Genomic DNA, 144,179 nt, shown 5'->3' with positions numbered 1-144,179 from the left:
TTTGTTTAGGTCCTTTATTGTGTTCTGGTCCATAGATTGTGATGTATGAGTGTCTAAATCAAGTCCATTTTGTATATCACGAATTACTATGTGTTTACATGTTGTTCGGAATCATAGTCATACAAGCACTCGGTCAAGGACATTTGCAGGCTATGCAATTTATCCGAAGTGGCCTCGCACAATTTTATTTTCGCTGCTTCGTCGCATCTGTGGGCTTTTGTTAATGGTTTTCGGCGGTAACGGAAAAGAACGGAAAGCATTTTGAGCATTTATTGCATTAATGTGGTATTTACGCTGTACCAGCATGCGTTCTCAGAAATGATATATACGCAAAGGTACGTGTATCACATTGGAACAACCGAAATAAAATGTTCAAACGTACCTACGTTCTGTATTTTAATTTAAAAAACCTACCTGTTACCAACTGCTCGTCTAAAATTGTGAGCCATATGTTTGTGACTACTACAGCGCCATCTATCACAAAGCGAAAAAAGTGGGCCAACTAAAACATTCATATTTCTTTACGTACTACACGAATATGTAATAAAAATGTGGGTTCCTATTAAAAAAAAACGCAGTTGATATCCGTTTGACCTATGGCAGCGCCATCTAGCGGGCCAACCATAGCGCCATCTGGTTTCCCCCTTCAAGCTAGACGAGTGTCGTTCTTTGTAGTTTTTTCGTTTGATGCTTATTTCGTGAGATGTTTGGCCCGGTCACTATCAATGGACCACCCGGTATATTCAGACTGCCAAGTCCGGTTTGTGCCAGTGCGTTCCATGCATAGCTTCCATCACCCAGATCACTCAATTTTCCCCTGGCTAAGAAATCATTGTGAGTACAAAATATACTAGAGTACGTTCATTCGGAGATAATTTTCACGGGCGGAGCAGGTGGGTGGAGAAACCGTAAAACTGTTGTAGTCTAAGCGTATTTTTAGGTTCATGTTGCTAAGCACCGTACCTGTTTAACACTTTGGAGCAGGAGTAGGATCATCGCGGGAGGGATCTGTTATCTCAGCTGGCAAAATTGAGTTTCTTACGAAAAAACAAAAGTGCCTGTTAGAGCGTCAGACAAAGATTTTGTTTGTTACATGTGAGAGAAAACGTGACTTAGTGATACAGCCATGTTTGGATCCAATAACGTGTGTCGGGAGCTGAATTTTCAGAAAGGATTATCATGTCATGTAGAAACCTCCTATAGACCTGGTTGCAAAGAATGCTTAATTACAAGTGTGAAATAGACTTTTGTTTGTCTCTTTGAGCGCACTAGCTTCATGTAACTGAGTAATCACTATGACTCCATCGTAATTCAGTTATTCAACTTCAAGTTTGTGCTGGATGCCTGTGAATAAGGTAATGCCTTAGTTCTGAGGGGTGTTAGTGAGTGTAGTGTGCGAAGTATGGTCATGCTTTAGTTACCGCTATTAAAGGGAGCTAGTGATTGCGCAACTCTGCTTGTTCAACAACAGAACTGTAGCCACACGTTAAAAAAAATATTCCATAGCACTTACTTCCTTAATATGTTACGAGGATTAACATTGTGGACTATGGATTCGTGGGAAATGAGAATGTTACTGCTTACAGCGTGTTTGAGCGGGTGAAATCAAGAAATATGTGTAATGTGCTCTTGGATATTTATGTAAAACCGAGAAAGAATCGTCGCTAGGTGAACGGTTTTCATTACTACATTTTGCCTACACAACTGGAACCACTACTATGAGATACGTATTTTATTTGCCACCCGACATATTTCAAAGTATGAGCCCCGCTTTATGCACTATGACTCCAATACGCTATGTCACACTGATGGTCCACTGTCAACTAAAATTTATTGTATTGGGTGTATAGCTGAAAAAGATCAATAATAATAACGTGTGTTGCGCAGCCACCTAAGACATTGTTAGTTTTTAATGGCTTATTTCTTTACTTAATGGTTTCTATGATGATGAGCGTAGATAGATCATATTTAAAGGAGCTGTATTCGTAGCGTACTCAGAAGACGCACGAGTAATAGAGACATTATCATTAAACATTGTACCATCGAGGTCTTTCAGGTATGTGAAGTATGCTAAGACATGTGAGAGTGCAAAGTGGTAACACATGTATATCATGGAATTCACTGGTATGACCCTGTCATACCCTATAAAGATATGGTGACGTCGCTTCGATTATTTGACTAACGTCTACATAAAGGGGAAGTAGAAGATCCCATAGATGTCTAGAATCTTCAAGTTTGCGTCTATTCAAGACCTGGAATTCTATGGGGGTCCTGCTCTCCATCGGCTCAAGAAGAACAAGAAGATGTGTGAAAATAGTATTGCTGTGTCTGCTTATGAAAATGTAATTTTTTTTACGTTGCATGAGAAATAAATAAATTTTTACCTCACAAAGTCTGTGGTTTTTTTCCATCCCTGTTTCAGCTTATCAGTGCCCAGCTTTAACCACATGCTATGTCTGTGGATTTCTTCAAGCACAGCTGACATAATTCTAGGCATGTCTATAGAAGCAGACACAGCCACGTCCCTCTGCTCCCATAACCAAATTAGTGCTGCACGATAGGCGTAATTCCATGCAACCATTCTATATATTTTGTTATTTTCCATCTTAAGCTTCACCTCTTTAACAGCATTCACCTTCAGCAAAACTTATGCCATTTGTGACCTGCAAGGCCTTTATATATAATGCAGTAGGAGACAGATCTTTTGTAAATAACAACAAAGTTTTATGATGAATTTTTTTTCTTCGTTTATTCAGTTCAGATTACAATATAATTCTTGATGTGCAATTTGACTATACTCTTCCAATGCAGATATACTTTTAACTTACATGCTACAACAGTAATACTGGTCGAGAAATTTTTTTATAAATCTATGCTAAAAGCTAATGCAGAGATACTTTCTTTACTACAACTAAATTCCACAGCCCCAGGAGCATAACTTTTACAATAATTCTGATGGACTGTGCATGCTTAGAATCTAATTTCAACAGCTCCTAGAGCAAAGGATTTTACAATAACAATTCTGATGGACTGTGAGCTATGTAGTTAAATAAACACTTAAAACTATTCTGACTTGGATGGCTAGTGGCTGGTGAAAAACTTAAAAACTATTCTATTTACAAGACGCACATGGCATATATATATACCATGTGCGTCTGCAAGTACTGATAAGAGCCGCGCCATACGTCACACTTCCTGCAGATAATTAGAAGCTGGCTGGGCGCGGCAGGAAGTAGCGCGCTGACAATCCAACATGGCGGACCGGAAAGACCCTTTTCCAGCGGACCGCACTTAGTTAGAACTATAGCGCGGTCCTGCAAGCTCTGGTGGCAGCCAGGCGAACCTCGTTCAAGGTCACCCGACTTACGCAGCTGTTGCGGCCATATGAACACAGCCATGCATTAATACCACCCACCTCCCCAGGGGTCGGTACCCCTGCAACCCACAGATAGTAATAATCAATAATCAATTAAGTAATAGATCTAAAAGATAACCTTTTTTAGTGAATCAATAAGTAAACTTTAAAAAAAAATCTCACGAGATAGATAAGGATGCTTCGCAACTTTAAAGTGAACAATAAAATAAACAATGCCCCATTGAGAAGCCTAAAGTGCCACAGAGAGATCCCAGAGAATACCAGAGTCCCCAGAGAGCATCCCAGAGTGCCCCAGACAGCATCCCAGAGTGCCCCGGAGAGCACCCCAGAGTGCCCCAGTGAGCTAAAACACTAAGAAGAATCGCTTCTCGGCTTTTGGCAAGATCAATGTGTAGTACTTTATATTAAACAATTAAATATATGAAACTTCCTGGCAGAATAAAACTGTGTGCCCGACTGAGACTCGAACTCGGGACCTTTGCCTTTCGCGGGCAAGTGCTCTACCAACTGAGCTACCGAAGCACGACTCACGCCCGGTACTCACAGCTTTATTTCTGCCAGTACCTCGTCTCCTACCTTCCAAACTTTACAGAAGCTCTCCTGCGAACCTTGCAGAACTAGCACTCCACTGCAGAGTGAAAATCTCATTCTGGAATTAAATATATATATACATATATATACCATGTGCGTCTTGTAAATAGAACAGTTTTTAAGTTTTTCACCAGCCACTAGCCATCCAAGTCAGAATAGTTTTAAGTGTTTATTTAACTACATAGCTCACAGTCCATCAGAACATTTGCAGGCTATGCAATTTATCCGAACTGGCCTGGCACAATTTTATTTTCGCTGCTTCGTCGCATCTGTGGGCTTTTGTTAATGATTTTCGGCGGTATATATATATATATATATATATATATATATATATATATGCACTTATGCTACGTATGCATGCATAAATAAATACACAGGTATTTTTTCTTTTTATGCTTTTTAATATTTTTTGTTGATGCTTTTTTAATTTTTTTCTTTCACACACATGGTTTGCATATATACAAACATACTTTTTTTCTTTTTCTTTCTTTTTTATCCTTCCTTTTTCACGCATGCTTTATGTGTATGTATATACATATGTACATAGTACACATAAATATTTACACTGCACTTAAACATACACACACACCCATAAACACACGCACACAATTAGTTACACTTTGATAAAAGGGTCATACTACTCCTCTGCACACACACTTCCTCTCTCTCTCTCATTCTCTCTCTCTCTCGCTCTCTCTCTCTCTCACTCAGTGTGATTAGAGGAGAGTTTCAATCCCATCATCACAAATGACCCTTTTACCGTCATGAGGCGACAGGCCGATTTTAGACTGCAGCACAGTGTACACCTGGTGTCCTCTCGATCGAATACTGCCTGCAGTGCCATGTGCAGTGGCTGCGGTGTAGCACTGCGAGCACCACTGCGCAGGCACCACAAACAGTCTTCGATAGAGAGGGCTCTATTTGCCATACGACGCACACCTTTAGCCCGCCTCTGGATGGCACCTTCCAGTGTGCGATACACGTACATTATTGAGAGTAAAGCTACAAACTCCGCAATCAGCAATCCATTCGCCTCGTCCTTCATAAGATCGATAACCTTCTTGTTCTGTGAAATAATACGATAAGGATTGTCAGCCATGTATGAGGACATGTCGAATTCATTACCGTGGTACCTCATTACTTCGTATGGATCGCAATTCTTCACCTGATGGATGAAGCTACCTGTATCCATATAAAATAATTTAGGATCTGCGGAATGAGACTTCAAAAAACTCATAATGAAAGCGGTACATGTGGAGTTTGGATAGGTCTAGTAGGCACATCCCCAAATAAATACGTTTCGTATCGAATATAGTGAACCATTTAAAATTTGTCTGGCAATGCATTTTCTTATGCTATAACGCCCATCCCATTCAGTTCTAATCAAAATTTTACGTCCTTCTTTCAAATTCTCCAATTATTCATTAATTTGTAAAAATCTTTCTCAAAGTCACACGCCGCAGAAGCTCTCTGTCTCGTATTCAAATCAATACACTCCTTCAGCCAGGGGGACTGCTTGAAGGAGATAGCACGGGTGATTCTAACCAGCTCCATACCCAAGCTGAGACACTGCTGGAGATTACAATAACGAATACTGTGTCTCCTCTTGTCCCTCAGCATTGTCATCAGTTATGGCATGGAGTCTCCTCATGGAACTAGTGGCTCTGGACACAGCGGCAAATCGGCATGCACATCATACAAACTAATTAGTATATGAGTTCTGCCTCCACCACATATCCTATAACAGAATCAGCTGCGATACCCCCACGATTTTTCACCTAATCCCTTGCATTTCTCTTTGGGCACCCATCGAAACTGACCATTCGGCAGTGACTGCTGCATGGCATATCCGTATAAGTTATTTATGTCCAGGTACATTATGTAACTCACATCAAGGGATGCATTGAACCTGTCACCCATCCATGGCTTATTAGCCTTGGCGTGCCTATGGACACACTGGGAAAGTCCCCCACTGATCCCTCGCTCAAAGAAAAGAAGCATGTCAGCATATTCAATAATTCAATGCTGCACTTCGTTTTCTTGAGCATTGCATCCCAAGATAGCCCAGGTGCAGTGTAATAGAAGGCGGGATCCAGAGAATATGTGGTCATGCATAGACTCTAGAATTTATCGAAAACGTCGGCAAGCAAGCGCACGTCTGTGTCAATGTAAAGCAGTGCGTTCTCTCATAAAGTGGAAATACTGAATTCATGGCATGCTCATACTCTGCATGTTATGGTATCGCCTGTAAGGTTGCTGGAGAATTCAGTTATGTTGGGTAGCCTGGTTTCGTCGAGTTTCGCCATGCTATCCACATACTCATATGGGAAAAACCCCTTCCTAGTCACAAGTTGAAACTTTTCCTCGTTGGGAAATGCAGCTCGAGTGATACGCATATCCTCCCAAGGTAGAGTTACAATGAGTTTCTAGAGTGGCGCCTGCATAAAACGTAGTGTATCAAGGAAGTGGAGCATAATTCTTGGCGTCATTAATTTGGAGAATGAAATGTATTTCTCGATGCTCTCAGGTAGCACACTGACCTGATCTTTCTCCAATCTAAAATCAACCAAGTGCTCAACTAGAAAGTTAGTGTCATACCTGCTTAAATTATGGATGAAAACGGGTATGTCCCTTGGTAGGTGGTACTTCAAATTGCACACATTGTGAACTGTGCCACGGAACTTCCCTGTAAGATGACAGTGGTCCCTACGAGGAGTTTCCACTTTTCTGTCTAAAGACAGCCCGGTAACATGACAATCAACTGCGTTATTATACAAACCTTCATTCTCCTTCAATTTGGTCATGGGAACGTTGTCGCTCTAAAGCTTATCAACCTCCCATGAAAGTTTTTTGAGCTCAGTGAGCAGCCAAACCGTAGAATTATCCTCGACATAAGGTTTGTAGCAGTTAAGACTCGACTCATTGGACGATACAATTTGGTATGCTGCCGCATATGGTATATGTTTTTCTGTAAAGGTGGTATGTGAGGCTGTAGGGTCACCTTCACAGGTCACAGGAGCGAGGAGGCATTCAAAGTCAGCATACACTACAAATGGGAATCGGTCCTGGTGGTGAGCATTCTTGAACTTTATAAATTTGTTTTCCTCAGTAGGCACAATAACAGGTACCAGGTCCTTGGAAGCCAAGTCTACTAGATGCGCTATTAATAACTTGTCTAAAGAGAAGTAAGCAAATATGTTTTACACTATGATGATCTGATAGTTGGAAGGAAGGAGTCGGGACATGTTTCTGATCCACGCATAGTGATAATTATCAACTTCATAGAGGAGCAGCATGTTTACATGCAGCTCACGCTCACTGGAAAATTCTGGAAAATGGAGGGGCCCAACAACAATATGCTTGTCTTGCTCATCTGATTTGCTTTTCTTCTCCAGGCCATAAATATGAACCGATATTCCAGTATTCTGTGCCTCAAATTTAGGCATGTCCTGGATCTTGATGAGGAACTTGATACCATCGAAGTTATAACACATATGATGTCAAGGTATCTATCACATCAATATGTGGGCAGTGGATCTTCTGTGTAATTTCTTTCACAAGACAAGATTGACCATGCAAAACAACCCTGATCCTTTATATTTTCGATTTTAATGCATGCCTGCTTATTAGATATATCTTAGGTAGCTTGATATAGCTAGACCCTCCATTTACCAGATCATAGACATGTGTATGGATGCCCAGGTATAGTATTCGGCTGAGTGCTTGAGCTGATCCTGTGACTTCCATCTCTGAGAACTGGGCCAGTACAGCACTCAAGGTGGATCTACAAAGCCACTCGGCTGTTGCCATGCTACACGTTATCACGCTATTTTCCCCCCAGAGATAATGAAGAATTGTCTCTTCAATTCCAGAATTGACTTTGGGGGGATGTGACAGTTCTATGCGGAGCACCACACTGTATTTAATGACGGGATACCGCGGATCATTGACTACTTCGAAGAGCTCTTTTTCCACGACAGGAAGGCACAATCTTAGAAAACGAACAGGCTCGAGGTACCCTCCTTCCTGGTTTCGATCCTCGTAAACGAGATTCGCTCCTCAAAGGTGTCTGGAATCATCGAGTATTCTAGTTGCGGTATGGTGTCACTGACCTGATGTCCTTCACTAAAAGGACGGGAGAGGGAACTGCCACTAGCCACAGGATCTTCTCTATTACTAATACTATAACTAAAACTAGTCAAAAAATGGCTCTGAGCACTATGGGACTTAATATCTGAGGTCGTCAGTCCCCTATAACTTAGGGCTACTTAAACCTAACTAACCTTAGGACATCACAAACATCCATGATCGAGACAGGATTCGAACCTGCGACCGCAGCGGTCGCATGGTTCCAGACTGTAGCGCCTAGAACCGCTCAGCCACACCGGCCGGCACAACTAGTCGATGGAGTTGGTGAAGTAGACAGGGTATGTGCTGTACTACACGTGATTAGCGAGGACGGGATGGGGGAGGAAGAGGAGGAGACGCTGCAGAATCACGCCTCTGTGAGCAGCCTGGTTGCTGCAGCCCTGAGCCGCTAGCCTGGCGAGAGCAGCCCATGGACGCCATAGCGGTGCTGTGAAGGCCGCGGCAGGGGCGGCGGCGGCGGTGTCCCGCACAACGGCTAGTGGCGCACTTGCCGGCGAAGCATGACGCTCAGGGCCTCGTTTAGATTTATAGGCTTCGTCGCTCCTGGTACCCCAGCCATTGCGTATTGCACATGTAGCAAACAAAATCTTTGTATGACGCTCTAACAGGCTCTTTTGCTTTTTCGTAACAAACTCAATTTCGCCAGCTGAGATAACAGATCCCTCCCGCGATGATCCTACTCCTGCTCCAAAGTGTTAAATAGGTACGGTGCTTAGCAACGTGAACTTAAAAATGCGCTTAGACTACAACAGTTTTGCGGTGTCTCCACCCACCCGCTCCGCCCGTGAAAATGATCTCCGAATGAACGTACTCTAGTATATTTTGCACTCACAATAATTTTTTAGTAAGGGAAAATTGAGTGATCTGGGTGGTGGAAGCTATGCATGGAACGCACTGACGCAAACCGGCCTTGGCAGTCTGAATATATATATATATATATATATATATATATAATATATATATATATATATATATATATATATATATATATATATATATATATATATATATATATAAAAGACGCCACTGTGTGTTGGCTGGATGGAAAATACAAAAAGGTTTCGTGGAAGTGGTGAAATCGATAAACCAAAAAGACTCTAGGGCTCTTTTATATTGTAATTACATCCTTTATTCATAGACAAATACGTTTTTTTTTTGTGCACGTAGCATAACTGTTTTTATACATCTACAATTGATAAACTGATTATCAGAAAATGTATGCTGTTGCTTGAACGTGAAGGTACTGTGGCTTATGTTTCAACATATCACCAGACGTTTATGGGAAGTAATCAAACTACTATTAACCTAAAAACAGAAAATTATGTATGTCTAGTCGTAAGGGAAGGATACGTTTGACGTGGTGATTTGTGATTTCAACACATTGAGGAAGATATCCTAATGTATGGGGTGATAGATTCATTTTGCAAACAGCTGCACAATATAGCAATTCAGGGGCTCAACTGGACCCTGCTGTGGTGTACAAACAAGATGGGCAATACGGCTGTGAAAAGGAAGTCTGCTCATCGGGACCCCCAGGCGTTTCCTGGGGTTTTTCTTCTCACATTATAGACATGTAGATTACAGTACACCAGCCCATATCAGTGATATCTTTCAAACCCTTTCGCCCGCAGTGGCGTTGTTGATTATCACGTAGTACCAGACTCTTGTGTTTCATAACACTTGTTCGAGAGAGTTTTGGCAGGATGGAGCACCTTCCAGAAGTGCTGACTGGTACACTGAAACGTCAGATAATTTCCTATAACTGAAGAAGCTCGATACATGTAGCTGGTGTGAATGTGGACATGCCATAATTTTTTCGGGTGCTGCTCACATATAAACGATCGCTGCACTGTTTGTCAGAAATGCGTATATGTCGCAGTGTAAGGCTACTGTGGGTTACGGTCCGGCATGGCCAGAGAAAATGACAGTGTGTCCTATCGTGAGGGAGGTATGGATTCAGCACGTCAATAGCCGTAAGGGGAATGAAAGATTTTTTTATGCGGAAAATTCTGTGCGTATAGATATTGAGATTCAATCCAGAACCACGGACGTCAAGAGGACACATTTCCAGTACATTACCTGATGTCAAACTGCAGCAGTAATCCTAATATTTAATTGTAGTTACACTGATAAATATGTGACTGGTTCCCAATATTCTGGTGAGTCGGGAGATGGCCATAGAAAGCACAACAGCAAGCAAACAAGTCAGGGCCGGAGAAAGCATCTCAGTGGACATATTTGCACCTAGCTGGTGCTTGCACATCCTTAGTACACCAGTTCAGAGAATCGGAGAAAGCTTCTGGCTTATGAAAATTTGGCTCACGGCTTCCCCTGGATGGGTGAATACTAAACTAACATTAAGTTTTCGTTAAGTCGCCATCGTGACCACATGTGTCGCATGTATACACTGTCGGAAGTTGGGAAGATTCAATACGACGAGTGTTTGCGCTGGGAGTGTTGATAGCGTTCAACCTAGTGCCACTCAAGTCCTCCGGGATGTGCGGTCGTCCATGGCTGGCAGGTCTCTCCATGTCAGACACGCGCTTCTGCGCTGCATTTATGGCGGCAATTTCCTCCATTGGCTCTGCACAGTGGCACGGTGAGTAAATGGTATGTATTTGACGATTTGTAGACCACTTTAGTGGGATTTAACTGTCAGTGCAATATGGCGATCTGTACAAAATAGTGTTGTCTCTGAAAGCCTCGTCTGCAGAAACAAGTGGCGGACAGTGCTCCCACATGGCAGCTTCAGTAATGTGGAGAGTAAATTCAGTAAGATTCAATCAGAATACTCCATTCATTCTCAAGACGTCCATCCTGCTGGGGCATAGGAGCCTCTACAAACTAACTCAAACAAGATGGAGGCAAGGCATCTATGGAAAGTTCAAGTGTTCAAAGACAAGTCTCTGGTGGTAATGCCGGCACTCATTTGCTACTGTGGCATTAAGAAATCTCCAGGCCACTAGGTGGAGGACACCGAAAATTCCAGACATTTTTCTCTTCTGTAGGACAGTGCTTCGAATTCTGTTTGCGTAATTGTTCTGATTTTGGCGTCTGTGCTTAGGTAGTTCCCGGTTTCCAAACAACAAGAATGCTTTTATGATTAACGGAGGTTTTGCGAGCGTGCACGGACCTGATGAAGGATTGTAGCAGCGAGAAAGTTTACCATTTCTGAGATGTATGTTGACAGCAGGACATCACGATTTCCAGGAAGGGAACATCAGGAAGAATACAATGGGAATTATTCTGGGCTATTTTCGTAAACAGGTCCTGTTAGGACAAGAATTTCCATGCAGATAAGCTGAGACATCACAAAAGCTCCTACGCCAACAACAAAAGCGACCATTAACTATTTCTGCGACATTTTAAGATTTCTGAAAGGAATACTTGGCTCTTATTTACATATAAATGTGACATTGTGTAACCTCCCCGCAGAAATTTTGAAAGGACAATATTTAAATGTTAACGAGAATAGAACCTAGTGTAACCACCCCACAAGAAATGAAAGTCAATTCAATAAAAAATGAAATCTCAGTGACAATTAAAACGCAAATAGACCAAAATGTCGATCTTAGGCCCTGTTCACTAATTAAACTCAAATTCTTACCTCTGTAAAACTGCATCTGCTCTTATTTTTTGCCAAAGCTTGGAGGAAATGCGTCGCAAATATTCTTTGGATTTAAGTGAAACTTTTCTTTAAGGAAATGCATGAGAAACTTTCTTTCAATTCAAATGATTGTTTTGTTAAAAAAAATTGCTTTGAAAACAAAATTATTATTGGGGCGATTCTTGGACAAATTAATTACAGTTAAGATACATTACATTATCAGATATGCGCAATGCTGCTTCATTACCTTATTTAAAAAATATACCTCGTCCTGAATCTTGACCAGAGTGCCATGTCGACGCCCGCCGACTCCTCACACAACTCCGACTGACTCTCGCGCGCTACTAGCACAGACTATGTCATCTCGTATGCGCTACTACTATCGAACTGCCTACATGCAACTGCGACCGACTACAACTCGCAACTCGACCGCAAGTAACTCTCGCGCGGTCGAGCGCAGACTAGTAACGACAAACAGCTCTCTGGTCAGAGACTCTGCAATGCCTCGCCATCGCCGCCACACAACAGACGTGTTTCATAACCCTCCACTGGGGGGGGGGGGGGGGGGCAAAAATTTGGCAGCGATGGTGAGTCATTTGGACTTGCCATCGTAACAAAATTTTTTTAACTAATTAACTTTACAATTACAGCATATATACAGATGTAGTACATGAATTAAATGTGGTGCACATGCACCGAGTACAGAACATATCTGGCAAAGACAAAATATATACAATGAGTAGAAATCATGTTAACAAAATGACAAAATGCACATGCACTGTAGTTCAGAATATATCATCAAATTACAAAATGTGTATAGAATGAATACAAATCATATTGATAAATGACAAAAGTGCACACGCACTGTAGTACAGAATATATCATCAAAATGTATACGTAATGAGTACAAATGGCATAAAGTGCACACGCACTGAAAAATTCTTTAGCATTTTCAGAACAAATAAACAGAATGACAAAAAATCATGTTGACAAGTGACATGAGTGCACATGCACTGCAGTTCAGAACATATCAGCAAATGACGAAATGTATATACAATGAGTAACAAATGACATAAGTGCATACGCACTGAAGTATTGAACATATCAGGAAATCACAAAATGTATACAGAATGAGTACAAATCATATTGAAAAATGAGAAAAGTGCACAGGCACTGAAATTCAGTAGAAAACATATTAACACATGACATAAGTGCACATGTGCTGTAGTTTAGAACATATCATCAAATCAAAAAAAAAAAAAAAAATGTGTAGGTCATGAATACAAATCATGTTAGCAAAAAATGGTTTTTTTTTTACTATGTTACAAGAATTAGGATAGGAAAGGGAAGGATTGCATCATGGTTGTAGCACTTAGGTTGCACGCAGCTGCACTGAAAGTCCATATCTTTCCACAGAAATACAACACCAAGTGAGACAATTTGCAGTTCTTTTCCCAGAAGTATTTATCAGCGTATCCAAGACACTGAAATGTCGTAGTAATATTCCATGTTATCATTTTGGCAGTACATCAGGTACACCAAACAGTGGAACCATAATAACGTCTCCATCGCTCACGGTGGTGGACAGCATGTCGTGTCAACACCACGCTCTTACAAGGCACACCAACGTAGAATCAGTGCAAAAACCAAATATAGTGCTCCATGATCATGAGGATGGACAGGACAAATGGATATTGCAGTAATTCAGGGTAGTTAGCTCAGAAGGTGAAGGACATTAAGTCACATAGTAGTCCTCATTGAAAATTACATTAGTAGTTTGCGGCATTCATAGCCCAGTTATTGAACATTTCTGTACCATGTATTTAGTATTACAGAATAATGTTCACAAAATTAACTGATTATAGCCATTGCTGGAATCATGGGTAATCGTATTACAATAAACAGTGGCAGTCCTTGGCCAGTTACTAAGCATATTTAGTATGACAGAATAATGTTCATAAAATTAACTGATTATAGTGAACATTGGCACTTATTGGCCAATTATAAAGCATCAGAAGTCATCATTGAAAAGGAGAGTCAATTATTGGCATAGCATTAACATAATTCATTGAGTTATACTAATTATCGGCACTCATTGGCCAGTTACAAAACATCAAAAGTCATCATTGAAAACAGGAGCTAATGAATGGTATAGTATTAACATAATTCATTTAGTTATACTAATTATTGGCACTCATCGGCCAGCAAGTATTGAATAGTACAAAACATTGTTCATCATTCAGTATTATTCAGAACTCTCTTAAATAGGTAGCATTACTTGGAACTGGTGATACATTTTTTTTGTTTGTTTGTTAGCAATGCATTTCTTTGGGTAATTATAAGGGAATGCAAGAAGAGAAAAAGAAAAAACAAAAAATTTGCTTCTGGGTTGTTCCTGTAAATGAAAAATGTGTAACGTCATTCGTCGCGAGTCAGCTGTAGCAAGGTTGTGACACAACTGGGTAAAAAAATGCAAGTACTAGTATAGGTTTAATAAGTAACAAGTTTAGTAAGTATAATGAAAGGCTTCTCCTGAAAAAAAAATTCAAAATGGATTATTGAGCAGAAAGAAGAAACGCAGACTATGCTGAAAAGTAGTGAACTTCGAATTAACAGGTAGTGAAATGTGTATAAAAATGTGTACCATAGCTGTCCTTTCCAAAACTTTCAGTCATCATACCATACGATATAAAACATACTGTCAAAACAAACTGCAACAAATACTTAAATAACTACATAGCATAAATACATAAACTTCAACATCATCCTCATCTGTAAAGAAAAACTTCATTATCCATATTATCATAACTTCATTATTATCATCACCTGCAAAAGAAAAACTTCATTATTCATAGTAGCATATTCTTCATCATTACTCTTCATCAGCATTCATTATCATCTGCAAGAAATCACTTCATTACTCATTACACAACTATTCCTTATCTCTAGCATATTTCATCACTAAAACTAAGATGTGTAGTTCTGTCTGACAGCCTGCATCAATCGCTTTGTATTCTGAAAGAAAAAATCAGTTAAGACTGCTATTCTACGATGTGTATAGTATATTCTTGATAATGCTTGTTAATTCTGATCCATTTACTCTTCCTCATAAGGTTTTTGTATCTTCTTTCGTCTATTCCGTAGTTGAAATTCCCATTTCTGTTTAATTTACTTCCTTTACGCATCATTTCTTTCTGAAATTGATGAACAAAGATTAATGTCTTGCATTTAAATCATATACCCTCTACATAATGACTGGTTTATGGTGACACAATTAAGCATACAGCATAACATGACAGAAAACGTAATATGTCAAAAGCATAGACAGTGTTCAGAGGCAAAAATGTACAGAGAATATCACAATGCAGCAGCAAAAAAAGAAAAAATGTAAAACAGTCACGATGTTGAGATATCATAGGGCAAAAAATGTCAAAGTCAACTAGTGTGTGTTATACCTTAACTATTTCACAGTGAATACAAACAAAACATGAAAACAATCGTACATACATAAGAAACACAAAATGTGACGTTCGTTGTGTTCAGCTTGTATGTAGTGTAGTTAATAGAGGCGAGAATTAAATACTTTAATGGAGAGAGAATTTGATAAAATTAATACGTCACTACATAGAATTGCATAGTTATTCATAAAATACGTAAGTTCATCTGGAAAAATATGCACGGTCTGATGTGTAACGACAAGAAAAGCGACCTGCTAACCTTACCTTGCAAGGCACTTGCCAAGAAAAAATACGATAGTCATCAATAATTAGTCACATAAATATAATTGCATAAGTGGTCATAAAATGTGTAAGTTCATCTGGAAAATATGCACGGTCTGATGTGTAACGACAAGAAGAGCGACCTGCTAACCTTACCTTGCTGGGCACTTGCCAAGAAAAAATAAATACGATAATCATCAGTAATTTTTCATGTGAATATAATTGCAGAGATGATCATAAAAATAGGTAAATGGCATTACAGTGTGATAAATCATAAAGTATGCTCACTCAATAAAGGGTTTTATGTTGGATAAGTGGTGGTTTCCTTTCGATTTTCTGGTTCTGAGAGTTTCGACGTGTACAACATTGGGGTGAGGAATGCTGCGAATCCGATATGGACCTGCGTATAGAAGTTCAAATTTACTGCACTTACCTTTTATTTTGCTGGATAAATAGTGTGTACGTACTAATATCTTCTGTCCAATGTGAAAGTCACGGCGTGTACAAACCTGTTTTTGCTGTCTTCTTCGGCGCTCTGCGGCACGTTTGATGTTGTTCAGCGCAATGTCAATTATTTCGTGGTGTCGTAATCGACGATATGTAGGAAATGTTACTAATTCTTTAATTTTGTTTGGTGGTTCAACGTTTTTCAGTATAACAGACGGAGATAGCATAGTGGATTCATTTGGAATGGAATTAATTACATCCTGGAATGAGAGTATGTGTGTATCCCAATTAATATGTCTTTTGTGGCAGTATATTCTACACAGTTTACCAATTTCTTTCATTAATCGTTCACAGGGGTTCGAAGAAGCATGGTACTTGGATATATAAATCGGAGAAATGCTTCTAGCTCGTAACATGCGTGTCCATATAGCAGAACGAAATTGTGATCCATTATCGGAAATTACTCTCATCACATGCCCTACATGAAATAGAAAATGTTTTACAAATGCTTTCGAAACAGTTTTAGCAGTAGCTTTGCGTAACGGAGTGAAAGTAACAAATTTTGAAGTGAGTTCAACAGCGACAAAGATGTAGCAAAAACCTCTGTTAGTGCTCGGAATTGGACCAAAAATGTCTACTGCGGCCATATGTCTTAATTTAACAGGTACAATGGGATATAATGGAGGAATGTGTGAAGTTGTGTCTGACTTAGCTTTCTGGCAAATTTTACATGACGCTAAAACTCGTCGTATACGTTTTTCCATGTTGGTAAAATAACAGTTCTGTCTCAGTATAAGAAAACATTTTCTAGCTCCGTAATGTGCGTAACTTAAATGAGTGTACCAGATTAATTTGTTAACCAGTTCGTCAGGAATGCATAATAACCAATTGTTGCTGTCAGGATGAGAGCGGCGAAATAGAATGTCATTGCGAACAGTGTAATGGTTTCTAATCGTAACATTATTCCTATCTTGCCAGAGGTGTTTAATTTCTTTCCACACGTTGTCTCTATTTTGCTCTTTTGCTATGTCCTGTAATGACGATGAAATAAAATTTTCAAATGCAACTTGCTGAATGTACATGACACTGAAATTTGCTTTGCAGAAGTTGGTTGCTACGTCTTGCTGATTGTTGCTGAGAGAACGCGATAGTGCGTCTGCTATAACATTTTGTGTGCCGGGAATGTGAACAATCGTAAAATTAAATTCCTGTAAATAAAGCTTCCATCTGCTTAATCTGTCATGAGTGAATTTAGCCGAAAGTAAGAATGGTATAGCTCTATGGTCTGTGTAGACGGTGGTATGTCTGCCATAAAGAAAGTGCCGAAATCTCGTAAAAGCCCAAACAACACATAACGTTTCCAGTTCTGTAACAGAATAATTTCGTTCAGCAGGTGACAGAATGCGACTTGCAAATGCGATGTTTTTAATTACTGTACAACCATCTTCTTCAATTTCCTGAAAAATATGTACGCCTAAAGCGGTGTTGGAACTGTCGGTGGCAATGGAAAAATTTCTGGTAAGATCTGGGTGCGATAAAAGTGGAGCATTCAACAAAGCATGTTTCAGGTTCATAAATTCAGAATGTGCTTGCTTATCCCATGACCAAATAGTGTTTTTACCTGTCAATTGGCATAATCTAGGTGTGTCTAAAGCAGAGTGATGAATAAATTTACGAAAAAAGTTAATTAAGCCCAAAAAACTGCGGAATTGTTTCTTTGTCGTAGGAACAGTAATGTCACGTAGAGCTTGAAGTTTTTCCGGATCTGGCGCAATGCCTTCTTCTGAAATTACATGTCCAAGAAATTTTATGGAAGTTTTGCCAAAATGCGATTTACTGAGATTAACTGTGAGTCCTTGTGCATGAAAAGTTTGTAACAGTCGTTCAAGAATCATATTGTGTTCAGTCCAGTTAGCTTCAGCGATAAGAATGTCGTCTACGTACGTCGTAATTCTGTCCTTAAGTTCTGTCGGAAGTATTGTGTTCAAACCGCGAATAAAAGCTGCAGAGGAAATAGTTAAGCCGAACGGTAATTTACAAAATTGATAACAGTCACCAAAACAGAGAAAAACTGTGTAGTTTCTGCAATTAAAGGATGAAGCTGAATTTGGTAAAATCCCGATTTCAAATCTAATGTAGAATAAATAGCAGTACCATGAAATTTCTGTAGAAGTTCCTCTAGTGTCTGTGGTCGATCTGTTTCATTAATAATAATGTCATTAATGTGACGCGAATCAAGTACGAGGCGAAGTGAACCATCTTTTTTCTTAACAATATGCAGCGGGTTTATGTACGGACTAACTGCTGGTTCAATAATTCCTTGGTCAAGCATATCTTGCAATTCTTTTTTAACTGTTCTCTATGGATATACGGAATGGGATAATGTTTAGCTTTAAATGTGTCGTGCTGTTTGACTTGAAATTCATACATAAAACCGGACATAGTACCAGGAATATTGTCAAAAACTGGAGCTTGCTGTAAAAGAATTTTGTGTAATTGCGTTCGTTCGTCGTCAGTATTTGCATTGCTTTGTTTAACTTTATCGGAAATCATCTGCATTACGTCGTAGTCAGTTTCGTCTGGAGTGTTATAGTTATGTACGTACGTATCCGTGAACAATGTGGAATTACAGTCTATGTTACGTGTTGCGGAAATGACCTCTGTGCGGTTAATTGTTTGTTCTTCCGCAGATAATGAATGCTGAAACTCTAAAGCCAATTGCACATTTTCATCCTTCAACATTAAATAAGAATTCTGAAAATCGATAACTGCGTCGTGCTGTACCAGAAAATTCGTACCTAAAACAACGTCTGTTGTCAATAAAGGAACAATCCAAAAATTTGAGTGAAAGGCATGACCTGCAATACAAAATGATAAATGCGTCTGTAACTTAACATCTACTCCTTTACTCGATACTGCTCCTTTTACTTTCGTTTTGCCTAAAGGTAATGTAGGATATGTATTCTCTTTGTCACACTCGTTGAAAGTTTCTTCATTTATTACTGACATAGGTGATCCGGAATCGATTACTGCTGAAAATTTCGATGATCCAATTTTAATTTCGATGACAGGGTGTGAAATGGTTTTTTGAACAACTGGTCTTTCCTGCAAGAGAGTGTCTCTGATATCGTCAAAAGTAATTACATTTTCGTGAACAACATTCTGCGTGTCTAAAGTTGTGCTTGTGTTACTGGAACATGCGACCTGTACAGTATCTAGTCAGATTATATCTGACGTTTTATTATTATCAGGAGGATGTTGTGGCATTTCTACTATTTGAACTGTTCTATTACTTCTTCCAGACGTATTACGCTCTGGATGATACCTACTGTCGGGTTCATTCATGAGAATATGTTCTTGCGGATGATTTTGCTGTTGGTATTACCGACTGTTGTTAGATGTACGCTAAAAATTGTCCTCATTATTTTTACGTCTGTCGTAATAATCATTCCTATACGGTGCATTGCGATAGGAATTGAAATACTGTGTTTTCTGTACGTAGTTGTTTCTTTGCTGCCGTGCGTTACTATTTATTGTATCAGGGACTATACGTCCACGCGGCGAAACATTAAAGTTATCAAGACCTTGTGCATTACATTGTTGGTTAGGTATGCTAACCGGCTGGTTTTGTTGCTGTTGTTGTGAAAAACCTCTATTGTTACTAAAATATCGTACCTGCTGCCGATAATTTTGACGGTATTGATAATTAGAATTTTGTCTGCTATTAAAATTCTGGTAGTTGTCGTGCCTAAATCGTCTGTTACCTTTCCTATTGAAATTACGTGTCTGATCATAATTGCTGTACGTCTGTTGGCCTTGGTTGTTATATGAAAAATTTTTGTCTACAAAAGAATAATCAGATTGTTGTACTTCCAAGAGCTGTAACAGATCTCTGAATGCTGAAATATTTTCTTTTTGTTGACCCGTTAAAAGAGACACACGTAATGATAGTGGCAATTTAGAAATACATAATTGAATGAGTGCAGATTCACTGTACGGTTCACTTAGGTACTGATTTTGTTGCACCATATGCTCAAAAAATTGCGTGACACTGGGAAAATTGGTGTTCTCATAATTCGGTAAACTAATTAACTGATCTTTAATTCCGCGCTGTGTCGTCTTCGACCAGTACGCTGATAGAAAAGCATTCTGAAACTCTTCTACCAAGTAACATTGCCTCGCGATCGGTCTCATACGAGTTGCCGGTTCGCCTTCCAAAAAACTGCAAATAAATTCAAGTTTATGCCTAACGGGCCAAGTCGGTGGAAAAGAAAAGCTAAACTGTTGTATCCCATCCAGTGGGTGAATCTGTGTTCTGTCATTTCTAAACACTTTAAATTTTCTCACTGACAGAAAATGTTTGTAATCAAAATTATCGTCTCTGTATGATGTAACAGGTTCATGATTGTAAGAGAATCTGTTGAACTGTGGTTGTTCGGAATCTAAGTCCCGTACTCTTTGTAAATTACCCAAATTATACGCGCTGCATGAGTCTGACAAATGTTCGTAAAGTGGCGTCTGCTGTGATGTATTATTAACTGAAATATTTTTCATCTCTGTTACTTCTTGCTGCAAACTTGACAAATTTCTATGTAACGTGTTATTAGACGAATCAATCTCATTAATTGTCTGCTGTAGATTTTGAAATTCAGGTGTTTGATTAAATGAAACTGGTGAAGTATCGTCTGATTTGTTGTCATTATTACTTTCAATAACGTCAATACGACTGGCCAATTCATCATATTTTTCAGTCAGTATTTTTGCCTGATCATCGTTTTTACTGTCAGAAGTATTAATCTGTTTTTGTAATTTACGTGTGGCTTCGTTCAATTTTTTAACGTCAGCTTTGATGACATTGCAATTCTCTGTTAGTTCTAATTGTTCGAATCTGTCGGTCACTGTCTGAATATCTGCTGTGTGTGTATCTGTTTTTGATTTAAGATCTGAAATTTCATCACGTAATTCCGCGTTCAACTGTTCGATGGTATTAATTTTGTCGGACACTGTAGCAATATTGTTGTCTACGTATGTTTTTGCTTTCGCAAACATTTTACGTTTGTCTTCTTGTCTCTGTGCAGTGATTGTTTCCATTACTTGACGTTTTACTTTATTTTGATCCTGAATAAATTTGCGGAAACGCGTATCACTGTTTTGTATGTGAAGATTAAAACGTTCGTCAATTTGAGAGTTCTGTTGGTCGAATTTCGCGTCTATCTTTGCGTCCATTGTACGCGAAAGTTCTGTCGTCATTACTTTAAATTCGTCGCGCAATTGTGTAGCTTTTTCAGAGCATTGTTTAGCGACTCCGCTAATTTCGTCTCTAAGTGTTTCTGTTGCAGCTGTTTTCATTTCCCTTAATTCTTGCGCAACAGATCTAATTTCTTCGCTAGTTTTTCTTGAACAAGCCTCAATTTCCTCGCGTAACTGTACCTTAGTATCATGACACTGCGCGGCAACGGCTGTCTAGAGTTGTTGTCTAATTTTTCATTAAGGCTGTCATGTTTTTCATTAAGCTGTTTGATCTGTTCACTAAGCTGTCTGGAATTGTTGTCTAATTTTTCATTTAACTGTTTGTTCTGTTCGCTAAGTTGTTTGTGATTGTTGTATTGTCTTTCATCCGACCGTTTTGAATTGCTGTCTATTTTTTCATTCAACTGTTTGGTAGTGTTGTCTAGTTTTTCATTCTGTTGTAGCAATATTGCCATAATTTGATCAAATCTAAAATGAATATCTCTATTCTCTGTACTGTGTGATGATGTGTCTACAATTGTCACGTTTTGTGTGACCATTTGGTCATTCTGTTATTCACCATAAAGTTTGCCTATCGGATGCGTACTGTTAGTCACTATCTCCGAATTAAATGAATCCGTCGTACTTTCAGTACACTGTTCAGTTTCATTAGAAAAATTTGTCTGTACGTTATTTGAATTTTCCAAACCGGGTGAGTTAAGCTGGGCAGCGCTCATTACACTAGGGCGCCCCGCGTTATCAATTGTCGTCAAATTAACAGAGGACATAACCGAGTTCGTTTGTTCATCATTAAGATAATAATCATCATTAGAGGTTGGAATGCACTGATTGTCGGTGAACGCAGGATTGTCATCATTACACTGCGTGTCACAATTACTATCGGTCACGTTGTTTAAGTCGGTAATTTCATTCATAATACCTCGCAATACACTATTCACAGTCTTTCGCGGCATTTTTACAATAGTCAAAATTATTCACAAAACAAATAAGCACAATGCAAAAGCAACACACAAATACAACAGAGCAACGAATTGCCGATGATCTGAGGAAAGAAAGACATAAAATTAGTAAAAGCGTTGCGCCAAAAGCTAATTATATTTAAACAAATAAGAGCAGATATCTGGCTACGTTTCAGAAGATTCTCAACGAAATACGATCCTGGACTGGATGTCGCCAAGTGTAACCTCCCCACAAAAATGAAAGAATGACAAAAATTTAAATGACAATTATAATCGTGCTAAGTGTAACCTCCCCGCAGAAATTTGAAAAGACAATATTTAAATGTTAACGAGAATACAACCTAGTGTAACCTCCCAGCAAATAAAATAATTTATCGACAATGACAATTAAATGAGAAATTGCAATCTGAACCATGTGTAAGCTCCCCACAAAAATGTAAGTCAATTCAATGATAATAAAATCTCAATGACAATGTAAACACAAATAGACCGAAATGTCGATCTTAGGCCCTGTTCACTAATTAAACTCAAATTCTTACCTCTGTAAAACTGCATCTGCTCTTATTTTTTGCCAAAGCTTGGAGGAAATGCATCGCAAATATTCTTTGGATTTAAGTGAAACTTTTCTTTAAGGAAATGCATGGGAAACTTTCTTTCAATTCAAATGATTGTTTTGTTAAAAAAAATTGCTTTGAAAACAAAATTATTATTGGGGCGATTCTTGGACAAATTAATTACAGTTAAGATACATTACATTATCAGATATGCGCAATGCTGCTTCATTACCTTATTTAAAAAATATACCTCGTCCTGAATCTTGACCAGAGTGCCATGTCGACGCCCGCCGACTCCTCACACAACTCCGACTGACTCTCGCGCGCTACTAGCACAGACTATGTCATCTCGTATGCGCTACTACTATCGAACTGCCTACATGCAACTGCGACCGACTACAACTCGCAACTCGACCGCAAGTAACTCTCGCGCGGTCGAGCGCAGACTAGTAACGACAAACAGCTTTCTGGTCAGAGACTCTGCAATGCCTCGCCATTGCCGCCACACAACATACGTGTTTCAATTGGTATAACATTGACAAACTTTTAGCTGTTCCTGCGAGGGTGAGCTGCTATGCAAACATCTTGCTGAGGGTGATCTGATATGCAAACATCTCTCTCAGTACTAGAGAGACAGCTATGCGTCATCGCGCCAGCAACAGTGCCTAGGTGAACACTTATTTCGATAGATATTTTTCAGGTGTCATGTATGAAAGAGATGCCGCCACCTCATCCTCGCATGACGCGTACTGACACCTGCGCGTGTTTCGGCAATTGATGGTCGCGTTGTCACTTCATGGGGGGCCGCCGGTACATCCTGACTCCTGGGAGCGTGTGCGGTTGTGTCCTGTACGGTCCAGTGGAGGGGGGAGGGCTGGCGGTGCGTGCTTCGCGGTCGAAAGATTTTTAATTGTGTAATTATGTGTGGTGTGTGTTTAATAATGGTACTACTTGCGCAATCAGAATAAAAAAAGATCAGCAATCGATGTAATTATTTACAAGATCTGCATCTTTCCGAACAGCAGAGAACGATGAGTGAGAGAGATCCAACCCCCACAAACTGATTCTTTTATTTGCCTCGTGAGATTCTTCCTCTCTACCACAGTGCCGCCAATTTCCAGGTAAAGGATGGGAGAGGACGAGGTGGGGGGGAGGGGGGGGGCAAGAATGTGGTGGTGGTGAGAGGGATCCATTTTCTGAAAAATTTCTTAAGTAAATAAATAAACTATATTCCATACACTGTCATTAATCACCAAAATTGTTTAAGTAAACAATATTCCACACATTGCCTACTTTGATTAAACAATATTCCATACACTGCAATCGATTTTCGGACAACTTCTTTAACTAAATATAAAAACTATATTCGATACACTGCTATAAATAAATAAACAATGTTCTATACATTGCCTAAATCGTTTAAACAATATTCCATACACTGCAGTCGAATTCCCTCCAAATGACCCATCAACTGAGACTTTTTCTCGCCAAATTCTGGAAGGGAAGGTGGGAAGGGAGTGGGTTTACCAGAGGGGAGAGGTTAATTAATTAATCAATTTAATTAAGTAGTCAATCATATTGATAAGAGTAAGAGGGGGTAATCCAATAACTCAGACCTGAAAGTGTACCTATAGCAGTGAAGGGGAGGGGGTGAGTTGGAGTTTTGCTGAGGGAGGGTAGGAGTGGGAGGGGGTATGGTAACAATAGTTTAAGGACCTTTCAATCAAAAGGAAGCATCATTTCAGCAGAACAATAGGTTAAGGACCTGTCAGTCAAAGGAGAACAATAGGTTAATGACCTGTCAGTCAAAGGAGAACAATAGGTTTGCCCCTGAGTGCATACCTGCCCCTGATGTAGGCATCTCACACTAACAGAACGCACTGGTATGAACTTTGTCCCACTACTTCTGTTGTGAATTGGCAGGAGCCAATTCACGGGGTTTGGAGGAAGCCGAAAGGCACGCGTTTAAGCTCACGCAGGCTGGCGTGAGGTCTGGAACAGGTAAAGTAATTATACTATCAAGAAAAGTACGTAGCTGCTGGAATACTTAACTTTAATCCATAATTGGTGAACATCGGTCTGACTGTACATGCATCCCAAGATAAATAACAAATGATAATGGCGCCTTGCTAGGTCGTAGCAAATGACGTAGCTGAAGGCTATGCTAACTATCGTCTCGGCAAATGAGAGCGTAATTTGTCAGTGAACCATCGCTAGCAAAGTCGGCTGTACAACGGGGACGAGTGCTAGGACGTCTCTCTAGAGCTGCCGTGTGGCGGCGCTCGGTCTGCAATCACTGATAGTGGCGACACGCGGGTCCGACGTATACTACCGGACCGCGGCCGATTTAAAGGCTACCACCTAGCAAGTGTGGTGTCTGGCGGTGACACCACAACTACAGTGTGCATTCCAAAGGAACCGTGAAACTCCCTGGCGATACTCACATTTCAATTGATTATACATAAATGCTTGCAGCTCAACACGTCAATCTTGATTGCCTCCATAACCACAAAGAAATGGCTCGATAACAGTAAACGGAAGATACTAATGAAAGAAATGAATATAAGAATAAACTTGATTCACAAAAAAATAAAATAGGTGCAAAAATAAGAATGACGTTATAGGGGAATATGAACCACAGGCTATTATACTGAGAAACGTATGAGCCTTCTCTCCATTATTATTTTATTTGTGCACAGAAAATTCTGCGTAGGAATTCTCAGAAATCAGCAGCAGTTTGGCAAAAATTACAGCTGGCATCACCTCATCGGATTGAAATGAAAATGATCTACAGCTGGCGCTTCACCAAATGAATAAAAACTATGTAAGTACCGACAGTATCAAAACATAACTACCCAGGGGAGGGTAAAGAGAACGTATTCAAGCACCTTGAAAACGAACATCTGGCACAAGTACTCCTGAATATGTATAACAGGGAATGATAAAACCAAAATAGATTATAAAAGTTAAACAGCCCACGAAGAAGCAACTTGTATCCAGGAAAAAATCACTGTTGCCCCAAACAGAGTCTCCTTGGCTACAAGGGCTCGAAGAGATACATTTAGAGCATATGCTTGTACAGGACAGAAACCTGAAGGCTGAGAATTCCGAAAAAGAAAAGACTGCAAGCTTTCGTGACGTGGTGTTGAAGGAAAATGTTGAAGACACCGTGGACTAACAGAGTCTTTGAGGAGGAATGTTTGAGAACGCCAGGAGAGGCAAGGATCCTACTCAGAATAAGCACCGCTAAGAGGAACAACATGGTTAGCCAGGCAGTCCGAGGCTCATACCAGTTCACCAGTCTGCTCACGATAATGATGGATGGATGGAAGAATCACGGGGAGACGGCCAAGACTGGAGTCGATGGATGAAGTCGAAACTGGTAGAGAGGCTATCATCCAGAGAAGAAGAAGTATGCTCGAGGGCACCCACTTCCGACTTGAGGTAAAGAACCTAGCAAAGTTTGCACTGCTAATTTTTTTTTTGTAACTCTGGATATAAATTTCTTGTTTTTCTGTTTGTCAATGGAATGGTTATATTAAAGGGTATGTATCTCTCGCCAGTTCGGAAAAATTTAACTTGATTTATAGTGAACTAGTAGGTTACCTTGCCTTAAGAATCCAAATCTGATAATAAATAGGATTCATTTTCGAATATTTTTCCCTGTCCCCATCATCCCACGCTGATTCCCACGAGTGTGTCCGTTCCACATCAAACCCCTCCTCACCCTTTCCTGCCTCCCAAAGTTTGGCTGTAAATTAAAACCGCTCGAAGTATTTCAAGATTATGTTTTACATGTTACCTCCACACATAACTCTAAGGGTCAGTAGAGGTCAAGACTTTCTGACCAAGGAAGTAAAGCACCCCTAAAAATCTGCAATAATTATGAGCTTACGCTAATAACTCCATGCAGCTCGCTTAAGGCCTTTTGTTTGTTACATTAGACACATGTCGTCATCACAATCAAAGCCTTAATTCTTTGCAGCTTTTTCTGCTCCTAACTCCGAACTTTACTTCTCAAGTTCTAAATTTTGAATTTGATGATTGGAGTAGCCGAAACCTAGCCATTAGCATAATAAACAAAAAGCTCTTGTAACGATCTAGATGGTATTATTCGCTTAATAGCATGAACATAACAATATGATTGTTAGTCACTTAGTTTTATGTTGCATGGATCTTTTTGCACGATACAGAACGAATCATTTTACATTCACATAGCAATTTGACTTTTTACACACGATTAGATTCTGAATTTTTTTTTATTCACGGAAAGAAACAAATATACAGATGTGAATACGTAATACCTACCCAGCGCCTTTTACAAATGACTATAATGGAATTTCGATGGAATTGAACGAGCTGCCAAGGGCATACTTTCTCAGTTTGTTTTCAAACTGTACCACTGGGTACATTATCAAAAACTTTTGTGAAGTAATGTTCACATCTTTTTGTGCTAAAGACAACCTTAATTTGAAGTAATGAATGTCATTCTAACTTCTGGTATTGCAATTATGTACATCGTGAGACAGAAAAAGTCACTCTCTCACTTATTTTCATATTCAGGACTATTCTTTAATGTTGTTTTTACTCCCCAGACAATATTTTTTGTGAGATGACAGGAAGTTATCAACATGAGTAGGCGTTAATGGCAGCATGTACATTGTTAATGCATAGAAGAGCTTTATAGTAGCTCTCCTTCAAATAGTATTTTCTGGAGTTGAGAACAAGTAGGTCATATAACAGTAAACCTCGCAGAAGCCACATGCAGCTGCTAGGGAGAGGAACATCTCGAAGCGCTTACTGGGGAAATAATGCTGGTCCGAAGAATTTCTCACACCAGTGTGCAGACAAATGTTTTTGGTCAAACACGAGAAAAACAGCCTGCATGGGTCTACCTGTTAGGCGTTTCTGCCCCCAGGAGGAATAGCGACACAGAAGAGAAAGTAGGTCGCACGGCCGTGGCGTTTATACAGTGTCGTAAATGCTCATAAAAAACCACGAGTTTCCACATTTGGACCAGACGCTATAAATGGAGCCATCAGATGGTGTCGTCTCTCTGCCTGCTGAGTCATTTAGGGAGCCTCAGGCCTTTGGAGGAATTTTAGGATGGGCCACAACATTTATGGCGTCTCTAAAAGGGTCTATTTTCGAACGCAAAGGCACTTCTCTTAGTTAAACTGAGGCTCCTGACAGGACATGCTGTAATGTTTGGCCTCTTTAGACAATGATCCCTGTGATAAATGTGCTGTTCACTTTAGACCTGAACGAAACCCCTTAAAACTCACTACCTACAGTAGTCGTGGGAAGCACAATTCGGGAGCATGTCTTTTCCTCCCTGCGCATAAATTTACAAGTCGGGATTGGGTACTTCTTTGGCAGGGAAAAGAGTATCATCAACTTTGGTTAGGATTGGTCAAGAGGTTGAGCAGACGAGCCAGAGGGGAGACATAACGCTTGTGGAGCTTGTGCTTGACGCAAAACCCACGTGGGGGCAATTGCGTTGGTTACTTTCCGAGTTTACCGAGTTTTGATGGAAAGGTTTCGAGGGGGTAAATGTTTCTTCTGACTCAGATTCCGGCCTGAAGAGGAAATTCGTGTTGACTCTTGTTGTGAGTGGGTTGCGCTTAGGACACTCGTCCTGAGTGTGACTTTTCACTGTCACTGGTCTTGATTGGAGAGCTTTTGGTGAAGTCTTAGCTGCACCAACCGTTTGGACTTCAATCATTTTCGACAACTCACTGTGCTGAGGACAATCTCGTTTGAATAATGTCTGCTGCCTTAATGTTTCATCTTCTTGTGCACACTGTCATATAAGTGAGCGAAATTGGTCCATTGTATGACTGGCAATTGGGAGTGTCACACGTTTGAAAATACTGACAATTCAGTGCTCCATCAGAGAGTAATTGTGATCCATATGGCAGATCATCTGCCTGTGACTGCATATTTCGTGCCCACTATAACGAATTACTGGTGCCACACATCACTACTCTGCTGAGCTTCGCGCCACGACTGTCATCTAACACAGTGCTATGCATCAAGAAAGGCTCTGGCTTTTTAGGGCAAACAGAATAACTGTCTCACCACTTGTTGTCAACTGCACCAATGTAGTGTAACTTCTGTGTAGAATAAATCTATCAAAGTCTATTCAGCGTTAGATAATTTCACATGCATTATCCATGTTTTGAGCCAGGATAAATAGATTACAGATAAACCGTAGTCTTTGGCATTCAAACGCCACCCAGTGGAGTGACAATTATTTGGTTCAAATGGTTCAAATGGCTCAGAGCACTATGGGACTTCACATCTGTGGTCATCAGTCCCCTAGAACGTAGAACTACTTAAACCTAACTAACCTAATGACGTCACACACATCCACGCCCGACGCAGGATTCGAACCTGTAGCGGTCACGCGGTTCCAGACTGTAGCGCCTAGAACCGCACGGCCACACCGGCCGGCGACAATTATTTGTTGCTTAGATTTGTGTAGCCAACAGTTCATGATTTATTTGTAATCTCGCTTAACTTGTGTTGTTTGTCCTACTTTGTGATTAATAGACTCCTGACTTTTTATAAAAGATTGAACCTGTGTTGATACATTAATCACCAACACTGAGTACAATAGGGCCACCATTTTATTAATTTCTCTCAGCATTCAATTTTTGCTTAAAAGTGATAACCTCCAACGCAGGCTGCCAATAGCGACGACTGTCAGAGGACAGATTTAATTTAGCAGACACATGACGCGGTAGACAAGAGGAAGGCTTTCAGGTGAAAGCTACTGCTGTCAGGGGGTAAACCTGCAGTCGCCTGTAAACTTTCAAAACAAAGTGCAAGACCATTATAGTCTTGCAACTGTTCCTTTTGAACTGTAGTGGAGTATTTACAACAGATTTCATGAGAGAATAAATGCACTATGAAGCAATGGTCGGAATGCCCAACTCCTTAAACAGATGCCTGCAAGATGATCGTGGGGGAACACCACATATTATTCTTACAGTGCCTTTTTGCGCAATGAAGACTTTATTTCTTAAAGATGAGCTACCCCAGAACATTACTCCACATGGAATTAGTGAATGAAAATATGTCAACTTACTGATTTGCCTCTCCCCAAGATCTGAAATGATTCTAAATGCGAATATGGCTGAAATAAATTCTTTTAGGAGTCCCAAAATGTGCTTTTTCCACTATAAATTCTCATCGATCTGGAGGCCTAAGGATTTTTGAGTTTCTGCCCTATTTATTATTTTCTTACCATGTGATACAGTTATCATTAGCGTAGTATTTCTCAAGTCATTCGAGAGCTACGCTTATAATTTCATAACATTGTCACCCACAAAACTACAGGTGATGAGACTATTTTGTCCTCGTGGTAAGTATTCTGCTAGTAAGCATACGCATGCCAAATTTGGTTGAAACTGCTTCAATGATCCTGAGCAATCGACCAAGTAGACAGAAGAAACTTAATAACTGTGTACCCCAGTGTTCAGTTTTGGCACCAGTTCTGTTCAACTTACATATATCTGATCTCCCTGAAACAGAGTCTCGCTAGCGGGATGAAAGCAGAGCTCACCATCTGCAGCATCGTCGACAGGACTGACTGCGGACCTTTGGTACAGAGCCGAGTGGAGGGTCTGAATCAGAGGCTGAGACGGTTCTGCGACCGTGTGGGCTGCAGATTCCTCGACTTGCGCCATAGGGTGGTGGGGTTTCGGGTTCCGCTGGATAGGTCAGGAGTCCACTACACGCAACAAGCGGCTACACGGGTAGCAGGGGTTGTGTGGCGTGGGCTGGGCGGTTTTTTAGGTTAGATGGCCTTGGGCAAGTACAGAAAGGGCAACAGCCTCAACGGGTGCGGGGCAAAGTCAGGACATGCGGGGACCAAGCAGCAATCGGTATTGTAATTGTCAACTGTCGAAGCTGCGTTGGTAAAGTACCGGAACTTCAAGCGCTGATAGAAAGCACCGAAGCTGAAATCGTTATAGGTACAGAAAGCTGGCTGAAGCCAGAGATAAATTCGGCCGAAATTTTTACTAAGGTACAGACGGTGTTTAGAAAAGGTAGATTGCATGCAACCGGTGGTGGAGTGTTCGTCGCTGTTAGTAGTAGTTTATCCTGTAGTGAAGTAGAAGTGGATAGTTCCTGTGAATTATTATGGGTGGAGGTTACACTCAACAACCGAGCTAGGTTAATAATTGGCTACTTTTACTGACCTCCCGACTCAGCAGCATTAGTGGCAGAACAACTGAGAGAAAATTTGGAATACATTTCACATAAATTTTCTCAGCATGTTATAGTCTTAGGTGGAGATTTCAATTTACCAGATATAGACTGGGACACTCAGATGTTTAGGACGGGTGGTAGGGACAGAGCATCGAGTGACATTATACTGAGTACACAATCCGAAAATTACCTCGAGCAATTAAACAGAGAACCGACTCGTGGAGATAACATCTTGGACCTACTGATAACAAACAGACCCGAACTTTTCGACTCTGTATGTGCAGAACAGGGAATCAGTGATCATAAGGCCGTTGCAGCATCCCGGAATATGGAAGTTAACAGGAATATAAAAAAAGGAAGGAAGGTTTATCTGTTTAGCAAGAGTAATAGAAGGCAGATCTCAGACTACCTAACAGATCAAAACGAAAATTTCTGTTCCGACACGGACGATGTTGAGTGTTTATGGAAAAAGTTCAAGGCAATCGTAAAATGCGTTTTAGACAGGTACGTTCCGAGTAAAACTGTGAGGGACGGGAAAAACCTACCGTGGTACAACAACAAAGTTAGGAAACTACTGCGAAAGCAAAGAGAGCTTCACTCCAAGTTTAAACGCAGCCAAAACCTCTCAGACAAACAGAAGCTAAACGATGTCAAAGTTAGCGTAAGGAGGGCTATGCGTGAAGCGTTCAGTGAATTCGAAAGTAAAATTCTATGTACCGACTTGACAGAAAATCCTAGGAAGTTCTGGCCTTACGTTAAATCAGTAAGTGGCTCGAAACAGCATATCCAGACACTCCGGGATGATGAGGGCATTGAAACAGAGGATGACACGCGTAAAGCTGAAATACTAAACACCTTTTTCCAAAGCTGTTTCACAGAGGAAGACCGCACTGCAGTTCCTTCTCTAAATCCTCGCACAAACGAAAAAATGGCTGACATCGAAATAAGTGTCCAAGGAATAGAAAAGCAACTGCAATCACTCAACAGAGGAAAGTCCACTGGACCTGACGGTATACCAATTCGATTCTACACAGAGTACGCGAAAGAACTTGCCCCCCTTCTAACAGCCGTGTACCGCAAGTCTCTAGAGGAACGGAGGGTTCCAAATGATTGGAAAAGAGCACAGGTAGTCCCAGTCTTCAAGAAGGGTCGTCGAGCAGATGCGCAAAACTATAGACCTATATCTCTGACGTAGATCTGTTGTAGAATTTTAGAACATGTTTTTTGCTCGAGTATCATGTCGTTTTTGGAAACCCAGAATCTACTATGTAGGAATCAACATGGATTCCGGAAACAGCGATCGTGTGAGACCCAGCTCGCTTTATTTGTTCATGAGACCCAGAAAATATTAGATACAGGCTCCCAGGTAGATGCTATTTTTCTTGACTTCCGGAAGGCGTTCGATACAGTTCCGCACTGTCGCCTGATAAACAAAGTAAGAGCCTGCGGAATATCAGACCAGCTGTGTGGCTGGATTGAAGAGTTTTTAGCAAACAGAACACAGCATGTTGTTATCAATGGAGAGACGTCTACAGACGTTAAAGTAACCTCTGGCGTGCCACAGGGGAGTGTTATGGGACCATTGCTTTTCACAATATATATAAATGACCTAGTAGATAGTGTCGGAAGTTCCATGCGGCTTTTCGCGGATGATGCTGTAGTATACAGAGAAGTTGCAGCATTAGAAAATTGTAGTGAAATGCAGGAAGATCTGCAGCGGATAGGCACTTGGTGCAGGGAGTGGCAACTGTCCCTTAACATAGACAAATGTAATGTATTGCGAATACACAGAAAGAAGGATCCTTTATTGTATGATTATATGATAGCGGAACAAACACTGGTAGCAGTTACTTCTGTAAAATATCTGGGAGTATGCGTGCGGAACGATTTGAAGTGGAATGATCATATAAAATTAATTGTTGGTAAGGCGGGTACCAGGTTGAGATTCATTGGGAGAGTGCTTAGAAAATGTAGTCCATCAACAAAGGAGGTGGCTTACAAAACACTCGTTCGACCTATACTTGAGTATTGCTCATCAGTGTGGGATCCGTACCAGATCGGGTTGACGGAGGAGGTAGAGAAGATCCAAAGAAGAGCGGCGCGTTTCGTCACAGGGTTATTTGGTAACCGTGATAGCGTTACGGAGATGTTTAATAAACTCAAGTGGCAGACTCTGCAAGAGAGGCGCTCTGCATCGCGGTGTAGCTTGCTCGCCAGGTTTCGAGAGGGTGCGTTTCTGGATGAGGTATCGAATATATTGTTTCCCCCTACTTATACCTCCAGAGGAGATCACGAATGTAAAATTAGAGAGATTAGAGCGCGCACGGAGGCTTTCAGACAGTCGTTCTTCCTGCGAACCATACGCGACTGGAACAGGAAAGGGAGGTAATGACAGTGGCACGTAAAGTGCCCTCCGCCACACGCCGTTGGGTGGCTTGCGGAGTATAAATGTAGATGTAGATGTAGAAGTACACTTATGCAGGCATTCAGACTATCTGGCCTGAAGTGGGGGAAGAGATACTCTTTGCAGATTTAATTTCAATGCATTAATACCTTAAAAAGTGGAAATTAACACCAAATCCAAAGAAGGTCGAACGAGTTTACCTGCTTTCATCTTAAAATGACCAATGCAAAGCTAAGTGCCACCTTTATGGTCAAGTTCGTCACCATTCCAAAATATTTAGCAGTAAGTCTTAATAGAACATTGTCCTGGAAGAAACATTTAGAAAACACAGCAGCAAATCTGAGACCGCGCAATAGCACTGTACAGAAGCCTAGCGATTCCTCATGGGGCGCAAGAGGAACACAATAATGTTCCTCCTTAGAACTCGTCTACTCTGCTGCCGAATACTGTGCCCCAGAGCGTCTTAATAGTTCAAAAATGAGAGAAATCGATGTTCAGCTAAATGCAGAATGAGGACAATAGCAGGTTGCATCAGATCTACTTCTCTTCATTGGTTACCGCCTCTAAGCCATGTTGCGCTACCAGGCCTCTTAAGCAGTATGAAAATTTGATTAAAATTCCCCAGCTCACTGACACCTCTGATGTGCCTACACTTGTGATGAGCTAGGAAATCTATCATATTGGTAGAATCACTGCAGGCAGTGGATTTCACCACTAGCAGGAAGCAGCCATAAATTTGGAATAGCACTTCCCATGTATGTTAGCCCAGTACTTAGCCATATCTGTAACTTTTCCTGTAGGAGTGATCGGTTTCCTGACCGATTAAAGTACTCGGTAGTGAAGCCACTTTATAAAAAGGGAGACAGGGATAATGTTGATAATTATAGACCTATTTCTATGCCATCGGTGTTTGCTAAAGTTATCGAGAAGGTTGTATATACAAGGTTACTGCAGCATTTAAATTCACATAATTTGCTGTCAAATGTACAATTTGGTTTTAGAAATGGCTTAACAACAGAAAATGCTATAGTCTCTTTTCTCTGTGAGGTTTTGGACGGATTAAATAAAAGGTTGCGAACGTTAGGTGTTTTCTTTGATTTAACTAAGGCTTTTGACTGTGTTGACCACAAAATATTACTGCAGAAGTTGGAACATTATGGAGTAAGGGGAGTAGCTTACAATTGGTTCGCCTCTTACTTTAAGAACAGAAAGCAGAAAGTAATTCTCCGCAATGTTGAGAGTGGTAATGATGTTCAGTCCCAATGGGGCACTGTTAAATGGGGCGTTCCTCAAGGATCGGTGCTGGGGCCACTGCTGTTTCTTATTTATATAAATGATATGCCTTCCAGTATTACAGGGGATTCAAAAATATTTCTGTTTGCTGATGACACCAGCTTGGTAGTGAAGGATCGTGTGTGTAATATTGAAATATTATCAAATAATGTAGTTCATGAAATAAGTTCGTGGCTTGTGGAAAATAATTTGATGCTAAATCAAAGTAAGACTCAGTTTTTACAGTTTCTAACTCACAAAATGGCTAAGCAGGGATGGCTAGAGGACAAATGTAAGGATGTAGAGGCTTGTCTCACTAGGGATAAGATAGATACTGCCTACAGGAAAATTAAAGAGACCTTTGGAGGGAAGAGAACCACTTGTATGAATATCAAGAACTCAGATGGCAACCCAGTTCTAAGCAAAGAAGGGAAGGCAGAAAGGTGGAAGGAGTATATAGAGGGTTTATACAAGGGCGATGTACTTGAGGACAATATTATGGAAATGGAAGAGGATGTAGATGAAGACGGAATGGGAGATAAGATACTGCGTGAAGAGTTTGACAGAGCACTGAAAGACCTGAGTCGAAACAAGGCCCTGGGAGTAGACAACATTCCATTAGAACTACTGATGGCCTTGGGAGAGCCAGTCATGACAAAACTCTACCATCTGGTGAGCAAGATGTATGAGACAGGCGAAATACCCACAGACTTCAAGAAGAATATAATAATTCCAATCCAAAAGAAAGCAGGTGTCGACAGATGTGAAAATTACCGACTATCAGTTTAATAAGTCACAGCTGCAAAATACTAACGCGAATTCTTTACAGACGAATGGAAAAACTGGTAGAAGCGGACCTCGGGGAAGATCAGTTTGAATTCCGTAGAAATGTTGGAACACGTGAGGCAATACTAACCTTACGACTTATCTTAGAAGAAAGTTTATGAAAAGACAAACCTACGTTTCTAGCATTTGTAGACTTAGAGAAAGCTTTTGACAACGTTAACTGGAATACTCTCTTTCAAGTTCTGAAGGTGGCAGGGGTAAAATACAGGGAGCAAAAGGCTATTTACAATTTGTACAGAAACCAGATGGCAGTTATAAGAGTCGAGGGGCATGAAAGGGAAGCAGTGGTTGGGAAAGGAGTGAGACAGGGTTGTAGCCTCTCCCCGATGTTATTCAATCCGTATATTGAGCAAGCAGTAATGGAAACAAAAGAAAAATTCGGAGTAGGTATTAATATTCATGGAGAAGAAGTAAAAACTTTGAGGTTCGCTGATGACATTGTAATTCTGTCAGAGGCAGCAAAGGACTTGGAAGAGCAGCTGAACGGAATGGACAGTGTCTTGAAAGGAGGATATAAGATGAACATCAACAAAAGCAAAACGAGTATAATGGAATGTAGTCGAATTAAATCGGGTGATGCTGAGGAGATTAGATTAGGAAATGAGACACTTAAAGTAGTAAAGGAGTTTTGCTATTTAGGGAGCAAAATAAGTGATGATGGTCGAAGTAGAGAGGATATAAAATGTAGACTGGCAATGGCAAGGAAATCGTTTCTGAAGAAGAGAAATTTGTTAACATCGAGTATAGATTTAAGTGTCAGGAAGTCGTTTCTGAAAGTATTTGTATGGAGTGTAGCCATGTATGGAAGTGAAACATGGACAATAACCAGTTTGGACAAGAAGAGAATAGAAGCTTTTGAAATGTGGTGCTACAGAAGAATGCTGAAGATAAGGTGGGCAGATCACGTAACTAATGTGGAGGTACTGAATAGGATTGGGGAGAAGAGAAGTTTGTGGCACAACTTGACTAGAAGAAGGGATCGGTTGGTAGGACATGTTTTGAGGCATCAAGGGATCACAAATTTAGCATTGGAGGGCAGCGTGGAGGGTAAAAATCGTAGAGGGAGACCAAGAGATCAATACACTAAGCAGATTCAGAAGGATGTAGGTTGCAGTAGGTACTGAGAGATGAAGAAGCTTGCACAGGATAGAGTAGCATGGAGAGCTGCATCAAACCAGTCTCAGGACTGAAGACCACAACAACAACAAACAACTCACAATTCAACAAGAAATGATATTTTAATCAGACAGAATGGGCATGTTATAAGCGAGACAGAACAGTTCAAGTTCCTAGGCGTACGAATAGATAGTAAGCTGTTGTGGAAAGCCCATGTTCAGGATCTTGTTCAGAAACTAAATGTCGCTTTATTTACCATTAGAACAGTATCCGAAATAAGTGACATTTCAACACGAAAAGTAGTCTACTTCGCATATTTTCATACGCTTATGTCATATGGTATTATTTTTTGGGGTAATTCTGATTCAAAAAGGGTATTTTTGGCTCAAAAACGGGCTGTTCGAGCTATGTGTGGTTTAAGTTCGAAAACCTCTTGTCGACCCCTATTCAATAGTCTGGGAATTTTGACATTGCTCTCACAGTATATATTTTCTTTAATGTCGTTTGTTGTTAGCAATATTAGCTTATTCCCAAGAGTGAGCAGCTTTCACTCAGTTAATACTAGGCATAAATCAAATCTGCGTGTGGAATGCACTTCCTTGACTCTTGTGCAGAAAGGAGTGCAGTATTCTGCTGCATCCATTTTCAATAAGCTACCACAACAACTCAAAAATCTTAGCAGTAGCCCAAACGCTTTTAAGTCTATTCTGTCGAGGAGCTCCTGGAAGAGCTAAAAAATTAAGCAAATTCTAGTGTTACATTCTTGATTTTCTTTATTTAAACTAACGACGTGTCGCCTGAATATGTTTCTTATATTTCATTTTATTTGTTTCTACAATCTACAACTGAATATGTTTCTTATATTTCATGTTATCTGTTTGTACAATCGTGTTATAATTTCATGTATTGACTCGTTCCATGACCATGGAGACTTCTCCTTAATGTGGTCCCACGGAACAATAAATAAATAAATAAATAAATTAGGAATATCAGGCCCTCATGAGATCTGGTACAAGGCCAGCCAGCATACAATCACCGTGACGAGCTTGAAAAGACAGTGGCAAAAGAACTTGAATTTTATTACGAATTAAAATTTGTTTGATATGTATATTAGTTTGAGCATTCGAGGTCGGCATTTGATACCGTGCTTGATTGCCTGGGTAACGTAAACTAGCGCCAACGTAGTTATGATAAGAGACAAGTATTTACTTTTTGCGAATGTTTGAGATTAAAGCAAAATGTACCACTACACGCAAAGTAACTTGGTACTTAACGTGAGAGAGAAATAGGTTTACAATCTTCGATCCCAACAACTCCCGTTCCAAGCCCCAAATTACGTTGTGGGTTCAGTACTGAGGGCTTCTAGTACTTTTTTTAGAATTAAGAAACAGGAAAACAGTTACAAAGCATCTTCCTACTCTCCCTCTCCACCCCCACCCCATCCATACAACACACACACACACACATACACACGCAGTTACAATCATTTTTGCGTACATAGATACTGACGTTCGCAGTCGATCAAACAGCGCAGAGTTATGCACTTAAAATGCGAAAATGTGCGTGAAACTTGATACGCTGTTCCCTAGTATGCGTCTGCGCAATTTCTATGAATGCATAGGGCTCTAAAACAGTTCATAAACCGATTTACTAACAAAGCTTCTGGCTGATCACGTATACACTCCAATATCTATTCTAGTAAGGCGGTTCTAGCTATCGGATTTCAGTCTCCACATTTGATCTTCAGTCCCAGGTAGACACTCTACCGTTGCTTTTTAAAATATTTGTTAATACAGAGTAATCGTTGGTTGATGGCTCTAAACTGGCTGTACCGTAGCACTTAAACTTAGGTTTAAAGTAGGACTGGCGTTGTTAACCTCATCATATACTACTGTATTTTGAACGTACTTTAAAAGTAAATTTGAGTGCTATAGTACAACTAGTTTAATCTTCAGAGCTGTCAGCCAACTTTAAACACGGTTTTTAATTACAATTGAAAGTAAACAGCCCTCGGTCACTATTTTTAACGAATTAACTGGGTTTCAACACTGCTAGAAGTGTCTTCTTCAGAATTTAAATCAAAGAATGGTCTATAACATGGTCACAGAATTATGACTAAAAACGTATGATACAGAGTATAAGTACAGAATCATTGTGAAAGACTGCCAGTACTTATGTCATTTATAAAATAATAAATATGCCAAAAGGGCATTAGTCACAAAGATATTTAAGATAAAGGAAACTGTGATGGCGAGCCACTAAGGGCTTTTCGTTACTTGCGTGGTGCAGGCTTAGTCCGTTTTGCAACCTGCACCACTCAAGTAACGAGCAGCCCTTAGTGGCTCGCCATCACAGTTTCCTTTATCTTAAATACCTTTGTGACTAATTCGCTTTTGGCATATTTATTATTTTATAAATGACAGTACTTCCAGTCTTTCACGATGGTTCCGTGTTTATACTCTGTATCATACGTTTGTAGTCATAATTCTGACCATGTTACAGACCATTCTTTGATTTAAATTCTGAGGAAGACACTCCTAGCAGTGTTGAAACCCGGTTAATTCGTTAAAAATAGTGACCATCACAGTTTCCTTTATCTTAAATACCTTTGTGACTAATGCGCTTTTGGCATATTTATCATTTTATAAATGACAGTACTTCCAGTCTTTCACGATGGTTCCGTGTTTATACTCTGTATCATACGTTTGTAGTCATAATTCTGACCATGTTACAGACCATTCTTTGATTTAAATTCTGAGGAAGACACTCCTAGCAGTGTTGAAACCCGGTTAATTCGTTAAAAATAGTGACCGAGGGCTGTTTTCTTTCGATTGTAACTATTCACGGTCTCTGAACGTGCAGCCATGTACAAAATGTTACGGTGTTTAATGCTGTCAGTCAAGTTTTTGCTGTATATTCTGACGATGCTCTTGTTCGTTTGAAGAGTGAAACAAGCAAATAAAAAATACGAAGTGCGACTTGCGGCTGTTTTGAAGAATTCAGTTTTAATCGTCGCTTCCCCTGCAGACAATGCCTGCTCTTGCGACACTTTATCTTTATTAGACGTAAATGTTAAAAATGGTGATATGTATGACGGGTTACAAGACTCGAAACGATCTGGAACAATCCAGTTTTCTGCATACTTTGTTACTTTGTAGTACGCTATACACACGCTGCTCAATTTCGCGTACACAACGAATGACAAGTGACATAGGTATCAGTTATTTTCTACACAGGAGTATGATAGCCCCTGTACGCATTTAGGAACTTTGCTAGCCATTCGATGTCTGCAAAACGCTAGAGTACGAGTAAACGTCCACCAGTGATCACTTCACATTTTTTAGCTGAGTCAATGAACCGGTTACGCACGCGTTAATTGGCCAAGGTAAAACTTTTAAACATCTCCTCTTCTACAAACTCCTTCTCCCTTTGTTACAAATTCTTGAAGTCTATAAGAAAACAGTACAGTCTGTTTAATGAAAAGATCAGAAAGCACTGTTAACTTCATAGTGCAGATGAAACCACACAGTTGACACCTTCGTGATGGGGTGAGGGGGTGGGGGGAATCTCCGAAAATTGATATTTCATTGGTCTAAGAATGTTGATTCAAACACGAAATTCCAATCATTTTCCGAAATTCGGTTTTTTCTCCCGCAAGATGCGACGCCCGTAATAGTGACGAATATAAGCCTGTTACATGTCTGCGGTGTATCGGCCAGTCTGAAATCGAGGTGAAAAGTAAGCTTACGTGTCAAGTAGGGAAATTCGGGTTGGCACGGGTTAAGGTTGGCAGCTGGTCGAGACAAATGTCGTGCGCTGCCTGTGACGTCACAGGTGAGTGTCAACACGAGCAGCCAGTCGGGGCCGGTGACCGAGCAGCGGTGTAACGCGCAGAGGAAGGGACGGCTCCCTGTCCGCGCCGTCGCAGTGGGTAGCGCCTGAAGAGCCGGCGATGGCCGGACTGCAACAGGCGCCGGAGCAGCAGCAGCAGCAGCAGCCGCGGCTGCACGTGGAGGGTTGTGTGGAGCTGGTGGCGCGGGCCGTGAAGGTGCGCTCGCCTGGGGGCTCCCGGAAGGCTACGGCCACTGCGACGACGACCACCATCGAAATAGAAGTGGGTGTGGAGGCGCAGGAGGAAGCGTGGGCGGCGTCCGACCCGGCGGAGGCTCCGCTGCAGGAGGCGGCGCCGGTGCAGAAGCAAGTCGCCCAGCCCAGAACCGTTAACTGGGAGATTGCGGACGGGCGGCGAGCCCATCTCGAGACGGAGCCGGCCAAGAGCAATCTGGCCAGGACGAACACTCTGCAGGGAGTCGCGGAGCGCATGCTTGAGCGCGTCACCACAGAGGCGCACCAGCTGCTCAGGCTGCAGGTACGGTCGCTGCCCTACACACGCATCGTCCGACCGATAAATTGCACATGTGTAAGAGTTTTGACCGACCGACCCGCTGACGAATATTCCTTGTCGGGATATCGGAGCATGTAGCACCACCCGACAGCCGACTTCCCCCCCCCCTCCCCGCCCCCCCAATCACGACCACCGCCACTCCTCCAAACAGAGCCTTGTGTAGCGGTGTCGTGCCAACCGCTCGACTGAAGTTTTGTCACTGCGCTTGGAATTAAATGCTGCTCTAGTCTCTCTCGTCCCTGCATTTTTAGTTATGAATGGTTTGATGGTCAGCACCTCCGAAATGAATGATTCATATACTCTTAGGTAATTACGAAAACAATCGGCTCCCAGCTCTTTAAAAACATGACATGGCTAAATTTCTTTCCTTTCATTTTCCTCTACTTTGCCCACAGCTTTCTCTTAGTTCTTTTTGGTCTTGTTACCTCTAAAACAGCCAAAGCAAAACCCCGTTTTTGTTTCTGTGTAGAACCATGTGGGATCTCATAGAATATAAAATCGGTGAACTTAAACAACAGCGTGGCGCAGTAATCGCCGTGTGCTGTCGATCGGGACAAGTGTAGGCTGCCACGAAATTGGTCGGTCGGTTGGTTGGTCAGTCGATCAATAAATTGGTGCGTGTGTAGGGGCCTCAACAGCTCCTGTGATCCGGGTTCCCAGCGGGTCTTTAAATGCTGTCATTTCCCGGTTTTCCATTTAAACGCTTTTATTGTACCTCTGCAGTTTATGTGGGCATCTACAAACATATCAACGGAGCAAGAAAAACATAATAGTGCATAAGCAAGGGCAACAAACTTAGTCTATTAAAATTCACACCCTCAATGGATTCGGAGTCATACAACGGCATGCAGACATTTTAAAAATGTCCTACGACCGTCCCGCTTTTGCTCCGCTTTAAATAAATAACGGTCAACGGAGGCGTCCGATCCCACCCGTTGGCTTTGACCCGTAACGTAAGGGTGTTGTGTGTGACGTCACGACGGCGCGGAGTTAGTCTGTCGTGTTTGTAGATGTTTTATTGCGGTCGCTGATGTCTTCTGGTGGTGTTTATGGTTCGCGTGTTATGTGGTGTATTGGATTCATTTTTGTATCGTTGCTTCAAGTGTTCAGTTGTCGAGTGTGACTGTTAAACAGAAATTCTTCTACAGAAATTGGTTTCAGTGTGTTAAGAATTAAGTTTCTGTTGTGTTTAAGTTATTGTGGTGGTGTTTTCTGTATGTTGCGTGGTAAGTACTTTGTGTCTTTTGATAGGTATGGATATGACTGATAAATACTATAGTGCTCGTTTGCGGGCTGAAATGGGGGATGATACATTGTCCCTCATTAAATTCTTGCAGTTATTCGGGTTGCTGCCAGAGATAGTGAAATGCAGCGTGTTTCGGCAGAACATGGGTTGGCCAGAGTTCCAGCATCTCGGACCAGAGACTGCTACATGTGACAGTGCCGAAGGGACAACCTCTGGCGCTCCATAAGGCGTGGTACCTGGTGTGAGAGTGAGTTTCGATCTATTATTTTTGATGTAGATCCTCCATTAGTTTTTGGGCACATGAGACTGGTGGGAGCGAGAGGATGGTTTTTGACTGGTTTTCATTTTGTAGGGAAGTTTGTTCTGAATATATTAAGTATAGGGTAACTTGGGTGGGCCTGGAGTCGTGGTGGAGGTCGTCGAGTCGCAGTTTGGGAAGTAGTAGTATGGGAAGGTTAAGTCTCCGGTCGGTTTACGGGTGTGTGTGTGTGTGTGTGTGTGTGTGTGTGTGTGTGTGTGTGTGTGTGTGTGTGTGTGTGTGTGTGTGTGTGTGTGTGTGTGTGTGTGTGTGTGGGGGGGGGGTTGTTGTTTCTTGGGGTGGTTATTCATAGGGCGTTTTTAGGGTTTTGGAGGGGCGTACGAAGAGGGATTTGGTGGGATTGTGTACATAGAGGAGGGGGTACAATAGTTTCCGATGCTCTTTCATCTAATAGGGAGTTGGGCCAGAGGGGTTATGATTATTTAGTAGTTAACCATAGTTTAGAATTCAAGAATTATGAGACTGGAGCATGCACAAATACAATAGAGGCGTTTTGGGGGGCGGTTAAGTCAGTTATTTGGAGGGGGGAGAGGCGCTCTTCTAACCTTAATTCTCATTTAGATGAGTATTGTTGGCGGAAGAGCGCCTCTGGGAACTACTGCATTTTTCGGGTTTTTTTTAAGGGCTATTCGTAAAATATATAGGGCAAGGTGGTTGATTAAGGATGTGTTATGAGGGTGGGGGGCTGCGGCTCGGGCTTTGGGGGAGGGTTGTTCGTAATGTTTGTGGATGTAGGTGGGTGGAGGGGGGGTGGTTGTTTTATGACTATGTTGTGGAGGATCTGTTTTGTTGCAGTTGTTTTTGAGTTGTAGTGTTTCATATTTTGGTTTTTATTTGTTGGATCTTTGATTTTTGGGGGAGGGTGAAGGTTGGGTGGGGGGTGGGGGGTTGGGAGTAAGTTTTTTTTTTTTGGGGGGGGGTATTTGTGTTGTTTTGTTGGCGGTATTTACTGCATGTGTTGGTGGTTGATGTTTTGGTACTGAAACTTGGGGAAGTACTCGATTTAAATATTTGTGGTGTCGTTAGTTGTTTTTGAGCTATATAGGTCGTGGTAAGTGCCAGATTCCACAGGATCGTCGTAGCTTTGTGTGTTTTAGTATCGTGAGCTGTTGTTGACCCATATAGGTCAAGAGAAGTGTTAGACTTTTGTTTAGGTGTTGGTTTTGTGGTGGTTGTGTAACAATTTTTGGAGTTTTAGGGTTGTATATTGTGGTATCGACAATTGCGGTTGAGCTAATAGGTGCAGAGAGGTGACCGATTAGTGACTATATTGTGAGTGTAGTAGAATTTGGGAATTGTGTTGTCGATTTATGTCGTCGTTTTGTGTGGTTTGGGATGGTGGTATGTGTTTATATGTGCCTATATTTTGTCCCCACCCAAAAACCCCCGAATTTCCCACGTTGATCCCGTCAGTTTGATTATATTTTTGGAGGAAGATGTGTGTGTGGGTTTCTTATTTTCGTTTTTGTTATGTTTACGTAATGACGTCATAGGCACCTTATTGGAGAAGTTGTGAATGGTCGTTTACACCATACTGGTGACGTCATTGGTCAAAGCAGACGGGTGGAATCGGACAATTCTGTAATACCAGTTACTGCTCATACGGCCGGTAAAACATATGCTACAAAATTACGGAATAAGAGTGCAAAATGCATAAGAAAATCACACTTGCGAGAAGTTGATCCGGAAGAAAGTACGTTGCCTTCCTTTACAATGCTGTTGTAACAGACAGAATAGCCTGTAATTCTTGTCAAGCTAATATGAGTCCTATAGAGCACGGACAACAAAAAGGAGAAAATACACTCACAAAACGAAACCATTTAAGCAATGAGAAAGGTGCAAAATCAGATGTGGTGGGTCTGAGTCTTTTATGGGGGCTAGCAGGTAGGTGTTCCTCCATAAGATTCAGGTCGCACGCAATCACAAACGAGAATTGTAAATCCTCATCTAGTGCACATCTGCGAAAATACAATCATAACGTCTGCGGCACGGGTAATCTTTGAAGGTACTGCATACTAGGTAATCTACACATAAATAACACAAATATACCTACCATGTTATTCGCATTATTAACAGCAGATGACTGCTGTAAGTACTCTCGCTGCTGTGGCGTGCTCTGCTCTCGTGCAATTAAAATTCGTGGCACCTATAGCGCACGTATTCGTAGCTATGAATTGTTTACAGTACCTACGGTGACACTGTGCTGCAAGGATGTTGTTCTCAACCTGTTTGTGGCGTAATGACATCTAATCTTGTGACAATGTAAATGTTGACAGCACATTTGTTCTAGACAGTTCTTCTGTAATGTTTTCCTTAGTGGGTTTTATATTTGTAGATTGTTTGATAATGGCACCTAAGCCAAAATTACAGTAGGATAATTAAATTGCAGCCAAAAGTGGAAAGTCATTTATAGATCCTATAGGTATTCCTGAAATGACATTTGCGACACAGACTGCAATTTTTCCACTAATGACCAACTCGAACCGTTTTCGTTTCTATGCTGTAGTTGATGAGCGTAGGGATAAACCCCCAAGCATCGCAGACACCAGCAAACATACTACTTGAAAGCAGTCACGCTTACAGCAGGTGCTAAAAAATGTAGAAGTAGCCGAAACTAGAACACAATCCGGAGCGGCAGAAATAACAGCCATTGCTACTTTAATCGTCAGACAAGTAAGCTGCTTGTACTACTGGTTTCACTATGGCTGATGCTACAACAGTAAGTTACATAGCACCCCCTCCACCACTTAGATTCTTCATAGCTGATGTAAAACATAGATATGCAATATGCACCAAACTACTGGCGGAAGATTTGTAGTTGGTTGGTTGCAACAACCGTGCGTTAAATATGGAATGATCGTACAGATTGTGCTGCGTTAGTTTATAATCACAGCAAAGATAGAGTTGTTACTGTGAAACTAAGTTTAGTTGTTAATTATCTAATAAAACGAATATAAATGACTAACTTTCAAAAGATTGATGTGATCTTGTAATGAGACAGATTGACACATTGGCTCCACATACAAAGTATGAAACAGGGTTTCTGCTTACGGATACCAGATATTGTCTTTTACTCTTGACATGTGACTTCATACTTTTTCCACAAGGAGGAAAAGGAACGTCGACAATATTTAAAATTTCTATACTTTTGGCAATGTAGATTTCGTGACACTCAAATTTGTAACGTAGCCAAAGGTCTAAGTTAGAATGCAAAGTTAGTATGAATTGGCGAAAAAGAAATCTCAAGTCATGTCGTAACTATAATTATTTTACATGGGATTTCATGGCCGGACTTAATTTCAATATAATTCTTCTGGGCCTGTTAGCCCTTTAAGATGTGAAAAAACTACCTTCATTAGTTACTTGGAATAGCAGCCAAAACGTTTGCAGTATTCAGTACTCGCTGTTATTACACACAAAGCAGTTGTTTTATTGAATTTAAAAAATTTAAGGCACACGTTTTATGCAAGTCGGATATAGATTTGCTTTTTACGAAACGGTGTAGTTACAGCGACATTGCGCAGTTCTTGGTAAAACTGAAGCACTGATACAGCGTCTCTTAATATTGGAGTAGAAACTTCGCTAACGGTTAAACACTTACAAGCTTCCTGTCATGTACGTCGACGGAGCGTTGCATGAGAACCTGCCTTGCCGTTGTTCACACGCACAGCAGCTTACTCTGATAGACTTGCCTTTAAATTTCAGCACATTTCAAAGATAGTTTTGTTAATACTTTCACTGACAACATTGACAATCTTATCACTGCACTACTCTTTTCAAGAGGTTAAGAATGCTGTTAATGTGCAGTGCTGCTTTAATATCTCAGCTCTTAGAAGACTGTTCACAATATAAGAAAATATTCGAAGCGTTGCTCGAGGCCTAGATTAGATTGCATGGTAACCTTTTGGTTGTCCAGGGCGAGGATAACGATTATGACTAAGAAATAATAAAGTTTTTATCTAGCAGCGGAAGTAAACAGCTGCTGATTATAAAGTCTGTTTCGTTGGTTATTTCCACCTTTAATTGAAAAGCAACCTAGTTTCGTTCATTAACTGCTGTTTAATTAGTAAAATGAAAGGTTAAATTACTCGCTTTAATTAATGATTTATTGTAGACATAATCTCTTTTACTTCGCAAAGAGGAGAAACGTTAAATTTATTTATAACAACTTGGATGACAAAGGGGCACAGTGGCAATTCTTTTAAACATGTTCAACGAACATGATTTTCAAAGTGAGATAAAAAACGTTAGATATTTGTACTGGACTCTATTGTAGCATACAAAATACACCTACAAATCCAATGGATAGTTCAGCGATTAAGACAATTTCACAAATAATAAATGCATTTAAATGCTCCTTTCACCGTTGTTCCAAAAGATTTCTTCCATATAGCAATGTGTGCAGCTGGATGCAGGATTACAAACCCATTAGTCTGAGATGTAGTACCGAATGAGTCCTAGAATTTTGAATATTTTCGTTTGTTTCATCTCTAGCAATGACTTGTTAATGTTAAAAGGCAAGCTGCTCGCTGGGTCGGACACCGTCAAACTCAGTCGTCTATAAAAAGCCAATTCCGGTCAGTGAAGGTGAAGGCTTACCATCCCCAAACGTAGCTACAGGACTGATGTTGAAAACTTTAGTTTAGAGGGTAGCCTTACCGTAATAACAACTTAGCCAAGATGCTGAGCGCAGCATCACCGTAAAATTTGCGAATACACTCTTTTTGCGAGAACCCATCTCTAAAAATTTGGTGGTAGAGTGAAATTTGAATTTTAAGGGCTTTAGTATAGCGCTGGTGTTCCTGAATTGATTAGTAACTTGCCATGATCTTAAAACTGTTTTTCAGCCGATTTTACAACGTGAATGCTGCTTCTGTAACTAATAGCCACGAACAGCAATGAAACTAGCTAGTACTACTGTGTACTCTTTTAAAATAAGCCTAGTGTAAAAGATGTTCTTTAAATTTATCAAGGCTTTGGTTCCCACCCTCTTGCTTTCCTCGGAGTGCGTCCTTCATTGGGCCAGGTGGGGGATGAGGAAGAACGGTACAACGAACTCTTGTGATATCCTCTAGGGTGTGCAGACTGGAGGCCTTGGGTTTTCATGGAGAAGTTGGTTTGCATTTTTATTTAGGAGAATGTCATACGGGTATCACAGCATTGTCTTAGGACATATTCTCAAAAAGTTCTTAAATCCCTTTTTTGTAAGTATTACTCTAGTGCTGTAAATATATTAAATTTTTCATTCACGTTTGGGTTCTACTGACCCTCAAAACAAGATGATTTGATGATTTTTCTTAATTTGATAATGTTTCTTTTAGTCTGTCATTGGAGTCATATTGCTTTCATTCTCTAGAAGAATGTCCTTTCCTCAAAGTGGCTTATGTTTTTATTTCTTCTTTTTTCTGGATAACTATCTACTCTTTAGCTTCCTGCCTGAAAATGTTTGTTGTTGTTTTCACTTCTAGTGCAATTCATTTTCTCCGTTTTACGTTCAGACAGTTTCAAAGAATTTCTTAACTTTTCAAGTTAGTTCAGTTCGTTAAATTCTCATGCGCCCATGGTTTTAACCTGAGTCTTTTATATCCAAACGCTGTTTTACTTAAGAGTTATTTGCTCTTAGGCTGTGCGATCTTCCATAGTGAATTTCGGAACTCAAAATTTTCTGGTTATTTTACGTTCATGAAGTTAATTTCTTCAGATTTTATTTTTAAAATCTGTTTTAGGTCAATGCAGACAGTATGGTTTCATAATAGTGTTATGAGCTGCATTTTTGCTGTGTGAAAGCGATGGAAACTAGACTCTCATAACTCTCTTTGAATTGTTACGCCTCAATTTCTTGTTGGGAGACTTTAGTTTCTAGCATTATCTGAAGCACATTGCTGCTAGACATGTAATTTTTCAATAATTTTTTGGCGAGCTAGTCTTCCTGAAATTTAAGTTTTGTGTATGTTTCTGTGCTACTTGACTTTCCAGAAGCCGGATGGCCAGTCATCAGAAAAGTCACTAGTCAGCACGTGTTACTACTTTCCGCAATTCGCTTTCTCAGTTTAAGATCAGATTTGTGTTGGATTGCTTTTACAAGAAGCAATTTAATTGCGATGAAAGTTCCATGACCCTGTCTGTCGCGTTCAAAAATAATCTATAGTTTCTCCCCTAACTACATTTAACACAATTCTGTGTTTCTATGACAATTAAGTGGTTTTGAGTTCGACTTCTCTCTCTCAAAACGTAGTAAAGAGGGTTACGGTTAGAATCGTTGTTTCGAATTGTTTCAATTATCATAACTAATTAGATCTCACTAGTAAAAAGTATAGTCATAATGTTGCTGTTTTAATATTTAAAAATTGTAAGTTTGAGAACGCAGGTACGGTCTAGACTTAGGAAATGAGCTCTCGTCCGTACTTCCAGAAATTTCGAATGTACAGAAAAGTAAAATTTAGTATTTCATTGCTTCACGTGCTTTAAATAGTTTCCCAAATTGCTTCTTAGATTCCTTTACTGAATCCTCATAGTAAAGTCAACATCACTCAGTGAATGTGCATTGGCATGTGCCGACTGGCCGACTGCTGTCTGTAAGGCGATACGAAGAGTGACCTAAGATAGACATGTCGCGCCCCTCCCCACCCCAATCTTTGGCGGGTTCGTGGTTGTCTACCAAGGGGCCCCAGCCTATGCAGCGTTTTACCCTTCTGTACTGTAAGTCAATCGTCTTGCTATTCTTTTTCCCCTCTCTTAGACAAAATGTCTAGGGTGTTATTGGGAGTATTTTGCATTGTCTGTAGCTGACGAAAGAAGTCTATTTGTCTTTCATCCTCTCGTTCTTCAGTTTCGGCGTTTGAGGTTCCCCTTTCTCTTCTCCCTTCCTGTGTGCTCCTGAAGGCTGGCCCACGCGCCTGACGCGTAACAGGTGACTGTGTAACGCATAATTCCCAGCCCCGGGTCGACAGGTAGGGGGCGCATTTACCTCCCGGTACAGGCCAGGCCCAGGGAGGGGTGATTGCCTGAGCTGTAATCTTCCCAAACTGCCGATTGGTCCTTCTGTCCCATGTGTGGGAGGTGTGACGTTAGATGGGAACAATCACCTAAGGCGGGGTATGCCCCTCGTGAAGGGAGCCCCCAGTTGGAGGAGCGTGCCATCGGAGACGATGGCAATCATGGGGATTTTCTCGCAATGAGTCAATCATCTTCCCAATCAACGTCAACGAATCGTAAACGTATTCAGGCTAATGATTCGAATACCCTTCCCACTGCACCACGGTTCCTCGTGGTCTCAGGTACTGAAGACTGTCAGTCCTTCACCACAGTAAATCCGTTTATGATTCAGAAAGGTGTAGATGCAATTGCTGGCCCAGTGATACCCTGCTCTCGTTTACGGAATGGCACTTTGCTTTTGGAGACTGGTTATGATTCTCAAGCACAACTACTGCTTGCTGCATCGCTTCTGAACAGCTACCCTCTTCGTGTTGAGGTCTACAGAACTTTGAATTCTTCCCATGGTGTAATTTACACCAGGCTGCTCGACGGTCTACCATAGGCCGAAATCCAATCTTAAATCTCTGATCAGGGTGTCATTGTCGTCCATCGTGTAATGAAGAAGGTAGATTCCGCCTTAGTGCCCACCTGCACTCTTTTTCTCACCTTTGACAGAGTAGTGCTGCCGTCCAAGATCAAAGCAGGCTATGAAAATATCATAGTCCGACCGCAAATTCCGAACCCGATGCTCTGCTACCAGTGTCACCGTTTCAGCCACACTAGAACATCTTGTCGCCATCGACCCAAATGCGTAACCTGTGGTAGGGATGCACACAATGGCGAATGTCCGCATCCTTCTCCCCACTGTATCAACTGCAATGGCGGCAATGCCGTCTCCTCTCAGGATTGTCCCGTGTATCTTGATGAGCGGGCTGTGAAAGAAGATTTGGGTCAAGAAAAAAGTGCCTTACCCAGTAGCTCGCAAGTGACTGGTTAGTCGCAAAACCTGTGTTCTCCCGTCTGGCACCTGTAGCTCTGTTCTTGTTACCCCTCGCTCCATTAAGGACATGGTCATGCAGACATGCTACCTGAAGTCCAGTTCTGCGGTTGTGAAATAGCAAAGTGTCAAGGTAGCATATCACCCCCCGTCCTGCTGTGTAACAAACCGTCAAACTCTCGCATCAAGGGACGAAGCCACCAGCTACACAATCAGTAGGCAGAAAAGGACAGGAAGAGTGCTCCCAAGAAGACTTCCTCCATCCATCAAATCAAACAACACGACAGTCTTCCTCCAATGGGAAAGGCTCAAAGTCCACCAAAGGCAAACGTTCTTCTCCTTCGCCAACTCGAAGATCCTGTTCGACAGTGTCACCATGTGGTACCTTAGCACAGCCGGCCTCTGTCCTGCTGGTGCGCACCACCAACCGTTTTTCAGCCTTGGACTCCACGGACCGACCGCACAAGCAAGATGATGCTTCTGTGGACCCCAATGGAGCTGGATCTTCCTGCTTCTGTGCCCTATAGTAGCGACTCTACACCAGCTCACACTCGGTGGCCACCGAGTTGACACCCCTGCATCTCTTCCTCCTCATTACTGTCCTCCATGGAAAGTTAGCGGCCTTCAGTCTCACAAAGAGGATTTATGCCTGCTTGTGCAGGATCCCCTTGTACCCTGCCTTCCGGAAACGAAATTGCGCCCTCACGACCGCTTTGAGCTTTCACATTTCTTACCAATTCGTTTTGACCTTCCCCCTGAGGTCGGCATTCCATCTCATGGGGGCGTCATGCTTCTCTTAGGGATGACCTTCATAGTCAACCCATCTCCATGGCTACAAGTCTTAAAGGTGTTGCAGTTCACCTTTTCCTTCCCCACCTGACTTTTTCCGTCTGTACCATTTATGGACCTTAATTATTCAATGTCATCACGGCAGACTTCCTTCAGTTTATTGGGCAGCTAGCTCCCTGATTTTTGCTACTCAGTGACTTTAATGCGCATCATCCCCTTTGGGGTTCTCCCAGGGCCTGTCAGAGGTGCCCACTTGGCTGACCTTCTTAACCAACTTAACCTTTTCTGCCTTAACACTGGAGCACCCACTTTCCTTTCACTCTTTGCACAACTATTTCCATTTGGACCTATCCTTCTGCACTGCCCAGCTTGCTCATCGTACTGAGTGGTCTGTTCTTTGTGACACCTACTCGAGCGACCATTTCGTGTGTGCTATCTGTTGGCTGACCCCTAACCCATCTGTGTGCACCGAAATGGCCGCTTACTAAGGTTCAGTGGCAGCTTTACTCCTCCCTGGAGACCTTCAAAGAACAAGATTCCCCAGTTGTGATGGCCAGGTGGACTGTCAAGAACGTTATCCTTACTGCTGCAGAACGATCCATTCATCGCGCTTACTCTTCACCACATCGTGTCCCAGTCCCTTGGTTGACTGAGACATGCCTCGATGCAATTGGCGCATGGAGACGTGCTCTCCGCGTTTTTAACAGTCATCCTACAATGGAAAACTGCATTCATTATAAACAGATGAATGCAAAGTGTCCTTGTGTTCTTCGGGAAAGCAAACGAGCTAGCTGGATTTCATTCACTAGTTCCTTTAACAGTTCCACACCTTCCTCTGTCATGTGGGCCAACGTCCTATGGCTCTCTGGAACAAAGCTCCATTCCCCAATTTCCGGCCTGATAGTAACTGACAATGTCATCGTGGACCCTGTTTGTCTCCTACGCCTTGGGCCGCTATTTTGCGGAAGTTTCGAGCTCTTCCCACTACCACCCTGCCTGCCTGCCATCGGAAACGAGCGGAGGCGACTCGGGCGATAAGCTTCTCCGAATCGTGCTACAGTGCCGCCTTTACTATGAGAGAGTTAGATCATGCTCTCAGTTCATCCCGATCCTCCGCCCCAGGGCTAGACGCTATCCACATTCAGATGTTGCAGCACCTTTCTCTTGCGGGCAAGCACTTCGTGCTTAACACATACAACTGCGTCTGGGCAGAGGGCAAATTTCATGGACGCTGGCGTGAAGCCACAGTCATACCTATATCTAAACCTAGTAAGGACCAAAACCTTGCTTCTAGCTACCGCCCCATCTCTCTTACCAGCTGCGTTTGCAAGGTGGTGGAACGTACGATACATGCCCAACTGGTGTGGTGTCTCGAGTCTCACCATTTGCTAACGAATCCACAGTGAAGATGTCGCGCACAGCGTTCTGCAGTTGACCACCTCTTTACTTTGTCCATTCATGTCATGAATGGTTTTCTGCGGAAATCCCAGACTGTGGCTGTGCCTTTCGATTTGGAGAAGGCCTACGACCCCTGCTGGAAAACTGGTATCCTCCATACCCTTTACACGTGGGGCTTCCGTGGGCGCCTGCCCTGTTTTCTTCGGGCATTTTTACAAGGCCGAGTTTTCAATGTACGTCTGAGTTCTGCCTTGTCGGACACCTTTATCCAGGAAAATTGTTCTTCAGGGTTCCGTCCCGAGCGTCGTCCTGTATACTTTCGCCATTAACCCTATAAAGGCCTGTCTCCCGCTGGGCATATCTGGCTCCCTTTTTGTTGGCGATTTTGCCATCTCGTATTGCAGTTATCCACAGCGTCTTCACCGTTGTCTTGATATCTTTATTTCTGGAGCATCGAAAATGGCTCTTTTCCCCTGACAAAAGTCTGTATGAATTTCTGGCGGTGCAAATGGTTTCTCCCACCATCTCTAAGTCTTGGGCCTGCTGCCCTTCCATTCGTTGCAACTACAAAATTTGTCAGGCTCGTGCTCGATAGGAAACTCCCCTGGTCGTCCCTTGTACCTTACCTGGCAGCCCGCTGTACGTGGTCCCTCAGTGTCCTATGTATCCTCAATGGTACTACCTGGGATGCCGATCGAACCACTCTCCTCTGTTTCTACCAGTCCCTTGTCTGTTAAAAACTCGACTACGTGTGCTTTGTTTATGCATCTGCATGCCCATTCCTCTTACGCCGTCTCAATAGTATCCACCATCGTGGCATCCGTTCGGCCACGGGTGCCTTTTACACCAGCTCAGCTGAGTCTGTGTGCTGAAGCTGCTGAACTACCACTGTCCTACCACCATGACTTTCTCCTCAGTAGGTATGCATGCCGTTTGTCTGCCATATTGGCCGCTCCTCCTATGGCTCCTTTGATGATTCCTTTGATTGTCAGTATGGGGCTCGTCCATCTTCTGTTACCTCCTGGAGTCCACTTTCGGCACTTGCTACGGCCACTTAACTTCACACTACCTACAACTTTGCTGGTGGGTGTGAAACCTTCACCACCTTGGCTTCATAAAGCGGCCCTTGTTAACCTTGGCCCTAATTCGCTTCCTAAGGACACTACTCGAGCCTCGGTCTATCGCCTTCAGTTTCACGATCTTCGCGTGGAACTTAACGATAGTACCTTTGTCTACACTGATGGCTCTCGGACTGACAATGGGGTCGGATGTGCCTTCGTCATTGACACCGTTTGTTCCGATATCAGCTTCTGGCACACTCATCAGTATTTATAGCCGAGCTCTTCTCCTTGCATCAGGCCATGCAGTACATCCGGCGACACAGCCCTTTTAACTGTTCTCTGCTCAGGCTCCCTCAGTGCCATACAAAGTCTGTGCGCTGTGCACTGCTCATCCCTTACTGAAGCGAGTCCAGGAAAACTGTCACTTGCTTACTCTTAGTGGAGCCAGTGTCATGTTTCCGTGGGCTTCTGAACATGTCAGTTTTGCCAGGGAACAAGCCTGCTGACGCTGCTGCCAAGGCTACAGTCCATGTACCTCAGCCCGCAAGCACCTATATTCGCTCGGATGATTTTTGCGTTGCCGTCTGTCAGGAGGTGGTGGTCCTTTGGCGTCAAGGGTCCTCCCTTCAAGGGTATAAGCTTCGGCCTGTTAAGCCTATCCCAGCGCCTTGGACGACCTCCTCTCGGCCGTCCCGCTGGGAGGAGATTCTTTTAATTCGGTTGCGTGTTAGTCACTGCCTTTTTAGCCATCATCATGTGGTAAGTGGCGCTTTCCCACCATTTTGTACACCTTGGGCCCAAATTTTAACTGTCCTCCACTTCCTAACGGAATGCCTTTTTTAACCATTTACGTTGCAGCTTGGGTTTGCCGTCTGATTTATCAGCCGTTTTAGCGAATGATGCGCGGGCTGTCGACCGCGTTTTAAGTTTTATCCGCCGAAACAATATAGCGGAGGCCATTTGATTATTAGTCTTGGACCTCTGGTTCTGTATGGTGTCTTCTTTTGTCAATTGGGACTGACGTATAGTCGTTTAACTGCTCTCTTTGTTCGTGTTCCATAGTTTTGACGTGGGCGCGTGTGACCCCAGTTGTTTTTTGGGCCCTAAAACAAAACAAAACATGTCGATAATTCCTCCAGCCGTTATTGCAAATAGATGAATCCTGATGATGCCGCTGCTCCTTCATTCATGCAGCTCCTCGCAGGGCCTCACTGGGACTGAGTGAAGCCTGTAGGAGACCTCCCATCAGAAAATAAGACACTGGGAATCGAACCTGGGCCCTTCCCCAGAGGAGACAGCAACGCTAACCATTCGGCTACAGAGCTTGCAAATAGACACAAAAATTGTGACTTAACTGTTATAACAGATTAGGCTTAAGGGGCTGCTCATTGTAAAAGTAGCAGACTATAGGATATAGGCCACACTCTTCAGACTGTTTTTTTCTGTACGTTCTTACTCCAACTGCACTCTAATTTTCATACAAGCTGTAATAAAGAATTTTAAATGCAGGAGCATTCGAGGTCTTGATTAAGGCGGCACCCAGTTACCTCTGAACTATTGTTATGACACCCAACAGTCGTCGCACTGGAGTTACGTCCAGTTCTTGGTAGAGCAGAGTAATGACCCATTGTAGAGTGAGACTTTTCACTGGACTAGCTGCTAGAGAGGTAGACGTTGGAAACAGAGGAGAGGGAGTTGTCTGGTCTGGTATCTGTTCTACAGCCAAGGAAATCCTCCCAATATTCTTGTTCAGAAACAGGCATTGGCAACTGCTTTTAACTCTCAGATGATTCACAGAAATACTGAAAGTCTGGTGTATGTGGGTCGTTCAATAAGTAATGAAACGCATTTCTTTTTTGAAAGCATGTTGATTTCATTCAGTATTTCAATACACCATATTATTCTACACTCTATTGCCTACAAAAACTCGGTATTTTAACATAATCTCTATTGAATTCGACAGCCTTACAGCACCTTACTGGGAGGCTCCATATGCCAGATTGGTACAACTCTTCTGATTGACTTACGGGGCCAATGTGTTGCTGCATCAATAATATTCCAAGCATCCACACTTCGCTTCCTGTGGAGTACATCCTTCATTGAGCCAAACAGATGGACATCAGAAGATGGGAGATCAGGGCTGCCGCCCCCCCCCCCCCCCCTACGGGTCTGTGGGTAAGAATAGTCTCGAGGTATTCCTGCCTGTCGTAAGAGGCAACTAAAACGAGTTTCACACGTTTCGGCGTTTTTGTGATGCTCCCCTGTAGGATTTGACCTCCATTTTCAAAATATTTCCCGAAGAGCGAGTCAGTTGGGGAAGGGCGTCTTACATGGTGCATCGTGTCCATCGCACATTGAGATCATTAGCCCATTTTCTCGTCGTCCCATAGCAGTCCCCCCCCCCTTCTCCATCTCTTGGGCGAGGACACTTTCCTGGGTGCGTGTTCCACCATGCACTATCACTTTCTGTGCCGACGATGACCATGGAGTTCTTCGTACCTCATATCCAGCACAGTAGCCAGTCTGATGCTGTGGGGCCGCCATGTATCCTGTTGGTTGTAGCCCCTAACAACACTGGGATAGCTCTACTGATGCCTGCAACGTTAACTCCCCACGTGCACAAAGGAGTAGGTGCTCGTTGCCCTGGGGCATCAGGACTCCCAGCAATGGCCATCCTATCAGGTGGCCTTTGCTGTGGCTGGTTAGCACCTGTGGGGAGGGCCCCTGGTCGGAGTAGGTGGCATCTGGGAGAATGAGGTGCCATGAAGCATAGTACGTCATCTGTTGCTGGTGGTCCGCCGCCAGTAGTCTCTGAGAGGGGAAAGCCTAACTTTAATGCTAAGAAATATGACCTCAAGTCGTTCCCCTCCCCAGCCACACCATGGGAGGAACGCCAGGCTAAGGATGGCAGTGAAGTTTACTCGCCCTAGTACCCTGTATGTACGAGAGTTGATGGGTAATCTTTCATGTCCATGAAGCCGCAGTTTTTTGTGGAGGCAGTTTTGATAAGAACAGCATCCTCTTCCAAGTCATGGACGTTACTCCGTTGTGACAAAATGGGGAAGTTTCTGTTACCATCAAGCCCCATAAGAGCTTAAATATGGTCCAGGGTATTATATTCCACAGGGACCTTCTTTTTTGCAGTCTGAAGACGAACTGTGTGCCAATTTAGAGCGGCGAGATGTTCATTTCGTTTGGAGCGTCCATTGGGGTCCGAGGGATAATCAGTTGGCCAACACTGCCTTCATCTTGGCATTTGAGAAGGTCAAGGTGAAGGTCTACTGCTGTGACGTTAAGCCATAGATCCCTCCCTCAATGCAGTGCTTTAAATGCTGGAAGTTCGGCCATATGTCTTCCCGCTGTACTTCCAGCAACACATGTCGAGACTGTGGATGTTCGTAACATCCCAATACTCCATGTACCCTGCCTCCCATTTTTTCAACTGTGGAGAGCACCATTCGCCTTTCTCGCCTGACTGCAGGATTTTATAGAAAGAGCGGAAAATCATGGAATGTAAGACCCTGTACTGACTGACCTACACTCAGGCTAAGAGAAAGTATGAGCGCTTACGTCATATGCCACTGATACGAGAACATTGTTGCCTCTCCGAACAGGGAGACAACTACTGCCCCTTGATGATGGTGGGAGCTCTTCCCTAACTGTTGCTCCTGCACCACCTACTTAGGGAGCAACCTCCCCCCCCCCCCCAACCATCAGGGATTTCAGACCCACAACTGAGCCAGAGAAGTGTAGGGCATCTTCGGCTCCTCTCGCTAGGAAGGGGTCCCTTGGGTCACACCCTTCCCAGGTTTCTGCTAATGGGGAAGATGATACCACCAGCAGCTGAAGAGCCCAAAAGCAGGTGGTTGTAGGGCTTCACGCACATCCTCAGTCCCGGAGACTGATTCAGTGAAGTCCTCCCAGCCAGGGGAGGCTAAGGAACACCGCGAGAAATCGAAAAAAAATACCCCTAAGAACAAGGAACTTGCAGTGGCACCCACAGCACCGCTACCTAAAAGTTCCGTGTCTGAGGATGGGGTGGAGATCCTGCCGTTCGCTGAGGACCTAGATCTCGTCAGACCCTCAGACACAATGGATATAATCAAAATATCCACGGGTGTACTGCCGGTCTACAGTGTCCAACGGGCACAATATTTTGGCTCGATTTACTCTTGATTAACCCAATCGAGTTCTGACGACCACGGCGGACAGTCATCACACCGACGTCATCTCAGACGCCGTCGCAATCTGTACCGTGGCGCGGGGCGCGGACAACGAAAGGAGCGCGCCGCGGGCGGAGGGTATTTAAATTTGCCGCCGCCGCGACCGAACCCAGTTCCCTCTGAGGAGCCATAGCGTACGGATCTCCGTGCCGGCACGTTCACAGGAGCTCAGTCAGTCAGTTCACCTGATGATGGCGACATGTATGATCGCCAAAATATTGTGCCCGTTAGACGCTGTAGACCGGTAGTACACCCGTGGATATTTTGATTATCGGGAGAAACTGAAGAATCACAAAAATGGATATAGACTGCTCAGGCAAAACGTTGGTGGCTGCATGTGTCACTGAGGTGTAAACTGACTCATTGAATGTTCCATGCCTTCCCAGTCTCATGATGATGTCATCCTCCAGTGGAATTGTGGTGGCTTTTTCCACCGCCAGGTTGAGCTTTGGCAACTATTAAGCTTTACAGCTGCTTTCTGCATTACTCCCCAGGAAATCTGGTTCCCGGCAATGCGGACCCCTTGCCCTCTATGCCTATAAGGGATTTTGCAGGAACCTTAGCGATTATAATAGAGCGTCAGGTGGAGTTTGCGTATGTCTTCTAAACTCAGTCTGTAGGGAATCTGTGCCCCTTCAAACTCCTGTTGAAGCTGTTAATGTCAGAATATGGACGACGCAGGAAATAACTGTCTGCAATGTGTATCTTCCTCAAGATGGTGCAGTACCTCTGAATGTATTAGCTGCACTGATTACTGACTTATAAACTCCGTAAACCTTTCCTACTAATGCCCATAACCCCCTGTGGGGTGGCATGATGCTTACTGGACGAGGCAGAGATGTCGAAACTTTACTGTCACAATTCGACCTCTGCCTCTTAAATACTGGGGCCGCCACACATTTCAGTGTGGCTCATGGTAGTTACTCGGCCATTGATTTATCAATTTACAGCGCATGATTACTCCCATCTATCCACTGGTGAGCACGTGACGAGTTGTGTGGTTGTGACCATTTCCCCATCTTCCTCTGCCTGCCCCAGTGTCAGGCCCACTGATGCGTGCTCCGATGGGATTTAATTAAGGCGGACTGGGAAACTTTCCCCTCTGCTGTCACCGTTCAATCTTTGAATCTCCTCCACATGGTAACGTCAATGTTATGGTTGAGCAGGTGCCTACAACAATTGTTTCTGCGGCAGAAAACACGACCCCTCGCTTTTTAGGGTGCCCCTGGCGAAAGGCAGTCCCTTGGTGGTCGCCGGAAGTCGCTGAGGCAATTATGGAGCGTCGGCGAGCTCTACAGCGGCATAAGCAGCTCCCTTCCCTGGAGTACCTCATAGCCTTCAAACGGCTGCGTGCCCTCGCTCGCCAACTTATCAAACGACGGAAGGAGGAGTGTTGGGAGAGATACGTCTCGACCAGTGGGTTCCATACGCCACCTTCCCATGTCTGGGCAAATATCAAAAGTGTTTTCTGGTACCAGAACCAAACAGGTGTTCCCGGTGTTACCATAAATGGCGTGTTATCTACCGACGCAAACGCGATTCCCGAGCAATTTGCTGAGCACTTGCTAGAGCCTCTGCATTGAAGAATTACCCCCAGACTTTTGAACTCTCAAACGGCGGCTGGAAGGGAAAGTCCTCTCATTCACTACACGCCACAGTGAATCCTATAACGCCCCATTTACAGAGAGGGAGCTCCTCAGTGTCCTTGCACACTACCACGACACAGCTCCTGGGCCTGATCGGATCCACAGCCAGATGATTAAATATATCCTCATCATCTTCAACCGGATCTGGTGCAACAGCGTCTTTCCATAGCAATGGTGGGACAGCCCAAATCAGGTAAAAACCCGCTTGTTGTGGATAGCTGTCGGCCCATCAGCCTCAGCAACGTTCTTTGTAAGCTGCTGGAATGTATGGTGTGTTGGCGATTGGGTTTGGTCCTGGAGTCACGTGGCCTACTGGCTCCATGTCAGGGTGGCTTCTGTCAGGGGCCCTCTACCACTGATATTGTCCCTCGAGTTTGCCATCCGAACAGGCTTTTCCATAAGCCAACACCTTGTTGCCGTCTTTCTTGATATACGCAAAGCATATGACTCCACCTGGCGACATCATATCCTTGCCGCACTATATCCTTGCAACATTATACAGTTGGGGTCTCCGAGGCTGCTCCCGATTTTTATCCAGAATTGGATGTCACTCTATACTTATGTCTAAGTTGGTGCCTCACATAGTTTCCTCTCATACCCAGTAGGATGGATTCACGCAGGGCTCTGTATTGATTGTGCTACTATTTTTAGTGGCAATTAACGGTCTAGCAGCAGCTGTAGTGCCATCCATCTCACCCTCTCTGTATGCAGACGACTTCTGCATTTCGTACTGCTCCACCAGCACTGTTGTTGCTGAGTGGCGCCTACAGGAAGCCATCCACAAGGCGCAGACATCAGCTCTCGCCCACAGCTTCCAGTTTTAGGCCACTAAGTCATGTCATTCACTTCTGTCGGCGTCGTACCGTTCATCTGGAACTAGAACTTTACCTTCATGACGATCCACTCAGTGTAGTGGAGACATATCGATTTTTAGGACTGGTTTTCGACGCCCGATTGACTTAGATACCTCACCTTCGTCGGCTTAAGTGCTGGCAGCGCCTCAATGCCCTCTGCGGCCTGAGCAACACCAACTGGGGTGCCGATTGCTCTACTCTGTGAGATCTACAAAGCCCTTGTTCAATGGGTGTCTGGTTTATGATTCGGCGGCGCCCTCAGAGTTGTGTGTACTCGACTCAGTGCACCACCGGCGTTCGCCTAGTGACAGGAGCTTTTAGGACGAGTCTGGTGGCCAGCTCCTGGGGGGTCCCATCACTGCAGATCGGACGTCTACAACTGCTTGTCAATTACATTGCACACATTCGTAGTTCTTCTGAGCATCCGAATTACCATCTCCTTTTTCCACCCATGACTGTCTCCAGCATCGCGGCCCAGGTCAGGGCCAACGATTGCGGTTTGTGTGTGATCCCTTCTGTCTGGAGTCCTTCCTTTACCACCTGCCATCCAGGTCCGTCCGCATACACCTCCATGGTATACACATAGGCCGCAGATTCGTCTAGATCCGTGGCATGACCGTAAGGACTCGGTTACTCCTACCACTCTCTGCTGTCACTTCCTCTCGATTCCCCCCTGCGGGTCCGGGGTAAGAATAGGCCCGAGGTATTCCTGTCTGTCGTAAGAGGCGACTAAAAGGAGTTTCAACCGTTTCGGCCTTCCATGTGATGGTCCCCCTTGGGGTTTGACCTCCATTTTTCAAAATTCTACAGAAGTACGAGCCTTTTGGGGAAGGACACCTTACGTGGTGTACCACTGGTCCTAAGTGCACTCAGACCTTGGCACTCAGCATTGCACCGGTGTTGTAACCATACCCACTATTCCTCAAATTGGGCCTAAACGCCTGATGGGTTGTCCAAGTTACGCCCATAGTGCATCTCCATCTGCACCAGCGATCATGATGGACTTTCATTGGCACCAGAAATCCAGCACGGTAGCCAGCCCATTGTGGTGGGGTCGTCATGTACCCTCTAGGTTGTAGCCCCCTGACAACACAGGGATCGTACTGCTGACACCTGAGCTGCACCCTCCCCACGTCGGCCAAGGAGTAGATGCCCGTCTCCTTGGGGCATCAGGACTCCCGGCAATGGTCATCCTGCCAGGTGGCCCTTGCTACGGCTGGGTGGCGCCCGTGGGGGGAGCCCCTGGTCGGAGTGGGTGGTATCGGGGCGGACGTTTCGCAGATGAAACGTCAACACGTATCAGGTCGCTCTGCGGCCGAGTCTTTCAAAAGAAAAGGTACCGTTTCTAGTTCTGGTTCTCCTGCCCTTTCCCCCTTGGCCACTCCATGGGAGGAGGGACAGGCCCGCCGGCTTGGGGCGAAGTACTTCCACCGCTATTTAGTCTGTTCTCGGACCGATGGGGGACATTCGCCACCTCCAAGCCCATGTTCTTTGTTCAGCACATTGAGGACATCTTCAGGGAAATCGAGGCTCTCAGCAAGATGCGTTCAGGGTCCGTTCTTACCAAGACCACCTCCGCCACACAGTCGGCTGCGCTCCAGGCGTGCGACCGCCTAGGGGACATCCCAGTATCCATTGTCCCACATCTGGCACTAAATAGAACGCAGGGGGTTATTTTTCATCGTGACCTCCTGCTACAATCTGATGAGGAGCTCAGGGCCAACCTGGAGCGCCGAGGCGTGCATTTCGTCCGGTGAGTCCAGCGCGGCCCCAAAGACCGTCGCATCGACACCGGGGCCTTTATCCTCGCCTTCGAGGGGGACCTTCTCCCAGAGAAGGTAAAGGTGATGTGCTACCGGTGTGACGTGCGACCTTACGTCCCGCCTCCTATGCGCTGTTTTCGGTGTTTGCGCTTTGGGCACATGTCGTCACGGTGTGAGGCTGAGCCCCTTTGTGGCGATTGTGGACGTCCTCTTCGTGAGGAACATACATGCACCCCACCACCTCGGTGCATTAATTGTCCTGGTGTCCACTCGCCTAGATCCTCAGACTGCCCCGCATATCAGAAGGAGAAGAAGATACAAGAAATCAAAGCTTTGGATCGGCTCTCTTATTCTGAGGCCAGGAAGAAGTATGACCGCCTCCATCCCGTGCCATTGACCACTTCGTTTGCCTCAGTTGCGTCCACTCCTTCCGCGGTATCCTCACCCCTATCCTGTCCCCCCTCCACCTCCTCCGCCCATCAGGGGGCTCTGCCTCCGCCTCCCAAATCCCTCCCTTCCAAATCCTCCTCCCCCGTGGCCCCCACCCCCTCTGCCCCAGGGGCCACCCTTCCTCCTCCTCCTCCTGCCCCCACGCCACCTGAGAAGCGATCCTCTTCTCAGGCGTCCATCGGGGAAACGTTCCGGACCCCAGCTTCCGAGGTCCGGCGTTCCAAAACAGACCCCGTGCGTGAGGACCTTCTTCGGGTCCAGCCCACCATCCCTGTGCCTCCTCGGCCTTCCAAGAAGGCCTCCAAGAAGAAGTCTCTCTCCCCCTCTCCACCCCGGCGCATTTCGTCTGACGCTCCATCCGTGAGTCGCTGCTCCCGGCCGTCCTCAGTTTCGCCGGGACGCTCTGCTGCCAGGCGCTCAGCTGGCCTTTCGTCGGCAAACGATGCTGCCCCTCCTACACAACCAGGGACAGCGGCCGCAGCTGGCGACGAGTCGATGGAACCGGATCCGCCTCCCGTCGGTTGTAGCGTTGTTCCCTCGCAACCTGGCCCTCCGCGGCCGTCGAGGTGACCAGCTCTTGCCCCGTCTCGTTCCCCCAACTTTTTGACTAGCGATGGCGTTGTTTCATTGGAACATAAGAGGTATTCGATCTAATCGGGAGGAATTACAACTGCTCCTCCGCCTGCACTGTCCGCTCGTCCTTGGTCTCCAGGAAACCAAGTTGCGCCCGACTGACCGTATTGCCTTTACCCATAATACCTCGGAGCGGTATGACCTCACCCCTGTGGACGGTGTCCCAGCTCATGGTGGGGTCATGTTGCTCATTCGGGACGATGTCTATTACCATCCCATCCCATTGACCACCCCACTCCAAGCAATAGCTGTCCGCATTACTCTTTCTGCTTTTACTTTTTCAGTTTGTACCATTTACACTCCACCGTCATCTGCTGTTAGTCGGGCTGACATGATGCACATGATCGTTCAGCTTCCCCCGCCGTTTTTGTTGTTTGGCGACTTCAACGCCCATCATCCCCTTTGGGGCTCTCCTGCATCCTGTCAAAGAGGCTCACTCTTGGCGGATGTCTTCAACCATCTCAATCTTGTCTGCCTCAATACTGGCGCCCCGACTTTCCTCTCGGACTCTACTCATACCTACTCCCACTTGGACCTCTCGATCTGTTCTACCACTCTTGCCTGTCGGTTCGAGTGGTATGTCCTTTCTGACACCTATTCGAGCGACCACTTTCCCTGTGTCGTTCGTCTCCTGCACCACACCCCATCCCCACGTCCTTCGAGCTGGAACATACTGAAAGCTGACTGGGGACTTTACTCCTCCCTGGCGACCTTTCCGGACCACGATTTTCCCAGTTGTGACAGTCAGGTCGAATACCTCACGGCTGTTATCATCAATGCTGCCGAACGTTCCATTCCTCGTACTACTTCTTCTTCACGTCGCGTTTCCGTCCCCTAGTGGAACGAGGCTTGTAGGGACGCTATCCGTGCTCGACGACGTGCTTTACGCACCTTTCGCCGCCATCCTACGTTGGCGAATTGTATTGAATACAAACGACTCCGAGCGCAATGCCGTAGAGTCATCAAAGACAGCAAAAAAGCTTGTTGGGCCTCCTTCACCAGCTCCTTCAACAGTTTTACTCCCTCTTCTGTCGTTTGGGGTAGCCTGCGCCGGCTGTCGGGCATTAAGGCCCACTCCTCGGTACCTGGCCTGACCACAGGTAATGAGGTCCTTGTTGATACTGTGGCTGTCTCCAACGCCTTTGGCCGCTTTTTCGCGGAGGTTTCAAGCTCCGCCCATTACCATCCAGCCTTCCTTCCCAGGAAAGAGGCAGAAGAGGCTCGGCAACCTTCCTTCCACTCGCTGAATCTGGAAACTTATAATGCCCCCTTTACTATGCGGGAACTCGAACGTGCGCTTGCACTGTCCCGGTCCTCTGCTCTGGGGCCAGATGCCATTCATGTTCAGATGCTGGCACACCTTTCTCCGGCGGGCAAAAGCTTCCTTCTTCGTACCTACAATCGCGTCTGGACCGAAGGTCAAGTCCCCATGCGTTGGCGTGACGCCGTTGTTGTTCCTATACCCAAACCCGGGAAGGATACACCTTCCTTCTAGTTACCGCCCCATTTCTCTTACAAGCTGTGTCTGTAAGGTGATGGAGCGCATGGCTAATGCTCGGTTAGTCTGGATTCTTGAATCTCGACGGCTACTTACCAGTGTCCAATGCGGCTTTCGTCGCCGCCGCTCCGCTGTTGACCACCTTGTGACCTTGTCGACATTCATCATGAACAACTTTTTGCGAAGGCGCCAAACGGTAGCCGTGTTCTTCGACTTGGGGAAGGCTTATGATACCTGTTGGAGAGGAGGTATCCTCCGCACTATGCACAGGTGGGGCCTACGCGGTCGCCTGCCCCTTTTTATTGATTCCTTTTTAACGGATCGAAAGTTTAGGGTACGTGTGGGTTCCGTATTGTCCGACGTCTTCCTCCAGGAGAACGGAGTGCCTCAGGGCTCAGTCTTGAGCGTAGCCCTTTTTGCCATCGCGATCAATCCAATTATGGATTGCATTCCACCTAATGTCTCAGGCTCTCTCTTTGTCGATGACTTCGCGATCTACTGCAGTGCCCAGAGAACATGCCTCCTGGAGTGCTGCCTTCAGCGTTGTCTAGACAGCCTCTACTCATGGAGCGTGGCAAATGGCTTCCGGTTCTCTGAAGAGAAGACGGTTTGTATCAACTTTTGGCGATATAAAGCGTTCCTTCCGCCATCCTTACAACTCGGTCCCATTGTTCTCCCATTCGTGGAAACAACTAAATTTCTAGGGCTCACATTGGACAGGAAACTGTTGGTCTCCACATGTATCTTATTTGGCGGCCCGTTTTACACGTTCCCTTAATGTCCTCAGAGTTCTTAGCGGTTCATCTTGGGGAGCGGATCGCACTGTCCTGCTTAGCTTGTATCGGTCCATCGTCCGATCGAAGCTGGATTATGGGAGCTTCGTCTACTCGTCCGCTCGGCCATCCCTCTTACGCCGGCTCAACTCCATCCACCATCGGGGGATACGTCTTGCGACCGGAGCCTTCTACACTAGTCCTGTCGAGAGTCTTTATGCTGAAGCTGCCGAGTTACCATTGACCTACCGGCGCGACGTACTGCTGTGTCGGTATGCCTGCCGGCTGTTGTCTATGCCCGACCACCCCTCTTACAAGTCCTTCTTCGCCGATTCTCTCGACCGTCAGTACGGGTTGTGTGTGTCTGCCCTGCTGCCCCCTGGGGTCCGCTTCCGTCGCCTGCTTCGACAATTGGATTTTGCCCTCCCTACCACCTTCAGAGAGGGTGAGAGCCCGACACCACCTTGGCTCCAGGCTCCGGTTCGTATTTATCTCGACCTCAGCTCACTCCCGAAGGAGGGTACTCCGGCTGCAGTGTATTGCTCACGGTTTGTCGAACTTCGTGCTCGACTTGCCGGTCACACCTTTATTTACACCGATGGCTCCAAAACTGACGATGGTGTCGGCTGTGCCTTTGTCGTCGGGGCCGCCACCTTTAAATACCGGCTCCTCGACCAATGTTCCAGCTTTACGGCCGAGCTTTTTGCTCTCCATCAGGCAGTTCAGTATGCCCGCCGCCACCGCCATTCATCGTATGTACTCTGCTCTGACTCACTCAGTGCTCTTCAGAGCCTTGGAGCTCCCTATCCGGTCCATCCCTTGATTCAACGGATACAGCAGTCCCTCCATTCTTTCGCTGATGGTGGTTCTGTCAGCTTTTTATGGGTTCCCGGACATGTAGGAGTGCCTGGGAATGAGGCTGCTGATGCTGCAGCCAAGGCTGCAGTCCTCCTGCCTCGGCCAGCCTCCCATTGTGTACCGTCATCTGACGTTCGTGGGGTTGTTTGTAAGAGGCTTGTGTCGTTGTGGTGGGATGCTTGGTCATCCCTCCAAGGAAACAAGTTCCGGGCAGTAAAACCGCTCCCAACTGCTTGGACAACATCCTCCCGACCATCTCGGCGCAAGGAGGTCCTTCTGACCAGGTTGCGGATTGGGCATTGCCGGTTTAGCCACCGCTACCTGCTCTCCGGTGACCCAGCCCCGCAGTGCCCTTGTGGTCAGGCGTTAACAGTGCGCCATGTTTTATTGTCGTGTCCCCGTTTTAGTCAATTTCGTGTTGTCCTGTCCCTGCCATCTACTTTACCGGATGTTTTAGCTGATGACGCTCGAGCAGCTGCTCGTATTCTGCGTTTTATAACTTTAACTGGCTTGTCCAAAGACATTTAACCTTTTTACTTATTTTATCTGCATATTTGTCAGGTCCTTCTGGTGTCCCCCCATCCCCTTGAGTTTTACCAGATTCCATGTGCTCTCACAACAGTGGCTGGGCGCTAGTGACCTCAGCAGTTGAGCGCCCTTGAACCCAAACAAAAAAAAAAATTCCTCTCGATTGTTGACGTGTTCCGGGACTCTGAAGTGGTTTACAGCAACGGCTCGATGGCTGATGTTCATGTTGGCTTTGTCTTCGTCCACTGAGGCCATTTTGAACAGCATTCCTTGCCCGATGGCTGCAGTGTATTCACTGCAGAGCTGGTGCACTTCAGTATATCAGTTCATGCCCTGAGGAATTTTCTTCTGTGTACCGACTGCTTGAGCAGCTTAAAAGCTATCGACCAGCGCTACCCTCGACATTCTTTGGTAGCGTCCATCCAGGAGTCTATGTATGCCCTGGACCAGTCCTGTCGTTCAGTGGTGTTTTTGTGGACCCCAGAACACGTCAGAATCCCAGGCAACGAACTTGCCGACAGGCTGGCCAAATAGCTACGTGGAAACCGCTTCTGGAGATGGGCACGTATGAACCTGACTGCGTCGTGACTTACGCCGTAGCGTTTTTCGGCTTTGGGAGACGGAATGGCATAACAGTACACACAAAAAACTGCGTGTCATAAAGGAGACTACACTTGGGCGGCCCACGGTTCCCTCCTGCTCTGTATAGAACCCCAGAGTGTCGGTGTGGCGCCCGGTTGACAGTGGCCCATATTCTGGTGCACTGTCCCACACTGACTGCCCAGCGACGAAATATTGGGCTACCGGACTCGTTGCCGCTAATTTTATTTGACAACGCCTCATCGCCTGATTTAGTTTCACGTTTTATTCGTGAGGGTGGGCTTTATCATGTGATCTAAGTTTTAGCGCATGTCCTTCGTCCTGTGTCCTCCACCCTAGTGCTTCTAGGGTGAGGTTTTAATGTGTTGCCGAGTGGCTGGCTTCTTTTTATTCTCAATGTAAGCCAGCCATCGTAATCTGCTTTGTTGTTTTAGTCTTTCCATCCCGTGTCTTGAATTTATGTGGTTTTGTTCCATTTTGTCCATTTACATGTTTGTTGCCCTCCATTGTTATTGAGAGTTTTACTTTGACTCCATTTTGAGTTGTCAGTCTGGTTTGTTTTATTCTCACACTTGTGGCACTGTTTATCCGGAACAAGGGACTGATGACCTCTTAGTTTGGTCCCTTTCCCCTCTTTTAATCCAACCTTTTAATCAGGGCTGCAAGGGGGATGAGGAAAAACAGTCCAATGAAGTTTTGCGAGCGTATGTCGGGTATACAGAATTGAGCCTTTGCATGTTTGTGGTGACGAACACGTTAAGGTCGTATTCATGTCGCATGATGGAGGACATCTTACAGAATAACGCTTTCAGTCTCAGAACACCACCACCCTGATGTTAACGGCTAACGGCTGATTGTGTGAACTTTTCGTTTTGAGGAGGGGTGGTGTGGTGCGACTCCATGACTGCAGCATTGTTTCCTCTTCGAAATGATGAATCCATGTTCCATTGCCTGTGACAATAATCGTCAAAAAATTGTCCCAATCAGCCTTACGACGCGCAAAATATTCCACAAAGATTTTCCTTTGCTCCTTATGGGTTTGTTACATGGAGAGTAACCCAGCAGGCACACACCTCTGAGTACACCAGGTGGTGGATAAGTGTGTCCACACTACCAACAGATGCGTCCAGTTGTGCTGCGAGGTGTTTGATGGGACGATTACCTCGAATGAGTGTGTTCGCACCTTCTAACATCGCAGGAGTTACAACTGTGTCATGATTGCGTGACTTGTTGTGATGACAGACACCTTGTCCAACGACTCAACGTCCCTTTGTTCCCTACCAAGTCTCTGTAGGCTTTCTGCGAGCACCTAGGGATATCTGTGATCTTGTTTTCCGAGGAAAGACACTCAATGACAGCTCTCTACTTTGACGCCATTTTGAAGGTTGCTTATGGCGAAGCCACCTATTGTAACTATAGGGGCTGAAGTGGGAATATTCCATTATGTCCCACAATGAAGTCAGCAAGTTTTCAAGCGAAACTACGCGAGAAGAAAATGTGTTGCATTACTTACTGAACTGAGTGCCCGTCGCATCTAAAGCTGGCGACGCCAGTGCTATGTCAGAGTGCAGACGGCGCGGCGCGCTGCCGCGATGCTTGCAGGAGGAGGTGGAGTCTGCGACGGGGGCGAGCGCACTGGACGCGGTGCGGCTGTGGCTGCTGGAGCGCGGCCTGGAGCGCCGCGTGCGCCACCACCTCTCGCTGGTGTTCCGCGAGATGCACCTGCTGCGCGAGGCGCACCACCAGTTCGACGCGCGGGCCGTCGCGCTCGACGTCGGCAGCCCCGCGCTGCGCCTGCTCCACGACCCCTCGGGCTCCTCCAGCAGCCGCTTCTCTGGGTCCGGCGCATACGCGCTGCCCGCCGCCGGCAGCCGCCCCGCACTGGGAGCCAGGTAAGGCACCACACACCGCCAGCTCAGTTCTGCTGTTACCGTACTACTTCACGGCTCCACGCTGGGAAACTGTTATTCCTTAGCGTGACTTCACTACTTTAATTTCAATCGTTATGCAACAAAGTCAGAGTGCGTTTCAGGTGAAAGTACTGACCAATTTTGGGCTGCTTAAGTAATGTTATATAAGGTCGGGTGTTAATCACACACAATTTTTTACTCGAATAAAATTGGTTCCATTGCATACTGGGCACCCAGTACAGCAACCGGTTATGAATTTCTTGAAATAAGACAGTCTGTTGCAAAATCTTTTTTGATTAACAGGACACGTTTCACCATTTTCGGCATCAGATGGCGTAAAAATTAATGTGGAAAACAAACATTACATTTTATTTTATTGCCACATGCGGACATCAATGGACAAATGTTGTTTCCACATTAGTGTAAAAATCAATCTGGTGATGAGCCAAAAGGGAGTAAAGCGCCATTTCCTGTTAATCAAAAAAGATTTTGCAACTGAGACCCTGGTTTCAAGAAAATAGAGATCTATTATCCTTTTTCGTCATTTATTAAGATATTAACAACGCGTTTTTGCGAGACAGTGTGAACAACACTAGTTAATGTAAACACTAGTTTACAGATGATGCTTTAGAGTTCAGTAATCAGAAGGTCGACGCGAATTAAAAAATAATTTGAAAAACATATCTGTATGCTGCGAAAACTGGGAAATATCCCAAACAATAACGTGCCTTGTCGATGCAACTAGTCGTACTGTTCGTTTCAGTTCCATGTAAGTGTCACTCTTCTGGATGTCTTCCAAGTATTTCCTTTCTTTCCCAGCACTTTCCCTTCACGAATACTGATGAAATTATTGGCTGATAACTTCGATAATTTTACATTTCCTTTAATAATCGTCTCTTCGTTACCTTCCCGAAAGACTTCCAATTCGGTTTTTCTTTGCGTGCAGCTCGTTGTCATTTTCTGCATTTCAGCAGCTTCAAGCCGATTCCTTTCAAATTTGACCAGAGTCCAACTTATGCTTCCATAGAGCAGTGTACTCCGTACAAACGATTTCGCAGAAGTCTCCCTAACATGCTGGTTGCTGGTTACAATGTTCTTACACACAAATCCCTGCTTTGCCAATGCTAACCTACTTTCCACTTACATCACTGATCTAGTGTCATTTAGGATTACAGTGACGAAGTAACGAAATCATTTCACCTGCTCAGTTCTGACATCAACCACGTTGCGTCGACAAGGCATTGGCGTTCTGAATGTGTATGGGTATGTATATAGGATGTCCCAAAAACACGGACAGCCTCTGGGGAGAGAGGTTCCTTGCATCAAAATAAGTCTAGCAGACATTGGTCTTACAATTCATACCTTAAGAGCTATGATCAATTGTTCATCTTTGCTAGACTGAAACACCACAACTACTGAACGAGTGCCCATAGCTCTTAAGGTATGCATTTTAGAGCCCATGTTTACTAGACTTTCCTTTTTGGTGTGAGAATCATTTCCCTACGACTTTGCTGGATACATATAAAGTGAGAGCGTGTGAGTGAGTGATATCCTCCACATGGTCGCTAAAAGGAGCCATCAAATTTTGGTTGCACGATAAATGACACAAATTTGAAAGTTATCCATTCATCTAACTACGTAAGATTACGGTCACGAATAACTTAAACTGGAACCCTAACACAAAAAATGTTGTGGCGAAGGGAACCAAAGACTGAGTTTTACTGTCAGAACACCTAAAAGAAGCAAAAGGTCTTCTTAAGCGACTGCCTACACTATCCTTGTTCCTCGAGTATGGTTGCAAAATTTGGAATCCGCATCGCATAGGACTGACGGAGGATATAGGAAAACTTCAAAGAGCAACTCATTTCGTATTATCGCGAACGAGGACAGAGTGATACACATACCATATGCTAATTGTGGCGGCATTATTAAAACAAGGGCGCAGACATGTAGAACTGGGGCGCAACGCCCGTATTTGTCCCATCTCCCGCGACAGTATTCGCGAAAAAAGTTTTGTTTCAATAATTTTATGTTTTTCATATTTAACTTTGACGAAAATTACATATCTTTAGAAATATGAGATTTAGAATTAAAGGAATATAATATTGATTATTCGAATATTATTCCATTTCCGAAAAGATATTCTAGAATGCGAATTCGGTCATCACTAACTTTTCAAACATTTTAGGAACGTGAAATTCTTCAGAAAGTAGAGGAAATACGGTTTCAGTTTCGGTATGTGAAGTCGAATATACAGAACTTTTTCTCGTGCAGGTAATGCATGCTTTGTAGGTATACTAATTTCATATTTCTTTAACATATTTTAACACTTTGCTGTCCGCACGTCTCGTACAGATTTATTCGCTTGGCGCCGACAGCGCTAATTCGGATTACTTGGCTTGTCCCCGGCCGTTCTTGACATAGAGAGTTTAGAAACTGTTACGTTTTACTAATCTCATAGTTTGTTCTCATAAGTTCTCAAACCTGTTCCCCCTACATTCATGAAATTTCGAAGATTTATATACGTAAATAAAAAAATTTCATTTATTTGCCTTGTTTTTGGTACTTGGTATTTATCTTCCATATGATATGCAGCAAAACAGTGTCAAAGATGTAATGCAACTCCACAAGACTTGCACATTGTTTGTTGTTCTTTTCTTTGTTTTTGGAACATACATGGCAGTTTATCGTTTCGGAAATACGTAGCCCTATTAGTTGTTGTTTTAAATGACTGGAAAGTCTGTCAACAAGGATCATGATGTAGTGGCACCTCCAAGTTTGGCTCCGCTCATTCATCGTAAATAACCGTATCGTCTTTTTCGTCTGCCATGATTTAAGAGCACAAGTACTTATAAAAACAAACAATTTGTCGACGTGTGTAACTTACTGTTACCTAAACAAAACACCAACAGAACGTAAAAGAAACTAGTGTTGTCGTTGGCCACTGAGCGATACTATGCACACAATACTGTGGTTTCGCCGGACGGCAGAATGTTAATAAAACTAACCGAATTACTATCAGTGGCGTGATAACTAAATACTGCGTAATAAACCTTGATGTGGAACAGCTTTAATAATTTTGGACAGTATGTGGAACATACTGATTACACATTACGTATTTGAGAGAACAAGTGTTATATACACTCCTGGAAATTGAAATAAGAACACCGTGAATTCATTGTCCCGGGAAGGGGAAACTTTGACACATTCCTGGGGTAAGATACATCACATGATCACACTGACAGAACCACAGGCACATAGACACAGGCAACAGAGCATGCACAATGTCGGCAATACTACAGTGTATATCCACCTTTCGCAGCAATGCAGGCTGCTATTCTCCCATGGAGACGATAGTAGAAATGCTGGATGTAGTCCTGTGGAACGGCTTGCCATGCCATTTCCACCTGGCGCCTCAGTTGGACCAGCGTTCGTGCTGGACGTGCAGACCGCGTGAGACGACGCTTCATCCAGTCCCAAACATGCTCAATGGGGGACAGATCCGGAGATCTTGCTGGCCAGGGTAGTTGACTTACACCTTCTAGAGCACGTTGAGTGGCACGGGATACATGCGGACGTGCATTGTCCTGTTGGAACAGCAAGTTCCCTTGCCGGTCTAGGAATGGTAGAACGATGGGTTCGATGACGGTTTGGATGTACCGTGCACCATTCAGTGTCCCCTCGACGATCACCAGTGGTGTACGGCCAGTTTAGGAGATCGCTCCCCACACCATGATGCCGGGTGTTGGCCCTGTGTTGCCTCGGTCGTATGCAGTCCTGATTGTGGCGCTCACCTGCACGGCGCCAAACACGCATACGACCATCATTGGCACCAAGGCAGAAGCGACTCTCATCGCTGAAGACGACACGTCTCCATTCGTCCCTCCATTCACGCCTGTCGCGACACCACTGGAGGCGGGCTGCACGATGTTGGGGCGTGAGCGGAAGACGGCCTAATTGTGTGCGGGACCGTAGCCCAGCTTCATGGAGACGGTTGCGAATGGTCCTCGCCGATACCCCAGGAGCAACAGTGTCCCTAATTTGCTGGGAAGTGGCGGTGCGGTCCCCTACGGCACTGCGTAGGATCCTACGGTCTTGGCGTGCATCCGTGCGTCGCTGCGGTCCGGTCCCAGGTCGACGGGCACGTGCACCTTCCGCCGACCACTGGCGACAACATCGATGTACTGTGGAGACCTCACGCCCCACGTGTTGAGCAATTCGGCGGTACGTCCACTCGGCCTCCCGCATGCCCACTATACGCCCTCGCTCAAAGTCCGTCAACTGCACATACGGTTCACGTCCACGCTGTCGCGGCATGCTACCAGTGTTAGACTGCGATGGAGCTCCGTATGCCACGGCAAACTGGCTGACACTGACGGCGGCGGTGCACAAATGCTGCGCAGCTAGCGCCATTTCGACGGCCAACACCGCGGTTCCTGGTGTGTCCGCTGTGCCGTGCGTGTGATCATTGCTTGTACAGCCCTCTCGCAGTGTCCGGAGCAAGTATGGTGGGTCTGACACACCGGTGTCAATGTGTTCTTTTTTCCATTTCCAGGAGTATATATATATATATATATATATATATATATATATATATTACAAAATGCATTAAACTGTGCTGTCTGTGACAATATTTACTCTACCCGCTTCGATCTTAAACCATCTTCAGCGGCAGAAAACTTATCGCAGATTTATCACATGCCATGAATGCATTGACATACGTTACTTCTGAAATCTGTAACTGCATATACAGGATGTTACAAAAAGGTACGGACAAACTTTCAGGAAACATTCCTCACACACAAAGAGAAGTTGTTATGTGGACATGTGTCCGGACGCGCTTAATTTCCATGTTAGAGCTCATTTTATTACTTCTCTTCAAATCACATTAATCATGGAATGGGAACACACAGGAACAGAACGTACCAGCGTGACTTCAAACACTTTGTTACAGGAAATGTTCAAAATGTCCTCCGTATTGTGGATTGGCCGGAGACCAACCCACTAAATTGAGAGGAAGCCGAAAGGCACGCGTTTTAGCTCACGCAGGTTGGCGTGAGGTCTGGAACAGGACAAGGAAGTTAGACTAGGAAAAAAAAGGATGTAGCTGGTGGAATACTTAACTTCAATATTACTGGATTAAACGTAGCTCTTGTCTGTACATTCTTTACAATATCAATAGCAACTGATAATGGCGCCTTGCTAGGTCGTAGCAAATGACGTAGCTGAAGGCTATGCTAACTATCGTCTCGGCAAATGAGAGCGTATTTTGTCAGTGAACCATCGCTAGCAATGTCGGTTGTACAACTGGGGCGAGTGCTAGGAAGTCTCTCTAGACCTGCCGTGTGGCGGCGCTCTGTCTGCAATCACTGACAGTAGCGACACGCGGGTCCGAAGTATACTAATGGACCGCGGCCGATTTAAAGGCTACCACTAAGCAAGTGTGGTGTCTGGCGGTGACACCACATTCCTCCCCGGCAAATCGGCGCACGGTTGTGGCATAAGGCTTCCGCCTGCCGTGGGGAGGACCCCATGTTGACGTATGCGACAAGGTGGGGAGCCTAACAGGCGAGGCTGTGCCACCCGCACCCTGCCATTCGGTCCGAGGGGAGCTAGGAAACGCCTGTAAACCTGCTCCAGGGTGCACGCCAACATGCGACGTATGCGCCCGTAGAGAGACGGAAGGGGCCGAAGGGTCGACCTCCATCGGGCCGGGGCACTCGACGGGCGAAGACGCCATATGGTCCGGAGCGTGTCGGAGGACGTGCGGTCACGGGAAGCGATCGGCAGTGCGTGACCCAGGGAGGCGCCCGGTGGTTGCAGCGACGCGTCCACTGCGGGCGTCGCCGGCGGGAGAACAGGCGGCGGCGGCGGCGCGTCGCCATGGGGCAAAATGGAAGGCAGCGTCGGTAACACCTGGGGCTGAGGCGAGCCAGTAGATGGGTCCCCAGGCCGCTGACCGGACGGCACCGTCGCTGAAAGCAGACGGGGAGCGGCATAACCCGTGCGACGACAGAGTCGCAGCTGATTGAGATGCCGACGCACCTCACAAGAGGCCCCCAAAACCAGACACATAGCGCGGCCGAGGCAGCGAAGAATGCGCCCTTCGAGCCAACGCCGTGAACCTCGATAGCTAAGATAGTAGACAACGTCGCCCGGAGCAAAAGCAGGTGTCTGCCGCTGCACAGGAACCTGATGCGGCGGATGTAGCAAAGACATCAAGGTGCGATGAGGGCGACCGTGAAGCAACTCAGCCGGCGAGTGACCATCTCGGGGCTGAGAGCGATACGAGGACAAAAAGAGCAATAACGCGTCCTCCCGATAATGCGACTCTTTCAACTTCAATATCTGTGACTTGAAAGTCCTGACCAATCGTTCAGCGGCACCGTTTGACTGTAGCGAAAACGGCGCGGACGTCAGATGTTGAATGCCATTGGCCTTGCAGAATGACTGAAATTCTGCGGACATGAATTGGGGCCATTGTCGGAAACAATAGTCTGTGGAAGACCTTCAATGCAAAAGATAGCAGATAACGCTTGGATGGTGGCAGATGACGTCGTGGAAGACATCCGGACAACAAAAGGGAAATTACTGAATGAATCTACCACAACCAACCATCGAGCATTCCAGAATGGACCAGCAAAATCGATGTGTAAGCGTTGCCAAGGAGAAGTGGCTTTTCGCCATGCAAAGAATTTCCGCGGTGGTGCAGATTGTTGTTCGGCACACGCCATGCAAGAAGAGCACATATTCGTAATCGCAGCATCGATTCCGAACCAAGTACAGTGCTGACGAGCAAGTTGTTTCGTTCTCACTATATCCCAATGTCCTTGGTGGAGAAGCCGTAAGACAGAGGACTGTAACGAACGGGGGACCACGACCCTGGACTGATCATTATCAGAACGCAACAGCAAAACACCACGTCGAACAAAAAGTCTCTACTTGTGAGCAAAAAATCGGCGAACCAACGGATCCCGGATCCGTGACTTTGACAAGGGCCATTGCGTAGCAACAAAACGCAGAACGGTAGCAAGGACAGGGTCAGCAGCTGTGGCTGTAGCTACACGACGAAAATCAATCGGAAACGATTAGACCACGTCATCGGTTACCGCATCAATGAACATGCAAGCAAATTCGGAGGAATCGAATGCTTAATCCTCAGCAACAGGCAAACGGGACAACGCATCGGCGTTCCCGTGCGTAACAGTGGACCGATACAAGATATCGTAGCGGTACTGCGAGAGGAAAATAGACCAGCGAATGAATTTCTGCGCTGTACGCGGAGGTACAGGCTTGTTCGGATGAAAAAGCGATGTCAAAGGTTTGTGGTCTGCGATGATGGTAAAGTGACGACCATACAAGAAATCATGAAACTTAGTAACACCAAATACGAGAGCCAATGCTTCTTTCTCGATCTGTGAATAATTTCTTTGCGCGGACGAGAGCAATTTGGATGCAAAGGCAATAGGGCGATCGTGCGATCCATCTTTGTGCGCAAGCACAGCACCGATCCCGAAATCCGATGCATCTACCATCAACAAAAGGGGTTTCTGGGGATCGAACGGCGTAAGGCAAGTATTGGAAAGCAACGCCGATTTCAACTGGAGAAAGGCGCCTTCGTATTCCATCGTCCAGACGAACGGAACGCCTTTACGGCGTAAGCGATGAAGCGGAGCTGAAATGGAAGAGGCGTGGCGCAAATAGCGATGATAATAATTTTTCCCAGCATACTCTGTAGCTGCTTCAAATTCTGCGGCGAAGGCAAGTCTTGTATAGCACGGAGGTGCTCGGGACTGGGATGTATGCCTTGGGCATTGAGTACATGTCCCAGGTAGGGTAAGTCACGAGCAAAATACACACATTTGTCCTTCTGCAAGCGAAGACCATTTTGTCGCAAGACCTGAAATAATGTTCTGAGATAGGCTAAATGTTCTTCTTCCGTCTTTCCGGAGATCACAATATCGTCCAGATACTTTGCTGCAGTAGGGACCGACGCACAAACAGTTTGCAGATATTGCTGAAACAATGCAGGGGCGGATGCACACCCGAATGGCAGTCATTTGAATCGGTACAAACAAAGATGCGTGTTAACCACTAAAACGCGCTGGGAATCTTCGTCCACCGGTATTTGCAAGTACGCATCCGCTAGGTCCAACTTCGAAAAATATTTACCCGGGCACAGTTTGTCAAAAAGATCTTCCGGGCGGGGTAAAGGAAAAGTTGCAATCACTACTTGTGGATTCACTGTTGCCTTGAAGTCTACACAAAGTCTCAATTTTCCGGAAGGCTTTGGAAAAATTACTAAGGGTGATGCCCAGAGAGACGCCTGCACACGTTCAATCACACCTTGTGATTCCAAATCGTGTAATGTTCTTGCGACCTCATCACGCAATGCGTAGGGAACATTGCGCGCTCTGAAAAATTTCGGTTGCGCGTTTACTTTCAGTTCCAAATGTGCTTTATAGTTCTTAGCGCAACCAAGGCCCGGTGCAAAAATGTCTGCAAACTCTTCACATAGACGAGAAACACTGTCTGAAGGCATAGTCTGGTTCCCTGATAGGACCTGATTTACTATAGACAAGTTAAACAACTGAACTAAATTGAAACCAAACAAGTTCACTGCAGAAGAAGCATGAAGGACGTAAAATGACACAAGTTTTGTTTGTCCTTTGTATGTAGCAAGAAGGCTGCACTGTCCTAACACAGGGAGCCCGTGAGCTGAATATGCAGTTAGCTTAACATTTGCGGCATGCAACGGAGGTGTGCCCAGCTGTTTGTACATGTCTTGATTGATCAGTGAAACTGCAGCTCCGGTATCGAGCTGGAATGATATCACTTTGCCGTTAATGTCCAAGTCTACAAAAAGTTTATTGTCCTGTTGACAAGAGAGACTGTCTCGTGCAACGTGAACTGACACTGGTACAAAATCACTTGTGACATGACGGGATTTCCGTCGATGTCGACGCTCACTGTTTGTGGGACGAACACAGTCACTGTGAGAGAGAGTGGCACTGGGCGGAGTGGAATGAACTACATGAATTTCCATGGTCGAAGTTTGAAGCAAAGGGCCTGGAATGGTTGTAAGTGTCCGATCTGAGCTTTTTCTGGCACACACTTTGAACATGTCCTTTTTTTATTACAGAAAAAGGAAATAGCCTGGTGTGATGGGCAGTTCTCACGCGAATGTCTAGTAGCACACCGCGGGCATGATTTTAGCACTGCATTGGCTTGCCTGTGTGGCACACGTGGCTGAGAGCCTGGTGGCAGCTGCGCGGATGGGCGCGAGGGCTGTTTACTGTTCCGTGCAGCGCGCCCGGCGGGCCGGTTAACCTGACACACAGGTGGCGAAGTTTCAAATGATTCCTGAGCAAAGAAAAGTGTGTCCTGCCGATCCAATATGTCCATCACTTGTTGAAAGGAGGGATTGACTAGTTTCAAAATATGTTCCCTTATATGAACATCAGAAGTGTTCTGTGCAACTGAATAAGGGAGTCCACATTCACACTCAAAAGCACAATCCCTATTAAGGCCTTGCAAGGTTGCAACCCACTCCCGATTAGTTTGACCGGCCGTACGTTTTGTACGAAAGAAGGTATACCTTTTTGCAACTACAGTGACTGATTCTTTGAAATATGCATCTAATGCAGACAAAATTTCGTCGTAGGACAGAGTTGCTACGGCGCGTCGGGGAAATAATTTCACTATCACACGGTACATTTGGACGCCTACGGAGGAAAGGAGAAAAGGCTGCCGCTCGTTACCTTGAATTCTGTAGGTGGCGAGATGGAATCCAAATTGGCGTGACCACTCCGTCCAGCTTTCGAGTGCAGCATCAAAAGGACGAAAAGTTGGTGCAACAGCGTGTTGTGGCTGCGGTAGCGGTGGAGCGGCGGCGGCCACATCGTTTTGCATTGCACGTTGACCCTGGACGAGCTGTCCAAGGGCATCCAGTAAGGCCTGCGTGTGCTGATTCTGTAAGCGATAAAATTCGGACAGTACATCTGGAGATTGTGGCGAAGCCATTACACAAGTAAATCAGGGCAATATCGATAAGAACGCGGAAAACCTCGTCGCCAAAATGTTGTGGATTGACCGGAGACAAACCCACTAAATTTAGAGGAAGCCGAAAGGCACGCGTTTTAGCTCACGCAGTCTGGCGTGAGGTCTGGAACAGGACAAGGAAGTTAGACTAGGAAAAAAAGGATGTAACTGGTGGAATACTTAACTTCAATATTACTGGAATAAACGTAGCTCTTGTCTGTACATTCTTTACAATATCAATAGCAACTGATAATGGCGCCTTGCTAGGTCGTAGCAAATGACGTAGCTGAAGGCTATGCTAACTATCGTCTCGGCAAATGAGAGCGTATTTTGTCAGTGAACCATCGCTAGCAAAGTCGGTTGTACAACTGGGGCGAGTGCTAGGAAGTCTCTCTAGACCTGCCGTGTGGCGGCGCTCGGTCTGCAATCACTGATAGTGGCGACACGCGGGTCCGAAGTATACTAATGGACCGCGGCCGATTTAAAGGCTACCACCTAGCAAGTGTGGTGTCTGGCGGTGACACCACACTCCGTTAGCGAGGATACATGCATCCACCCTCCGTCGCATGGAATCCCTGATGCGCTGATGCAGCCCTGGAGAATGGCATATTGTATTACAGCCGTCCACAATACGAGCACGAAGAGTCTCTACATTTGGTACCGGGGTTGTGTAGACAAGAGCTTTCAAACGCGCCCATAAATGAAAGTCAAGAGGGTTGAGGTCAGGAGAGCGTGGAGGCCATGGAGTCGAGAAAGTCCAGTATATACTGACGAAACTAAAATGAGCTCTAACATGAAAATCAAGCGTTTCCGGACACATGTCCACATAACATCTTTTCTTTATTTGTGTGTGAGGAATGTTTCCTGAAAGTTGGGCCGTACCTTTTTGTAACACCCTGTATAAATGAAAAATCGTAGCGAGATTACGATATGATGGCTCACGCACAAAGCGATAAGTTTCCTGCAATTGAAGATGGTTTAAGACTAAATTGGTACCAGAAAAAAATCATCAGACAGCACAGTGTACTAAGTTTTGCAAAATTCGTACGTGCTGTTGACCAGCGCCTAAAAAAGATTAAATATTTAGACCATTAGTTCACCTTTTATTTTTAATTAACTCCTTTATTTCTTAAACGTGCTAAGGAACCATTTTTGCTATATTTTAAACATGCGTGTTTTACTTGGCTATAGCACGAAAGAAATGATTGTATTAGGTACAGTATACACTGAATGAAGTTACTTACGTTGCCACATGTATCACGTATATTACCATCCACAACTTCTGTAAATATTTGTCTCGACTACGACGCTAATGGAAATATACCTGCCTACTCTACAGATAAATTTCAGCCTAAACATTAGAAAGCAGTTATGTTGGATTTGAGACTTTGACAGAGTAATTCTGTGAGCCAAACTGGGACTGTGACACGGAATCCTGGGTTTCACCAACAGAGCAGCTTATTGGGCTATCCAGGGGGGCATTCGACCTGCACTCAAAAGCTTGAGCTAGTGCTTAGTCATTTCTCTGATTTTTCTTTCAGACTAGAGGTTTCAGCAACTTACGTATGACAATTTGAATGAGGTTTGTAAAGTGGTTGATACAGGTAATGGTAGATGCAAAGCTGTGGAACTGGGTAGGGGGTAGAATCTTCCCGGTGCTGCATGCAGGCCACTCTGCTGCTCGGCGGGTTGCCTACCAAACAGGCCAGTCCGTCAGCGTTGCTGACAACGTTTTGAGTGCGTGCGTTTGCGAAGACCTGGTTTTATCATGGTTTAGCGTCACTTCCTTTAAAGATGCAGGACAGGTTGCCATCAGATTCACAGGATGTAACTACTTGCATCCATCAGTATAGTCAGTTCACCTTTTATCTCCAGATACTGAATCTATACGTACACTTTTAAGATTGTAAGTGTGTGAGACTCGTGGCTTTTAGTCGCTTTTCTTACGTACTTGAAAACAGCTCTGAGCTCCTCTGTAAAACTACCTGCCACGACGAGAATAAATTATAGCCCTGTCAAAAGTCCACGCGTAGGAGAAAGAAAATATAAACAAATTAACTATTGTACAGAAGGTTGCCACTGGAATTTACCACACACGAAAACAAATTGGGATGACCTTCGTGTGAATACGAACAGCGGAGCGGCAGTGATGTTACATTGTAATGGTCGTACCGTGAGACAAAATGAAACGTAACTTAGTAACTCACAAGATGAATTTTCGTTACTCAGAGTGGACGTTACCGGAAGTTAGCGGGTACGTTTAGCATAAGAAAATCACCGTTACACACTCTGCTCCTATACCGAGGAGGCTCTTGCAGTGATTATCACACTGGAGTCGCATTCGGGAGGACAACAGGTCCAACCCGGGTCCGGCCATCCTGATTCAGGTCTTCCGTGATTTCCCTAAACCGCTTCAGGCAAATGCCTGGACGATTCCTTTGAAAGGGCAAGGCCGACTCCCTTACCTAATTCGATGGGACCGATGACCTCGCTGTTTGGTCCCCTCCCCCAAATCAACCAACCAACCTCTAGTCTGATAGATCAGTACCTACTGGCAGACATCCTCCAAATAAGTCATATGCTAACGGATATATGGCGAGGTCAGAAAATCTGAAAAATTTCTAAAGGTGTTGTAGGGTAGGCTGTGCTGAAAAATAATAAAGTAAGTTACATGCGCTGTATATTTTAGTATTTAATTAGCATTGAACTTAGCCAACCAGATCACTGTGCATTAAAATTAAAGCACTTACACGCCCTAAAATGCGGTAATGCGAAGGCATGACTGGGTCTGTGAGTTAACACTTGTTCAAATGCTGGTTACGAGTTAATATGCCTCTTTGGGTTGTGATAAATTTAAGCTAACTGAGCAAAAGCTACGTTTGTTCGGTTCGAGAAGAACCACACGAACAACACTTTTGGCGACACTCTCTGTGACAGGCTGTTCAATGGCCTGATTGTCCAATTTCAATGCTAATTAACTAGGAAAGATTATTTCTCAGTATAACATAACCTGTAACACCCTCACAAGCTTTTCAGACGGTTTCTGACTATTCTGTATATACACCATGCAGTCACAGTAACCCCCGGGGGATCCACAACTCTTGCATACCTAACTTTTCCACATCCCTAACTTTTCCACATCCCTCCCTGTCCCCGATCCCTCCGCCTCCCCATTCTCCCGCCCCTGCCCTTCCTTCTCCCTCTCTATGAGGACGGACGCTTCTGACTGTAAGATGTAGTTTCTCTTCTTTGCTCTCTATGCTGGATAGTCTCTGTCCTCCCTTTGTCCTTCACTTTTCCTTGCCTCTTCTCTTTACCCTCTTCTCCACTACGGCGTTTGAGACCTCTCCTCTTCTTTGTTACTCCATTCCTATTTCCTCCCTGTGCGTGTCTGAAGGTCGACCCAAGCGTTCCCACGCGTAGCTGGTGATAGGGTAACGCGTAATTCCCCACCCTGGGTAGACAAGTAGGGCACGTACGTACCCCCTAGTAAAGGCCAGGGCCAGGGTGGGGTGATTACCCGAGCTGGTACCTTCCGAACGTGACGTCTGGTCCTTCCGTCTGTTTCTCGGGAGATGTGACCTGAGGTGTGGACAATCACCTAAGATTGGAGTGCCCTCAGAGAGGGCCCCAACGAGGATGGAGCGCGCCATCGGAGATACTTTAGCAATGGTTTCCAATGCTTTTACAACTTCTGCCCACAAGAGAAAGCTAGATGAGTCTCAGCCATGGACAATTCTTCTATCAGTTCCAAGCTTCCTAGTTGTTTCTCTGTCTGACGAAGGTAAAGAATGCTCCACTGTCAACCCTTCCATTATTCAGAAAGGTGTCGACGCAGTTGCAGGTCCTGTAAAGTCTTGTTCCCTATTACGAAATGGCACCTTGTTGTTAAAAACAGTCGGTGCCCTCCAGGCACAAAAACTGCTGTGAACTATACTGCTACACACCTTCCCTGTCCGGGTGGAAGCGCGCTGTACTTCAAATTAATCATGCGGGGTGGTTTATACACGCTCAAACTACGGATTATCCAACGAGGACATTCAAAATTACCTGTCTGACCAGGGCGTAACGGCCGTAAATAGTCATCAAAAGGGTTCACTAGAACTTGGTATCAACCCACAATCTCTTCTTGGTATTTGACACGGTTCAACTCCCATCGAATATTAAATTGGGATATGAAATATTTCAGTTCGTTATGTCCCCAGCCCTACGTGTTATTAGTGTCAGCTATTTAATCATACCAGCGAGTCGTTTTCCCAGCTGGCCAAATGCGTCACATGTGGCAGGGATCCCCTCGTTGCATCAACTTCATGGGGGACCACGCTTCTTCCTCTAGAGATTACACTATTTTCAAAGATGAACGCATTACTCAGGAAATTCGAGTGACTGAAAAGGTGTCTACCTTTGCTGCTCGTAAGTTATTCGCCAGTAGAAAGCCCACTGTGTTCACAGCGGGTAAATACAGCACTGTCCTTGCGACTCCTCGGCCTACTAAGGAGGTAGCCATGCAGACTTGCGATCTCACCTTCAGCGCCACAGTCGTCAGATCGGCCAGCCCAAAGATCGCCCGTTCAACCTCCCCGCTATTACCTGCTCACTCTACGGGGCATCCTTCATTGGCTCCTGTTAAATCATAGGCCCCAAAATCGGACGCCTGGACTTCCAAAAGAGCCTTACTCGCCAAGATGTTTTACGTACCCTGACCTCGCAACCATCGATTGCCCCCCTCATCTCAACGTCCTGCTTCCAAGAAGGCTCATAAGAAACAAAGTTCCTCTCCTTCTCCGCAAAGGAGTGTCTCATCTACAGCGCCACCCAGCGGTAGCCGCCTTCGGCAGTCTTCAGTGTCGCCGAGACGCACCGCTGGTGGCCGATCAACCAGCCGATCACTGGCGGCTGGAGCTACCCCCCAAACAACCTATGAATCAGGATCTTCTTCCTTTGGCTGAATGCCTTTCCATGCCGTCGGCTGCCGGCTCTCAGCGGTCGTTGAGTTAATGGCAACTGGGTCCAGTTTTTCCCTTTCCTGTCCATCCAATGTCAATTATCCATTGGCAAATCCGCGGAATTCGTTCCAATCGGGATGAATTGTGGATCCTCTTACCATCCTACTACCCGGTCGTCTTCTGTCTGCAGGAAACAAAGCTACATCCTGATGATCCCTTTGTCTTACCTCATTTCCAATCGGTCAAGTTTGATCTCCCGTCTGTTGAGGGCACTCCGGCACACAGGGATTCTTCTGCGTGATACTATCCATTATCACACAATCCCCTTAAAAGTCGCCTGCTGTGGCCGAGCGGTTCTAGGCGCTTCAGTCCGGAACCGAGCAGCTGCTACAGTCATAGGTTCGAATCCTGCCTCAGGCATGGATGTGTGTGATGGCCTTACGTTAGTTAGGTTCAAGTAGTTCTAAATCTAGGGGCTGAAGACCTCAGATGTAAAGTCCCACAGTGCTTAGAGCCATCAATCCCCTTAAACAGTTTCTTCCAAGCTGTCGCTTTGTCTTTCGCTTTGTCTTTCGCTTTGTCTTTCGCTTTGTCTTTCGCTTTGTCTTTCGCTTTGTCTTTCGCTTTGTCTTTCGCTTTGTCTTTCGCTTTGTGTGCCTGTCGCTTTGTGTGCCTGTCGCTTTGTGTGCCTGTCGCTTTGTGTGCCTGTCGCTTTGTGTGCCTGTCGCTTTGTGTGCCTGTCGCTTTGTGTGCCTGTCGCTTTGTGTGCCTGTCGCTTTGTGTGCCTGTCGCTTTGTGTGCCTGTCGCTTTGTGTGCCTGTCGCTTTGTGTGCCTGTCGCTTTGTGTGCCTGTCGCTTTGTGTGCCTGTCGCTTTGTGTGCCTGTCGCTTTGTGTGCCTGTCGCTTTGTGTGCCTGTCGCTTTGTGTGCCTGTCGCTTTGTGTGCCTGTCGCTTTGTGTGCCTGTCGCTTTGTGTGCCTGTCGCTTTGTGTGCCTGTCGCTTTGTGTGCCTGTCGCTTTGTGTGCCTGTCGCTTTGTGTGCCTGTCGCTTTGTGTGCCTGTCGCTTTGTGTGCCTGTCGCTTTGTGTGCCTGTCGCTTTGTGTGCCTGTCGCTTTGTGTGCCTGTCGCTTTGTGTGCCTGTCGCTTTGTGTGCCTGTCGCTTTGTGTGCCTGTCGCTTTGTGTGCCTGTCGCTTTGTGTGCACACCTTCTCTCTTTGTACCATACACATTCCATCGTCCACACCAACGACAACAGCCAATATCCTTCATCTTCTTTGTCAGCTTCTACCCCCATATTTGCTGGTTGGGGTCTTAAATGTCCCCCCACCCGCTTTGGGGATATCCGTGTCCTTGACTACGAGGCTCCTTATTGATTGACCTCTTCCACCAAACGTATCTTGTTTGCCTCAACACTGGAAACATACATTTTTGTCTCCATCCACATCAAACTACTCCCGTTTGGACCTTTCGGTCGGTACTGTTCAGCTAGCTCGGCGCTTTTAATGGTTCGCTCTTGCTGATACACATTCGAGTGACCATTTTCCACGTGTCCTTCGATTACAGCCACAACTGCTATCTATTCGCCAAAGACGATGGAAGTTTTCCCAAGGCGACTGGCCACTCCTCCTCTCTAGTGACATTAGATGACCGTCAATTTCCTAGCATCGACGATCAGGTCACTCATGTTATGGAAGTTGTTCCTATAGCTGCGGAACGTTAAGGGGCTCCGGAAGGCCCTATACTTGCAATGTTAAAATAACGCTTATAAATTAAATCTTTCCTCGCAAAGTATTTGAGGTAGGAAGTTGAACTTTTTACAGATTATTTATTGGAATATGGGCTACAACTTAACACAGGGATTTTACAAAATTTTAGTTCAGTTATGGAAAAAGGCTGTGTTAAATTATGCAGAAGGTACTGTGTAACATTTACTGAAAGTTTGAAACAAATGTGTTTGGAAGATCCTTAGAAAACATGTAATTAGTATGAGAAAATAAAAGTTTTGGGAATCGAGCGACAAAGATTGGATTAACTTTTTAGTGCATTCCAGGTCCATAGGATGGATTATCTTCATCCTCTGCAAACTACTCCTCCAGCTTCCTCTTGTTCCTCCTCCTGTTTACTCTTGCTTGTATTTCTAGACTCTTTACAGCCCTGTCTGCAGCCCGAAGGCGTTCCTTGTCTAAAGCAAGCATCGCTCGTACCATGTTAGAACCTATCTTCATTCCCATATTTCTAAATACCTTGCGCCTTACAATGTTGCCATCATTGAAAGTCGCAACAGCATCATACACACCAAAGTGAAGTGTTTCTATTCCAACAAATACAGTCTTGGGGATTCTCGACCATATAACACTATTTACACTTTCATTGGGGGTTTTGAGTTTTTCCGTGAATACACTTTTTCAACAGTTCAGGTGCTGCTAACTCTCTGAAAATAGGTTTTATCACCTCCATTATTGCATGAGGCAGACTATGCTTATGAGTGTACACTTCACCAGTTAGCAATCCTTTGTTATATTTACACCAACTGTCTTCTTCTTTGGGACACAAGCTATGTTGGGGATTTTCATCGGTTGAAGAAGTATGAAAAAAAAAATCCCAAACAGCCTTCTTCATTTCGTCGACACTTTGTGTATTTTGCCTAATAGCCATTCCATAATAGTTCTGTATTTTGTCAATTACACTGTCAGTTAACCTTCCCTTCCCATCCAACCCTTTACCATCAATGAGTTTTTGTTTTTTGTACGAAGCTTTCAGTCGCCGAAGTCTTGTTCCCATTCGCTTCTGTACGTGTCCAATACGCTCAAATTTCTGCACTGCAACATCATCACCATAGGGCTTCAGTCCTTGAACATGTTAGAAACTTTTAGAATCACCGTCACCAAGGTAATTAACATATCGCACTTTATCACACGCCTCAGAACGCTGGAATATACTGGCAACACCAGCCACTTCCATTCCTCCACTACTGCCACTATAGTTAGCTTTGCAATTATTTTCATGTGTACCTTTATATTTTTGTGGACATCTTCAATACTTCGATATTACTGCTACATCTAAAACTTTCCCTGTATACATACTGGTGGCAGATACTACACCATGTAGAGAAGTGTGTCCCCGTTTATGCCAGGTACCATCGAACGCTGCAGTCAAATCTCTGTTACCATTATTTTCCATTACTGCCTCTTCCACAGCGTTCTTCATAGATTCTACACAGACATCTTCTACTTTAGACCCTATTAATTTATTATAGGTCGTAAACTTGGTTGGGGGATTTGGAAGATTCATGATGCCACAGAAAATTGCACCTGCAGTAGCACCCTTACCAACTGAACACAAGGAATAAACAAATCTAATGTTGTGTTGGTAGATTTTGCTACCATTTTCTTCAGTTGCAGTTACTGCAACACTTCCAAAAGGTGGTCATGTATGAACACTTATCACATTTCAGTTGTATTTCACTAGCAAGTCCTACGTGCTTTATTATGGAGAGTTGCAGACCAACTTCACTACAATGAATACATCTTACACAGTTTGAAAAAATTCCTTTGAGAACCGACATATCAAATATTTCATTCACATCAGATTCCCCCATAAAACATTCATAGTTTTCACTCATTGAACCAAGCTTCTTCTGTGAAGTATTTTTTTCCCACTTCGACTGCTATGGGCAGGTGTACTTGAGAGGTTAGGTTCACTCACTTGGTTATCGTCTTTATTGTTTACAGTAATAACACATACCTTTGGCTTTCCAACATTTTTCCTTTTCTTAAAAGCCTTCAGAGGATTTCTAATAACTTTACTTTTACTCATTATTATACTTCAACAAAACAGAGACTCAAGAAACAGAATTAATTACGAATATTTTCGAGATGACAGAGTAAAGAAACATGAAACAATCGACAATCACACCAGCGATATATATTGAGCCATCACAGGTTAGCCACAACACATACTTTACCTCACATCACTAAAATGTACCTGATGAACACGGACGTTAATAATAACACCATTTGACAGCAGTTTAACAGCGCCACAGTGGGTCACGCCCATGTAGAACACATTTCAAAAAAAATTTAAAAATAGTTGTAGTCTTCGAAATTGAATACATTATATATCTATTAAAAGATAATAGTCTGCAGATTCAGAAAACGCAAAAAAAGTAAAAATTGAACTTTTCATGATTTTGAGCCTTTCCGGAGCCCCTTAAATACCTCGTACCTCCCCTTTGTCCCAGCGCCTCCTCCAGATCCTTGACGGAGCGAGGTATGCCCTGACGCAATACGCGAGTGGAGACGTGCTCTTAGCGTTTTCCGCCACCATCCTAAGTTGGCCAACTGTGAAACCCCCCCATCTGGGTCTGAGGTTTAGTATGAGGCCGAGGTATTCCTGCCTGTCGTAAGAGGCGACTAAAAGGAGTCTCACACATTTCATCCTTTGTATGACGGTCCCTTGTCGGGTTTGACCTCCATCTTTCTAAATTTCCCCGAAGACCGAGCCAATTGCGGTAGGGCACCTTACATGGTGCATCGTGTCCATCGTGCATTGAGAACTTTAGCCCACTTCCTCGTTGTCCCATTGCAGTACCGCTCATTCTCCATCTCTTGAGCGAGGACATATTCTGGATGCGTATTCCACGGTGCACTATGCAGTGTAGCTTTCTGCGCCGACGATAACCATGGAATTCTTTGCATCTCATATCCAGCACAGTAGCCAGTCTGTTGACGTGGGGCCATCATGTACCATGTTCGTTGTAGTCTCCTGACAACACAGGGATCACTCTGCTGATTCCTGCGCCATTAACTCCCTAAGTATGCCATGGAGTAGATGCCCATGGCTCTGGGGCATCGGGACACCCAGCAATGGCAATCAAGCCAGGCGGCCCTTGTTGAAGCTTGGTGGCACCTGTGAGACAGCTCCTGGTCGGAGTGGGTGGCATTAGGCTAGATGACACGCCATGAAGCGTAGTATGTCATCTCTTGGTGGTGGTCCGCCGCCAGCAGTCTATAAGCGGATAAAGTCCAACTTTAATGCTAAGAAATATGATGGCAAGTCGTTCCCCTCCACGGCCACACCATGGGGGGAACGCCAGGCTAAGGATAGCAGTGAAGCTGATTTGCCCTGGTACCTCGTATGTACAAGAGTTGATGGGGGAATCTTTACTGTCTGAAGCCTCAGTGTTTTGTGGAGTATTTGGAGGACACGTTTTGGGAGGTGGAGGGCTTGTCCAAAATGCGCTCTGGGTCAGCTTTGATAAAAACAGCATCCTCTGCCCAGCCATGTATATTACTCACTTGTGGAAAGTTGGGGGATATTTCTGTTACCATCAATGCTCATAAGAGCTTAAATATGGTCCTTGTTTTGCTGTCTGACGATGAAATGCGCGCCAATTTAGAGGGCCAAGGTGTTTATATAGTCCTGTGTGTCCATCAGGGTCCGAGGGATAATCGGGTTGCCACCAGCGCCTTCATCTTGGCATTCGAGGGTGTCACATTGCCTGAGAGGGTCATGGTGATGGTCTACCGATGTTATGTCAGGCCATATATCCCTCGCCCAGTGTGGTGTTTTAAGTGCTGGAAGTTCAGCCATATGTCTTCTTGTTGTACTTCCAGCATCACATGTTAAGATAGTAGACGCCCATCGCATCCCAATACTCCATGTGCCCCGCCTTCCATCTGTCAACTGCAGAGAGCATCCTTCACCTTGCTCGCCAGACAGCAAGGTTTTATAGAAAGAGGAAAATCGTGGAATATAAGACCCTGGACCGACTGACCTACATTAAGGGTAAGAGGAAATTCGAGCACCTACATCATGTGGCGATGACCACCTCTTATGCCGCCGCTACGAGAACAGTTTTCGCCCCCATCAGTTCCTCAAATTCTTGTCGCCCCCTCATAACCAAAAAACTACACCTGCCCCTTGATAGTGGGGGGGGGGGGGCACTGTCCTCCCTGTTGCTCCTGCACCACATACTTCAGGATCAACACCCCCACCCCACAAACATCGGGGATATCAGTCCCTTCTTCTGATCCAGAGAAGCGTACTCCCTTCCCGAGTTTCTGCTAGTGGGAAAGATGACACCCACCAGTGACTGGTCATAGGGCTTCACGCTCATCCTCAGTCCCGGAGACTGAATCAGTGAAGTCCTCCCAGCCAGGGAAACCGAAGGAGCAGCGAGAGAAATCCAAAAAGAAGGTCTCAAAGACCAAGGGAATAGCGGTGGCATCCACACCACCGCTACCTACAGGAACTGCGTTTGCAGATGAGGCGGAGGTACTAGCGACTGCTGATGACCTCGATCTCGCCACACCATCAGACACAATGGATATTGATTGCTCAGGCAAAAAGTCTGTGGCAGCAGGTAACCTTGAGGTGTAAACTGCCTCGCTGTACGTTCCATGCCTTTTCAGTCTCACGATTACGTCATACTCCAGTGGAATTGCAGTGGTTTTTTCTACCGCCTGGTTGAGCTATGGCAGCTGTTAAGCTCTACACCTACTTCATTCATTGCCCTCCAGGAAACCTGGTTCCCAGCAATGCGCACCCCTGCCCTCTGTGACTGTAACGGATACTAAAGGAACCGTAGCGACTATAATAGTGTCAGGTGGAGTCTGCGTTTGTCCTAAACTCAGTCTGTGGGGAACCTGAGACCCTTCAGTTCCCTCTTGACGATGTGGCTGTCAGAATGATGAAGCAGGAAATAACTGTCTGTAATGTATATTTACCTCCAGATGGTGCAGTATCCATCAATGTATTGACTGCATTGACTGATCAACTCCCTAAACCTTTCCTACTTTTGGGAGATTTTAATGGTCATATTCCCTTGTGTGGTGGCACTGCTTATTGGCGGAGGCCGAGATGTCGAAACTTATGTCACAACTCGATCTCTGATCTTAAATACTGGGGCTGCCACATATTTCAGTGTGGCTCATGGTAGTTACTGGACGACTGCTATATCAATCTGCAGCCATGGCCTTCTCCCATCTATCCACTGGAGAGTACATGAAGACCTGTGTGGTAGTGACCACTTCCCCCTCTTCCTATCACAGCCCTGGTGTCAGACCCACAAACACCTGCTCAGATGAGCTTTGAACAAGGCGGACTGGGAAATTTTCACCCCTCCTGTCATCGTTGAATCTCCCCCACACAGTAACATCGAAGTGATGGTTGACCAGCTGACTACAACAATCCTTGCTGTGGCAGAAAACACGATCCCTCGCTCTTTAGGGTGCCCTCGGTGTGAGGCAGTCCCTTGGTGGTCGCCGGAAGTCGCTGAAGCAATTGCAGATCGTTGGCGAGCTCTACAGTGGCATAAGTGGCTCCCTTCCCTAGAGTACCTCACAGCCTTTAAATGGCTCCATGCCCTCGCTCACCAACTTAACAAACGATGAAAGCAGATGGGAGAGAAAAGTCTCGACCATTGGGTGCCATACGTCACCTTCCCAAGACTGGGCAAAGATCAAACGTGTTTTCTGGTGCCAGAACCCAAGAGGTGTTCCCAGTGTTACCACAAATGGCGTGTTATCTACCGACGCAAACGCGATTGCCGGGCGCTTTGCCGGGCTCATAGTGAATGAGAGGACTTCCCCTTCCAGCCGCCGTTTGAGAGTGCAAAAGTGTGTGGGGTATTTCTCTGCCGCAAAGGGCTCGGCGTCAGAGAAATACCCCAGTCTTTTGCACTCTCAAACGGCGGCTGGAAGGGAAAGTCCTCTCATTCACTATACGCTACAGTGAATCCTATAACGCCCCATTTACAGAGTGGGAGCTCCCAGTGCCCTTGCATATTGCCACGACAAAGCTCCTGGGCCTGATCGGATCCACCCCCTCCCTTCAATAGTAGTTTTCTAAGATTTCCTTCCGTTTTTGGTTTCCCATTGCTGCTGATTTAACATTTGACTTTTTATCCTTCTCCTAAACTACTGATTGGGAGCTTATGACCACAGCAGTTTTGCGCCCTAGAACAATAACCAAAAAGTCACATTCACCATCAGTCAAAAAGTTGAATAACAAACTTCAGCGGGCTGCTGCGAGGTCAAAGATCTTCTGCAAGGCACCGGCATAGATGTGGAGCCTCGCTGACTCATTCCCTGGTCAGCTGCGCTAGGTTTCTCGGTCGAAGATCCTCGGCACGAACAGACTGTGAGTGTAGAAAGCGTGTTTACTGCCAGCAGGCGACGCGGAAGGAGCAGCGGCCCGTCGTCCTGTTCTACTGCGGCGGCGGACGACGACCACCATCGCGTATCGGAGGCGGAAGAGCCGTCCGCATTGGCAAGCAGCGGTGAGAGCACGTGGGCGGCGGCGGAGGTGGCCGCTGCGATGGCGACCGCCGCCAGGGGCCACGCTGCGGGGGGCGACGACAACGATGACGATGACGCCGCGTGCCGCTTCTCGCCCGTCCAGTGGAGCCGCGACCGCTTTGACAAGTAGGTTGCCTCCGCACCCACTGACTCCCCGCACACCTGGTCATACGGCCAACGGTTCTGTCGCTGCTCGCATTGTCTTTCCATACCTGTGGCGCAGGTTAATTCTGAATAGAAATACGGAATACTCAAAAGTACCTCTAGGGTCTCAGAAGACTGTGCGAAAATTAAGTATATAGGGCGTCCATCTCTTACGTGCAGATACCGCGCCAGTTGGATTTCGGTATTGTTTTATGTTTACGGCATGTGAATTTCAGCGCTGGAATATCAATCACACAAATCGGTTCCATACAACTCTGGAAAGTTTTCGAGGGAATCGACATCGTTTCCGAGAACCTTTAATACCGTAAAACAAGGCAGATTTTTCGACGGGCGGTGTGGCTCCATCGTAGAATGCTTGCTTGCAATGTGGGCGGTCTGGGCTCGATTCCTGGCCGTGTAAAAAAAATTTTAAAAAGTACACGTTCTACGCTCATTTCCGTGAGGAGCAAAACTACCTGCATATTTAAAAAAATGCAATTTGTTACGGCTTTTTAAATACAATGATATTTATTAACTGTCTTTTACAAAACGTCAGTACCATAACTAACAATCTTTATTTACAATGAAAACTGGATTTTTGTGTGCAAGATGGAGTTAGAAATGAGACGCCCGCGCATTTTTCATTGAAATGACAGATTTCTTGAGTAGCATAACTTCGATAAATTCTTCCTTCAAACGACGTAGGCATTCGAACTCGATAGAAAACAAACGAGCGTAATCATATTAGACCCAGCGACTAGTCTCGAGCGCTGTCGATAAGTTCATCTACATGATGGGGGGGGGGATATTTTAAATAGCTAAGATGACATAAGTCTTTATCGTAAACAAACGGTATAGAAAATTGCAGCTGTTATCTTTTGGTCTTCAAAAATTGTTATACGTTCCATTATGAGTTAGTACCTCATGCCGTGTTGTCATTATGCTCGATAAAATTCACTACGTTATTTTTAGGTTTGTCGACAGTAAAACAATTCAGTTAAAAAGCATCTTGTGCACAGGGGCAAGTTCGTATACGTAGCACTTACAGGTTTGTTACTTCTTAAAACGTAAGATATACAGTAAAATGCTCATTTATACATCTGTTTGCGTGTCGCGTTAATCGTGGATCCACCTTAGACGAAGTATGTGGTGCAACTGCTATACTTCGTGCAAAGTGGACGCAAGGTGCATGTAACATACCTCGCAAACATAAACAGATGAATGAATGAATGGTCATTTTACTGTATATCGTGCTTTTTAAGAATTAACAAGCGTCTTACGTATGTAAACGTGCCCATTTGCACAAGGTGCTTTTTAACTGTACATGGTTTTAGTGTAGAAAAACCTGAAAATAATGTACTGAATTTTATCCACCATAATAACATAGCATGAGGTACTAACTTATAATTTAACATGTATTGTAACAATTTTTTTAAGACCAGACGATGATGGCTACTACTGTCGAAACCGGTTGCCAACAATACTTATTTACGCCGTCTTCGCTATTGAATGTTACTTTCCTAAGTAGAGCATAGACAACTCCTAAGTTCTCGACAGGGGAATATTGTCATCTTTATTCACGCTTCACGGAAACTGTTGTAGAACATGAACCTTTGTTTAAAAATTAGCATGAATTAGGAAACACGGATTCTACTACAGAAGCAAGCTGCCTGGCGAAAACTCAACCGTACTTTACGATATTAAGAACAGTTGGAAAACTTAAAAATTGATTTCCTCCAGAATATTTGAGAGTTGAATCGAAGAGCTTTGTGAGATTTGTATTTGGATTCTGAATTTCATCCATATAAATACCAAAAAATTGTAGAAGCAAGACTGCCATGCGGCCTCCTTGTTTTTATCACACAATACAGATTCTAGCCATAGACACAGTTTGATACGCAGCAAACGTAAATACGTCTTTGAAAAACGAATACCAATTGCTGGAAAGGCATGACAGGAATCCGCTTTGGAAATCTACTCATTGGTTTGCCTAGCTGCAGGCGCCAACCAATTCGATGTGACAAGAAGCTGCTGACTAGTCTAAATCTTCAGGCACGCCTGATCCAAATTTCAGCAACTCCACGGTTTCTGTTAGGAATCGAAACTTGCGGTTAAGCTGTGTGCACAGAAGTCATTTTTGTGCGTCTTGTAGTTTTGCGGGGGTATCTTCTGAAACTCCAGGGGTATTTATGAACAATGTACTTGAATTAGCCAAATAATAGCTTTTACTTCAGGAATATCATCCTAAAACCACTAAAATATGCTATTGAGATTGTTTCTGGTTCGTTTCTATCATAGTTAAACAGATCCAAATAGTTTTTTAAGAGCAGTATGGCAGGGCGGTTTATTGACTTCAGATATAAAAAGGGTAACTTTCCAAAAGACAGCCTGTAGCGACAGAAACATCTTAGATTCTTTTGACCAAGGAAATTCCAACCACTGCTTCGTTAAATGGTACACTTTGCTACAGCTTTCTTGCTGTCGGGAACTGCTTCATGCTGCCTACAAAATCTTACACAAAACAAATATTTACGCAACATTAAATTCCTACAAAATAAGTACAGGTTCTGTATTGAAAGTTAAACTGTCCCAAGATGATAAAATAACGATGCTAACAGTGCTAAATAACACAGTATTCACTTAGAGTACATCTTTTTATCACTATTGCTTCTCAATACTTGCATGAAAGGGATTAAATTTCCTCTGTTCATATAATCACAGGACGATGTACACCCCCACACAGACCCCCCTCTCCCCACCTACCTGCTACACGCCTTCTCTTGATATTGTTGGTCAAAAGGCAGAAGTCGTAGAAAACTAAGAACTGAGTCGTCTTTTCGTACATGTCAGACTGGTTCGGATATGGCTGTAGACATATCAGCTGCTGCTGACGATACAAACCTACCGTTTAGTGTTTAGACAGGGTGTCCTGCCACGCATGGCGTCACCAAAGTAAGGTGAACAGCTTTGTCTTACAGTACGGAGATCGTGTACACTTGGCATACCAGCAGAGATGAGCTATTAGGAAATATGAGAGCTGTTGATAGACCTACAGCAGAAGCTTTGCGTGCCTGCAGGGTACGGACCAAGGGCAACTCAGACTCCAGCAGCAACAGCGACGGCCTTCTGGACTCAGCGCGCGCCCTCCATGACGTCAACGCCGGCTCCAGAGAAGATGCCACATTGGACAAGCTCATGCAAGCCACGAGTTCCGCCACAGCTGTTGCTGAGGTACACGGCAAGCGCGCCCACTAACAGTGCGGCGCCCACTAACAGTGCGGGTAAACGAGTAGTTCGTTAGAGGGCTATGCTTTTTTCTTTCAAGGTCCGGTCGGTCGGGGAATGGAAGCAGTGAAAATCGCAACATTTAACCAACACCTTTTAGCTAATTCTCTACATAGTCGTCTCTCCGACTTGGACATTTATCTAAGCGTGGCCCTAACGTTCCAAGACTCTCGTCACAGAAGGTAGCCTCAGAGGCTTTCCGTAAGTTCTTTAAGCTGGTCTGCAGCTCGTTGTCTGCGCTAAAATGCTGTCCTCACAGCAACCCGTTCATATGATCTGAGATGAAAATCGGAGGGAGCAGAGTCAGGGCTGTGTGGTGAGTACCCACACTTCCTACTGAAAGCGCTGAAGTTGCGTCTTTGTTACCGTTGTAGTGCGTAGGACGAGCATTGTTATGAACGAAAATATCTCATAACTTCCCTCTTCACTTGTTCTGATCGACCTTCAAGGACGATTTTCTCCAGTCAACTGCTCCACTTGCTGGATCAGATCATCGGTTAACACTTGCTTCCTTCGTTGAACGCCTGCATCATGAACGTCTAAACGTCCAGCTTAAAAGTTCCGGCACCATTTCTACACTTCGCTGGCATGCATGAGTTAAGTTACGTGGGCTGCATTAAATCAGGTGGATCCCCTCAGCATGAAGGCTCGAATGACAGCACGCACTTTACGCTTGGCGGGAGACTGTGTTGTTCAAGCGATCTTCACATGCTCGCCGTGCGATCAGAACTGAGAACCGTGATGTGACGTGAACGACGGGTATACTAAAGACCCTGCGCAACATACGTGTGCAAAGCTTCTTCGGATTTTCACTGGTTTTCATTTCGCAAGCGATCGGACCTCGGAAAAAAAAAACCCTAGCCTTCGTATTAACTAAGAGACACCTTTTCCCGTTGTCACAAGATTTTGTTACCATTGTATGACTTAGGTTTTTTTCCTTCTGCATTAGCCCCACAGCCTCAATAAATTTGAGAAAAGAAATTTTTCTCGAGACAACGTATACGTTTTTCACACTACTGGTTTCAGGCATTGTCCATTCTTACACTTGTCTAGTAACATCCGTGGCTACACAGTTGTCATTAATTTGTCACATGCCATGCATAATTGTGCAAGACGTCCTCACTTCGCAATACTTCCTAAAAAAACACAGTTTACACTCATAGGAGGAACTCACACGTGCATCTTGGGTCGGAATTTCGCACGCAAACTGCACATGTAACAGTGCGTCGAGTGAGTGTAAACAGTGCGTGTCGTGGAAAATATTGCAATATGAGTACTTCTGACCACTATCCTTTGCACAATTATGCATGGCATGTGGCTTTTTTAAATTTATGACGACCATGCAGCAAGGTATGTTTCTTGAAATAAAGTTAAGAATGAACGATGCCCAAAGCCAGTAGAGTGAAAATTAAAAAAAAAACAGTCGGGTAAAAACTGTCTTTCTTCAAACCATGGTTTCTGGTTGCAATCCCATTTTCCAGTACGAAACTATTCCGTCCTGGAAACTGAGCGTAGAACCTGAAACCTCCCTCGTATGAAAACAATAAAATTTGGAGAAATAAGGCAAAAATGTTCCGTTTAATATAATGTACTCTTTCATCAAGAACACATTGTTCAATCAATAAATGTTGAATCAATAAATTTGCAGCGGTTCTTTATTTGCTATATTGATGTTATTCATATTGTAGACTTTCAAACAGCATTTATGATTTAAAAACGTTTCACCTAAGTTAGGAATCTTCAGTGTTCCACAAAAATGTAACAAGTAGATAAACAATAAATATTTTGTGCATGAGTTGAAATTTAATTTCATAGCAACACAAGGCGAGGTATAAGTAAGACATTTATCATCAGCAGTAGAAAGATTGCTACCGGTCGACGTGGCTGAGCTTACACAACTGCATGCCACAGTAGCTGAGCGGTTCTAGGTGCTTCAGTGTGGAACCGCGCGACCGCAACGGCCGCAGGTTCGAATCCTGCCTCGGGAATGGATGTGTGTGATGTCCTTGGGTTAGTTAGGTTTAAGTAGTTCTCAGTTCTGGGGAACTGATGACCTTAGATGTTAAGTACCATAGTGTTCAGAGCCATTCGAACTTTAAACAACTGTTAATTGCACGTTTACTGAAATAGTGCTTCGTGCACCAACTAAGTTCGTTTTATTTACACAACAGTTCAGTTAAATCATTAATTGTATTAGGTGTTAGTGCCAGTGAAAGGGTATGCCCGTAATGAAACAAAAGTCTGGATGAAATGCTTCGTTGTCAGCTGGGTTGCCACTTCTAACAGACTTGAAAATGTCGAGTCGAAACCGGTTTTCTAAATGGAAAACTATGTAACTGGAGCACTTCATTTTAAAGTAAAGGCTGAACATTTTAATTTACCTTGGCCCTTCTGTTGGCACTTACTCATTTCCTTCTATATCAGTAAAACTACGTGCAGCTTATGCCAATGACTTAATTTACTCTCTGACGTTCACTCTTCCGTCCAGTGATGGAGGGGACTCCAGTCATAGATACAAACAAGCGATTTATTTAACGCAACGGAAATTCACAATGTAATGTGATGGGTGCCCTGACACTTCTTCCCCTCACCCCCCACACAAAAAAGACTTGTTCGTCTTATTTAGATTAATCTATCGCATTGCATATGGTTTGCCAATCCCTTCTAGAATTATCCTGCAGATAGTTACTCAGGATACGCAGACAATTGCCAGCCGCAAAATTTACATTATATGAAATAAATCAATCATCAGTAAATTAATTGATCAGGATAAATTACTGCCTACAACAGAACGAATGCAGTTACTTGAATGCGTGTTCCTTCGAAAGAACAGACACCACGCAGAACCCGCAGCTGTGAAACGCTATACGTAAATCTAAAGGGGGGTCATTACTATCAGCTGTAACGGTACATTAAACGTAGTCAGCGCCGACGAGCGAAAATGTGTACTGAACAGGAATTTGAACCCGGGATCTCCTGCATAACAGGCACGGGCGATAACCACTGCGTCATCCGTGACACGACGTTATCGCAACTGCTTATCAGTAGCCTGGCTAGGAAATGGATCCGCTTTCTTCGGTGCGAATGTACAAATATGTCAGACCACCGATGGGAATCTCTAAGTAGAGAACGCGAGTCCAATGGAGAGGGACTGCGGATAGTGGCGCTTGGTGGGAGTGCGGCTAGGCCGTGGTAGTCCGTGCAGTTGCGACAACACTGTGTCCCGGATGGCGCAATGGTTACCGCTCCTGTCTAGTAAGCAGGAGATCCAGGGTTCGAATCCCGGTCTGGTACACATTTTCGCTCCTCGCACTGGTTCCGCTTAATGTCCCGCTGCATCTGGTAGCAGTGATTCTCCCCCCTCCCCCCCCCCGTTCCTTCGATTTAAATACAGTTATCTTCAGCATACATTCAAGATTGAACCAATAGATACTAAAATAACTGACAAAATTAATATGCTCAGAAATAATGTAAGTACATACTTTCGCTGTATTGGTATCGGTCCTTCATTGCTTAGCTCTGCAAGCGATCGGTTAATATACACGAAAATAATCACATCACCACTCTACGAAATATCAGAAGAAATGACTACCCCAATAACCAATGTGAAATCACAGTGCAGAAAGAATAGTATTTGTGATCTCGGCAATTTGTCATTACGTTCGTACAGTGCTAGTGTGTGCTATATCACCGTAATCGCAGAAATGAGGCAATGGAGAGCGCTGCTTCTCGATGAGGTCGGAGCCAACAGCACTGCTGGAGCCTCTCAGATCTCTGGACTACGATCCGAAAACCTTGGACGGCTAACTGCGGTCCATATACTGCTAAACGAATACTGCCTTATAACTTCACTGTACAGCAAATGAAATACTCTCTATCACAGTTTTGTTAACCAGACCGAAACTTCCAACCACGGAGAGAAGTTCAGATAACGTTTAAGTATAGCAGCAAGTACAGAGTCCTAACAGCTGTCTACTACATGAGACAGCAAGTTCGTCCGTCGTCTGCACAGAGCGCGTCCAGTCTGAACGAACTCTAACACGGAAGTCAGCAGACTGACCACGACTCTGCTGCGTTTCCGGCAGCAAGTCCCATTTCTCCCTTCCCCTTAAGCGTGTGTGTCGAACCATATTCGTGAGTAGCGATCATGTTTCTGAAAGTCTTTCTTCCGCGCGTCGACCTATACCCGATTTTGGCGTCGAAGCTTCTGGAATATCTCCCTACTTGATCGATGAAACGTGAAGCTAGCAATCCGCGTCAAGTCGGTTACACTTACCGCGGGAACACGCCGTGCCTGCGTGCTCAACAAGTTAACGGCTAGCGGCGCCGTGGTGGCACGTCTCAAACCGTGCGGAATCAACTGTATTGTCTACAGTCGCGAAAAACAGTCGCCGGATGCCACCGCGTCTCAGGTTCGCGACTCTTAAGCCGCTGCCCCCATTCACAGTCGAACGCTATAAAGACGGCCGCTGTGGTCTGCTGACTCCTTCCCACGGCTAAGTGTCTGAAGAGCTTCGCGGAGAGAAAACTGCTTGGTGTGACCCTACGCTCCTATTCGTTCTTACACTGAGCTAGTACACCATTGCTTATCCTGTCACCCAACATGCACAGACAGTAACAATTAAACTAAGTGTACTTGATGATATCAATGACACAGAACATCCGATAACTACACTACTGGCCATTAAAATTGCTACACCACGAAGATGACGTGCTACAGACGCGAAATTTAACCGACAGGAAGAAGATGCTGTGATATGCAAATGATTAGCTTTTCAGAGCATTCACACAAGGTTGGCGCCGGTGGCGACACCTACAACGTGCAGACATGAGGAAAGTTTCCAACCCATTTCTCATACACAAACAGCAGTTGACCGGCGTTGCCTGGTGGAACGTTGTTGTGATGCCTCGTGTAAGGAGGAGAAATGCGTACCATCACGTTTCCCACTTTGATAAAGGTCAGATTGTAGCCTATCGCGATTGCGGTTTATCTTATCGCGACATTGCTGCTCATTGGTAGAGATCCAATGACTGTTAGCAGAATATGGAATCGGTGGGTTCAGGAAGGTAATACGGAACGCGTGCTGGATCCCAACGGCCTCGTATCAACAGCAGTCGAGATTACAGGCATCTTATCCGCATGGCTGTAACGGATCGTGCAGCCACGTCTAGATCCCTGACTCAACCGATGGGGACGTTTACCAGACCACCACCTGCACGAACAGTTCGACGACGTTTGCAGCAGCATGGACTATCAGCTCGGAGACAATGGCTGCGGTTATCCTTGATGCTGCATCAAAGACAGGAGCGCCTGTGATGGTGTACTCAACGACGAACCTGGGTGCACGAATGGCAAAACTTCATTTTTGTGGATGAATCCAGGTTCTGTTTACAGCATCATGATGGTCGCATCCGTGTTTGGCGTATCACCCGGCGTGATGGTATGGGGTTCCATTGGTTACACGTCTCGGTCACCTCTTGTTCGCATTGACGGCACTTTAAACAGTGGATGTTAAATTTCAGATGTGTTACGACCCGTGGCTGTACCCTTCATTCGATCCCTTCGAAAACCTACATTGCAGCAGGATAATGCACGACCGCATGTTGCAGGTCCTGTACGGGCCTTTCTGGATACAGAAAATGTTCGACTGCTGCCCTGGCCAGCACATTCTCGAGATACCTCACCAATTAAAAACGTCTGGTCAATGGTGGCCGAGCAACTGGCTCGCCACGATACGCCAGTCATTACTCTTGATGAACTGTGGTATCGTGTTGAACCTGCAAGTGCAGCTGTACCTGTACACGCCATCCAAGCTCTGTTTGACTCAATGCCCAGGCGTATCAAGGTCGTTATTACGGCCAGAGGTGATTGTTTTGGGTACTAATTTCTCAGGATGTATGCACCCAAATAGCGTGAAAATGTAATCACATGTCAGTTCTAGTATAATATATTTGTCCAATGAATACCCGTTTATCATCTGCATTTCTTATTGGTGTAATAATTTTAATGGCAAATAGTGTAATTAGAATCCATTTATCTCCCAGTAGGCCCTTAAAAAAGTAATGTTGGGAGGAAATGCTGTTGTAAGGTACAAAATACTGCCTCCTTAAAGCTCACCTCACCTCACCTCACCTTAGGTAAATGGGTTCCCAATTACGTAATACCTGAAGCCAGTAAATACATTGACACCAGCAGTGAGGGGAAGAAATGAACGTGGTAGCCGCCTTAATCACCATTCCAACTACAGAGTAATTTCTCTTTGACCCACGATCTGAAATACTTAGGCCACAAAAATTAGCTACTGAATCTGATCTGGAGAACACTGGAAAGGCAGACGGAAGATTCAGGACAGGAGTGGGCCCCACACACAGGATAAGTCTTCTCATGCTACCGTGTTAAGTTGTATCTGCTAGAACAGGTTGGACAAAGCACTTAATCTTGGAAACACGATTACTGAGATTGCTTTAGGTCGCAGTAAGCTGTAGCTTTTGTTAAAAATTCTGCGTTTCAGATCATGGACACTAATATAACTGATGCCTACATAGAAATCTCCTTAGAGATGAGAGGACGCTCAGAATAGACGGGGTGCGGAGAGGAGAAAGTGTTGTGTGTAATGCTGCTCGGTGAAAGAATCAGAAATTTGAGTGTAAGCAGGGAACGTCGGCCATGCAGTGGTGCTGTGGCACACACAAGCTGCAAATGTCCGATTAAGATAACGAGCCTACTTCACCTGGAGCCTCTAGTACATCTTGTGTAATGACCATCGAGTGCTTATGTTGTAAGATGGATCGCATGCATCCCATTGTTCCTGCATCGCGTAGGTAAGCTGATCATGCTCCCTGACCATTTAGTAAAGTTACACATGTTATGGTAACAGCTACTTGTAAACTGAATACGTGTGCATGAAGTTGGACATGGTTTGCACAATTTAATTCCTTTCAATGTTTTGAAAAGTCTTCAGGAAGTTGGACTATTCCATAACGCACTTTAACAGCAGAAGTTGTTAACTATCTGATTTTCGTAAACGGCTCTCCCCATAGTCACAAGAGACACAATTTTCAGTCAGAGCTGAAAATACTACCTTGTTGGTACATTCTGTGATCTTGCTCAAGTCTTAGAATGTGTAGATTTCATAATTCTACTTGGCAAACGGAAATATTACGGCGTTAGTGCCACAGTGTTTCATAAAGGCAAGCAGAACTTTACACTAACGCTGTTAGACATGTATCTGACTTCAGATAGTGAATAACAATATTTCAGGGGTAGGCGATCTTAAGGATCTTAAGAAGTAGTGCAAACAGTCCATCAATAACCTAACTATTGATCTTTACTTAAAGCTACAACATTACAAATTTTACGTATAAGCAGGGGCAAGAAGTCAGATTTTCTTAAAATCTGACTCGCATGTTCAACTGGGCCCTCCTTAAAGAAATCCTGGAACTGGAAAAACTCGTATTTTATATTAATACCTGCTGGACTACCATAACAGATGAACAAAGGTTTAGAACTTATAAGGGGCTTCAACACAGATTTCTCCAAAAATATAACTCGAAAAATTAAATTCTGAAATAAAGGAAAATCTCCTTAAATTCTCAAAATAAGTTTAGTAGCAGAAATTGGTTGAAGCAGACCTCGGAGATCATTTTCGATTCCATAGAAATGTTGGAACATGCGAGGCAATGTTGACCCTACGACCTATCTTTCCTTCTCCCCCCACCCTCTTTCCTTCTCCCCCCACCCTCTTTCCTTCTCCCCCCACCCTCTTTCCATCACCCCCACCTTCTTTCCTTCCCCCACCCCCAGCCCTCTTTCCTTCCCCCACCCCCAGCCCTCTTTCCTTCCCCCACCCCCAGCCCTCTTTCCTTCCCCCACCCCCAGCCCTCTTTCCTTCCCCCACCCCCAGCCCTCTTTCCTTCCCCCACCCCCAGCCCTCTTTCCTTCCCCCACCCCCAGCCCTCTTTCCTTCCCCCACCCCCAGCCCTCTTTCCTTCCCCCACCCCCAGCCCTCTTTCCTTCCCCCACCCCCAGCCCTCTTTCCTTCCCCCACCCCCAGCCCTCTTTCCTTCCCCCACCCCCAGCCCTCTTTCCTTCCCCCACCCCCAGCCCTCTTTCCTTCCCCCACCCCCAGCCCTCTTTCCTTCCCCCACCCCCAGCCCTCTTTCCTTCCCCCACCCCCAGCCCTCTTTCCTTCCCCCCACCCCCAGCCCTCTTTCCTTCCCCCCACCCCCAGCCCTCTTTCCTTCCCCCCACCCCCAGCCCTCTTTCCTTCCCCCCACCCCCAGCCCTCTTTCCTTCCCCCCACCCCCAGCCCTCTTTCCTTCCCCCCACCCCCAGCCCTCTTTCCTTCCCCCCACCCCCAGCCCTCTTTCCTTCCCCCCACCCCCAGCCCTCTTTCCTTCCCCCCACCCCCAGCCCTCTTTCCTTCCCCCCACCCCCAGCCCTCTTTCCTTCCCCCCACCCCCAGCCCTCTTTCCTTCCCCCCACCCCCAGCCCTCTTTCCTTCCCCCCACCCCCAGCCCTCTTTCCTTCCCCCCACCCCCAGCCCTCTTTCCTTCCCCCCACCCCCAGCCCTCTTTCCTTCCCCCCACCCCCAGCCCTCTTTCCTTCCCCCCACCCCCAGCCCTCTTTCCTTCCCCCCACCCCCAGCCCTCTTTCCTTCCCCCCACCCCCAGCCCTCTTTCCTTCCCCCCACCCCCAGCCTTCTTTCCTTCCCCCCACCCCCAGCCCTCTTTCCTTCCCCCCACCCCCAGCCCTCTTTCCTTCCCCCCACCCCCAGCCCTCTTTCCTTCCCCCCACCCCCAGCCCTCTTTCCTTCCCCCCACCCCCAGCCCTCTTTCCTTCCCCCCACCCCCAGCCCTCTTTCCTTCCCCCCACCCCCAGCCCTCTTTCCTTCCCCCCACCCCCAGCCCTCTTTCCTTCCCCCCACCCCCAGCCCTCTTTCCTTCCCCCCACCCCCAGCCCTCTTTCCTTCCCCCCACCCCCAGCCCTCTTTCCTTCCCCCCACCCCCAGCCCTCTTTCCTTCCCCCCACCCCCAGCCCTCTTTCCTTCCCCCCACCCCCAGCCCTCTTTCCTTCCCCCCACCCCCAGCCCTCTTTCCTTCCCCCCACCCCCAGCCCTCTTTCCTTCACCCCACCCCCAGCCCTCTTTCCTTCCCCCCACCCCCAGCCCTCTTTCCTTCCCCCCACCCCCAGCCCTCTTTCCTTCCCCCCACCCCCAGCCCTCTTTCCTTCCCCCCACCCCCAGCCCTCTTTCCTTCCCCCCACCCCCAGCCCTCTTTCCTTCCCCCCACCCCCAGCCCTCTTTCCTTCCCCCCCACCCCCAGCCCTCTTTCCTTCCCCCCCACCCCCAGCCCTCTTTCCTTCCCCCCCACCCCCAGCCCTCTTTCCTTCCCCCCCACCCCCAGCCCTCTTTCCTTCCCCCCCACCCCCAGCCCTCTTTCCTTCCCCCCACCCCCAGCCCTCTTTCCTTCCCCCACCCCACACACTCAACCCCCTCTTTCCTTCACCCCCTCCCCACACTCAACCCCCTCTTTCCTTCACCCCCTCCCCACACTCAACCCCCTCTTTCCTTCACCCCCTCCCCACACTCAACCCCCTCTTTCCTTCACCCCCTCCCACCCCCCCCCAACCCACCCACCTACCCACACTCTCACCCACCCTCTCTTTCCTCCCCCCTCCTACCCCCACCAACCCACCCACCTACCCACACTCTCACCCACCCTCTCTTTCCTCCCCCCTCCTACCCCCCCCAACCCACCCACCTACCCACACTCTCACCCACCCTCTCTTTCCTCCCCCCTCCTACCCCCCCCAACCCACCCACCTACCCACACTCTCACCCACCCTCTCTTTCCTTCCCCCTCCTACTCCCCCCCAACCCACCCACCTACCCACACTCTCACCCACCCTCTCTTTCCTTCCCCCTCCTACTCCCCCCCAACCCACCCACCTACCCACCCTCTCTTTCCTTCTCCCTCCTACCCCCCCCCTCTCTCCTTCCCTTCCTATAATTTTTCGTTCTGCCTTATGTTTTCTGCTGCTTTTTTCTGTCTATATTGCACTTGTCTTATTGTTTTCTCCTGGAAGTCTTTGAAACTTTTTACTTTTGTTCTGAAACTTCCTCTTTCTCTTATTTCTTCCCCTGTTACTTCAGTTTTCATTAGGTATATTTTCAGTTATCGAAGTCACTGATATTTTGGAGTTTCTGTGAAAGAAATTAAAAAATCATTTTGTTATCCTGCTTTCATCTAGCTTCTCTAGGTGTCCACAGAAGGCAACTGTTCTCTCTATCATAGTGTTGGATATTCGCTCTATTTTTTGATAAACTTCTGTATTACCCTTAATTTCCATTTCCCATTATGTTTTAGTCCCAAGATTTTCCTGATTATTTTCCTTTCCTTAGTTGCTGTTTCACCTGATTGCTTGGCTGTTTTCAAACGAAAGGCATTCTGATGTATAAAAGACATTCTGGTTTAGTGACAGTATTGTAGTGGCGAAGTTTAGCATTTATGGAAGTAACTGCTAGTTATACAGGTTTTGAAAAGCCTTGCTGGTTAGCTGCTTCGTCTAGAGCTTTTTGGTTGTATTATTTCACCTAGATATTAAAATTTTGTAGCTGTTCTTATTCTTCCGTAATCAGCCTCCTTAACATCTGTCGTTCCGGCTATTGGCCCCCCTTCTAAATTAGCGTATTATGGGCAGCGACATGATCTTCAGAATGGAACGAAATTCTAGGTGGGGTTGGGGGAGGGAAAGTGGGGAGTTTAATATCAATTGTACTTCAGTATTATGTTGTAACTGTAAGAACTGGTTGTTCACACATTTTATATAAATTCCATTGTCACTTTTGATAGGGACCTGGAGGGCTTTTTTTTTATCAAAGATTGTCACTTCCTCGTATTATTTCGCGGTTTCTTTCTATTCAAGATGTCTCCTTATAATGCAGCTAACGTTAAGATATCGGTTGTGCTTTTTAAATTAATTTTAGCAGACCTTCTTCGTTATGTAACCCACTTTAGAAACGCGGGACTGATGACATCGCCGTTTGGTCCCATACTCTCTCAATCATTTAAATAAAGTAACCATATAGCTGTAGAGGTGTTCTTTAATTGGCAACAAGTTTCTTAGCTGTAATGTCAGTTGAAATGCTCTGTGCTTGTCATTAAAGTTCTTATGCGAGCAGTAGCTCATTAATTAATAGTGACGTTCTCTAAATATTTGCAAGCAGTTGGGTGTGAAGTACTAAACTGATCCGAACTTGGCTGTCTGCTCCGCCGTCCTCTACTGCGCGGTACTAACCTATTCGCTGTCGACGCCGTCGCAGGCTGTGGAGGAGGCGGAGGCGTGCGCGGCCATGGCGGTGTTCCGCGAGCTGCAGCGCCAGTTCGAGTATCTGGCGGACACGCTGCGCCAGCACGCCCTGGTGGCAGACGGCGTGCTGCGGCAGGCCGGCCAGTGGAAGCCGTCCGGGGGCGGCGCGCCGGGGGCCGAGGGCGACCAGGGGCAGCAGCAGCAGCAGCAGCTGCTGCACGAGGTGGCACTCATGCACTGCGAGACGCAGCGCACACAGGTGGGACACGATGACGCCGCTCTACATGCACGTCCCTTCTAGGGCTAATAAAATATCGATACATCGATGGTTCTCCCAAAAACGTAGCGATGTGCAGGGTGTATTTATCAGCAGGCTTAAAAGTTCTGTCTGCTTCCCAGTACACCAGTGTGGGGTCAACCACCCACTCACTGTCACTCATCTTAAGGCAGCTGGAGGCCGCGCCCTGTTACCGGCCACGGTCAACTCTAAATACTTCCCTGGGGTAAACTAGCCTCCAGTAAATCGACTAGTTTCCACAAAGTTTTCATGTCGTGTGAATTACTTTAAAACCATCACCCGTCTACAAGACGCATTGTGCCTTGTCAGTCATTTTTGTTCAGCCCTACTGTTCGCTCAACGTGAGTTAGGTGATCTTTAATGACCTCATGTAAGGGGCATAGTTCTTGCCATCTTACAATGGATGCAAATCAAACATGCAGAGGCTTTATCGAACCACCTTCATAATAATTCGCTATTATTCCAATTTCTAACACTGTGCGGAAGACACGAACACCTACATCTTTCCGTTCGAACTATGATTTCCTTTATTTCATTATGATGATAGTGTCTCCCCATGTACGTTGGTGTCAATAAAATATTTTCGCATTCAGAGGAGAAGATTTATGACACAACGTTTCGTGAGAAGATTCCGCCAAAACGAGAAACTCTTTTGTTTAAATGATGTCCACCCCAAATCCTGTATCATGTCAGTGATTCTCTCCCCTCCCTATTTTTCGATAATACAAAATGAGCTGCTCTCCTCTGAACTTTCTCAATGTGCTTCGTTAATACTATCTGGTAAGGATCCCAAACTGCGAAGGAGTACTTCAAAAGAGGACGGACAAGCGTTGTGCAGGCAGTCTCTTTAGTAGATCTGTTAAGTTTTCTAAGTGTTCTGCGAATAAAAGGCAGTCTGTGGTTTGCCTTTCGCACCACATTTTCTGCGTGTTCTTTCCAATTAAAGTTGTTCGTAATTGTTATTCGTATTTATTCAGTCAAGTTTCGGCCTTTAGATTATACTGATTGATCATATAACTGAAGTTCAACGGATTCCATTTAGCATTCACTTGGATCACCTGACACTTTTCATTATTTAATGTCAATTGCCAATTCTTCCACTATTCAGATATAATTTCTAAATCGTTTTGCAATTTATTTTGATTTTATGATTTCACTAGACGATAAACGACAGCATCATCTCCAAACAACATAAGACATCTGCTCAGATTGTCTCCCACATCGCTTATATAGATAATGAATAGCAAAGGGCCTATAACACTACCTTCGGGAACGTCATAAATGACACATTACGTCAATTACTACGACTTGTTGCCTTTCTGACAGGCATTCAGAATCCAGTCATAACTGACACGATATTCCATAACCACGCAATGTCACTACAAGCCGCTTGTGTGGTAGTGTCAAAAGTCTGCCAGAAATAAGGAATCAATTTGAAATCCCTCATGAATAGCACTCAACACCTCATGCGAGTAAAGAGCTAGTTGTTTCATAAGAACGATGTTTTCTAAAACCGTGTTGACTGTTAGTAAACCAGTTTTCTTGGACGCAATTCATAACGTTCGAACAAACATGTTTCAAAGTCCTGCTGCATATCGACGTTAATGATATGGCCCTGTAATTTAGTGCATTACTGCCACTACCTTTCTTGAATATTGGCGTGACCTGTGCAACTTTCCAGTCTTTGGGAACTCATCTTTTGTCGCGCGAGCATTTTTGTATGATTAGGTATGGAACAGTTGCATCAGCATACTCTGAAACGAGCCTAATTGGTATACAGTCGGAACCAGAAGACTTGATTTCATTAAGTGATTTAGGTTGCTTCCGTACTTCGAGGATATGTTTCTTAGTTACTTACATTGGTAGCTGTTCTTGATTCGAAATCTGGAATATTTACTTCGTCTTTCCTGGTGAAGGAATTTACAAAGGCTGTGTTTAGTAACTCTGCTGTGACAGCACTTTCATCGATAGTATTTCCATTGTTATCGCACACAGAAGGCGTTGAGTGTGTCCTGCCACTCGCATACTTTAAATACGACCAGAATCTTTTTGGATTTTCTGCCAGGTTTCGAGACCGTTTAATTGTGGAAACCATTGTAAGCACCTCGCATCGATGTCCGCGCTAAATTACGAACTTCTGTAAAAGATGGCCAATCTTGGAGGTTTTGCGTTCGTCTAAATTTGACATGCTTTTTCCTTGTTTCTGCAACAGTGGTCTGACAGTGCTTAACTATCGATAGGTCCTGACACTAAGGAATGATAGCCTGGCCATTTAGCAACTCTGTTATCTACAAGAAACCATACAAGGGATCATTAAGTAAATTCAGAGTTGGTGGTACAAAGAACTGAGAACACACAGTTGAGCCCTCTGATAATTTAGTTTCCAATCAGAACCTACAAACTATGTATTATCACGACGGTGTAGTACGCAGAGTAAAATGGTGCAGATGCTATAAGAGTTTCTGCGTAGATATTTCAAGTACTGTGTTTTGATCTTGTGCCATCCAACAAGGAACATGAGCTTAATAAACTGACATTAGTAAAAAGTAAATACTACGGACACTAAATTGGTGATGGTACACACAAGAGAACACAGGGGTCAAGTATGGAAAGGAAGATTGATATGGGATAGTGGGTTGCACTTCTTAGTTATGATATAGATTAGAGAAATGGCTATCACTGTACTACGGTATTGTGGAAGCAGACGCAAGATTTAGGAAAACCTGTTGGTCGTCTCGTAACGGAGCTATACTAAAAAACTGCCATGTGGTTCAGTGTGCAGTGGAAGGAGTTAATTGGCAGTCCACAAAAAGTAATGGACAAGAAAGCCTGTACTACATTAAACTAACGATCTCCTTAAAACATTTAAATAACTCTAAAAATATACTTCTATCCATCCCCAGTCGACAGCCGCACTTTGTGATGTTTCGGCAGATATGTGCAAGTAAGTATCTGCAGTGTGTAACTGCAGTCGGCTCCAACAAGCCGTGCTCCTCAAGTTTTGCTTCCGACCCCCAGTGGCGACGGCAAGCGCCGGTTTGTTTCGTGATACAAACAAAATTTTTAAAACGTAATTTTACGAATCCATTTGATAATGGTCCCAAATCAGCCTACTTCGGTATTCTTTCTATCAGAATGTGTTCACAAGATAGTGAAACAGTAAGATTTATCCGTACCTCAGTAGTGAAAGCAGGCCGCAGCGCTACTCAGTCGCTGCTGCAGTCCGGGTAATTCTTAGTGTCTTACCATCTTGTGAACACATTCTGATAAAAAAATGTCGAACTAGACTGACTTGGGCCCCTCATTTTATGGTTCCCAATTGCAGGTGTCATTATGACAGTAACCACGGTCAGTTTGTTTTATTGGTGCACATACTAATTTCTACCACTTCTTAGTCACACGAAACATCAGCTAATGTCTTCATATCTTCCAGTCAAATACCTTGTTCTTCCGCAAGGCTGTGCTCAAGTTTCGCTTGACAAAGCGTTTGCGACCAGCACAGCGCTCTCGTGCTGTCTGCCCTGTCAGTGGTGACGTCATTACAGACGTTGCCACAAGCTGTTCCATTCCGTTTTGCTTTAATTACTCACCAAAACTCTAGAACCCCAGTATCGTTACGTAAAAGAGCAGGGCGCACAACCAGCCACCTCTGTTCCGGGAAACACGACTCTGTAAATGCTGGAAGTTTAGACGTAAATTTTCAAGCAAATACTTACCTTTATCCCAAATATCTTAGTTAAGTCTCTGCCGAATCTGCTTCCCTGTTAACATGACACTGTTCGCTGAGCGTCTCTGGCTTCCCTAGATTTACGAATAAGTGTCGCAAATAAATTACCCCGATGAATGGCAGAAGATACAAATCCGTGTTTCAAAACTTTTACTGGGTTCTACCAATTAGAGTGCAGATACTTATTTTGTCAGATATATATATATATATATATATATATATGAAAAAAATTTAAGTACATGCAGAGTACACAGTAACTGATAAAAGATCATACCACATCATGGTAACAAGTAAGAACTGAGATTATATTTGACTGAGAAGAAGAGTAAGGTAACGACACATTTTAGACGGTCATACTTTGGGACTCGGTGGACGTGTAGCGGTGAGACAGGTGTGAGAGAGCACAGTAATAGTGCTACTACTGTGTGACGGCTGATCCGCTTGCCGCAGGTGTTGCTGTTGCGCAGCGAGAGGGCACTGCAGCGCATCGCGGACTCCCTGCCGCCCGCCCCCACGATGGTGCGGCTGCCACCGTCGCCCCCGCTCCGCCGCCGGCGCCTCGGCCTCGACTGGTTCTCCACCATCCTCAAGAGGCGCTTCTTGCGCCGCCAGTAGCCGCATGGGGTAGTAGCTGCCGCCGCCTCCACCACCACAACTGTTCACCTCTGCAGGCGCTCCCTCACAGCACTGACAAACCTCACTGCAAGACTTGGACTCTTATAGTGGCAACTTCGTCGCGACAGCATGATATCGTGCATTTTAGACTTGCTTTAGTGTGAAATGTTTTAACTGTGTTAATAGTTTGAAGAAATTTAAATCTATCATGATAATAAATTTTAGTAACTGTACTGTAAAATACTTGAGTATAGTTTACACTTCCATACCTCTTTAAAAATTTGACACTCCACCAATAAACTAAAGTGCCTTGAAAAGTCTGTCTTCTCATAGAATTTTAGAAGTGGCCAACCTAATATGACACGGTGCTAAGTGACGACCCGAATCTTAACAGACAAATGTAAAGAGATCACAGTAGCAGTCTTGCTTGACTCTTTGGACAGTACTGTTCAGATTAATCATCAGAGAAGAACTTCAGGCACCGTGTGTCATCATACCTTGTACGAGCAAAAAATAAATGGTTTCATATCCAATTTGTAAAATAGTTCTCTTAAAACTTGTAAGATGAAACGCCGGCAAAAATTAACACCTAGCCCAGTTTACTAAATCAACCCATGAATTCTCCACTCCACTGCGTAGATACACACGCAGATGTCTTCACTAACGTAATCATACTCTGAACTCAACACTGCGAATGGAAAAACATTGATGCGTAAGACAATGCCGCACTTTGTCGCTTATTGTTAGAAGTGGATACTATGTCATGTGTTTTAGGTAACGTATTTATAAAACTTAGCACTAACATTGCTCACATAACATGTAGTTATGTGAACACACTCTTTTATGTTGCGCCAAGATATATAGAGATTAATACTGTGAAATAAACTTCAGTACATTCTTCCGGAGTCAAGTATCATAAAATTACGGTTTCATGGCTTATCAAAGGGGCTTAAAATCATGGTATTGGAATCTGCAGACACCAAGAAGTATAAAACTCAGATTGTTCTATGAATTAGCTGTTTAAAAATATCAAGCTTCCAAAGAAACGACTGAAAGCGTTTGCTACTGACAAAGTGGAATAAAGTTAGTTAACACTTAATGAAAACTGTTTCAGATGAAAGATAATTATTTGGGTTTTGTTTTGCACTTCGCTTGTCAAAAGAATGTGTTCTACAGTTTTCAGTTGCAAAACTGCTCTGATGCACACATGTACACTTATACATCGTGTGCAAACCCCTTCATATGTGTGCCGTCAAAATTTACATCCTGCTGAACCTTCTTACTCAAAAATATTAAGATTCACCAGCTACACATTTCTATTCCCAAATTGACGATTTAGTCATGTCTCAGGATATTCTATCAGCCTATACCTTCTTGTGCTGTGTGCCGTGAAGTTCTGTGTTCCTCGGTTCAGTTCAGTACCTCTTCTTCACTAATCTCATCGACAGTCCTCATTCTTCTCTTGCACCACTTTTTGAAATCTGATACCTTTCCCGAGCCGTTTATCGTCCAAATTTCACTCGTGTACAAAACTGCACTCAGGCAGACTTCCTAACAATGTCATTGTTGTTGAATTTCTGTGGAATAAGATCGGTTACCAATTTCTGTTGTACTAATTGCGCACAGGACATTTGATTTCACATGTGTAGAGGCTCTTAATGTAACTGAATAGTTTCAGAACTCGAATGTTGAGTCAGATCTGTGAAATTTATCTAGCATTTTTCCGCTACGTTAAGTTACTTCTGTTTTGCATTGTCACCTACGCATATGACTGCGAAGATAAGCCTCTCGGGAAGACGTGAGTCGTCCTAGTCTCAATATTTTCTTTCGTATTTGTGCAGCTGACCTTGTAGCTTTGTAAAAGTACTTAATCCGCTGTGCGCGACTGGGATGAGTGAATGTGAGTTTTCGTGACAGTAGGCGGTATTTGTTGCCTGCAGATGCCCTCGTGCCAATATTGATAGCTTCAGCGGCACGACAGGGGCTCACAGTTACCGTGGGTCAGGTATCTGAAAGGTACTCAGTTAAGTTGGGAGGGGGCGATTCCCTCTTCGATGAGGAGCGATTATTGTGCGTCCGGCGAATAGAGGTATTTTAATGCAATGTAGTGCTTAACCATCTTTATTTCAGCCATTTGTGTGTTAATTGCGAGAACTGCGGGAGTGGATTTTGCATCCTCAGTGCTTAAGCGAGGTTTGTGGAAGTTTCCAAGTTTAAGCTGATCTTCTCTAGAAATAGACCACATGTCACTCGAAGTACGTTGGAACTAAAATCTCGATTAATCTTTGTACGGAGCATAATTTGAGTAAATGCCTACATGCAAGAATCTTTTTCCCATTTTATTGTGTAATGTAATGAATGTTTTGTCGTTTGGGCCCTATTCAGCTAATGTGATTTCCTTCATTAGTTCTTCAAAGGAAGTTCTTACGTAACATACGTCCAGCCTCCTAGTTTACAGTTTCTTTGTGGATGGACTGTAAAAGTGTGTACAGCTACATTACATACAAATAATAGGGTGGATCTAAATTAGTGGAACAGGACAAATATCTGCTAGAGGGGGTTATTTTGGTTTGATTTCGAATGTAACAGATTTTCATGTTCTCACTTGCACAACGTTGCGTCGGGATTTGGTTGGGAATAAGCATTATGTTTCATAGTAACTACCAGGGGTGTAAACTACATTTATTACATTTATATCAAAATTACTGCTTTTAAATTCAGTCAGGTGCCTGGCAGGAGGTTCATCGAACCACTTTTACGCTATTTGTGTGCCGTTTTATTCTCGAGCAGCGCATTGACAAAACAAACTCTTGCCAGGTGTAGAAGTATAAAACCGGAATTTAGTCACAATTACATGTTTGCTGTCTGAAACTGAGAAACAATATTTTATTCAAAATCTCCATTGCTACTTACATACTTCTCAAATCTCTCGCTCAGCATATGAATGCCATGCCTAAAAAAACAGTTCTTCTGAAGCGAAACACTCAGCGAGCCATTTTCGTAAATTTTTATACGAATTGGAGCGTTGTTTAGGGAGAGCGTGTCCCAGTGATACAAATACACTCCTGGAAATTGAAATAAGAACACCGTGAATTCATTGTCCCAGGAAGGGGAAACTTTATTGACACATTCCTGGGGTCAGATACATCACATGATCACACTGACAGAACCACAGGCACATAGACACAGGCAACAGAGCATGCACAATGTCGGCACTAGTACAGTGTATATCCACCTTTCGCAGCAATGCAGGCTGCTATTCTCCCATGGAGACGATCGTAGAGATGCTGGATGTAGTCCTGTGGAACGGCTTGCCATGCCATTTCCACCTGGCGCCTCAGTTGGACCAGCGTTCGTGCTGGACGTGCAGACCGCGTGAGACGACGCTTCATCCAGTCCCAAACATGCTCAATGGGGGACAGATCCGGAGATCTTGCTGGCCAGGGTAGTTGACTTACACCTTCTAGAGCACGTTGGGTGGCACGGGATACATGCGGACGTGCATTGTCCTGTTGGAACAGCAAGTTCCCTTGCCGGTCTAGGAATGGTAGAACGATGGGTTCGATGACGGTTTGGATGTACCGTGCACTATTCAGTGTCCCCTCGACGATCACCAGTGGTGTACGGCCAGTGTAGGAGATCGCTCCCCACACCATGATGCCGGGTGTTGGCCCTGTGTATGCAGTCCTGATTGTGGCGCTCACCTGCACGGCGCCAAACACGCATACGACCATCATTGGCACCAAGGCAGAAGCGACTCTCATCGCTGAAGACGACACGTCTCCATTCGTCCCTCCATTCACGCCTGTCGCGACACCACTGGAGGCGGGCTGCACGATGTTGGGGCGTGAGCGGAAGACGGCCTAACGGTGTGCGGGACCGTAGCCCAGCTTCATGGAGACGGTTGCGAATGGTCCTCGCCGATACCCCAGGAGCAACAGTGTCCCTAATTTGCTGGGAAGTGGCGGTGCGGTCCCCTACGGCACTGCGTAGGATCCTACGGTCTTGGCGTGCATCCGTGCGTCGCTGCGGTCCGGTCCCAGGTCGACGGGCACGTGCACCTTCCGCCGACCACTGACGACAACATCGATGTACTGTGGAGATCTCACGCCCCACGTGTTGAGCAATTCGGCGGTACGTCCACCAGGCCTCCCGCATGCCCACTATACGCCCTCGCTCAAAGTCCGTCAACTGCACATACGGTTCACGTCCACGCTGTCGCGGCATGCTACCAGTGTTAAAGACTGCGATGGAGCTCCGTATGCCACGGCAAACTGGCTGACACTGACGGCGGCGGTGCACAAATGCTGCGCAGCTAGCGCCATTCGACGGCCAACACCGCGGTTCCTGGTGTGTCCGCTGTGCCGTGCGTGTGATCATTGCTTGTACAGCCCTCTCGCAGTGTCCGGAGCAAGTATGGTGGGTGTGACACACCGGTGTCAATGTGTTCTTTTTTCCATTTCCAGGAGTGTAGATGATGATCGGACGGAGCCTAGTTCTGGAGAATAAGCCGCATGCCCTAGTATTTCCAAACTGAACGCCTCGATCGTTTTCCTGACGCGTTTTGCTCAGTGTGGTAGGGCGTTATCATGGACAAATATGCCATTGTGTAGCCTCTTTCCATATTCCAGTCGTTTCTCACGTAATGTTCTATTTAAATCTATCATTTGCTTTTGGTAGCGATCAGTGTTAACGGTTTCACCACATTCTAGCTACACATAATTAGTGACACTCTTCTGATTCCACCAAACGCAGGGCATTGCCCTCTTTACAAAGCGATTTGGGCTTGCAGGGGATGTCGATGGTTTGCCTGGTTTTAGCCGTTATTTACGATGCTTGGGATTTTCAAAATATGTCCATTTTCATCAATTGTGACCATTCGACGGAGAAAAGTTTCTTTTGTATCTGGCGAGCAACATTTCGCAAGTGGTCTTTAGATTTGATTGCTGTTATTCTTCAGTTGATGCGGAATACAGTCTCCCACTTTCTGCGCCTTTACGTAGCTTTCAGCCGAAGAGAAACGCTTTCTGCGTCACAATTGTTCCGGGAGTTCCTGTTGAATTGAGTATCATCTTCATCCAATAAGGTCTGCACTTCGTTGTCTTAGAACTTTCTCGGTGGTTTCCTGCGCTCGTCGTTTCTCCGTCAAAATCACCACTTTTGAATTTTTTGAACCACTAGAAACACGGTTTTCCCAATAGCATGTTCACCCATAGTTTTGGCAAGCATTCCATGCCATTCTGCAGCAGTTTTCTTAAAATGATAACATAAAGCCAATGCAAAATTCGTAGTTCGTAGGCACAAAACTTGACATTTTTTACTGATTGGAAACAAATGTCGAATCTTTTACAAACATTCTTACACAATTCTTCCCTGAATGTGCTGTTCTGATACATGAAAGATTATAAAGGGCTATGTCATATTTTGACACCACCAGTATGTCTTTTTTCAGCAAATTTATCCCATCCTGGACCTTACTGACCCCGCAACACTCTTTTGCAGACACGTGTTGGGTACGGCTTTTTGACACGTTTTACTAACAGTTGTACGAAAGTTGACTTAGGCGTGATAACATTTCAAACACTTCATTACCCTCTTTGATTTATTGCTTACCTCTGCATTCAGTGACTCGGAAATGTGGATCAATACGGGTATCATAAACTTCCCCTTCTGAAAAGGAATCACTGTTTTTTCTTTTCTAGGCCACTGACTAAATCATCTACATTCTCTACCCCAAAAGTGGGACGACAGAGCTATATGTAGCACCCCAAAGCACCATGGGTCTCAACACAGCGCAGAAGTATGGAATACGCTTCTGTAGAGTACAGACAGTTGACAATTCTGAAACTACGTCGCAGGACAGTGCGGACACACGTCTTTGGGCAGTCTGCACGACTACGATCAGGAGGCACGACTTCGGCTGAGTTCGTCGCATACCACGAGCGGGACTCGTGCGCTTCCTGCTACTGTCGAATCCTCCTCTGGATCCGTCCACAGTGCGTTGTCCTACCGCAATAATCCTACCGGGGAAAGAGAACATACAGTTCAGCGTGGAATGCGAACTGCGTGTCGTTCCTGGTGTATCTTCACATCATTAAGTGGTTCGAGCCCACGACCTCGCAGTTTGCACGCTCACTCTCGATCTTTAGACACCAAGCCCGATGGCATTTACAGCAGGGAGGTTACAGTGTTAATGTGACCAATTGGTCACAGTATTGGGAAGTCAGTTTCTGGGAAAGTTTTGCAAGACACGTATAGATTTAACGATTGATAGCTAGCTGGTATGTGTCGACCCAGTTATCAAATAACGTTGTGTGGCGGAGGGCTTTAATTTTTTCACTCGTGCATCGATTCTATAACTGTATGTTAAATCACGACACAAGGGTTTGCAAATTACTTAAACGAGCAACCAGGAAGTTGTCTTAAACGTGCTACTCGCAATTTGCAGCCTGTCTGCAGTTATTTCAACTGGCATGGGCTGAAAAACAAATTCCCACTCACTAATAAGTTTGTCTGCGTGGCTATCATTTGTAGGAAGGACAGAAATATTTGTTTTGTAAATAAAAACTCCTTTTAATTGCTGAAATGTATTTTATTTGCTCCAGATGCGTATCGCCTTTTACTTTAAGGCATCTCCCGTGAATGTAGAAGTATAGTTCCGTTTCGATACGCTATATTTGTAGACGACATAAAAGGTCTCTTTTCAAATATCGCATATGAAAACAAAACTACTATCCTTCTCACTAGTTTCAAGGGTGTATGGAAGTAATGATGAATTAATAATCGTATATATTCAAAATTCCTCTGGTTCTGCACACAGAACGTGTTCCTCCATAACTGATATTTTTACAGCTCTCATCAGCACTCGGCACTGTTCAGAATCTAAATTTTAAAACTTCATCCATGCGTATTATAAAAATCTCTATCTACTTATTTGTGTTCCACATCTTCTCCTAAACTAGTGGACCAATTACAGTTAAACTAGGTACACATATTACTTACTATCAAGAGAGAATCGCTGTGAGGGTAAGAACAAGGTATCTACTAAGGGGGCAGGGATGGGGGGAGAAAAGTGGTGTAGCTCACTACGCACGAATTCGCAGATACTGTTCCTCCAGTACACTACGTAATAAAAAGTATCCGGACACCTGACTGAAAATGACTTAAATGTTCGTGGCGCCTTCCATGGGTAATACTAGAATTCAGTACGGTGAGGACCCACCATTACCCTTGACGACATCTTCCATTCTCGCAGGCATATATTTTATCAGGTGCTGGAAGGTTTCTTGGGGAATTCAGCCCATTCTTCATGGAGTGCTCCACTGAGGAGAGGATCCAGTGTCGGTCGGTGAGACCTGGCACGAAGTCAGCGTTGCAGAATATTCCAAAGGTGTTCTGTAGGATTCAGGTGATTCTGTGCAGACCAGTTCATTATAGGGATGTTATTACCATATAACCACTTCGCCACAGGCCGTGCTTTATGAACAGGTGCTCGATCGTGTTGAAAGATGCAGTTGCCATCCCTGAATTGCTCTACAACAGTGGGAAGCAAGAAGGTGCTTAAAACATCAATGTAGGCCTGTGCTGTGGTAGTGCCACGCAAAACAAGGGGTGCAAGCCCTGCCATGAAAAACACGACACACCGTAACACTACCGCCTCCGAATTTTACTGTTGGTACTACACACGCTGGCAGATGACGTTCACCGGGCATTCGCCGTAATCACATCCTGCCATGAATCGCCACATTGTGTACCGTCGTTCGTCACTCCACAAAACGTTTTTCCACTGTTCAATCGTCCAGTGTTTACACTCCTAACACCAAGCGAGACGTCGTTTTGCATTTACCGGCATGTGTGGCTTATGAGCAGCCGCTCGACCATGAAATCCAAGTTTTCTCACCTTCTGCCTAACTGTCTTAGTACTGGAAGTGGATTCGATGCAGTTTGGAGTTCCTGTGCGATGGTCTGGATAGATGTCTGCATGTTACACATTACGACCCTCTTCAACAGTCGGCCGTCTCTGTCAGTCAAGAGACGAGGTCGGCCTGTGCGCCTTGGTGCTGTACATATCCATTCACGTTTCCGCTTCACTCTCACATCGGAAACAGTGGACCTAGGGATGTTTAGGAGTGTGGAAATCTCGCGTACAGATGTATGTATCACTTCTTCACTACTAACTGTATTCATGCACATTGTGCAGATGGTCTTTACATACACCAATGAATGTACCTGCAAAATTATACCATTGCTCGACATATTCAGCAGCTATGACGTCATAGACACTGAGGTGAGTGAAATCGATACTTAGGGTGAAATTCGCTAGAGGAACAGGTGAAATACAAGCTAAGAAAATAAGCACCACGAAGAAATCATCCGAATAGGACTTGAATAGGTAGATATGATAAAGGGGAAAGGGGGGAATGTTGCAACTGGGGTAAATTGCAACATCCGCATTTTTTCCATGAAGTATCCCATCAGGTACCACCATCGTGTGGAAGCAGTTTCAACTGTGTAGTATCCTCACTGTAATGGTCAGAGTCGGCACGAGATGATGTTTTTCTTTGTGTTCTCTTTCTTTGTGTTCTCTTTCTTTGATCGAAATCGAAATCGTCATTGGTCAGTAACTGTTTATAATTTCAAAAACGTTGTCTGTATAACAACACGTTCGGAGGAAAGCATTAGATTTCTCAAGTAGTAAATAGTTACTTCTTGTACTTAAACAATGTAATAACTGATTTTAGTCAGGCTGATTACTTGCGATTTATATGGCGGTGCGAAGCAGGGCATGTTGCAACTTACCTCGCTCTTGGCTAGGTAGTATTTTTGACTGTTCGATAATGTAATGCTTCTCTTTTAGTTGTTATGTATTTCACGTTTACTCGGTCTAAATTTTTACCTTCAGGTAAAGAAAATGCCCCATTGCGAACGAAAAACATAAAAAGTTTTGACACCTTTAGACGTGATGCAGGGAGCAGCTACTTTGGTTCTCGAAAATGAAAGAAAGGGCGACTATTCTACCAGAAAAACTGCGAAAGAATTTAATATTTACTACTGTACCCTCTCTTCAGTCATCAAATCGAAAAAGTAATGAGATGGAAACGTTACTTGTGGGCACTCTAAAGACATGAAAGTGTTTTCAGTCAGTCAGGAAGAAATACTTGGGGATTATATCGTGAGACACAGCGAGATTATGTCCGGTTTGACCAAAGAGGAAGTACGAAAACTGGGGTGTCTTTGTGCAAAATACTTTAACTTGAAAATGCATCTTGGCCACAAAAGGAAATAGCTGGAGCCGATTGGCTTTTAGGATTTTTGGAGATAAACTATGATCTTTCCATCAGACAAACTTAAAACACAAGACTTGGAAGAATGGCAACATTTAATACAAAAAAATGTTGTTTATCCAGAAGTTAGATGTTGATTCTCGGCACACTCTTCCCCCTTCCAGAAGTTGTAACATGGATGAAACGGGTGTAGCTACACTATTGAAGCCAAACAAGATAGCCATGCACAAGGGTGTGAAACAATTTGAAATTGTGAGCTCTGCTGAATGGGGAGTATTGAGTTTACATTTTGTCATCTGGAGATAGTGAGTGTAGCTGTGGACGATAGAAAATGGAGTGCCAAGTGGCGAACTCGGAACATTTCCAACAAATTTTTCTTTAAGTTAAATAGAGGAATTACAGCAGTGGAGGCAGCCACAAACATTTGCGCTATGTATTGGGATAGTGCCATTGCACAAAGCATGACAAGAAAATTGTTGTCTCGTTTTAAGAAAGATCGTTTTGACATCGTGACTCTCCACATTCGGGAAGACGTACTGGGTTTGAAGAAGATCGTTTAAACGCATTAAACGGCAATGTTCGATGTCAGTGTACTCAAGAACTGGCAAATGTGGCGACTCGTGATCGTTCCACTACTGTGCGACATTTGCAGACAATGGGGAAGGTTCGAAATCGATCGTGTGGGTACCTCGCTCTTTACGCTAAAATCACAAAAAACCAATGCCTCTCTGCTTGCTCGTCATCCATTGGGTCGTGAACAAGAGGCCAGGGTTCTAGTGCTAGTCGGGGCACACATTTTAACTGTCCCCGTTAACTTATATCAACGCTTGTATGCAGCTAGCGGTATTCATTTCATTGTAATTTCATTCTAACGAGCTGCGTGGTCACAGATGGTATCTGTTCTTTCGGACATGTCCAAAAAAAACAGATACCATTATATATACAGGGTGAGTCACCTAACATTACCGCTGGATATATTTCGTAAACCACATCAAATACTGACGAACCGATTCCACAGACCGAACGTGAGGAGAGGGGCTAATGTAATTGGTTAATACAAACCATAAAAAATGCACGGAAGTATGTTTTTTAACACAAACCTACGTTTTTTTAAATGGAACCCCGTTAGTTTTGTTAGCACATCTGAACATATAAACAAATACGTAATCAGTGCCGTTTGTTGCATTGTAAAATGTTAATTACATCCGGAGATATTGTAACCTAAAGTTGACGCTTGAGTACCACTCCTCCGCTGTTCGATCGTCTGTATCGGAGAGCACCGAATTTCGTAGGGATCCAAAGGGAACGGTGATGGACCTTAGGTATAGAAGAGACTGAAACAGCACATTACGTTCACATGCTAACACCTTTTTATTGGTCTTTTTCACTGACGCACATGTACATTACCATGAGGGGTGAGGTACACGTAGACACGTGGTTTCCGTTTTCAATTACGGAGTGGAATAGAGTGTGTCCCGACATGTCAGGCCAATAGATGTTCAATGTGGAGGCCATCATTTGCTGCACACAATTGCAATCTCTGGCGTAATGAATGTCGTACACGCCGCAGTACATCTGGTGTAATGTCGCCGCAGGCTGCCACAATACGTTGTTTCATATCCTCTGGGGTTGTAGGCACATCACGGTACACATTCTCCTTTAACGTACCCCACAGAAAGAAGTCCAGAGGTGTAAGATCAGGAGAACGGGCTGGCCAATTTATGCGTCCTCCACGTCCTATGAAACGCCCGTCCAACATCCTGTCAAGCGTCAGCCTAGTGTTAATTGCGGAATGTGCAGGTGCACCACCATGCTGATACCACATACGTCGACGCGTTTCCAGTGGAACATTTTCGAGCAACGTTGGCAGATCAATCTGTAGAAACGCGATGTATGTTGCGGCTGTTTGGGCCCCTGCAATGAAATGAGGACCAATGAGGTGGTCGCCCATGTTTCCGCACCATACATTTACAGTCCACGGTCGCTGTCGCTCTACCTGTCTGAGCCAGCCAGGATTGTCCACGGACCAGTAATGCATGTTCCGTAGATTCAATGCCCCGTAGTTTGTGAAACCCGCTTCATCGGTAAACAGGTAGAACTGCAACGCATTCTCTGTTAATGCCCATTGACAGAATTGCACTCGATGATTAAAGTCATCACCATGTAATTGCTGATGTAGCGACACATGAAACGGGTGAAAGCGGTGACGATGCAGTATGCGCATGACACTACTTTGACTCAGTCCACCGGCTCTCGCAATGTCCCGTGTACTCATGTGTGGGTTCATGGCAACAGCAGCTAACACACCAACTGCACCCGCTTCTCCTGTGGCGGGCCTGTTACGAACCCGTTTGCGTGCTACGACCATACCTGTTGCATACAGTTGGCGTTAGATGTTTCGCAATGTGCGGCACGTTGGATGCTCTCTGTCCGGGTACCGTTCTGCATACACCCTGCAGGCTTCAGCTGCATTTCGTCGACACTCGCCATAGATGAGTATCATCTCCGCCTTTTCAGAGTTCGAATACACCATGGTCACAGTTCCTACAACACTACACTATCACAGACGTCTGGTAACACGGTGTATTAAATTTGGTCTGCGTGCGGAGACGAATGCAGAATAACAATAGCAGCAAGCGCTACATGCGGACACTGCGACAGCTAGACCAAACCACAACAGTGCACTACAGCCACACTCGTAAACACGGTCGTCATTGTAAACATGTCCCTGCAGATGCTGCTCGCCGACCGTGGCCCGTGTTTGTTACAACACGCAACTGAACGTCGGAGGTTTCAATGCAACAAACGGCACTGATTATGTATTTGTTTATATGTTGAGATGTGCTAACAAAACTAACGTGGTTCCATTTAAAAAAACGTAGGTTTGTGTTAAAAAACATACTTCCGTGCATTTTTGTATGGTTTGTATTAAACAATTACATTAGCCCCTCTCCTCACGTTCGGTCTGTGGAATCGGTTCGTCAGTATTTGATGTGGTTTACGAAATATATCCAGCGGTAACGTTAGGTGACTCACCATATATATATATATATATATATATATATATATATATATATATATATATATATATATATATATATATATACGATTTCTATCCCGTATCATTACTGGTGACGAGAAATGGTGTATTTACGCTAACATAAGGATAAAAGAGGAACTGTTGAGTCGAAACAAAGCAGCAAAAATGGTTCAAATGGCTCTGAGCACTATGGGACTCAACTGCTGAGGTCATTAGTCCCCTAGAACTTAGAACTAGTTAAACCTAACTAACCTAAGGACATCACAAACATCCATGCCCGAGGCAGGATTCGAACCTGCGACCGTGGCGGTCTTGCGGTTCCAGACTGCAGCGCCTTTAACCGCACGGCCACTTCTGCCGGCGCAAAGCAGCAACTACCCGTAAAAAGACCTGCACGCATCCCCAAAGATAACGTTACGCGTCTGGTGGAACAGCGACTGAGTGATGTATTGTGAATTTTTTCCGCGAGGTGTAATCATCGCTACTGACATTTATTTTCAACAACAGAGACGTCTTGCAGAAGCAGCAGCAACAACAACAACAACAAACCAGGAAGGCTGCGTGTAGTGATGCAGCCCCACGATAACGCTCGCCCACATTCTACTAGACTGACAAAAACACTATACGGGAGCTGGATTGGGAATTCATTCCGCACCCACCTTATTCACCTGATTTTGCACATCTTAGATTTTCGTCTTATTCTCTCTATCGGACAAATTTCAAGGAATTTCCCTTCCGGATAGAAATGCACCCAAAACATGGCTCTACGAGTTCTTCGCCTCAAAAACACGTGATTTCTACAGTCGAGGAATCGAAAAGTTAACCCAATTCCGGAAGACTGTTGTAAATAGTCAAAGTGAATATATTATTGATGAGTAAAGTCTTTGTTATATGTATCTGTTATGTTTATTATTATGGAAAAATGCTACGAACTTATGCTTCAATGTAACGTTATCTGGAAATTAATATTATGGGCTTAAGGACCAACAACCTTCTAAAATTGTGTTAAAAATTTACTTTGTATAATCACAGCTGCTTTATTCGCCTGCTTAATATCATTATTATATATTACTGTTTGTAATTTAGAATCTATTAAAGACGAGTTTATTTTGTTCAGCCACCTTTTTCGAATAGGCCACGACAGTTTATAGTTCGATATCTTCTTCTATGTTCAACTGTTGGAATTTGTCTGTAGTTCATTAGTTAATGTGTCACTCATTTTATATCCGTTGAATAATCTTACATCTCATTTAAACTGAAATAATCCCCCTTACGCTATTCCTAATTCTAACATTAACATTTTTCATCTCTGGAAATGGTGATACTCTGTACATGAAGTAGTTTAGAATCTTTGGACCAACTAAATTTCACTTCACAACGTACCCATCTTTGTACCTGATTATGGCGTAACAGCCGAAAAGCGGTTCGTGTAACAAATAACAAATATTTAGAGTATTACACCAATGTTGTATGCGCTTCATTCATAATGTATGAAATACTCTACCTAGAACCGATGAAACTGTCAATAAATGCAAAAATAAAGTACATTTGTAACTGTTTAAAACAGTTTTAGTATTTATAAAGGAGAGCGCTTGGCGTTGCAGCTTATCTTCACGACCATGCGTCATGATGTCAGGGTTGCTCGTCGGAACTGGCGGCGTAATTACTATGACTCCATTAGTCACGAAATTGCCATAGATACATCCTCCAGATTGGTATAGGCTCCATCATGCAATGATATTATCCTACTTTGCGTTTCTATGATCACAGGCTAGTCGGATGTAGTCATTGTTGAGTAGATCCAATATCGTATGTGAGCGATTAAAACGTTCTTCACACACACGTTTCTGTATCTTACGTTCCTTACACCGTTTTAAAACAGTACAGTATTCAATCCCACAAATTCCGTACGCTTTTAGCAATCACGATCGCGAATTTACTGATCTGGCGAAAATAGTGCCACAAGTCACAATCATTTTGCAGGTCACCACTGCGATAGTTAATGTTTTAGCGCGCTCGGCAACTCATTAAGCTGCACACGAGATAATAGCTAGAAAGTGCATTAGTTTGTGTAGTTCGATTAGCTGCAAACAGATCTGTTCCCACCGTGACAATCACATTCCATTCGCGCAAGCATTGTCACTGCTGTTTATAGTACTCCGCGGAACTCTCTCCACTGACACAGTCTAACATGTTGTTCCACAACGTCCACGTTGAAGTTTAGTTTGAGCCGTGACCAAAAAAAATAAGAGCGGGGCCATGAATTTTCGTGTGATCCTCTCCAGCACGATTACTCAAGATAAACCTCATGTGTGCCATCCACGACATTGCACACCTTCGTACGACTTTTACTGTCTGACTGCAACTATCGATATTGCTCTCGCATCACATTCCACACAACAGCGTTGTGTACTACAATTAATTTACGCAGCGCATTATACGTAAGCATTACATAGAAAATGAAAGAGAGAATGAAACTTTTGCATACACAGTTTTCGGGAAATTCGTGTAGCAATGCAAATAAAGCCAAACATATCACAGAACAAGACAAAAATAATGTTCTAGTCCACGAAAGATGTACGTACAAAGTAAAAGGAAGCACAAGAAGAGAAACTTATCCATCGCAATTAGCAATATCTTCACACTATCAGATTCCACGCTGAATGTGCCCAAAACCACAGCAGACAGGTTTGTTGGTGTACAGAGGTTAATGGTAGTCGGTGCAAAGGGCGTCGTGAGCTCAGCCTCCTTTCTGTGAACCGCCTATTAATGGTCCTTATGGTCACGAAAGCACCTTCCTTCTTGGCGCTGTGTTCGGCCATGGTTCACCCTTTCCTGCCAACGCCATTTAACAGTGGCATCGCTCCTATTCAAATGTCGAGCGATTCTCCGATTACTCCAACCGGCTGCTTTGAGCCCAAGTACACGTACTCTCTCAAATGCTGACATCTGCGTATGTTGCCAGAATGAAATTTTCACTCTGCAGCGGAGTGTGCACTGGTATGAAACTTCTTAGCAGATTAAATCTGTGTGCCGGACAGAGGCTCGAACTACGCACCTTTGCCTTTCACTGGCGAGTGCTCTAGGTACTGGCGGAAGTAAAGCTATGAGGATGGGTCGTGTGTCCTGTTTGGGTAGCTCAGTCGGTAGAGCACTTGCCCGCGAAAGGAGAAGGTCCCGAGTTCGACTCTCGATCCGGCACACGGTTTCAATCTGCTCGGGAATTTCATATCTGCGTATGTTCTTCACACGCTTGTCTGCGAGGTGTAGTTCCTGTCAAATCGAGTGCAATGGACGAAATTCCCCGTTACTTCATGCCCTGGTATAGACATGTCTCCTGTTTCCTTTCCTTACCAGTTGCGCGGTGAAATAGCGCTGTAGTGTCACACATTCCATCGGCCGCCAAAGTTTACAGTTTTGGATTTTCCGTCGGTTCACGTGTAAATATCAGATTGTGGCCAATGTTCATAAGTTCTTGTTTTGGTCTTAAAGTGTATACTGCAAGCAGTCAACATTACCAAGATAATCAGAAACATCTTAATCATCATCAATGGCCGGCCGCTGTGACCAAGCGGTTCTTGGCGCTTCTGTCCGGAAAGGCGCTGTTGCTACGGTCGCAGGTTCGAATCCTGCCTCGGGCGTGGATGTGTGTTAGTTAGGTTTAAGTAGTTCTAAGTCTAGGGGTCTGATGACCTCAGATGTTAGGTCCCATAGTGCTTAGAGCCATTTGAAGCACCATCAATGATCATCATGGTTGATTTTAAAACAGGGCCGTATGCGTGAACTGTGTTTGGGCCTGTCTTTGGTGCATCCGCTACAGCGCTACATTTCATTCAATATGGCGGGGCGGCTTTTTTCGGTCGCTACAACTCTCTTCAGTTGAGCAAACTCATGGCGTAGGTGCTGTTAATTTTCGCTTTTTTTCTTGGGATGAAGGGCTTCCACAGCTTCAGTGGCATTTGCATAAAAAAAGAGGAGGTCTAGCGACCTATTGTCACAAGCCTTTAAAACTGAACGGTAATGGCAGAAGTGAAGGATGAGAATTCTCAGTAGCTATTGTGCAGTCGCCTATTCGACGAGCACTGCAGATTTGCTAGGAAACGACATTAGAATACGACTCAGGAAGAATTTAAAGATTTAGCTGTCAGTGAAAGAGCAAAGAATTACAACGATCGACAGATGGGGACTCACTGTTCTGCACATCAGGAATCACTTCGTGCTAAATTTGCAGGTACGGAGCACGTCAAGAAATTGATAAAAATTTCTGCATTCGCACGCATATTTCACTATCGGCTGCAACAGTTTCCGATGGGACTGAACGAAGATTATAGCGACTTCTTATCCCACCGCAAAGTACGTTGGTTAAGGGGCATGCCTGGAACGTTTTTTGAGTTCAAACCCGCTATTGTGGAATTTATGAAAGAAAAAGGAGTGCATGAATGAAAAATATAAAATTCAGAATGCTGACATCGCATTTTGAGTGTACTGAACTGCTCATTGACCATAGTAAAACACTGCAAGGTGAGAAACAACTTATATCTAATTTGATGTGGTTGCATCTAAAAATAAATCGCATTGTAGAAGCGACGAATTCTAACAAACATGGTGCACTTCGTAAGCTCACGCCGATAACAAAACGCGAGGTTTGAAAAATCTATTGGCCTTGAACGAATTATGCTAGTTTTCTTATCATTTTTAGGACAATACCAATCTTTAATATCTTTTCGAGCTGTTTTGGAGACCGGCTACTCGTCCAGTTGAAAACACCCCTGTACATGTGCACATGTAACTAATCGATCTGCAACGCAATTCTCATTTTAAAGACAAATGCTCTTACGTTAAAACTGCTCCACATGTGCCTGAAATACCTTTTTTCGATTATAAAATTAAATAAGTCACTTTTATGTGGCAATCTCAGCGCAGAAATCTGTGAAACTGACAGCTGACAATCTGTGCCACATAAAAATCATATTACTACTTCATGGTGCCAAAAAATACTTGAAATTTGCTTTGCTTGTAATCTATGTTGTTGATAAGTGTGAAATATAAAATCAGGTTGTGTGCTGTGCGACTGTATTGTCATTTAAATGCAGCGCATTCGGCGTTTTACCCCTCTTCCCCCTTCTCACGCTCAGACAGCGCGCTGTGGTGGGGGTGGGGGGGGGGGGGAAAATCAGTACCAAGACACCACTATGGCACTCAGGGCACTCATGGTGGATCACAGCTTGTGAGCCGAATTTTTGGCTCCCTGTTTTAAAGGGTTTACTCCCTCATATTCAGAGGAACAGCTTCGTTACATCAGCTACATTTAGCTTATTGCACATGCATGTGAGTGAGAGGGCGATCAGATCGCTGAAACCAAATTTCTCATATTTTTAAAAGTTGCATAGTTACATTTCACTGTATTGTCTTGCAACACAGTTTAGCACCTTCGACAGTTTTAATTCCCTACTTGGCATTTCTGATAGGCCTTGATGCCACAAGTTAGTCCACATCTACATCTACACTCTCTAATCCATTGTGACATGTATGGCAGAGGCTACGCCTCACTGTACCAACTATTAGGGCTTTTTCCCATTATATTCATGTACAGAGCTCTGGAAAAATGATTGTTTAAATCCCTCGGTGCTTGCAGTAATTAATCTTATCCTAAAAATCCCTATGGGAGAGATATATGGTAGGTTCGTAGGTTACAGTAGGTTCCTAGAGTCGTCATTTAAAGCCACTTCTTGGAATTTTCTCAGTAGACTTTCCCAGAATAGTTCCATCTATCTGCAAGACTCTGTCGCTCCAGTTCTTTCAACATCTCTCCTGTGAGTCAAACAAACCTGTGGCCATTTGTGCTGCCCTTCTCTGTATACATTCAATATATCCTGCTATTCCTGCCTGGGTATATGTCCCACACACTTCAACAATATTCTATGCTGTGTGGCAAGAGAGATTTGTAAGCAACCTCCTTTGTAGACTGATTGCACTTCCCTTGCAGTCTACCAAACAACTCTAGTCTGCTACCCGCTTTACCCATGACTGAGCATATGTCATTGTTCCACTTCATGCTCCTACCAAGGATTACACGCAACTACTTGTATGAAATTACAGATTCCAACTGTAAGTCACTAATGTTATGTTCACTGGATGCTATACATTTTTAGATTTGTGAAGTGCACTCTTTAACATTTTTCATAATTTAAAGCAAGCTGTCAATCATTGCGCCACTCTGAAATCTTATCAATATCTGACTGATTATTTATGCAGCTTCGTTCAGAGTGCACTTCTTTGCAGTTAACTGCATCATCTGCAAAAAGTCTGCAAAATCTTTAAAATACAACAAAATACAACCTAACACACTTCCCTGTGGTACACCCAATTACTTCCACATCTATTGCTGCTTTCCATGCAATATAACACGCTACGCCCTTCCTAGCAAGATATTCTTAATCCAGCCTTATATTTCGTCTCACACGCCACGACCCATGCGACAGAAAGCCTACAAATGATAGTGGCGCACATCAAGTAATAAATACAACAGACAGAGACGAAATAAAGCATTTAGCAACAGTGAGAACTGTTTTAAAAAATCCTACACTTTGCTGTTCATAGCAGAAGCCTTAATGAAGGCTGGATTTCCTTAACACTTTTAAACCTAGAACACTAAAAGGGAGGAAAATGTTACACTGTTACTAAACCTCGTAAAGCTGATTCACATTTTATTTGAAGAAGTCGTAATTTATAGGTTATTCATTAGTTAATTACAATTACTACGAGGGTTGAGTAAATTATGGTTAACAATGAAGCAAGTACATTTTATGAATATAAGTCCATTGACTGTCAATATTTCGGTTTTTAGGTTTTACTTCCGATGCGTATGGGAAATAAAATCTAAGCTCTAATGTGTCTTCCTTTCGGTTTTTTTAATTTCATTTCTGACAAGCGTCAGAAACTTAAAAACTAAAATGCAGAAGGTTACAGAGTTTTATTCATATGTACCTTTTAGTCTATCTATGCGTCACATAAAAATGTTATGGATTCGGTCAAAAATGGAATAAGTGCATCATTTCTTACATCACTATTGCTATACTCCTCGCGCGACGTGTCCCACAAACATCTGCACTCTTTAAATTTCTCCAGAAGCATTGTCCTCAAACTTTCGTCCGTCTCACATTCTGTCATGTATATTATAACATTGACAAAACACGAATTTTAGTCGGGAGGTTAGCACAACAGCGCTGCACACGGCACAATTTGTTGGGTGGAATGACGGGAGATCGGCTGTCGCTTGGTCCTACCCAACTGACAGGCCGGCAAGAAAAGTTGGTCGGTCGCTCGGTCAGCCATAGCGCTTAGACACGTCCAATTTGTCGGTCGGTCGGTTGGTGCACCTGTAAACGGCCCGACACACGCAACAACCGACCGAAAGACCGAACGCCAAATTGGACGTGTGTAGGTGCTTTGACCGACCAACCGACGAATTTCCCTTGCCGCGGTGTCGGGCGGGTACACCACCCGACAGCCGATTCCCGCATCACTCCACTCAACAAATTGTTCTGTGTGTACTGCTATTGTCCCAACCTCCTGACTAAAGTTCGTTTTCTGTAACTGCGTGCGGTATTGCATGCTGTTTTAATATGCGTGGCAGGGTGCGAAGGATTGCAGATGTTTGTGGGATCCGTCGTGCGAGGAATATAGCAATCCATAACGGTTTTTTGTGTAGGACAGAGAATAAAGATCTGTCGACCTTCCGTATTTCTGTTTTTAGATTTTATTTCCAATACTTATCGGAAATGAAATCTAAAAACCGAAATATTGACCGTCAGTGGAAGTTAATTCATAAAATGCACTTGTTTAATCGTTATATGTGTTAAAAAGTCCAGCCTACATCCAAGCCCTCTGCTCTTGTTCTAACAGTTGCTAAATGCTTCATTTGTTATGTGTCTACCATGGTATTTATTAGGATGATGTTTGCCATCACAATGAGTTGTCTTTCTTCTTGGAATTTGAAATGAGTTTCTTAAACTTACACATTAACTTTTATGCGACATATATAAATTAGTAGCCGGCCGCTGTGACCGAGACGTTCTAGGCGCTTCATACTGGAACCGCGCGACCACTACGGTCGCAGGTTCGAATCTTGCCTCGGACATAGATGTGTGTGATGTCCTTAGGTTAGTTAGGTTTAAGTAGTTGTAAGTTCTAGGGGACTGATGACCTCAGATGTTGAGTCCCATAGTGCTCAGAGCCATTTTTTAACATAAATTAGTAAAGTTTGCATAAACTTCTTTTGTTTTATTTATTTTGCTTTAGCATGTATTTCTTCAGTCAACTATAAATCACCTAGCAGGTTTCAGAAATCATTCTAGTTAATAATTGTGGAGATATACAACCACTGAATCTGAGGTCCTCTTAACGTCTGTCAGTGGCTAGATATAATGTAGGTAACCACATCTCCTCGCAGTTCACAGCCTCTCTCATGACAGTAATCTCTTTCGTTAAGAATGGTTTGGTGATGTTCAGCAGCTCCGAAATGCATGATCAGTTCATTCTTAGATAATTTCGAAAATCATCGGATCCCAGCTGCGCTACCAGGAACTTAAGTGAATATATTTCCTTACATTAGCCACTGCCTACAGCTTTCTCTCGGGTTTTTGTTTTGCCTTTTTACATTTAAAACAGCCAAGGCACACCTGTTTCTGTTGCTACGTAAAACCAAGAGGGATCTCGTAGAAGATAAATACGTTGAAGTTCAGGCAAACAGATCACAACAGGTGAGTGCAGTCGGTTGGGAGATGTGTAGGTTATCAGGAAATTGGTCGGTCGGCTGATAAATTGGTGCGCCCTGGGGCGTTATAGGCCTTTAGGCACGAGGGTTTTGAGTGAGCGTACCCTGGCGCTCGCAGACTGAACTTCGGCGAGGTGTGGTGGCCCCACACCAGTGCACGGATCGTTGCGAACCTGTAGACGGCGGCAGCCCGTGCGCCATGAGTGAAGCTGGGGAGCAGGGACCCCGCCGCAAGAGGCGCATCCACCGCCGCGCCGCGTCCACGTCAGCGTTTGTGGAGGACGAGCGGTCCAGCTGGGACCTCAGCAGCCGCTACCTGGCCACCCTCACCGCCGCCGTCGAGGTGGCCCTCTGCAGGCTGCAGTACTACCTCGACAGGACCGCGCGCTACAAGGTGCGTTTCGGAGAAGAGGCTGTGCTAAAAACCGCATAGGAGGAGCAGTCAAGACCTCACAAACTCGAAGCCGACATCAACCCTGTTAGTTGTCCCTAATATTAAGTTCTGATCGGACTGTTTTAATCCAAAATTGACGGGTGTCTTAATCGTTCTGATTATAATCTAAAGTGTAGATAAATCGTAAATGTGCTCTGTCATTTTCGTTTATATAAATTTAGGTTGCAGTGTTTACTATTATTATAGTGGTTTTACCTCTGTTATTTGACTGTACATTTCACATCAGTCCAGCTCTAAAAGCTCTCTGGGTGAATGCTGTGAGAAAGAAAGAAGAAAGACTGGAAACCGATCAAACATAGCAAAAGAATGCGTTCTAGATAATTTCGGGAAGAGAACACAGACCGAACATCAGTATTGTCAGTCGGTTTTAACCCTGTGGTTGGATTCCCCCATCCCCCCCCCCCCCTCCCCCCGCCCGCCCAGTGAGCAGCTGTAAGTGGCAGCTTCTTTGGCGTTTTCAAACAGTCCTGAGGTTGCAAATGCATGCAGTACAATCTCACGGACAGTCCCTACCGGAGCTGTGCACTGCGTGCATTTGCAGTCTCCGCACTGATTAAAAACGCCAATGAAGCGGCCATTGACAGCTGCTCACTGGAGGGGAGAACTGCATCAGAGTTAAGGAAAATACTGGATTACCAAAACAGCCCCTTCATCGCATACTACTCTTTGCTATTCTAAACGTATAACAAAAATAAAGTTTCATTAACGAGGCGAAATGCGTCGTATTACTAGATCAAATGCGCATTTAAGACCAGAAAAGCGTCTGAAAAATCTTTTATTGTTGCAGTGTTAGTCACAAAACCACTGTAATATTTTGTATTTAAAACCACTCTTGTCTGTACACAACAAAAATTAAGAACAAGAAGCAGTCGTAAACAATCTGTTTTTGTTGCACCTAACGTGGAGGCGCCGGCTCCATAACAGTGCGGAGCGTTACGTCTGTAGCTCCACCTCCCTTCATTAGTCCTCCATCGAAAATAACCACTCTGCTGCCCTCCTTCGACGTCACTTTTTTTTTTACGGATATTGTGATATGGGAAATAACGGTGCTTGCTTGCCGATATCACCCATCTGATATGACTCGAGACGCCATGAGAGTAGACATAAACCACTCACTCGTGTCCAACATTCGTACAATTCGCGCCTTAACAACTATATTCTCATGACATCCCAGTCGTTTTTGTCGCCTGTTACAACCAAACTTTCACCTTCCAGCGTAACTCTCACCTCGGGCTACACTACAGATCAGTCTGTAACCGCCACCCTATGAATTTAAAAAACTATTATAGAATGCAAATGCTGTTAATTTTACGATTTGTTTTGGCGTAGTTATGACGTCGCTCACTACATGACGTCATGAGTCAATGCCGACGCCCGCTATCCTTAAGTTGCTAATTTTTGTTTCTATTTTTTTAATATATGAATGTTACGGGGACAGACTGATCTGTAGCGTAGTTAGCGGTCTGTGATAGGTTGGCAGCTGACAGTTTGGTTTTGACTTAGGGAAACCAACGAATGTCACTGTTTTTTCTCAGATGATTCCGATGCAGACCCATTTTCTCATCTTACGATATTTGAAAGTTTTTGTTTTGTTCGGAAGGCATTACGCGCCCAAACCCTCACATCTCCTCGTCCTCGGAACCACAAAAACTTTTTCACAGGTATTCATAACTTCATTCTGTCTAGCAACTACCAAATAATCACAACCTCGCAAATTATTTTAGGTTCGTAAATTTCCTCCTTCGCAAACACAGCTGTCTCTAAAAGTGGGAGGAACTTCAAGGCGAAAATATTGACTATTTAAAATATTAAAATGATCAAAATGGTAATAAGCAAAAACGTACATGAAGGCAATCAAGTTTGATACATTGACCTCTACTGCAAACACCCAAATAGGCGAAATAGTGAAAATGTTTCATAGATGGCGTCTGCAGACAGTGCAAAGAAAATAGGAATGATCTCTAGACCCGTCCGTAAAGTATGGCGTAAAATAAACTTTTGATCCGTCCGCAGTTCGTTAAAATAAGTTTTCTATCCCATAGACGAGATACTGATTTACAGCCATCGGCCAAACCTCATGGGCTGTGTAGTGCACGTAAACACCTTCAGTGTTGAAACACAGTCTGTGCGACGAAATGTGCAATAGTCCAATATGGTGTAAATTGCTTGAATGCCATTAAAAGTTCTAGTTTTTTTAAGTAAGAAATTAGACCTCTAAAATCATGTGAAATCTGCTGTAAACATAAAGTCTTACTGAAAAAAATGTCAGTAAACTGGAAACTGGAAAAAAATGTAATTGGAAAAGTTCGCAATTAAATTCAGAAAAAGAATAAACATTATATTCTGCATATAGCTAAAGAAAAACACAATTGAAACTTGTGGAACACGGTGTGTTTAGAAAGTCTGAGCCGCGTACTTGGTGAGTGCTCTGTAAGACAACGAAGTTACATGAATTGAAACGACTGCCTCAACGCAAAGTCGGCAGCACGTAGAGCTGTTCACTACTGAATATTTGAGACACGTCTGTAGAGCTGCATGTGGTATTGTTGTGCTGTCCTGCAAGATATGCTTACGAGTCGTAGCGTAATACTACAGCAGGAGCTGAAATGAACTTCGTTGTTTACTTGCGTATTCTAAAAAAAGTGGACAAATCCGACGACGCCTTGTATCTTGGCAATACAGCTTCCCCTTAATGCTGGACAGCGATGCAAGTCAGTCTCAAATAATTAACGAATTTGATGTTGACGGGTCATTAAACAATAACAGAAATACTATTCTTGCTAGACTTAACTATTAACGTGGACTAAAGTAAAGCTGGAAAGTCTACCTAGGGACAATAGGAGCACCTCTACTGCAGGATGTATGAAATAGTACAGTTTATTTGCAAAACAAGATTGTCTCACTGCGAATGGGGGTTCGAAAGCGAATTGAGAGACAACAGAACACCGACAAAGTTTATTTAATTCATTTTGATATTTTTGAGACATTTTGTTCTTCTGACTGGTTTGATACGGTCCGCGACAAATTCCTCTCCTGTGCCAACTTCATCTCACAAGGAAACCTCCCCATCGCACCCCCCTCAGATTTAGTTGTAAGTTGCACAGTGGATAGGCCTTGAAAAACTGAACACAGATCAATAAAAAAAACAGGAAGATGTTGTGCAACAATGAAAAAATAAGCAAAATATACAAACTGAGTAGTCCATGCGGAAGATAAGCAACATTGAGTACGTGAGCTCAGAAGAGCCGTGGCCCCGTGGTTAGCGTGAGAAGCTGTGGACCCAGAGGTCCTTGGTTCAAGTCTTCCCTTTAGTGAAAAATTTTTTTTTTATTTTTAGACAATTATTATCTGTCCGTCCGTTATGTTTTCATCACTTTTTTGGGAGTGGTTATCACATCCACAAGAAATCCTAAATCGGACAAGGTAGAATCTTTTTACCCATTCGCCACTCGACAACATATTCCGGTCATGTGACGCACATGCCGTCACCAGTGTCGTATAGAATATATCAGACGTGTTTTCCTGTGGAGGAATCGGTTGACCTATGACCTTGCGATCAAATGTTTTCGGTTCCCATTGGAGAGGCACGTCCTTTCGTCTACTAATCGCATGGTTTTGCGGTGCGGTCGCAAAACACACAGTAAACTTATTACAGTGAACAGAGACGTCAATGAACGAACGGACAGATCATAACTTTGCGAAAATAAATAAAATTTTCGCTCGACGGAAGACTTGAACCAAGGACCTCTTGTTCCGCAGCTGCTCACGCTAACCACGGGACCACGGCGTTCCTGGGGTCAGACTATCCTTAATGTTGCCTATCTTGCGCATGGGTTACTCAGTTCGTATATTTTGCTTATTTTTTTCACAGTTCCATACAACTTCTTCCTGTTTTCTCGATTGATCTGTGTTCCGTTTTTCAAGGCCTATCCACTGTGCCAACTTATAACTAAATCTGAGGGGGGGGGGGGGGGGGGGGTGCGATGGGGAGGTTCCCTTGTCAGAGTGGCACTTACAACCTACGTCCTCAATTATCTGCTGGATGCATTCCCATCTGTCTTCCTCTACAGTCTTTGCTCTCTGCAGCTCCTAGTATTATAGGAGTCATGTCCTCCCATCCTGTCGCTTCTCCTTGTCAATGTTTTTCGAAAATTGCTTTCCTTACCCAGTAGCCGCCGGACCTCCACCTTCATTACCTTATCAGTCTACCCAATTTTCAACATTCGTCTGTAGCACCACATCTCAAATGCTTCGATTCTCTTTTGTTCCTGTTTTCCCACAGTCCATGATCCAATACCATACAATGCTTTTCTCCAAACGTACATTCTTAGAAATTTCTTCCTCAAATTAAGGCCTATGTTTGGTAGTGGTAGACTTCTCGTGGACAGGAATTTTCTTTTTGGTAGTGACAGTCTGCTTTCGATGTCGTCCTTGCTCCGTCCGTCATTGGTTGTTTTGCTGCCTAAATACCAGAATTCCGTAACTACTTCCACTTTGTGACCATCAGTCCTTATATTCAGTTTCTCGCTGTTGTCATTTCTGCTATTTCTCATTACTTTAGTCTGTCTTCGGTTTACTCTCAATCCGTATTCTGTACTCATTGGACTGTTCACCCCATTCAGCAGCTAATGTAATTCCTCTTGGCTATCACTCAGGGTAGCAATGTCATCAGGGAATCGTATCACTGCTATCCTTTCACCTTGAATTTTAATTCCACTCTTGCATCTTTCTTTTATTTCCAACATTGCTTCTTCGGTGTACAGATTGAACAGTAGGGCCAAAAGACTACATTCTTCTCTTATACCCTCTTTAATCCGAGCGTTTCGTTCTTGGTCGTCAACTTTCGTTAGTTCCTCTTGGCTCTCGTAGATATTGTATATTACCGATCTTTCCCTATAGCTTACCCCAATTTTTCACAGAATTTCGAAGAACTTGCACCATTTTACATAGTCGAACGCTTTTTCCAGGTCGACAGTTCCTATGAACATCTCTTGATTTTTCTTTAGTCTTGCCTCCATTATCCAATTGCCTCTCTGATGCCACCTTTGCTGAAGCCAAACGTACCACCATCTAACAATCCTGTTTTATTTTCGATTCTTCTGTATATTATTCTTGTCAGCAACTTGGCGCATGAGCTGTTAAGCTGATTGTGCGATAATTCTCGCACTTCTCAGCTCCTGCAGACATCGGAAATGTGGGGCTGATGTTTTTCTGAGAGTCATATGGTATGTCGGCAGACTCATACGTTCTACACACCAAGGTGAATAGTCGCATTGTTGCCACTTGCACCCAATGATTTTAGAAATTCTGATGGAATTTTATCAATCTCTTCTGCCTTATTTGATATTAAGTCCTCCAAAGCTCTCTTAAATTCTGGTTCTAATACTGGATCCATTGTCTCCTCTAAATCGACTCCTGTTTCTTCTTATATCACACCAGACGCACATTTTCCGTCTCATAGAGGCTTTCAGTGTACTTTTTCACCTATCCACTCTTCTGCATTTAACAGTGGAATTCCCGTTGCACTCTTAGTGTTACAAAGCTTGCTTTTAATGTCAGCGAAAGTTATTTTGACTTTCCTACATGTTGAGTCACTTTCGGAGTAATTTTTTTCGATTTATTCACATTTTTCACTAAGCCTTTTTGTCTTAGCTTCCCTGCACTTCCTATTTATTTCATTCCTCAGTGATTTGTATTTCTGTATTCCTAAATTTCTCTGAACATGTTTGTACTGCCTTCTTTCAGCGATCAACTGAAGTATTTCTCCTGTTACCCATGGTTTCTTCGCAGTTATCCTCTTTGTAATTATATTTTTCTTTCCAACGTCTTTGATTGCTCTTTTTAGAGACGTCATTCCTCTTCAACTATACTGCCTACTAAGCTATTCCTCATTGCCATGTCTATAGCCTTAGAAAACTCCAAGAATATCTCGTCATTCCTTAGTGATTCTGTATCCCACTTCTTTGCATATTGATTCTTCCTGACTAATTTCTAAAACTTCAGTCGACTGTTAATCATTATTACATTGTGATCTGAGTGTATATACGTTTCTGGGTACGCCTTACAATCAAGTAACTGATTTCAGAATTTCTGTCTGACCATAATATAATCTGACTGAAATCTTCCCGTATCATCCGGCCTTTTCCAAGTATACCTCCTCGTTTTGTGGTTCTTGAACCGAGTATTCACTATTATTAGCTGAAATTTATTACAGAACTCAATTAACCTTTCTCCTGTCTCATTCCTTGTCCCAAGCCAGTATTCTCCTGTAACCTTTCTTCTACTCCTTTCTCTACAACTGCACACCAGTTCCCCATGACTATTAGATTTTCATCTCTTTTTACATACTGTATTACCATTTATATTAACCTTTAAATATCCTCATATACCTGCTCTCTCTCTTCATGTATGGCTTGCGACGTCTGCATGTATACCTGAACTGTCGTTGTCGGTGCTGGTTTGCTGTCGATTCTGACTAGAACAACCCTATCACTGAACTGAACATTTTGATATTACCTTCCTAAATAAAGATGCCGGTGATATATGTAATGTAGTCTTCTGTCTATTTAACGTTGCAAAGTGAAAGTACGTTTGAGTCGGTTATGCCAGCTTGCATGTCACGAGAAATTCGAATACTTACTAAGCAATTAAAGTTCTAATTCAGAATGCAGCGATTCATCAGAGGCTACATACATTTCAAGACTGCTTCAAATTGTACCTTCGAAACGATGAAGAATACAACGCTGCTGCTTCGAGCAGTGACTATATAAACAAGGTAACTATGACGTCCTAAAGTCATGACGTTGCAAGTAACGGCTTAAAATTTCTTCTCCCTTATCCGACTGTTACTGGTTTGGTGATAACCACTACTACATGTGTTGCGTCAAACTTTTCTCAACTAGGATGTATAAGCAATGTCCAGTTATTTCTTAAAAAACATTCGAAATCCAAGATCGTGCAAAATAATTATTAAAGTCTACCGGTTTCAACAGTATTAGCTGTCATCTTCAGGTCTTAAGCATTTTTGTGGAGTAAAAACTGTTCATTTTACGCTGACCTCATGCACAAGACGTCAAGTGGATAAAATTCAGCACGTTATAACCGTTTGTCATTGCTAACATACTTAAAAACACACAGAATCTTGTCCAAAAAACATGCCCATTTACATACTGCTCACAAATGCTTGCTAAAAGATATAAATACATACCGTATAGAACATTTGTTCATGTATGGTCACGTACTAAATATGCACTGTTGAAAACATCTGTCTCGAATAAAAATTATTTTGTGCCATCTTGGTTTTTGAATAGTTTCTAACAGTTAAAAGAGATCGCCCTTCATATTCTCATGAGAAAATTTTCTCAATTATTTGTTATATACAGTGTGTTCCAAAATAGTGTATAGACTCTTTGAAACTGAACATCTCTTTAATGAAAGGGGTTAGAAATACAATTTTAGTGGTGTTAGGTGCCTCATGGTCCGACTTAAGGTGGTAAATGTGCAAACTGGACACACCGTCGACGACGACTTACGACTGAGCGACATGCCAACTAGCATCACAGGCTGGCTCAATTTTTTCTGTAAGATCATCCAGTGTGTGTGGTCTCACAGCGCAAACTGTGTTCTTGAGAGAGCCCCACAGAATTAAGTCTAGAGGAGTTAAATCTGGACATCGAACGGGACACTCCACACTCCCTCTTAGTCCTATCCATCTGGCAGGGAATGTACGAATGAGAGATGCCCTCACATCCATATGAAAGTGAGGTGGCGCCCCATCCTGCTGAAAGTAATAATCTTCATTTCCAAACACAACGCTAAGACCAGGAGTTATCGTTTTCAATATTTCCAAGTATGTCCACTCCAGATTGTTACTCCTGGAAGATTAACATGCCTTTGCTCGGTTACGTATGGATTCTCCCAGGCCCGGTACACGCAATTGCGGTGGTTAATTGACCATAAAGTTTAAACGTCGCTTTTTATCTGACGAAGGAATTCGATCTTGGAAACGTTGCTTTTCTACACATCTGTTAATGAACCACTCACAAAATTCGCTTCGCCTATCAGAATCATCCTCGTTAAGAGCGTGGAGAGGTCTTGGAATGTGAGGCTTAAAGTTCTGAGGCCTCAAAATTCTATGAACACTGCTTCTGCAGATCCCAGTCTCACGAGAGCACTGCCTCACAGATTCCTTCGGGGATCGTGTGTTTGCCTGGATTACTGCAACAACACTGTTATTGTCTGTTGAACTTCTTTCGTCCGCCACATTGTGCACCGTTCCTTCGACTTCACACTTATCTCTCATTCTTGTAATTGTTTCTCTTGTCGGTGGTGGTGTTCCACATTCAACTCTCCAACGTCGGCGTACCGCACTCACATTATCTGTTTTCCAGTAACACTTTAACGCCCATTTCCGTTGTTCAAACAATAACGCGATGTTTACTGACAATCCTGACACAAAAGAAAGCATTCTTTTGTTTTTCAGCCGGCCGGGGTGGCCGAGCGGTTCTAGGCGCTACAGTCTGGAACCGCGCGACTGCTACGGTCGCAGGTTCGAATCCTGCCTCGGGCATGAATGTGTGTGATGTCCTCAGATGTTAAGTCCCATAGTGCTCAGAGCCATTTGAACCATTTTTCTTTTTTATTTTATTTATTTTATTTCACTGCCTTCTAAATTATTACCCATAAGAACTGTATCTCTGTCTCCTTTAATTAAAGAGATATTATGTTTCAAAGAGTGTATACACTATTATGGGACACCCTGTATATATTCCGATTTGTCTTTACCTACATTTTCTGCAGTCCACGGCTCCCTATAGTGTAAGTACGCTGTTTAGGTATTCTTATTGGTAACGCCACGTAGCGCTCTGTATGAAAATCACTGGCTGTGCTGTGCGCAGTCTGTGGCTAGTTTGCATTGTTGTCTGCCATTGTAGTGTTGGGCAGCTGGATGTTAACAGCGAGTAGCGTTGCGCAGTTGGAGGTGAGCCGCCAGCAGTGGTGGATGTGGGGAGAGAAATGGCGGAGTTTTGAGAGCGGATGATCTGGACGTGTGTCCATCAGAGACAGTACATTTGTAAGACTGGATGTCATGAACTGCTATATATATTATGACTTTTGAACAATATTAAGGTAAATACATTGTTTGTTCTTTATCAAAATCTTTCATTTGCTAACTATGCCTAACAGTAGTTAGTGCCTTCAGTAGTTTGAATCTTTTATTTAGCTGGCAATAGTGGCGCTCGCTGTATTGCAGTAGTTAGAGTAACGAAGATTTTTGTGAGGTAAGTGATTTGTGAAAGGAATAGGTTAATGTTAGTCAGGGCCATTCTTTTGAAGGGATTATTGAAAATCTGATTGCGTTGCGCTAAAAATATTGTAAGTTTAAGCACAGTCATTTATAATTTTTCCAAGGGGACGTTTCAATAGTTCTACGGAAGTTATTCCCAGGTATCTTAACACCCATCCTACCCTCCTGTCTCTTCGTCAATTAATTTTTTTCGACGTACTAGTTTTTTGCCGATTCTACGGAGAATCACTCCTATCAGACTATTTCTCATCATAGCATCCATTTGTAACATCACTTCTCAAAGATTTTGATTCTCTTTTTCTGTTTTACCACGGTCCACGACTGGTTTCTCACATGGAGCTGTCTTCCGCACAAATATTCCCAAAAATTTCTTTCTGAACTTAAGGCTTGATGTGCAGTGGACAGGTTTTAATGGTCATTTCTCTGGCGTTAGCAGTCGGTCACGAGGCTGCAAATGCATGCAGGGCATAACACCAGTAGAGAGTGCCCACTGCAGTGGACTGTGTGCATTTGCAGCCTTGGGATCGGTTTAAAAAGCCAAAGAAGCGACCATTAACACTTGTCGCTGTAAAAGACGCTATGAGCTATAGGTTTAAATATTTTGAAACAACAGACAAGAGAGGGAATACAGCTGTCCCCTTCAATGGGGACGTAAACGTAATTGTTAAATGCATAAAAAATAGTCCCGACTGATTCGTTAACATCGCCAGTTCCCAACGAGATTGTTACCTCCCAAGCGAAACTGTCAGGTCAAGCGAAACATTAGTTACTACCTTTATTTCAAAAGTATCGATAGTGACGCCACTGGTCATAGGAAGGCGGTATCGCGAACTTCACTACATTCTCGTAGACTGTATAATTATGGCGCATTTTTTACAAACTTTCGCTACGCGATTCAGCTGTACTTCTACAGTGAAGCCACGTCAATAAATATAAAATGAAATTATCTTACTGGGTGCGCTACGTCATATAAAGAGATAATTTAATCCGGTATCAACTGCTGTCTCTCTCATTTCACATATTTTCTTAAAATTCGGTTTCTTTGTTTCGGTATGAATAGTAAGATACGCACTAAGACATTTCTGTTCCGCGTTATAGAACCTCACAGAGACGTGTCTCACAGGGAGCTCACCACTCTTTGGTGAGTTCGTTTTTGGCTACCACGGGGCCCCCAGCCTTTGCAGCATCTTTCCCTATCCGCGCTGCGTGCCTATC

General features: G+C 44.3%; 1 protein-coding gene across 1 annotated transcript; it reads left to right on the top strand.

Moving 5' to 3' along the window:
- Window positions 1-40,462: 40,462 nt before the first annotated feature.
- Window positions 40,463-112,103, top strand: LOC126234990 (uncharacterized). Its single transcript, XM_049943726.1, has 6 exons — window positions 40,463-40,879; window positions 69,129-69,418; window positions 92,598-92,849; window positions 95,945-96,098; window positions 107,477-107,722; window positions 111,939-112,103. The coding sequence occupies exons 1-6, from the start codon at window positions 40,463-40,465 to the stop codon at window positions 112,101-112,103; spliced, it is 1,524 nt and encodes a 507-aa protein (XP_049799683.1).
- Window positions 112,104-144,179: the final 32,076 nt, after the last annotated feature.

This window comes from Schistocerca nitens, chromosome 2, assembly GCF_023898315.1.
Source record: "Schistocerca nitens isolate TAMUIC-IGC-003100 chromosome 2, iqSchNite1.1, whole genome shotgun sequence".
Lineage (NCBI taxonomy): Eukaryota > Metazoa > Arthropoda > Insecta > Orthoptera > Acrididae > Schistocerca > Schistocerca nitens.
This window is presented reverse-complemented; position numbering and strand designations above follow the sequence as displayed.

What these genes read in the sequence shown, in the direction of transcription:
- LOC126234990 (XM_049943726.1), top strand. Translation starts at nt 40,463, where the DNA reads ATGGCCGGACTGCAACAGGCGCCGGAGCAGCAGCAGCAGCAGCAGCCG. An exon ending in ACCAGCTGCTCAGGCTGCAG is followed by an intron (nt 40,880 to 69,128) that starts GTACGGTCGCTG and finishes CGATGCTTGCAG; the next exon opens with GAGGAGGTGGAGTCTGCGAC. An exon ending in CCGCCACAGCTGTTGCTGAG is followed by an intron (nt 96,099 to 107,476) that starts GTACACGGCAAG and finishes ACGCCGTCGCAG; the next exon opens with GCTGTGGAGGAGGCGGAGGC.